We start from the raw sequence: 144,179 nt of genomic DNA on the forward strand, positions 1-144,179 counted from the left end.
TTGCTTCATATGCTGTTGTGTTGTTGTTTTTAAATCATTTTTTATATTTTTAATCAATTATATTTGTAAGCCGCCTTCGGAAGCCTTTGCTCTGAAAGGCAACATATACTTTTCTTAAATAAATAAATATCTGGAAAGAGAAGATGGAGGATTTTGCAGGTAATATAATCCAGATGACCTCATCTCAAGGAAACTGCACACATATTTTTTGAGGGACAGCTAGATAGTTTAACCATATCAAAAGCAACGCAGAACAGTCCTAGAGCTTTTGTATCTGTGGGAGTGTATTATTTTAGACCCGCAATTAATAAGCAATGGAGAAAATGATAGCTGGGGTTTTTTATTCCATGTTGAAAGGCTCATTTGCAAAAAAGGGGGAAAGTAAATGGAAGGAGAAAAAATAATTTATGCAGGGAACTGCTAATCCAGCTGTTTTGCTTCTGGGCTTAATTGGATTTACCTAGAATTGATATTTGCTGTCAGCGTGTGTTATAGCATCAGCAAAAGCCACAGTTGCCAAAGACTATATTGTAGTCACTTTCTATTAACATGCTTTAAATGCTTAATGCTGTCACTTTCCATGTCCTCGATGCTAGGTGAATATACATTGCTTCCTCTTGATTAGTATTATTTTTTTCTCATACTGCAGGAAGGAATTAAACCAGGATTATGCCAATGAAACTGTAGCCATATTTCCATCACTGTATAATCTTCCTCTCCTCTCTGATCCCTACCTGTCCACTCCCAACGTCGCTGTTGCAGGCAACACAGAGGGCTGAGCCAACATGCAATGGGAGAGCAATGGACTAAGGTGTGTACTTGCAATTAGGCTGTGAAAGGCTGGCACCGAGGGATGCGTGAGATTTCCATTTTGTCTGCATTCTTAAGCGAGCCCACCTAACTCAAAACTAATATGTGGATTGGAATGCAGTTATCCTTTGGAGTTTGCTCACCTCCGAATTTTGCGATATAGCTCTTTGAATAAAAAACATATAAAATTCATTGTGAAAAGTGTATTTTAAGATATTTATCATGTGTGTGTGTGTGTGTGTGTGTGTGTGTGTGTGTGTGTATGGAATAATATATATAATACACATACATGTATAGTATACAGTGGACCCTCTGGATACGAATTTAATTCGTTCCAGGGGTCCATGCGCACTCTGAAAAATCCGTATCCAGAGGCACCGCTTCTGCACTCGGCATGCAGAACGCTTCTGCGCATGCGCAAGCAGTGAAATCTGGAAAGATACTTCTGAGTTTGCCACTTTCACAACCCAAAATTTACATTACTCTAGAGTAACGTAACCTGAGGGTTTACTGTATGTTATATGTAGTATCATAAGCATTGTATACAGCAAATATACAGTATAAATCGGAAATGGTTGCATTTTCCCCCACAATAATATGCACCACACTTGTGTTCCCCAGAAACTGGGATTCAGAAGCATAAAACCTCTCAGGAGCAGCCCTTAGACTATAAAACACACTGCCATGGGCGATCAAGCCATCATTGCCAGTAATGGCAGACAGTACTTACCTGATCTGTCATTGGTGATACTGCAGTTTACTGGAGGGGGGGATTAGGTGGTGGTAAGGTCAGTGTGGTGCAAACACACTGGCAAACCATTCCACTGCTCCCATTTAAGCATGCTTTCATGATGCAACCTCTCTGCCACCTTGTTCCCCTTCCTCCTGGTACAGCAGCAGTGCTGGAGATGGTCAAGTAAATGCCACCATCCTGTTGACTGGTTTCAGGGAAGCAATAGGTCAAAATGGCCTTGTCTGAACGTTTGTTTTCTGATGTTGTTTCTGGTTTTCATGGGGTTTTCTGCTTTGGGTTTGTGTGTGTGTGCGCGCTACTGCTGTTGGGTTGTTTTTATCCCAGTTTTCACATCAAGGAACTCAGTTTTCAGTCAGTGGGAGTTGAAGTAGAATGAGTCACGTTCTTTTCCTGCTGGTCACTGAATGTCTAGAAGGAAAAACTACAAGTTGGGGAATCTTAATTCGTAATGCTGGATGTAGTCCGATTTTGTGGCTGGAGACAGACAAAGCAGGACTTGTGAAGGGTGATGCTGCTTTGCGCATTGGTCTTAAGAGGGTCACAAGCAGAAGGAAACTGTATTTCAATCATATTAGGCCCACACTCCAAACAAAAGGGAGTAATTCAGGAAAGGGCATATCCTTAGGGTTGGCAGCAGAGCAATTTTAAACTGCTTACTTGATTATTATTATTTTTTTACAACTTATCACAATATTTTTAGTTATAGTTATAGTGTCATTACATCATTGTCTCTAGAAAGTTAAAAGGAACAGAAAAACAGGGTTAAACACTGATAAATCTACAATTTATGAAAGCCCTGTTAAACATTTCAAGATTAACACAGTGTATTCTTTGAATCATTGTTAAAGAAAAAGGTCAGATATATTCACATTAATATACAACAGAAAGAAAAATATATATCAAAACCATATTGAATTTTCAGGAGGCAACACTTTTTTTTTTTTTACAATACCAAATAAATAGAAAGCATCTAGAAATCTGTTCCATCCATATCCTGTTTCTTTTGATCTTAATATGTTAATATTGACATCAGAGTTAGTTTCCAAAGCTTGTTTATATAACCACTGCTCTCCAGTAAGATTTGAGCTTTCCATTTTTTTCAATAAACAACAATCTTGCTGCTACTACCATATAAGAAATCAATTATCTATATTCTCTGTTTACTGATTGAGATGTATAATTAAACAACAGTAGCAAGGGATCTTATCCTGTTTTCATAACGTAATATTAATTTTGGAATCATTTCCCAGTATTTCTGTGCTGAAGGACATAACCACCACATATGAGAGTAACTTCCCAATTGTTTTATCCATCATATTATTGAATCGTTCTTTTTTAAAGATAGATTTTTAACTTTGACTAGTATATAGGCTTTGTATGAAAGAGTTGGTTACAGTTTCACCTAAAGAGGTAGAGTCCTTTCTGGCTTTTTGTTGGAAAAGATGTTACACCTCTGGGCTTCTTCCTGCTGGTCCATGTGCAATTCCTAATGCAGGTACATGGCAGATGCTTCTGTTGATGCTGTTAGCCAAATGTGGGCAGCTGCACATGGGAGCATAATAGCAAGGCACAACATACACCTGTCCACTGCTAATCTGGAAGATTGGTGGGACCAACTTTTCCCATACTAGCCCATTAAGGTTCTCATCTGATAGTCTTCTCTGTATGCCCCCACCTTCTGAGGTGGCAACAGCAGAGATAGGACGTTTTCATTGTTTGTGTCTGGTCTTTTGACCAGTATCCCTAGGATAGTGTTATGGCTCCAGACCAGAGGGCATTGGAGGCAGAATCCTCAAGCAGTAGTAGCTCTGAAGGCAGCCCTGTTTAGGGAAGTTTTTAATGTTTGATGTATTTATCGTGTTTTTAATATTCTATTGGGAGCCGCCCAGAGTGGCTGAAGAAACCCAGCCAGATGGGCGGGGTATAAATTGGGACAAGATAACCCTTGTGGTCCCTTCCAACTCTAAAAGTCTATGATTCTATGATTTACCATTAACTAAAGCGAGATGAGCGTCGCAACCCCTGAGTCATTCGCGACTGGACTTAACTGTCAGGGGTCTTTACCTTTACCGTTAATAAATTTAAGATGTCATTCCCTTTCCAAGTGCTAAGAGTGAGAATGCAGTTTCAGGATTTTTGTCCAAAATATAATCTGACCTACTTTCCAAATACCTCTACCAGATTCCCCACTGAATGCCAAACATTTGACATCAGACACCTTGGAGGCATGTCAAAGTGCAAGTAGATAAATAGGTACCGCTCCAGCGGGAAGGTAAACGGCGTTTCCGTGCACTGCTCTGGTTCACCAGAAGGGGCTTAGTCATGCTGGCCACATGATCTGGAAGCTGTACGCCGGCTCCCTCGGCCAATAAAGCAAGATGAGCGTCGCAACCCCAGAGTCAGCCACGACTGGACCTAATGATCAGGGGTCCCTTTACCTTTAACTTTTACCTTGGAGGACTGGGAAAGTTCTAAGGAACATTCCCCAAATGATCCCCCACAACTCAAAACTCAGTTGCCCAGAAGAGGCCAGCAACTGTATAAAAAGGCACCAGATGCATCACTCAAAGGGCAAAGCTTTAGTATTGACCCTTTAGATCAGATTAATAAATTGCTCCATGTTGAGGCAGCTTGTTCCTTCTGTCTCAGCTACAGGATTGCTGCCTATGGAATTGAAATGCAGCTACTCAGCTCTGAGCCAGGACTTCTGACCCCTCCCAAGGCCCTGAACTTGCCACAACAGTGCATCAGCCATGGAACCCGAAGCCTACCTTTCTCCACCTCACCTGGGCCATAGCCTCCTCTCTATCACAGAGATCATGATGGATTAGGGCAGGATATTTTCCTGGTGCCTATAGTGATGTAATTTAGGAATCTTTCAAAATTGTCTTGGGTCCTTTTAAACCCTTAAACCCAATGGTAGCACTGTGTGTTTTATTCCACCTTGTTCTTTGAATTTTAAGTGCTGTTTGGCTGAATTAATGTACTGTCATTTCACATGTGCTAAATTGTATTTTGGATACCTAATTTTAATGGGTAATGCCCTGGGAACACTCTTTTGTTTACAATTAATTTTATGTATTGTAAGTATTTTTACACCACCCTTCAATAGTATTCCCAGGTGGGTATATAAAAAGAATAAAACAATTAAAATATAAATACCAAAACAAAACAAAACAAATAATTATAAGCAAAAAGTTACAAAATAATAAAAGCAGTATGAAACTGTGAGCTGGGTGAAATTGCTTCTAAAGCATTGAGAAAATATAAAAGCGAAGAAATCCAAAGAAGTTATTCTACTTGTATACAGTGGTACCTCAGGTTACAGATGCTTCAGGTTACAGACTCTGCTAACCCAGAAATAGTACCTTGGGTTAAGAACTTTGCTTCAGGATGAGAACAGAAATCGTGCGGCTGTGGCACGGCAGCAGCAGAAGGCCCCAAAAGCTAAAGTGGTACCTCAGGTTAAGAACCGTTTCAGGTTAAGAACAGACCTCCAAAACGAATTAAGTTCTTAACCCAAGGTACCACTGTAATGCTTTTTGAGCTACTAATACAAGAGAAGGTCAGATGATTTTCAACCTGCCTGCTGTAATTCTCTGAACCATCTAAATATCTGTTTACAGATTTGTCGGAGCCTCCAGAACAGCATGGGGAAAAGTGGTGGAGGTGAAAATCAAAGAAAATCACATCACTCCCCTTTTTTACATAAGCAGATACCTCCACTAGAGAAGCAGCTATTTTATGAACAGAACGGAATGCTGGATTTCACTCTTTCCCTGGAGCTGAAAGAGCAGTGTCAGATGAACCAGCTGACAAGTGGGGTGCCACCACTAAGAAGACCCTCTCTTTGAAGAGAAGAGCCTCTCCTATAAACTATGGGGTTTGAAGGTGTAGGGTGTTAATTTAGAACATTTGCTTTGAAATTAAAGATAAAATAAGCAAAATGATTGTTTATATAGAAACTGCTTGCTCAGCATTCTGCCGGTGGAGCTGAACACATGATGGACTCCTAGGCAGAATGGTCTTAAGTAGTGGGAGGTTAGAATGACTTTCTCATTAGGGCTGCTGATTAAGAGAAAAAAACGACCCAGAAAGCAGGACCTTACATGAGTTCTTTTACTTTTAAAAGAGTTAATTGTACTATGCTAGTAGCTACAGACCTCAAAGAAATAAGGCCTCTCATCAAATCTGCTTTAAATAACAAGGTTCCCCCACCTCCTTCATTTATTCAGCAGTCTCAACTAGTATGGCCCTGGGTGATCCTCAATTTCAACTTTTTTTTTGGGGGGGGAGAAAGAACCTAGATTTCAGAGGTGCAAATATCCCCCCCCCCCACCACTGAGAATCACTTAAGGGTTGTAGGTCAGAGCAGATGCATTGAAACTAATGGGCAGGATTAATTTAGGTCCATTAATTCTGGTCTACTTTGAGTAGAACTTAGTTGGAGATCATCCAAGCTATGCACCCAAACCCAGCTTTTTCTTTTCCCTGGACTAGTCACATGGGTGATCCCACCCAATTACAAGAATGCAGTGAATAAGTAGGATGGCATCACAGTCCCGACCATATTGGGTTTATGTGATGATGTGTCACTGAACACAAGTAGGAACAGAGCAAATATTTCCACCAGGAGTGCTGAAAAAGTTCTTTTTTCCCTTCCAAGTAGATAAATAAAGGAGAAGGCATTTTTGTGGGCTTGGAAAAATGTTTGTGACACATTTGTCAAACACAAGTTGAGCACAGCTCGAATCTTGATATCAGCTTGTTGTTTATGACATCTCTCTTCCAGCCAAGACTGCGATTCATATTTCTTTTTATTGATCAAGAATAGTCTCATTTATTAAGCTGTGTTGTGAGGTAGCCATCGGATACCTCTGTATCCTATGAGCCTGCTAAATTGCCAAAGCACCTATAGATGGCAGCATTTCACAAAGAACTCTCTCCCTCTCCCTCCCCCCCCCCTCCACCCAACCTCCAAAGAGAAAACAGTTCTGTAATCTGTTGACAGGATTAAGAATTCCTGTTGTTTTACAGGAAGTAAATAAATCCTCATGGTCTTTTGGAAACCTCATAAGTATATGAGAATGGTTAAAAATTGTTTATACTATGGTAAAAGTATCAAATGGATATTTACAGCATTTAAACCATTACCTCAGATTGATGTGGATTGGTCTGAAAGGGCAGACTGTTTGCATTATCCCGTTTAGCAACATCTGTCAAACTCTTGTGTGATGGCTATAATCGTCAGGGGTTTGGGCTTTTCAGTTTGCATGGGGTCTATTTCGCTCATAAGGAGTAAGCCAGAGGAGGTTATTATCTTTGGCCTTAAATGCAGCGTGCAGATTCTGGAGAATAAAAGAGAAGCAATGTATTGTCTTTAAATACATCTAATGGTAGCAACTGTGGTGTTTCTTGAGTGTGCACAGAGTGCCTTCCCTTGCTAAGATAAGTTAACAGCTGTTCCCTCACATCTAGGAATAGGGAGCAAGGCTTTCTCATCAGAGGACTCGATCCAAGCACCTTTCATTTTAAGAATTACCGTATTTTTCCATGTTTATTTTTTCCTAAATTTTTGAAGTTTAAAATAAGAGGTCATCTTATACACAGATAGCACATGGTGCATTTTCTTAATTTTGAGTCCCCAAAAATAGCAGGTGTCTTATACACGGGGGCGTCTTATACACGGAAAAATACGGTAAGCGGTGTACACAAGCTTTTGAGTCACATGGAATTCCTCATCGGGAGGAATGGGAAGGTGGAAATTCTCATCGATGAGAGGCAACAAACATGCCAGCATTTTTAAAAATGCATATTATAATGTAGTAAGACCTGAAAACGAAAGGTTTACTGTAAATTCAATTTAATGCATAAAATTCAGTATCCCATACCTCTCCTTAAAAAAAGAGAGAGATCCCCATTGCGCCCTTAACGCCCACAGTGCTGCAGGGATAGTAGCAGAAATAGGTGAGAGAAAGAATTATACCTTCTCTGCATCTCTTCAAGCTCTCTGGTTCCCAGTTTGCACATTTCTTCCTCTGTCCTCTGTTCTTCCTACCTGCTGTTTCCTCAAGGTGATGTACATCACCAGCAATGGCTGGGACTAATTGGACAGAATGCAGTTACTCCCAACAACAGGTACAGCCAGAGCCAAGGACAGCCAGAGCCAATTAATTCTACTTTTGCTACCATATTCCTCCCTGCTGAGTTCTACAAGGGCCACACTGAGACAAAGGAGGAGTTGGTGGCACAGTGTCCCATTCACTCTCAACAGACAAGCTTCTGCCATATATTGGTCAGCTGCTTGCTCTGCCCCATTGCCTTGGCCACCTTGTCTCTGGGCTCACTGCTTCTTAAAATTCCTCTTAAAATTCCCTATCTTCTGGGGCCCTCTCTGATTGGGATTCACCGAACCAGCCCCGTCAGTGGAAGCCGCATGCAAGGACTTCTGCTTGCACAATGGGGTTTCCTCCTCCTTTCCTTCAACCATGTACCCCAAAATTGATGGGTAGGGGAGTCAGGAGAACCTCCCCAGAACAGGAGAGCAGGAGGTACTGTTTTATCTTGCAAGCTGGAATGCTTGTGCAGACAGAATGATTGGGAGAATGCAACACTGAATCCCACCCTATATGACTGAGGACTCAGCTACATTACAGTGGAACCTTGGTTCTCAAATGCCTTGAAACTCGAACATTTTGGCTCCCAAATGCCAAAAACCCAGAAGTGTGTGTTCCAGTTTTCAAACGTTCTTCGGAAGCTGAACGTCCGATGCAGTTGTCGGCTATTGTTTCCAGGGCACCTGCGCCAATTGGAAGCCACGCCTTGGTTTTGGAAGTTGAATGGAATTCTGGAATGGATTTTGTTCGAGAACCAAGGTCCAGTATTCTTCAAAAATAGAGCTTTGAATGCGTTATAAACATGCAACTCCAGACGGTGCTGGAGAGCAAAAAATAAATAAATTATTTGCCATTTTAGAGAGTGTTTTTCATCTTTTGTTATAATGAATTAATTTCTGACTTATTTATAGCGGGGTTTTCCTCTGTGTAGATCCACCCCAACTGTCCTGCTTCACAGAAGATGGATGGTGAACCCTCTGAGCATCACAGCAGCTCAGCCAATCAGTATCAGAACCCTTAAATATAGATGGAGTGATGTATGGATATAAGGACTTTGCTGCCGGAACCAGTGTCCTTTCATATTAAACTGAAGTGGATGCTGAGCATATTTACTCAGAACTAAGTTGACTTCTGAAGAATCATGGTTGGCCCCTACCCCAGGCAGGCTTCTGTAGCAGCAGGACTCAAGGATCCACCTTTGCATTAGATCCATGCAACAGGACTTCCCATCTTATGTTTTCCCCATGTTATGAAGGATAATCCCTGAAAACAGCGCCAGCCCAGGACATTTTGGTACCTGAGGCGAACCACAAAATATCTGCCTTTCTCCCTCCCTCCCAGGAAGAAGGGAGGAAGTGAAGACTGACATCTGGAATGAAGGGAGAATAAAGATCTACGTCAAGATCTGCTGCCCCTGTGGATCCTGCTGCCTAAGGCTGCAGCCTCACCTTGCTTCATCAGTGAGCCAGTCCTGTCTGAAAAATATATAAAGGGTGCCCACATCAGCAAAACCTTGGGGAGGTGACACATGGGAACAGAATCACCCCTGCAGAGATTTCCAAAGTATTTGGATTATTTGGCAAAGTTTAAAAAAAGACTCCAAGCTCACACAATCTTCCCGTTACATGTTTAATTGAAAAGCCGTGCATTTTGCTTCCAATATTTTGTTCTATGAACAATTAAGCAAGTTCCAAACACTAAAACACTATTAATATGGCTGAAGCTGTATTTATGGCATTTATCTCGTGTGTGTGTGTGTGTGTGTGCTGAGCCTTGCTCAGTGTGATTAGAAAAGTAAGCAAAGGCATCTTGCCTAATTTTTTTTCTCAGTGGGAGAGCAGAAGGCTTCCATTGGAATGCTGTTCCTAGCGGGTGGAATAACTAATATTCTTACATACAAATTTCCCCCTCAGTTATTCCATATTTGAAAGACTATTATGATTAGGTAGCCTGAGAACCTATTTAATTTTCCAGTAGTAGCTCTTTTTAAGTCTGGCACTCATTCCCCTCTCCCCGCACAAAGTAACTTTTACAGTTTTTAAGAGGCATAAACTCCTGGGAATTAATTTAGTTGTGTATCAGAGATCTTGTTCTGCAACCTGTAAAAATTACGCTTCATTTACTCAGAAGAAAGCCCTGTTGTGTTGAATGGAGCTTGTTCCCAGCTTGTGCGTACAGAACCTATAGCCTTATTTATGTACTGCTAGTCACTATGAGGCAATAAGCTCTGCACTGAAAAGTCACACCCTGACCACCAGAAATTCCTTCCTCCACCTCAGTTTTTTTCTATTGATAATGTACGTTCTCAGCCATAAGGACTAGATACTTAGTTATAATTGAATATCTTATGGAGTACCAGTTGTGCGATCCTAGGGCTGCCAAATGTCCAGGAACTGGGCAGGAAAATGGCATCTGTGCAGATTTTCGGCAAATTGGCAAAATGTCCAGGGAAACCCAGCAAGGGGTGTGTGTTGATATTTTTTTAAAACAAACAAACAACAATTTTAAAATTCAAAAAGCCAGCCAGAAACTTAGATTGGCTATGAAGTAGTGTATAAATATAAAAAAATATGGACTACAGTGGTACCTCAGGTTACATACGCTTCAGGTTACAGACTCCGCTAACCCAGAAATAGTGCTTTAGGTTAAGAACTTTGCTTCAGGATGAGAATAGAAATCGTGTGACGGTGACGTATTGGCAGCTGGAGGCCCCATTAGCTAAAGTGGTACTTCAGGTTAAGAACAGTTTCAGGTTAAGAACAGACCTCCAGAATGAATTAAGTACTTAACCCAAAGTACCACTGTATATCATCTAAACAGGGACACTAGTGCAATGGCTCTCCTTTTCCCATGCAACTTCTTTGCACTCCTAAATCTGTTCTGGGGTCTCCTCCAGCACCCCAGAGCAGATTTAGAGGGCACAGTGGCATACCAGTCAACATTCCCCAGACAAAAATCAGGATCCGAGAGCACGACACTAAAATACATGTGTCTTTTGGTTCTGTACTCTCTCGCAAGCCTGCGGACTCGCACGACACCAAAATATGTGCATCTTTGGTTGCCGCGCTCTCGCCCAAGCCAGTGGCACCACTGCAAATATCAGCACCAGCTGCAAGCGCCGGCTCATCCCTGCGATATTGCAGGCTCAAACCAGAAGCTGGGAGAGCTTCTGTAATTCCAGGAATGTCCCATTAAAAGAGGGACTGTTGGAGTGTGTACTGGGGGAGAAGAGGGTAGCGAAGTTACACTGCACAGCTAAATGTTGTTGTGCTGGCATGACTGTTAGAGCTGAATACCATCTCAAAAAATTGAGAAACATTACAGCAGGGTTTCTGAGCTGGCACAGAATGGATGCACAACCACACTATTTTCCTCTGCTGGTGGTGATGTGTGTGGTGTGGACACCACTTTGACTCCTCTCCAAGGCAAGCATAAGCAGACCTGGAAAGTCCAGAGGAACTGTTTGGAAGATGCCATCACTGAAGATGCCTGTGTACAAGCTCGGTGGTAACTATAGGAATGAGGCTAGGTGACGAGATCATAAATCTCAGAGGTTGGGGACCTGAGCACACGTTGACCAAGTCCACAGAATGCATTGCAGGTGATAAACGGCATGAGGATCCATGGGGGAGAGGAACCTCTTGCGAACAGTCTTAGCAAAGAACAAAACAACAGCAACACGGTGCAGGTTTCTATGGATTACACAGTGAAGATTGGTGTAATAGTCATTCTGGCTCCACTGAGAACCCCAAGAAGCCTAACAGAGAATGATCAACACTCTCATGAAACTAGAATTCCCAGAGTTCTTTGAGGGAGGAAGCCATTCCAGTTAAGTTGATGTCGATAGTTTGTCGTGTGACACATCCACTGGAAACTCATGCCCTATAGCATCTTGGGATTTTCCTATTTTAAAAATATCATATTATCCTGCCTATGTTTCAGAGCCTGGTTGTAATATTATGGACAAGAGAAACCCAACCCAGTCTTAGGAACTTAACCATCACTGGGCTACGTATTGCACAAAAATTGTAGAAATGATATTAACAGTTAACAGAATCTGTCAACGAGTAGCAGGCAAGTAGAACTGAAAGGGAATAAAAAGGATATTTTCATGACTGAAGATTAAATGTTAGTGATGTCACCATTTTGGTTTTATCTTGATTTTTCTTTAAAAACAACAACAACAAGAACAGGATTTACTGATTACCAATATTTGCTTTGAAAATTAGAAGCTGAGCAGAAGTATATGTGAAGCAGAAATTCTTGCTGACGTGCTAAGATTTTTATCAGTCAAGGTATTAGGTCCTTATTCTTTTAAATTGGGCCTTACAGGTCTGTAATAGTGGGGAAAACTTTTGACGGTTCAGCTTGCTTTTTAGATAGGACGGTGCTTTGATCACACATTTGACAATGAAGGTGGGGTTGGGGAGGTAAGGCTGAGTTGCTGACATAAGCAAGCTGGTTTTCCTCATGTCTCTAAGTGAAAGCTTATGATCATATTCTTAGATGCTTTTTGTCTGTCTCTATCTTTCCTTTTCATCTAATGGTGCCTTTAAAAAAAAGTTGGCATATGACTGAAATCATAAAAATGAATTTCTTTATTTTATTAGGGAACAAGGCTGCTGTTTCAGATGACTTTTTTCCCCTGGTTATGACAAAATTGTCAAAAGGGATTTAACTTCCTTTCTTTCCAGATCACATGGCCGATGTAAAAACACCAGTGCCCAGCAAAGGAATGCCTCTGACTGTTATTAAAGACAGATCTGATCCTTACGAAAACCCTGTGCTATTTTTGAGATAAGTAAACGGCACGGAAATAAACAATGTGACATTTTATTTCTACACTCTGCCCAAGACGCAAACCACATACTGCTTTGGAAATATGAAACATGACAAATCACTGTTTTGTTTTGTTTTCAAACTTCAAACCAGAGAAATTGTACACTTCCTTGTGAATTATACCACTGCGTTTTCATAGGTAAGTTGCAGTTCTTTCTCTGCTCAGAACTTTGCCAGACTCTGTGCATGAACGTGTCACCGAAAACAAAACAATAATGCACATTCTTCTCTTACTTCTCTTTTTTTAAAAAGTTACTACTTAAAATAAGGCTGGGACACGGGTGGCGCTGTGGTCTAAACCACTGAGCCTCTTGGGCTTGCCGATCAGAAGGTCGGCAGTTCGAATCCCCACGATGGGGTGAGCTTCCATTGTTCGGTCCCAGCTCCTGCCAACCTAGCAGTTCGAAAGCATGTCAAAGTGCAAGTAGATAAATAGGTACTGCTCCAGCGGGAAGGTAAACAGTGTTTCCGTGCGCTGCTCTGGTTCACCAGAAGTGGCTTAGTCATGCTGGCCACATGACCCGGAAGCTGTATACCAGCTCCCTCAGCCAATAAAGCGAGATGAGCGCTGCAACTCCAGAGTCGTCCGTGACTGGACCTAACGGTCAGGTGTCCCTTTACCTTTACCTTTACTTAAAATAAATATTGGCTTTTAGGAAATAAATCTTTAATATTGACTCATCAAATGAGTAAGCTAAAGTATCACTAAGTAACACTTAGGGCAGATCTGCAATGCCTGCAGCATCATATGTTAACTTGCTCACACCAATGAGCCATCATAGAGCCAACATCACATATCTTCCCATGTCACATCAGATGCCATATTTTGCAATGGAGTCCATTCACATATTGAGCCTTGTATAGAGAAGTGTTTTTTTAAAAAAAAATGTTTAATGTTTTATTGTGTTTTTATATATGTTGGAAGCCATCCAGGGTGGGTGGGGCAACCCAGTCAGATGGGCAGGGTATAACTAATAAAATTATTGTTATTATTTTTATTATGGAATAGGATATCCCTGTTTTCACTGGAGAAATGTTGGTGGATATGTGATTGCACTGGTCCCTCCCAACAGCTGTCAGCTAAAGTGCATGAGGAATGATGGTAGGAGCTTTCGGAATTGCAGTTCTTGAGTGAGCATGTCACATAAAGTGGCAGGCACACTCCTCTCTGTCATCAAGCTATGAGTCCAAGTGTTTTCTGTACAACCAACTTCTTTCTTTTGTTTTCATTTTTAGAAGACAGCCTGGCCCAGCAGCTCACAGTCCAGAATGTTACATATTCCATTCCAACACTCCTTCCGATTGACTCTTGGGAATCTCACAAACCATTACAACACCTGGACATCCCATGGAGGTCCAGAGAAAAAAGTTTGCAGAAACATCTTCACGCATGATCCCCAAGCATACATCCTGTCCCTGCCTCTGGTAATGGGTCTTGACTGTGATCCAGTCTCCTCTGGACCTAGGGGAAGTATCCACTTCCCCCAGGCTTCGGCCCCAGGGCCAGCTCAACCGTGCAGCAACCCAGGTGGCTCCCTTAGGAGTGCCATTTTTTCTGAGGACCCATAAAGTAGCATGCAGTCATAGAACTGTGGCTGAGGTGTCCTCAGATTCTTTGCAAAATGCCCACAGAAGAAGAAGAGTTTGGAATGATATCCCACTTTATCACTACCCTAAGTAGTCACAATCTTCTTTCCCTTCCTCCCCCACAACAAACACTCTGTGAGGTGAGTGGGGCTGAGAGACTTCAGAGAAGTGTGACTAGCCCAAGGTCACCCAGCAGCTGCATGTGGAGGACAGGGGAATCGAACCCAGTTCACCAGATTACGAGTCTACCACTCTTAACCACTACACCACACTGGCTCTCACCTCTCTAATCGCGCGTATCTGCCTGTGATTCCTCAGCATCTTCTGTAGTTCTCCAAGTGGTCCTGGGTTTTGCCTCTCAGAGGTGATTACCAACATTAGGGGCAGGAAAATGTCTTGGGCCTGCCCCACACTTACCAGAGGCGCTAGCTTGCAAAGGCCAACGTCGCACACATGACATCATGCATGACATCAATGTCCCGACGTTGGGAGGAGCCTGGGACAGAGCCGAATGCAGCAGCTGTGTAGCTTCAATGGCGGGTGGCTCCTCCTTCGCCTCCTCCTGGGGCCATCACCAGTGAGGCTGCTTCAACTCTCCCTCGAGGGCAGGAGGAAAAGGAAAAGGAGTCAGCCATGGGAGCCATGCCATGCTTGGCTCCATGCTTTGCCTCCATGTTTTTTGGATGGGGGGGCAGCCCCTACCCCAAAAAGTGGGTGGCCAAAAGGGGCTTGGCCCCCAGGAACTGACGCCCCTGAGACCTACTATTGCCAGATGCAAATCCTTCCCATTTCAGCTTCCATTGCTTACCCTCCAGTCTGGTTGCAGCCTATTTTGCATTTCCTCACTTGGATAACCTTCTACAGTGGTACCTCGGGTTACATATGCTTCAGGTTACATACGCTTCAGGTTACAGACTCCACTAACCCAGAAATAGTACCTCGGGTTAAGAACTTTGCTTCAGGATGAGAACAGAAATCATGCTCTGGCGGGGCTGCGGCAGCGGGAGGCCCCAATAGCTAAAGCGGTGCTTCAGGTTAAGAACAGTTTCAGGTTAAGAACAGACCTCCGGAATGAATTAAGTACTTAACTCGAGGTACCACTGTACATGCTTTATTTTCTTGCAGCCAGCAGACTCCATGGATTTCCGGCTCCTTTCCCTGACCTTCCCTTATCTCATTCACCTGAGCAGCTTTCAACAGCATAAACATATTCTTTTGTGTGGGCATGCAAAGAGGAGCCTGAATCGATGCCACCCACCCACACTCGACTCCCTGAGATATGAGAAAGATCTGAAATACAGCCTTGGGTGACATAAATTTTAGATACGGGAGTGGCTCCAATTCCACAGGCCCATCGGCAACAGATGCTGCTATGAGTTGAAGTTCTGCCCAAGTATGAAGCTCCATGTATTTTTGCATTGAAAGGGAGCCCTGTTTCATAGGGCGGAACCTCTGCTCATGATCATAGCTGTCAACATTTCCCTTATTCCCTTATTCCGAATAGGATTCCTCGCAAGAAAAGGGAAAAGTTGACAGCTATGCTCCTGATGGTGGTGGCAGACTCTTCTTTGTCGTTTTGAAAATTGACATTTTTACTAGCAGAGGAAACACATTCAAGATTTTTGTAGTATGTTTTTTTGGAAGGGAAGTAGGATACACACACAGAAAATGATGCCTTTCATTTTCATGATGAAATTCTGGATAGATTGCCACCTGCCAGCATATTATACGTCGCTGTTAAATTATTTTTCATCTCTGCAGCAATGGCTGATTAGCTTTGCAAAAACAAAAACTGTACGTGTAGCACAGTTTCATTCAGCATTTATAATCCCTTTCCAACCCCCTCCTCACGTTTGCCATCTTTCGCTTTAACGGGGAATTCAAAAACAAGACACACTGTAAGCTATTTGTGCAAACGAATAATTATGATTGTCACAGATTTCCAAGTCTAATTAGATATAATAATGTGGGGCTGGGGAGCTTTGTTTACATGTTGCAAAACATGGAAATGTGTGCTCTTTGCCGGGAATTTCTTAACTCATCAATAATAGTTTTGCATGTACCTTTTTTTTAAAAAAAGCTTTTTTAAAAAAATCAGAATTTATTTTTACAGCTTAATTAGCTGTAAATAAATAAAGATGCTATAAATACCAAGCTTGTAGCAAAATTAGAGGCACATTAAAGATAACGCACTTTGGGGACTTGCAGATCAGTTAGCAAGTCGCTGGAAATTGCAGGGGGAACTGGCAGCTGCTTTGAGTCAGCATAGCAACCCAAAATGCTGTAGGTACAGCAATGTGTGCGCTGATCATTTAAAGGCTCACTTTACCTTATTTACATTTTCAGCCCCTTTGGGATTTAAATAGCCCTGCTCTGATTCAGGAAGAAGAAGGAAAACATGCTGTACTAAACCTCTCCTGGCAGTAGAGGAATTTTGCTAGGTTTCATTGAATGTAAAGGAATGACGACTTGTTTACTTATTATGTTTCTTACTTTATGCCCTGGTGATTTTTCTCCTCCGCTTAAGTTTTGGAGACTTAATGTCATTTGTTGTCGTTCAACATGGCAAAGGACAGACAACAAATTTCTGGAGCTCAATTCCCCCTGCTTTCTTATCCTCTGGGAACAATATTTATCACGGTCATCTCGACAGAGAGGAGCACTGGAAAACCACTCTAGTCCTTTCCTTGAAGGACACTGAGTTCAGAGTTTTCCCAGCTCACATGTGCGCTAAGAAATTTGAGGCATATCGTATGAACTTTGGGAAATCACACACTTGTCCAAGGTTTTGCTAGAAATTTTAGGCAAGCTCACCTGCTAGGCTTTGAATTTCAAAGCCCTCGTGGCTAACTCACCTCACAGAGAAGTTCATATCGGGGCTCAGTAATAGAGCACATATGTTGTGGCTCAGCTGCAATCCCTGGCACCTCTCGCTAATTTTTTTATTCCATTCATTTACAAATTTATTATCTACACCACAGTTTCCCAAACTGGGGTCTCCAGCTGTTTTTGGACTATAGCTCTCATCATCCCTCACTAGCAAAACCAGTGGTCAGGGATGATGGGATTTGTAGTTCAAAAACAGCTAGAGACCCACGTTTGGGAAACACTGATCTATACTTTTATATATATAAAATAAGCAAGCAGAGTACAAGATATAAAGATAAAATCAACAAAGAAAACCCCCAAAAGCATCATAAAACATTATGTTAAACCAATCAGGCTGCAGTTGGATGTGGGTGGCTAGTGGTGGGGCAGAAATTAGATTCAGTTCACATTTAAAGAGGGACCTGCCAAATTTGCATTTTTTGAATCAATATGCATACTGAAATACAGGCACCCTTCAAAATTTGCACTTCTCCAAATTTTGTGGTGCTGTTCTCCGAGCAAATTATGTTGAGAAAAAATGCATATCTTTTGGGGAAACAAGCATTAAAAACAAACGTAGTGAAAATAACACACCTACAAAAACGTATGAGGAAATGACTTGCAAAAAAATATGTACCTTACTCAGAAAGGCATGCAAAAATGTGCTTTTAATCACACGCACACCCAAATGGCGGCAGAAGTGCGGAGAACTGAATTTCAAATTGTGAAACCGAGAAAACAAGAGAACTGAGATCTCAGACACAGGGTTGACCCCAAGATTGGCGAGGCCGGCACTTGTCGCACATCTGTGACATCACACGTGTTGTGTGATTTCACACACATCTTCCAGTGCCATGCAGGCCAGACCGGCGTGGTCTAGTGGAAGGCTGCAACAGTCTGCGTGGTGTCTGGAGTTGCTGTGCAGGTTGTGTGCACAGGAGGGCGCAGCCTTCCGTTGATGCTGTGGTGAGCTTGGCTTGGTGTTCGGGCCTCCTCTGCCCTCTCAATATTCAGAGTGCTGAGACTCCTGCTAAGCAAGTGTGGAATTGCCACACTTGACTGAGATGGACAGATCAGAGCATTCCTAATCAGAAGTAGATCATGCTATGGGCAGGCTATCCAAAGAACCATGGAGCAGCAGGTTTCTAAACATTCATATGCCCAGAACTTTGCTCAGCAACTAAATGATGTACAGTGGACGCTCGGGTTGCGAACGTGATCCGTGTGGGATGCACGTTCGCAACCCGCAGCATTCACAACCTGCATCTGCGCATCTGCACACGCGCAGGTAGTGATTCGGCGCTTCTGCACATGCACAAAGCGCGATTTAGCACTTCTGTGCATGCACGACCACCCAAACCTGGAAGTAACCCGTTCTGGTACTTCCGGGTTTTGGCAGTCCGCACCCAAAAAAACGCAGCCTGTAACCTGAGGTATGACTGTAAACTAAATTGTAAGTTGAGTGGCAGATTGTCACCTTGTATTTGATACATTGGAACTTAACTGTGACGGCACCATCAGGGCCACCATGTTGAATGATTGCACACATGTGCACAGCTTCACCCATTTTTCCATGCTGGGGACACCTGCTTTTTGCACTCCTGGTGCTGTGCAGTGTGTCTAGCAACGGGGAAAACCTGGTTTGTTGTTGGGCTAAGAAACAATGCTGCTTAATCAGGTGTGGAGTGCTGGCTTATTACTTTTGCCAGCAGCTTGGCTTTTCCTCGAATTGCATAGTTTTGTAAGAATTCAAATGCCATTGCAATACTGCTGAAGAAGCTTTCTGAGATGTATGCCTGACCATAACACCGTGTCTCCAGGGGACTCAGTGAATGGCAGCAAACGAGAGACACTTTCCTCTCCTTCTCGGGAGAAAAATAATCAAATGACTGCCGAATGTGTCCTCGCTTGGAAATGCAACAGAAACCTACTCCGATAACAGGGGATACTGCATATAATAAAATGTCTCAGTGACAGTACAGTTACAGCTTTTAGTTCACATTAGTCCTCTAAAGTAATCGAGCACAGCAAAATTGTTTGAATGACAGCAGTATTTACATGGGGCTGACTGATTTGGGGCCCTTGCGCAGTGTTTAATTAGGGTTTAAACTCCTAATTAAACATACAATCGGGAGGGAGGTAAGAGGAGACACACACCCCTCTCCTTGCCACCAGACAGCCCCCCCCCCCCAATTTTGATGGCCCCATATTGCTTCAGGTGGGCACAGTCTGACTTGGGCTGATCCAGATCTGCCCCAGTGCACTCTGGTAAAGTGAATTGATCTGATTCCTACAGCATCGCTGCCATTTTTCATTTAAATTAAAAGTCTACCCACACAAAAGAGGCATGGTATTGTGTAAGTGTCTGGGAGTGGTCGCCGAGACCATATAACACTGGTCCTGAGAGATCTGCATTGGCTCCCAGTACGTTTCCGAGCACAATTCAAAGTGTTGGTGCTGTATACCTGAAGGAGCGTCTCCACTCCCATCGTCCAACCTGGCCACTGAGGTCCAGCGCCGAGGGCCTTCTGGAGGTTCCCTCACTGTGAGAAGCGAATTTACAGGGAACCAGGCAGAGGGCCTTCTCTTTTTTTTTTTTTTAAATATCTTTTAAAAGATATTTATTAGAGTTTTACAAAGAACAAAGGTTTACATAATAAAAGAAAAACCAAGAGGGCCTTCTCAGTAGTGGCGCCCGCCCTGTGGAACACCCTCCCAGCAAATGTCAAAGAAATAAACAACTATATGACATTTAGAAGACATCTGAAGGCAGCCCTGTTTAGGGAAGTTTTTAATGACTGATGTTTTAATGTATTTTCAACCTTCTGTTGGAAGCTGCCCAGAGAAATAATAAATTATTATTATAGTAAGTAGTTGTGCACACATTGAGGGTTTTTTTTTTATTACCTGTGCAATTTTGTAGATGCCACACTGGATTTGATATCTTCTTTTTAAATAATTATTCATCACCCAAAGTGTTTTAACTTAAAATACTTCCAGCACATCAGTATGCGCTCATATGAATTATTGCTAAGTTGCAGAAGTACCAGTGGCAAAATACCCACAGCTGACATTTGTGTGCCAGTGTGTGGTTATAGAAGACATTCCCTGGTGAAATTTAATGACGGCGCACACCATTCAGCTATGGAATCAGCAACAGAAATTATCCTCGGGTGGACCAAGCCGGGTAGATGTGCCCTTGCTCAAGTTTTACGGCATTACGGCAATCATAAACTCCAAACAATTTTTTCTTCTTTGCAGTTCCATACAGCAACTGGCTCAAGGCAAAAGAAATCTGGCATGTAGAGCATCTTTAACTACTAATGGAAACTCTGAGCAACATGGAACTCACACAAATTATCCCATTTGGATGCCAGAAACTCAGCAATGCAAGCCGCATTTAAATGGCTGAGACTGCCATTCCAAATGCATTTGCTCACACGTAGCAGTCCCTGGTGCCAGGCGGGCGAAAGCCGATTGCCTGGTGGGGCAGAGCTGCTATGCCAGCTTCCCAGCAGGTGGGGTGCTGTTGTATACCAGGAAGGGGAGGGGTAAGGGGAGGCGGAGCTCAGAGCTCAGATGGAACCAACCTGGTTCTCCTGCCAATACATTTGCAGCCTACCAGCCTTTCCACCACTTTGACTTTCCTTAGCTCCCTAAAGTAGCAATCTTTAATGTGTGAAATAATGAAATAATAATAATAATAATAATAATTTATATCCCGCCCTCCCCAGCCAAAGCCGGGCTCAGGGCAGCTAACAACAATACAGTAGTACAACATTCTAAAATCATTTCATTATAAAATTAATTCAAATCAAATTGATGGCAACCATTGGACTAAAGTTCTGTGAAGATTGCCAAAGGAGGGAGTCAGGCTGTGCCCTGACCAAAGGCCTGGTGGAACAGCTCTGGCTTGCCGGCCCTGTGGAAAGATGTCAAGTCCTGCACGGCCCTAGTCTCTTGTGACTCTTGTGGGTATTACAAACACATTTGCCCTCATGTATGATAACATGGGAGAGCATGAGGCTCATCCCACTGAAAGTAATAGGCTGGCATGAACTATGTTCATTATTTTTGATGGGTCCACTTGGAGTAGGACTAAAATGCCTACAAGCCAATGAGAGTGGAGATCACTTTTTTAAAAAATCTCCAACATGCAAGGTAGTGACCATTGCCTATGATCCGTAAGAGGTGGATATGTACCGGTGGAAACATGGTGAGGTTAAAAGCATGTTGATCTACAGGTGAGATATAACAAAGAGAGACAGACTGCCAGGCACTGTTGAAGGCAGATGATAAGATGTACAGCACAGTTATTAAGAAAGGAGTGGTGGCATGAAAAAAATCTTACAGAACTGAGTGCATAAATATGGAGCAATCTCAAGTTGTCATGCTGTCTGTTGTTTAGCCAGCTGCCAACAAATCCAAACCTAGTCTCTTGCTCTGGCTCACACTGCAGTCAACTGATATTTTCACACACAGTGTTTATCAGTGTATGGCAGTATATTGTTATTTACACCTTGCCCTTGTCCCCTGACTATTTTCTGACTTTTATTTAGCTTTCTTAGTCCCCATGAAAACACATCAGCAAAACAGCAAGGACTATCAACACTCTTGTCAAGTCTTAAGCCACAGGCCAGATATTCCAATACCATTCAGATGCTGATGGACTCCAACTCCCATCATCCCTGACCACTGGCCCTACTGACGTGGCTGATGGGAGTTTTAGTCCAAGAGCATCTGCAGGGCACTACATTGGCTACCCTGTCATTATGGAAGCCTAGACTGATCAGCTGCAGGGGGGAATCTATAGTTTTCACTATTTGCAAAATGGATGATTCAAACCAATGTTTTGTAAGGCAATGGTGTGAATGTGAAGTTCTTTTTACTGCATGTTGAATGTTAGGATGCTGAGCAAAAGAACTGTACAGAGAAACAAGATTCACACAGAGATTATTATTATACAGGGCCTTCTCGATAGTGGCTCCCACCCTGTGGAATGCCCTCCCATCAGATGTCAGGGAGATACGTAACTATACAATCTTAAGAAGACATCTGAAGGCAGCCCTGTACAGAGAAGTTTTTAATGTTTAATGTTTTATTGTGTTTTTTTGTATAGGCTGGAAGCCGCCCAGTGTGGCTGGGGCAAAGCAGTCAGGTGGGTTGGGTACAATTATTATTATTATTATTATTATTATTATTATTATTATTATTATTTGGCAACCCCCAAATTATATGGTAGTTGATAGTAGCATTGTACCAAGTGGCTTCCATGAGCTATGTGGTCCTTTCCCTCTCCTTTTTTGTTTTTTCCATGTTGCAAACAGCTTGAAAAGATTCTGCTGTGGAATTGTTGAGTCACTGGAAACAATTGTTGTGACTGGCAGTCTCATCCGATGGCTTCCTTGAAGTTGGCTTCGGGTCAAGCAAAAGCACGCCGGCCGCAAAACCACATGTCCCTGATGCCATATGAAGGGAATCAACGAGTCTTCCCAGTTCTAACTAGGTGCAATCATTTTATTGCTTCATAAACTCACTACTCGGTGTTTAGCAAAGAGAGCACCAACTCTAATTACTTTGGTTCGTGTCGAGTCTATTCGATGGGATCCTGTTTTTCCGTTTCTGTGGTTGGTTACAAGTTAAGCGTTTTTGCTCTTCATCTTCAGTGCTGCTTTAACCTGCTCTTTGCGAAGTTGTATAGGAGAGTCTAAGACAATTCTTGCATTACAGGATCTGTGCAGAACTTAACTTTAAAAGAGGCTGCCACTCCTGAGCTTTAAAAAGAGACATATATCTGATCCCACACGCAGATGTACATCATGTTCCTCACAGGTATGTGCACATCTTGTACTCGGGTATTACGCAATTCTTTTTATTTGTGTTTCCTTGGCTTTATTTATGGATTCTAACATTCTGCTTCCTTATCTTGCATTTCACTCATGGCGGGGAAAAATGTCGACAAGAAGCACGTGCGTCAGGGAAGGGGTGAAGGAGTTGAGTGACACAGGTGAGATAGCCGTGAGAGAAAGATGGGTGACAGCGTCGGAGAGACGTGAAAATGCACCGTGTGTGAGAGAGGGAAGCTGGCAAGGGAATATGGGAGAGGTGGTGAAGAGACAGACAAGCACACCAAACAGAAAGAGATTAGTTACAGACAGAGGTGACAGACAGACGTGCCCACAGATAGAGACTAGTGACGCCACTGCAATTACCTGGTTTTGATTGCAAAATTGTCCAGCCTTGTGCTATGCTTTGCTCCAAAAATGAGCACCGTATACCCTGAAAATTATTCTCTGTTTTGGATCGTAAACAGGGATGGCGGAACTCGTCACCCTCCCTTCCTGGTGCTGCAGTGCCAGGCTCCCAGACCATGGGAAACAAAGTTTTCCTAGGGCACCTGAGCTCTGGAAATTATATGCCCTGGGGTTTTTTTGCACCTGGAATTCCTACTTGGCAGCAACTGGGGAAGGAAAAATGGCCCTGATTTCTGATCAGGGTCACTTTCCTATGTGTTCATTCCGAATGAATGAACCTCTTTAATGATCTCTTCCTCATCTAGGATTATCTCCTCCTTATTTTCATACTTAGCTTGCTCTGGCAATTTAATTTGCACTTACTAGTGCCATCATTTCCATTTCACAGATGGGGAAAATGGAGGCTCAGCTGCCACCTTATCCAAGACAATTTAAGAAGCCCATAGCTCGGATAGGGTTGAAGTGCAGTATTCTGCCCCCTGGATCTGAGTACCGTCCACTTCAAGGTCTTAAAGGTCTGACACCCAGTATTAGAGGCTCACAACAAAGAGAGAGATCTGCACCTGCATTTTTCTGCATTAATCTGTGGGTTAAAAATCCAAATGAAAATTCATATTTAAATCCATATTTATATAGCCGCAAATATTTCTATGCATTTCTAAAAAAAAAAATTATCCTGGCACATAAACACGTATGCATGCTGGTATGTTTTTGAGCCTAGAATGATTGAATCACCAGATCCAGAGACATTTGCAGTCCAAAGGGAACCAGTGTGGTATTGTGTGCTAGAAAAAGATGGGGGAGAAAGAGAGACTGGGCATATATTGTGTCTGTTGCTGGCAGATGGGAGAGAAGGGATGTATGCATTAGCATTTACCTGCCATAGAATTGGCTACAGGCCTCTAGAGCTTATAATGTTGTGTTTATGGTTGTAATGATAAACTATTAACATAATGCTTGAAAGTGTTACCAAAGAATACCTGCATGCTGTATCAGACCCTCCAAGTGTCCCTATTTTCCAGGGATATCCCTGATTTAGGGAAGCCATTCCGCTTTCTGATTTGATCCCATAATGTCCTACTTTTCATTGGAGAAATGTTGGAGGGTATGGAGTTATCTGACCCCAGAGCCATCTGAACACAATCCTGTATAGGGAATTCATTTTTTATTAATATTTAATGTTTTATTATGTCTTTATACATGTTAGGAGCTGCACAGAGTGGCTGAGGCAACTCAGTAAGATGTGTGGGGTATAAATAGCAAAAATATCATTATGGAATGGGACATCCCTATTTTCATCGGACAAATGTAAGGAGGGTATGCTGTATTACAAGGGTCCGAGGGCCTCATTCTTATGAGGCCAAATCTCTGAGCAGGTCCAAATTATATTCATGAAGTTGGTGCTTTTTTGAACAGCAGCAATGCACACACACACACACACACAGAGAGAGTGGGGGAGGGAATGAATGAAGGTATCTACAAATGCCTGGTTTACATTCAAACTTTTGTTGTCATGCAACTACTTCGATTCATTCTCTGCAGTAAAAAAACCCTGGAATTATGACAGTATATTGGACTGCTATAGAGATGGATCCAATTGCAACCTGAATCTCTCTTGTGAGCATCAGCAATATTTGAGCAAGAAAACCTTTCCTGCTAATTTTGCTCCTCTACTGTTCTGTATCACCGGGATAGGGAGCATATTATGCTTGCCTTCTTCGGTAGTTCTCTTCTTCGGTAATACTCATTTCTTGCAGCGCAAGACAAGATGCTAAATTTATATCATTTGTCTTCAGCTAGTGGGTCATGACATACAAGGAGGTCATGTCACATCCTGGCCTGAGATGTGCTGCATTAGCAGCGCTATAACCGCTTTGAAAGGGAAAAGATGGGGGTTTTTTAAGGAAAGAAAAGGAAAGAGGAGGGGCATCAGGCAGGCACAGTTAGAGACTGAGGACAAAAAGGAACACACACAATCAAAATAAACCAAAATGGATTCCATGGTTGCAGAATGGATTAAAGCAAGGTATCCCAGGGCTCAGCTACACTGATAAAGAAAAAGCGATTTATATGCGTTGTATGTGCGATATAACATTGTGCCCCACCGGATGGCGATGTGGAGTCCCTTTTTTCTCTACCTGTTTTCCCTGTTTAAATTTACAATACTTTAAAATGAAATGTTTCTTTGATGTGTCTAGATCCAGGTCCAGACTTCCTCTGAGGGATTTTCCAGTTGGCATGGCTAGTGCTCCTATCAAGTGCCTGGTTTTGTTACAGAATGGTAAGATGGGAAGGACCACTGATGTGATTGCTTCAAGATGGCTCTCCAGTGCAGAGGAGACTGATGTGGTCCTCTGTGTTCCCAGGAGCGATTGACAATGAAGCCAGCTAGTGTGCAAGTGGTACAAGGTAATAAATACACTACCCCGTGGCAGGGATAGTAATAATAATAATAATATAATAATAATTTATTATTTATACCCCGCCCATCTGACTGGATTTCCCCAGCCAATCTGGGCGGCTTCCAACTGAATATTAAAAACAACACAGCATCAGACATTAAAAACTTCCCTAAACAGGGCCACCTTCAGTTGTCTTTTAAGTAAAGTAAAATAGTTGTTTATTGCCTTGACATCTGCTGGGAGGGTGTTCCCCAGGGTGGGCGCCACTATCGAGAAGGCCCTCTGCCTGGTTCCCTGTAACCTCACTTCTTGCAGTGAGAGAACCGCCAGAAGGCCCTCAGCGCTGGACCTCAGAACGATGGGGGTGGAAACGCTCCTTCAGGTATACATAAATAAGCTTATGTCTTTGCCACCTTTGTAACTGTCGAGAAGAGCTCTTCAGAATGGTCAAGGGTCACAGCCAGGAGTATCAACACCCTCTGAGGCCCACTGTGAAAAATTTGCCTTTGGAGGATAAAGTCACTTGTTTTCACTCTGAGTTTGATGTCACAGTTGGCTCAGTTTCAGCTGAGGCATCCAGAGCTCCATCTGGCCATGTTGTTTGGAGTGAGTCTTAGTTATTGAGGGCTGAGGATGTACAGTAAATGAAGTGCTTGAATGAGTGTGGACTGCTGCTTGCTTTCTCAACCCTTAGCCAGTTTGAATCTTAAAGCTAGTTGAAAAAGAGATGGAAAGAAGATAAAGTCCCTACCAGAGAAGAATGAAAGGTTTAGCTGATGCACTGTGCTGAAATGGCAAAGCTGACTGGAAAACTCGGGAACCAAGAAGACAAAAACTTTGAAAAAATAATGGGGAAATTTATAAGTTATTTAGGAGACCACTGCAAGCAGACGGAAACATTAGCAGGGTTTTAATCTCACTTGTAATGTAACAAATACCATGGATAATGTGGATCGATATAAAATATAGATTATGCAATAATATGCAGTTATAAATGTTGAGAATAAGACCCACGGAGGGGGTGGGGGGAAGTCGTGAGATTCAGAGGAATCTCTATATATGGATATGCATTTGGTTTGTCATAATTTTGTATTTGTAAAATCAAATAAAAATTATTATTATTTTTTTAAAAAATAAAGCTGGTTGAAAAATGTTGATTGGTGAGTCCAGGGCGTTGGTAAATGCCTCCTTGTGGGAAGAGGTTGCTTCTCTTGGCTTGAAAGAGAGAGAGGTGCACGACCTCCTACGGAGTATCCTGTGAGGAGAAAAGCTGCCTGGAGTATAATTTGGAAAAGGGAAAGACTGGCTAGAGAAATAAGTACGCATTCTGCCCTTCCCTGACTGTACTCTTGCTGTAATGCAATGAGTAGTAAAATTCTATACATTATTCCACTCCATGCATGATCCTATCTAGCAAAGTGATATTTTATGGGAAATAGACAAGCCTGGGCCTATCGTTAACCTGAGGTTTCTTAAAACATATTTTGGCAATGAAGTGGTTTAATGAAACACACAGCATGTGGGTGAGGCTTCAAATTGTTCTCATGTCTCCTCTTTGTCTTAGTGAAGACTGAAAATTGGGGGGAACTCCTGCAGTTTATAAATATTCCCATTGCAACACTGCAATTTTTTTTATCATAATAGATTGTTATCACATGGTGATACCATGTCAATCTGTGTTGGTTTATGTGCATGGTAGAATCCTTGTGGAGAACCTGAAAAGGGAGAGATGCAATTCAAAAGCCACCATTCATGGGAAGAAGGGGGCTAAAAAACCACAGGAAAATGTGGGTGCAATGAGGTTACGTTGGAAGTGACTACAATATGTGAGACCATCCACATGTTTGCTGCTTACATGGTGGAGAAATTAAGGCCAGGTGCCTTAACCTGCTTCTCATTTTTTTTTTGAAGTGTGGATCATTTCCAACACTGCTGTTCCACTCATGCAGCAGACTTCCACAGACCATCCTTCTCTTCTCCTCTTGCCTACGACCCCCTCACACACCTTTAAGATCTGCTCCAAAGAGTTGGGGGACCCTCAGGCGCAGATGCATATTTATCCTTTTGTATGAGAATTCACAAATAATTCCTCAAGCATTGCTAGGGTTGGCCAACACTTGTCAAAATCAGCACCTGGAAATGAGCAAAGCACTTCCATGAACTCTCACCCACCAATAAGCTGGCGTCTCCTTTGTGAACCAGCTGAAGTTTCCTACTTTTTATGCTTTGGTGCTATGTTCAAAGGGTGAACTTGAGTATCTTTCCTGCTACCAACCTACCATGTGGGAGATGTGCAAATTTTCTACTTCCCCTTACTTTTTTTTACCACACAGAGCCTTCCTTAGGCTTCCCATCTACTGGTACATCCTTCATCATCATCATCATCATTATTATAGGACCTCCTTGAGTAGGGAATAAGGATGCTTTGAAGCAATCTCATATCACAACCACTGTTTAAACTTCAAAAGTCCTCCACATCTTTATTTCACTTTGGGTTGGAACTGAGACGTGTTGGTTGGGGTGGGGGGTGGGGAAGCAGGCAGCACAGGCCCGGATTTGGCCCAGGGGCTGCCAGTTACTGATCCATACCATGCACTATTGGAAAATGACAGGACTTGCTAATGAACAGGAGTGTGACTCTTCCTGTACTAATGTCCAAGCAGCAGCTGAGCCTCATTTGCATCTCTCTGCTAAATGGTTTAATTAATTTTCCATAGTGCTTACAGACTAGTTTTAATTAGCAGTTAAATCCATTCTGTTAACAGGGGGGGGAATTGTAAGGTGTTTACTAGCATGCAAATCACAACGGCGCCTTCTCAAGGCTCAATTCAAACAAAAGTTCCAAACCATTGATTCTGGATTTCTGGAGGCCTTACTAAGAAAAAAAGTGCATCTTCTTCTTTTCACATCAATAAAACACCGTGTTTTATGATTCATTAACCAGCACACCTTCCCCTCCTTCTCCTTTTTCGTCTGTGTCCCTGCTTCCCCAATTTGGAGGGGATGACACCCCATGAAGTAGTAATAAGGCAGGGCGGACCTTGCTAATATGGCACCCTGTGCAAGGCCAAAATTTGACAGGCCTGCACAGGCCTCATGGTGCCTTCCTAAAGCTGGGTAATGGAGGTGCCAGGCTTTGGTCCTCTAGGATCCTGTCAGAGCCCTCACACCTCCTTCCCAAAGCCCAGTGCTTAAGGAGCTTTGGGAAGGAGGCAGGAAGGCCCCTGTCTTGGCCCCTGCACCTCTGGGGGGAAACTGGCTGTGCTGCCCCGAGGCCACCTCTGAATAGGGAATATAATAGACGTTACTTGGAGGATGGTGTGTTTCACTAAACAGGCTGGTGAATGGTGCCACCAGTGGTTGGGACACTCAACCTCAAACCAAGAGGGCTCAACACTAGTTTGCCTTGCTGCAGGAGAAGGAGAACCTGTGGTCCTCTACATGTTGGACCCCCTTTCAGCCCTAGCTGGTGGTCATGGATTATGGAAATTGTAGTTCACTAATATGGGGAAGGCAGCAGGCTCTCCACACCTGCCCTAGTGAGATCTAAGCCCATGGTTGTGCTCTTGTACAGCCAGGCCCTGTGAGGGTAATTCTGTGGTTTTTAACCTGAGGTTTTGCTCACTGCAAAATAACTTGGGTTATGTTGTTGACGTCCCAGCTACTTCTGGCAGTATTGTGTCTTCCTTCTCCTATCAGTGAGGGTACATCTGTTCCACAAACCCCAACTGGTTTCATAATTGTTCCAGATTATTATTATTATTATTATTATTATTATTATTATTATTATTATTTCTTCTCAGGGATCTCTGAGATCTGTAGCTCAGTGACCAGAGGTAGAAAAATCTAACAGAGAATTCTGAGCAATCTTACCCCAATACAACCAACACTTTAAACTGTACAGTGGTACCTCAGGTTAAGTACTTAATTCGTTACGGAGGTCCGTTCTTAACCTGAAACTGTTCTTAACCTGAAGCACCACTTTAGCTAATGGGGCCTCCTGCTGCCGCCGGTCTGCTGAAGCACGATTTCTGTTCTCGTACTGAAGCAAAGTTATTAATCCGAGGTACTATTTCTGGGTTAGCGGAGTCTGTAACCTGAAGCGTATGTAACCTGAGGTACCACTGTATACATTTTATATGGGTAAACAAACTTCATAGCTATGTCTTAAGTTGATCAATCAGTTGGTTAAGCACAACTGGATAAGTGTCATGAATGGATGGGCTCAAAACCACACTAGAAAAAGTTATTGTACTATGGAGAGCTCCAGAAAGCTATAGTGATTGAATATTATTTTTCCTCTTGCAAAATTTGTATCACCCTCTCACACACGAGAAGATCACAGACACTACAGACAGCAGTGTAATTGGTGTGAATGCTAAGAAAGGAACCCGGGTCTAACCACAATTCCTCTGGAAGAAGCTGGCACCTTCTCTGCCTGCAGGGAGGTATTATTTAGCCATTTACTACAGATCAAAGACAGTAAGTGTAATTATTTTTAGGAATTAAGTAGGTAATCAGTTTGGAAAACAAAAACACAATTAAAAAAGAAATAAACCTCAGCTCTTGGAGCCTGGAGAATTACTTAGCTGGAATTCTTCCCTGTCTGCTGTTTTATTCTAGTGTTAAATTTAATATTATTAATATAATGTCATAAGCTATTCATGAGATGTCTTAAGCACATGTTACAGAGGCTTCTACTTCACTTGGATGGGAACATTCTCTGCGTATAATATGGTAGATGTATTTGGTATGCTTTCCCTCATAGATTGACTTCTGTGTTGTGGCTCTTAGCAGTAATCAGATCTGAAGATGACCCAGACATATAGTTGTGCATTTGGATTTAGAGTTTGGTGGATTGGAAGTGGGGGAAATTAAATTTTCTGATTCACTCTGCTCTTGTCCTCTGTTTCTCTGCCCTAAACCACTCTTTGTTTTCATATGACAGTCTTTTGGGTATATGTATGTTAGGTTAGAGGAGCTCTGGCTTGGTGGCGGCTGTCTAACGGGAGCTTCCCTGACTTCATGACTCCATAAACATTCCAGTCAACCCAACGAGCAGCAAAACCAGAAAGTTGGATCGATCCCTTGGTGTGGTGCCATACATGACTGGTGCACTGGATCACAAAGTGAGCCACCTTGCCCTTGAATGGTACCAAGGAGCGATAAGTACAAGATTACTTGGCCTTAAGGCAGAAGGGCCAGTCCAACTCTGTTTTGCAATTGGAATTAGGGAGTCACATCCAAGACCGAAATGAGAGCTTACAAGAAGTGGTTTTCATGGATCAGAGCCAACCCAAGACATTTCGCTGCCTGAAGCAAAGGATATGATTGTGCTCTCTCTCTCCCATTCTATGACCAGACAGGCGGTTGGATCTTACTTTAACACTGTTGATGAGCCAATGTGGTGGATGTTCCCTGTTGTTGTTCAATGCCACACCATCATTGGTGATAAGGAGAAGATGCTATTGTACATGCCAGGTCAACAGCAGTCAGGTGATAGAAGTGGCCAGTAGGATCCCAATTGGTCCTATAAAGCTATTGACTTGGGTCGCTGCTGCTCAGTTGCCTTGTTTCTCTAGATGCTCAGCTTATCTTCCCTAGTGCTGATGCGCTATCCTTCTCTTCAGAGTTTCAAAGCACAACCCAGTGCACATTTACTCAGAAGTAAATCTCACTGTGGTCTCTGAGGCTTACTCTAAGGTAAACGTGTATAAGATTGTAATTGTATTAAGATAGATAGATAGATATAACACCGGTCCTGAAAGTCCTACACTGGCTCCCAGTACGTTTCAGAGCACAATTCAAAGTGTTGGTGCTGACCTTTAAAGCCCTAAACGGCCTTGGTCCAATATACCTGAAGGAGCGTCTCCACCCCCATCGTTCTGCCCAGACACTGAGGTCCAGTGCCAAGGGCCTTCTGGCGATTCCCTCACTGCGAGAAGTGAGGTTACAGGGAACCAGGCAGATGGCCTTCTCGGTAGTGGCACCCGCCCTGTGGAACGCCTTCCCACCAGCTGTCAAAGAGAACAACAACTATCAGACTTTTAGAAGACATCTGAAGGCAGCCCTGTTTAGGGAAGCTTTTAATGTTTAATAGGTTATTGTATTTTAATATTCTGTTGGAAGCCACCCAGAGTGGCTGGGGAAACCCAGCCAGATGGGCGGGGTATAAATAATAAGTAAATAATAATAATAATAATAATAATAATAATAATAATAATAATTGTTCTCGAAGCCACAAACATGAGTCTGACCAAACTGCGGGAGGCAGTGGAAGTGGAAGACAGGAGTGCCTGGCGTGCTCTGGTACATGGGGGGGGGGGGTCACGAAGAGTCATACACGACTAAACGACTAAACAACAACAACAATAATAATAACAATAACAACAACAATAATTATAGATGATGATAGATGATGATAGATGATAGATAGATAGATAGATATAGATGATAGATAGGCTAGGTTTCACCTAAGTTTTGCTATGGATAGTATCTTTTCCTGGATGTAACAACAATCCAAGTTTGCAATGTGTGTTCCATCACATGAGCGCATGGCACTGCGTCATTTGTGACGCTAATGCAGGAAGTTAGGAAGCGCGACTCCCGCAGCTCTCAAAGCCGGTGGCACTTTCATAGGCCAGCCTTTCATCAAGTAAATTCCTGAATGTTGACCAAACTCTTCCAAAGCCAGGCAGCTAATGGAGCAGGATGCATGTGATACACTTGCCATTACAGAGTCACCGATAAAAATCCTTTCCCAGAGGTCCTGTATGAATGGAGATTTCTTTTTTTTTTTTTTTAAGAAAAATAATTTCTCTTCAGTGGTTTCTTTCATGGCACAAGAAGGGAGGTCATGTGTTTTAGTTTAACTGATACATTCCAATAAAATGATTTTCAAAGGGATAGGACAAATAATGGGTGTTTTACATATGGTGGCTGTGGATGTCAGATGGAGTTAATTTCACTGTAAACAATGTATTTGTTATTCTGAAAGCTGGTTGCAATTCATTTGAGAGGTTTCTTCTCTCTCTCTTTTTTTTTTTTTTGGAAAAAATTAAGTTTATCTAACAAACTAATAAAATGCCCTGTGAAGCCTTTATGGCTGTCACAATACGATGACTGATGAGACTATGTTTCTTTAGCACAATAAAGATAAAGGTTACTGTCACAGAATGTTCTCTCTCAAGTGCAAAATGGAGATATTTAAAGGCATATCAGCTTGTATTTAAAGGCAAAATGCACTATACTAAGAAAAACCGCTTTGCAAAAATGCGTATATTAGGAAAAATTCACATTAAAATGCTGCTGAATTTTAAGGAGGGCTATTGTTTTAGGAAATGCAAATTGATGTGGAAATGTGGAAAAGTGAACTTAAGATTGGAAAAATGAGTCCTGGTGGTGACTTTACACTGTGCTCAAGGCCTTGCAATAATTCTGTTGTAACTTACCTGTAATGTGTTACTGCTCTTGTTTATAAAACTTAATATATTAGAATTTTATAAAATGAAAAAATGCAAAAAATTGAAATCGAGAGATCTTCCCTTCCTTAGCTGTGGCCATTCGCCACATCATATCAGCAGTTGCCTATGATATGTGGCTGATAAATGGTGAAGTGGGCAGTAAGCTTCTTGATGTTTCTCTCCAGCAAAGAATAGCTAAACTTACAGCCCCTTTGAATGGCTGGCTGGTTGCTCAAGATTTTAATTAGTGCTCACTTCCACTTTACAAGTAATCTCCTTAATCTTATGAAACACAGAGGTGCTGTTTCTCAGACTCAGACCTCTCTCTCTCTCTCTCTCTCTCTCTCTCTCTCTCTCTCTCTCTCACACACACACACACACACACACACACACACACACACACACAAACAATTCCCACTGATAAAATGCATTTTCTATTATATATAAATACTATGTTTTTTGCTCCTAATGTACACATTTTTGTGCAGTTAGTTTTTTTGGCTGGAGAACTCCAGCACAAAACTTGAAGGCATGTGAATTTTGAAGGACAAGTGGGTTTTGGTTCACATTTTGTTTAGGATGTGTGAATTAGACGGACCTGATTCTCTCTCTCTCTCTGTCTCTGTCTCTCTCTCTCTCTCTCTTTCTCTCTCTCTCTCTCTGTCTCTCTCTCTCTCTCTCTTTCTCTCTCTCTCTCTCCCTCCACACACACACACACACACATTTGCTACCTATCTCGAATTTTTGCTACCAACCATGATTTTAACCCAATGATACCAATCGTGCAATTTTTATTTGATAGTATCACAAGGCTCAGTGATGTATAATCAGCCTTTCGAGACAAGTTTCAGCCTCTGCTCTCTGTGTGTGGCGACTTTCTTTCTCTCTCTGTTCCTGGACACCACTGACAGGCAGGCATTGTCCCTTCAGCGAGCTCTGCGATATTACTTTGACCCCGTCCCATCAATCTGCCTCAATTGGATAATGATCTGTAATCGCTTGCTTTCAGGGGAGTCTATAAATTTGCCAAGGCCCCTTTTCTCCTCTGAAGGACTCCTTATGTTCATTCCCAATTGTGGAAGCGCTCTCTCTTTCACAGCGCTAAATAGCCACGCACATGGTACATTCTGTTCAGGGGCGCCTGGCTGTTGTTCGCTGTCGATTTTCCATGGGCTCTTGCACTCGAAAGGCGAGGCTAAGCATGACATGCCGGCACTCAGTGGGGAAGCTGGCCCAAGTTGCGCCACTTCAAGAGCAGCCACTTTTCTCATTAAGGATGACCCGTCATTAGGCCGCTTTGTATGGGCCCGCTAATCGATGAGCTGACCATGTAGTGCTTGGAAAATAAAAGAGGCTATTAAGAAGGAGAGCGCTGGGGTGGAGTGGAGGGAAATGAGGACATCAAAACCAAGTTAATGGAGAATTCTGACCTTTATTTGTGGTCTTTCGGCCCAAAGGTAACATTAACAGGGGCGCTTCGAGGAAGCTAGCAACAGTCAAACCCTACTGTGCTTAATTCCTCAACCATTCACAGGCCTGCTCATTCATTTAGTTGCCCCACCAGATCAAATGAGCAAAAAGTGGGGTGGCTGGGGAAAAGCTTATGTCCTTCCTTTGTTCCCTGGACCTTCTCCTTTCTCATTAACAGGGATCAGGAAGCCTTGCGAGGACCACTTGGGGGGAGAAGTCTGGGGATCACAATAACCCATACATATGCACACCACCATAGAGAACCGTGGGCGTTTTAAAACAATCCTTCCAAAACAGATTAGTCAGCTTTAAAAGACAGGGATTTAAACTGTCATTGGGCAGCATTTGGTCTGACCTTCTTTGCATAATAAATAATATAAATAACAAAATTATTATTCACAACATTTAGAAGATGTCTGAAGGCAGCCCTGTATCAGGATTTTTTTTTTAATGTTTGATGTTTTATTATGTTTTTATATGTGCTGGAAGCTGCCCAGAGTGGCTGGGGAAACTGAGCCAGATGGGTGGGGTATAAATATTATTATTATTAGACTGATAAGCTGATCCTATGCCATCAAAATAATTCAGTTGTGCCTTCAATCCACTTAATAATAAATTGCCTTCAACTGCCACAATCCCTTTAAGTACAGTCCCTTTGACTTATGTACAGTTGCCCCCTTTCATTTCCAAGTTGCAGCCTTAGGCATTGGACGTGGGTGGTGCTGTGGTCTAAACCACAGAGCCTAGGGCTTGCTGATCGGAAGGTCGGTGGTTCGAATCCCCACAACGGGGTGAGCTCCCATTGCTTGGTCCCTGCTCCAGCCAACCTAGCCGTTTGAAATCACGTCAGGTACAAGTAGATAAATAGGTACTGCTCCGGCGGGAAGGTAAACGGTGTTTCCGTGCGCTGCTCTGGTTCACCAGAAGCGTCTTAGTCATGCTGGTCACATGACCTGGAAGCTGAGTGCGGACAAACGCTGGCTCCCTCAGCCAGTAAAGTGAGATGAGCGCCGCAACCCCAGAGTTGTCCGCGACTGGACCTAATGGTCAGGGGTCCCTTTACCTTTACCTTTAAGCCTTGTTTATGGGAGGGGAGGTTGTTGCCTCCGACTGCCCCTCCTCGTTAAGAGTATCCCATTAAAGGGATCCGGGGATGTGGTTCCTGTCCGAAGCCTGGGGGTGGGCTAGGGCCATGCCATGACCCCTTGGGGGACCCTGGGGCTGCTCTTAATTAATGTATATCATAGAGCTCCCCCTATCAGTGGTTGACACTTCAGAGACTTCCTGTAGATGGGCAGGAGTCAGGATATAGTCTGGCTTCACCCAAATGCCTAAGTCCAACCGCTCACATCTGTAACCAATAAAGTTGTGGCCTAATTTATCCCATTAACCCAACATATTCATGTCTGTGTGTTTATTTCTGGGGGGAACTGCGGGCCTCACCACGCAAGTACAGGTGCCCCCTTTCATTTCCAATCTCCAGCCTTATTCCGCCCCCCCCATTGAATCAGCATCTCATAAGATTAAGCATGAGGGTTTCCACCAGAAGAGGATGGTTCCTTAGAGGGAATGAGGCACTTCCCCATCAACCTTAGCCTGGTCTCACCTACCTGCCTTTTTACTTGCATCCAGTCCATTGGGTAGAGAGATGGGAACAAGAAGAAGAAGAAGAAGAAGAAGAAGAAGAAGAAGAAGAAGAAGAAGAAGAAGAATATTTGTACCCCGCCCATCTGGCTGGGTTTCCCCAGCCACTCTGGGCGGCTTCCAACAAAGATGAAAAATACACTAAAATGTCACATATTAAAAACTTCCCTGAACAGGGCTGCCTTCAGATGTCTTCTGAATGTCAGGTAGATGTTTATCGCTTTGACATCTGATGGGAGGGCGTTCCACAGGGCGGGTGCCACTACCAAGAAGGCCCTCTGCCTGGTTCCCTGTAACTTGGCCTCTCGCAGTGAGGGAACTGCCAGAAGGCCCTCGGTGCTGGACCTCAGTGTCTGGGTAGAAGGATGGGGGTGGAGACGCTCCTTCAGATATACTGGACCGAGGCCGTTTAGGGCTTTAAAGGTCAGCACCAACACTTTGAATTGTGCTCGGAAACGTACTGGGAGCCAATGTAGGTCTTTCAAGACCGGTGTTATATGGTCTCGGCAGCCGCTCCCAGTCACCAGTCTAGCTGCCGCGTTCTGGATTAGTTGTAGTTTCCGGGTCACCTTCAAAGGTAGCCCCACACAGAGTGCATTGCAGTAGTCCAAGCGTGAGATTACCAGAGCATGCACCACTCTGGCAAGACAGTTCGCGGGCAGATAGGGTCTCAGCCTACGTACCAGATGGAGCTGATAAAACAGCTACCCTGGACACAGAATTGACCTGTGCCTCCATGGACAGCTGTGAGTCCAGAATGACTCCCAGGCTGCGCACTTGGTCCTTCAGGGGCACAGTTACCCCATTCAGAACCAGGGAGTCTTCCACACCTGCCTGCCTCCTGTCCCCCCAAAACAGTACTTCTGTCTTGTCAGGATTCAACCTCAATTTGTTAGCCGCCATCCATCCTCCAACCGCCTCCAGACACTCACACAGGAACTGGCTCTGGTGCCACCTACTGTTTGGCTCCCTACATTCTGCCCTACCAGGACCAATAATCATCAATCACCACTGGTTTCAACATGCATGCAAAGCCAAAACTACTGCCCTTCCACCACAGCTTGGACTCAGAGAGGCTCTCAGTCAGTCAGGGTAGAAGTCAGTGTTGTTTATTTTTTGGCAGCTGTTCTTTGGTGGCCCAGTTGTGCTTCCCAAGGACTGCTGTTACACTGCTCTGCAGGGCCAGATCTTCTCAAGCTTCTGAATGCAGCTTCCTTTGTTGCATTATGGGTATGCAAGAGTCTCAGTGGCTTCCACCAATTGTAAATATATGCTGGCCAATGGTAATCAAGGGTTACTTTGGGCAGTATACCATGAAGTGCAAATGCTGTGCGCGCGCACACACACACACACACAAATCTGTAATGGGTTTCCACCCCCAACACCCCTGAACAGTTTGGGGGAGGGCATGGGGGGCACATGGGGAGAGGAGAGGGAGGGGAATTGTGATTGTACAAGCAGAAGTCCTGGTGATCCAGGGGTGCCATCTGGAATAAAATATTGGGGGAACCAGGTAACACCCCCCCCTGCATAATCAACCACAAGACACAGCACGCACACACCATTTGAATGGCAACTTCCATCAATGGGAGGCTAGCCTCCTCAAATATTTAATAGGAGGGCTGAAGGGACCTCAGCCCCTAGGAGTTGACTTCTATGTTGTGATTGCAGAAGCTCATTGTTGGATACTGCCCATATTTATTTCCTCACTTTTCAACCTTAACCTAAATCCATAACTCCTTCCCCAAAACCACTGGTCTTGGATGGATGGTGGAAAGACCCACCTGGCCTGAAAATCTGTTACCACAGTCTGCCCACGGGAAAGGCAGTATGCTTCCAGTTGCTGAAAACCACAGGAGAGAAGAGTGCTATTGCGTTCTGGTTCTGCTTGGGGGCTTCCCATAGGCAGCATGTGATACCATGGCCAGATGGGCCACTGGTCTGATCCAGCAGGCTCTTCTTACTTTCTAAATGTCAGTGGTGTAGCATGGAGAGGCCAGAGGGCCGTGGCCCCAGGAGCAAATTCATGAGGGGGTGCAACCAGGTGCCCCCACAACAGGCTCCCTCCTTGAGGCTGGAGCCTCAGGGAAGCAAGTCATATCTGGGCCAGACCTTTATGACTGCGGTGGCAGCGGTGCCTCCTCCTCTGGCCAGCGAAGGGATGGCGGTGCATGCCCCATCCCCGGGCTAGCTGAGAAGAAGAGAGGAAGAGAAACGTGGGAAAGCCCTGTTGTAGCCATGTGCAGGAGACCACAAGATGGTGCCCATGGCTTTGTGTTTTTCTGCCTTATCTCTGCTCCCAGGTTGGGGCTAGTTTGAAAGGTGAGGCTCTCTTGATTAGATGCTGGCTCTTGAAGGGACTGAGCACTGCCCAGTCCACCGGGGTGCAACACCTGCACTGCCCCGGGCTCCAGCAACCCATGCTACACCCCTGCTGAATGTGCATACATGTCAGCGCTTCTCTATGCATGGAGTGCTTACATTACACGCTACCTTATTGCATGGTGGAAAGAGAGAGAGAGAGCATGTGCCTGTCCGCTCCTCCACCATGTGAAGCAAGATCCACAGCCAAGAGAGTGCATGAACCAGCCCTTTGTATAAGTCCCTTCTGAGATGAATCAAAGCGCTGAGATACCCACTTCAAAACAACATCTGTCCAATGCGTTGTCCTCAGCCAGCATTCCTTTGCAGGCGCTCTGCTTTCCCATGGGGTTTCCTATTGCTGTCAGAGGCAAGCCAGCCAGGCCTCCTTTGACTCAAACCAGAGCTGCCTTGCGGTCCGTTTCTAGTTGGTGGCCAGAGCTCTGGACAAGATGCGTGCTGTGCCATGACTTTGTTTTCATTACCGCCAGGATTATGAATGATAAGCATCTTGGAGGTAATTTGTTTCCACTGTGTTAAAAATTCCATTGGAAAGTCGCCTCCCATTGTAACTATTAAACGCCTAATTGATATCATGTAACAAAAAGGAGCCTTTTTTATTTTTTAAAGCTTTTCTGAATTCTCAGGGGCCCTAAATGAGCTGTAGTAGAAACTGTTTGAAAGCTCTGTTGTTGCCTTCCAGTCATTCATCATCGCTGTGAACACATGGGAAAAACTCTTCTTTGAAAATAGCCTATAAGGGATCCATATCCTAGAGAGATGGAGAGAGAACCCAGTAACATTTGAAATCAGTAATAACTTATGAACAAATGGGAGGGGCAAGATGCGGATATTATCTATTTATTTATTTTCAAAGTCAATGCCGGCTTTGAATAATTACAATGTAAATTCACCATATTTATCTCCCTCAGAATCACCAAATCTAAGTTGTTTAACATTTGTAGAAGGCACAAACCAGAAAAATTGCACACCTTGTCCTTGGATTGCCTAACAGGTATCAGGTGACCTGTTTCTGCTTCTGGGGGATATTCACCAAAGTGGATATATCTCACTTCATCATTTGGACCCAGTCTGGCAAATTCTTCTGGAGAAACCCATGAGGTATCCAACTAAAGCACAGAAATTGCGAGAAAATAGTTGTTTTGCCATTCTACTCCCAGAATCAGATTGAGGCAAAAGAACAAAACCTGAGGTAAAGAAAGACTTGGAAATGCCTGTTGCTATTGACTGAGAGATCTCTGACTTAACTAAATTGAAATAAGTCAACCCTCACCATTTGTTCTCCTGTTGTAGCAGACGGTGTAGTTTGGTGAAACTGCGGTGTAGCACCCTGCTTGTGGTTAACGCTTAGCTGGAATGAAATATTCAACGCAGCAATAGAGAAATTAAAATAATAATTTATTTGTCAGACAAATAAATGAGAGACACAGTGGTATATGGTTACCAAAGCTCTGCCCACTCCAGCCCTGATGGTCAGCACGTATATTTCCTCAGCCCAGCCCCCTTGCTCCTCCTTTGGCTGCCTCTGTCCAATCAGCCTGGTTGAAATTTCTATTGGCTGTTTACTAGAACCAATCATAAAAGATACACCCATTTCCTATTACCTTTTATGGGAGACAAAGAGCTATATTTCCTTCTATCTATAAATGCAAACAAGTAGCCATATATCTTACATTTGCCTCAACAAGGCACCTTAATTACCAGATCACCTCTTGCCCTCCTTGCCCTATTGCCCTCCAAAACAGATGGCTAATGGTTTTAAATTTTTATCTTAAACAGAGGTCAGAGATCTTGGGTTCACATTCTCACACACCATCAATGAAAGATCTCCTTCTTTGGAGGTCTTTAAGCAGAGGCTTGACAACCATATGTCAGGAGTGCTCTGATGGTGTTTCCTGCTTGGCAGGGGGTTGGACTTGATGGCCCTTGTGGTCTCTTCCAACTCTATGATTCTATGATTCTATGAAATAAGAATCTAACATAAGAATCTAACATTTCTTACTTTCTAAATCCTTTGCATAATTACATTTAAGCCAATATATTTCATACATAACATATATAGATTTTTAGAAGCAAAGGCCTTTTCAAAGTAAAACTTCTTCAGTTTACACCCCCTTTCTTGGCCAGCTGCTTTTCCCATTAGCTCTTGCCCTTTAACCTGTGGCTCAAGTCTCTAATGGGAGACACATGGTATTATATTTTGTTAAACAATGAATCCTACTATTTACCAACTCTTAATTAGTGCTTTTGCAGCTTGATTGTATTCTGTAGGGTCAGTAACCTAGTAACCTTTGCTCTCAGCCTGTAATTCCCTTTTTACAACTTTGAGAATTTTGGCTCCTGCTATAAATCAGGGGGCCCTTGTCCAGGAGGATAAACATCTGCCAAAAGTCTTTTAGACAGCTGGTCTTCTGCCTGGCATTAAAAACACACAAGCATCTGCATATATATATATATATATATATATATATATATATATATATATTAAGCTCATTTTAAAATACAAGTCTTGATCAGATGCCTCAGCGGCTCACTTGACCTTTGATCAGTCACGCTGCTGATGCTTACCAGGAGGCGGAGGCAGGGAGGTTGGTTTGTGCAAACACATCAGCGGGACAAATCCAGTACTAACCACTGGTGCGTTGGCACCCTGCAGACCTTGCCACCACTTTGTCCCTCCCCCTCCTCCTCCTGGTGAGCAACGGCAACATGACCGATTGAAGATCAGGTTAGTGTTAGCACCTCACCATGCCATGAGTTACTGTTCAAAATGGCAGGGAGACTGGTGCAGTGAAAACTCACTGGTAGGAACACCTAATGGACTCTGCTGATGCATATGCACTGCACCAACCTCCCTGCTATCTCCTGCCCTCCTTACTGACAAGCAATAGTGACCTACCTGTTGGGAAATCATTCATTCGTTCATCCATTTTATTTGTATGCTGCTTACACACACACACACACACACACACACACGTTCAAAGTAGCTTACAATGAAGAAATGGATGCATTTCAAATAAACACTACAAAAACAATTTCATAATAACATGACAAAACAACAAAAACCACATTTCGATGCTATAAATATAACAAGATTACTTAAAGAGCATGCAGCACCCATTAGCAAAAAATAGCAGGGAGCATCACAGTTTCACCTTAGTCCTAGGAACTCCCCCCCCCCCAATGTTGCTCTGTCTGTCCATGCAAGCTCCCTATGTACCTGGGTCTTTCTGTGGACAACCTGAAATTGTGTTTTCTACCACCGAGTCCCTGATTAAATATGTGGATTTTTGAGTTCCCACTCCAGTCATGGAAGGACAGGGAAGTTTTGCTTCGCTGGAACTTCTAGGACAGAGTGGAGGGGAAGAATATGCGAGTTTGCTGTTTTTGGTCCTGACCAAACAATTTATTAATCTCTCTTAAATATTAATAAGTTGCCTTTTTGAACTGTGTCCACCCAAGGCGACAAACAACAATGCAACTGTAAAAGGCACTATCCTAATAAAACTCTCACAATTCAAAAACCACAGAACCAGCCATATGTTAGACCAAGCAATATAAAACCATTTCCAAAATCATTGCAATAAACCGCTGAAATAGCTGTATAAAGAATACAAATACAAATAGCATGTCCAAAAGATACATCAGTTAATTGAAATGGGTGGGTTTTTGTTTTCGTTTTTACTTCTACAACTGGAGTGGCTAACCATGCATCTCTTGGGAAGGAATTCCATAAGACAAGGGCCACCACTAGAAAAACCCTGCCAATCAAACCCATCTTAAATGTAGGCTACCAATGAGGGTCTCCGGCGCTGATCTTAAAGCACTGGCAGCATGTGGCACAATGCAATGGCAGGTAATATAAGGCTGGTGTCCATTTCTCCACTGTAAAGCATCTCAACAGAAGACACTTTGCAATGGAGAACTTGAGGAGTGAGTGGACACTCTCAAAGCTACTACTGTCCCCTAGAAATTGCAGCACTCACCTAAGCAGCTAACCCTCACACCCAGAACACTTTCCTAGTGCATGTAAATTTGCACTTGCCTAACATGCTTTGTGGAACATGGGTGGCGCTGTAGGTTAAACCACAGAGCCTAGGGCTTGCCAATCAGAAGGTCGGCAGTTTGAATCCCTGCGGCGGGGTGAGCTCCCGTTGCTCAGTCCCAGCTCCTGCCAACCTAGCAGTTCAAAAGCCCGTCAAGTGCAAGTAGATAAATAGGTACCGCTCCAGCGGGAAGGTAAACAGTGTTTCCGTGCGCTGCTCTGGTTCGCCAGAAGCGGCTTAGTCATGCTGGCCACATGACCCAGAAGCTGTACGCCGGCTCCCTCGGCCAATAAAGCGAGATGAGCGCCGCAACCCCAGAGTCAGTCACGACTGGACCTAATGGTCAGGGGTCCCTCTACCTTTTAACATGCTTTGTAGTTAAGACATGTTGCACATGGCTGCATTGTAACATGTAGTTTGGCTCTACATGATCCATTACTTCAGAATGTTTCCCCCCAATACTGAGGTCTAATTGGAGCTGGCCTTCTAACCAACTCTCATCAAAAGTTCTCCAGGGCTGTTTTACTTTTAAATCTTCTTTGTTATTATGGTCGACATTTTGTTTACTCCAAAGCACGTTGGGAATAATTGGTTAGGATGCACTGCATCACGAAGGCACAGATGGCAGGCCAAAGTCTCTGCTGATCTGAAGACAGTGTTAGCATTTTTTTTAAAAGAGAGAGAAAGAAAGAAAATAAAGTAGAAAGTAGGGGGTGTTGAATAGGGCCAGCAGTGGTAGCACTGTACAAAGGATGTTGTGGGTGGTCCATTGGGAAAGTTGTTAGGAATCTGCGATATGTCCACTACAATCAACAGAAAGACACAATCGTGCCTCCGTAGGGAATTGGGAGGGAAGAACTTGTTTAAATAAAATCGCAAGGTTGTCAGAATGTTAAGCTAATTCTCTAATGTTCTGTGCATTGTCTGGGGAGCTTAGGCATTGCATCATTTGATGTACTGAAGTAGTGACAAAATATTTTAATAGCAGTGCGTTTGGAAAGTGTTAACATCTTTTTGATCGTTCGAAAAGACTTGACTGCGTGTGGTGAAAGTAAAAAAAAGAAAGAAAGAAAATGCTATTAGAGAAAAGCAACTCGTTCCATAGGCTGCTTTGTTTTCTGCTTTAGATAACTGCACAACGTGATTCTACCAGTCTCTGGGACATATTTATGCCAGTGGTTACGTATAAGTCATTACCATTACAATGCAATGATGTCCGAGACTTGTTTTGCTGTTCTGTTAAGTGTCCCTTCAAGGGCTCAACAATGAAAGTGTTTTAACTTACAGGATGTATTGTCAAGTTTTTGCTTTGTTGGAGCTGCGTGACAGGCTGGAATTCGGCAGGAGAAGTTTTTTCTAGCCTGCAGGTAACGCAAAAGAGAAGAATTCTGCTCAATCATATGTATTGCCAGTTCTAATATATATTGGGATTCCTTCTCAAGTATTCTCCCATGTAGGTACCATCTCAGTAAACATGGGTGGAACTGTTAGTTTTGGTTTTTCTCAGTTTCTCTTTTTTCCAGTCTTAAATTTATTTCTCCAAATTTCCATAACAGTTCCCATTTTTTAAAAAAATTGTGAACATTTATCCACATCTTAATGATAATTTCCCCTAATATCACACTTTCCCAAAGCAATGTCCCATAATCTAATGCATTTTTCTATGTTCTTTTCACTAATATTTTCATCTTATGCAAACTTTACTCTAGGATTTGAATTTTTGCACCCATTGCTTGGCTGGAGAGCTGTATTGCAAAATTCATAGAACTCCGAATTTTGATGGATGGCTCTGGTTCAGTTCATGTATTGTTTTTGGAAACAGCGAATTAGTTAGGTTCACCTTTAAAATACCCCAGAGCAAAAATGTCTCAATCTGGCACCAAAAAGATGACTAAGAGCACTTCCACCTGTCTCACCACTTTCCCCTGGGAAAATCTGCTGCTTACAAATAGATCAGAACAAATGTCAATTGGTTTTTCTATGGATTGATGTTGTTCCGATTCAGTAATTCTAACTCACTTGGACTAACTTCTGAACAGGCATTCTGCAAAACACACATAAATCCCATATACTTCATCAGGCATTTGGTTAAGTCAGTGTTTCTCAAATTTGGGTCCCCAGCTGTTGTTGGACTACAACTCCCATCATCCCTAGCTAGCAGGACCCATGGATAGGGATGATGGGAGTTGTAGTCCAAAAACAGCTGGGGACCAAAGTTTGAGAAACAGTGGTTGCCTCCATTGTCAGAGTGGTTCTTGTGAAGGTGAATCATTGATGGACTTCAATGTTTTTTTGATGGATAGATGCCTCCAGATAATATGACACAGTTCCTTTGTAGCTTTTAAAAAGTGTATCCTTCTTTTATTTTTGGCAGTTAAAAAGATGTGACCAGGGCATAACCAGGCACCCAAAAATGTTATAAAAATAAAATGTAGTCTGGAAGGGTGGGATTAAGATGTGCCGAGGTCCAAAACTGTGCCAAATTTAAGAGGCCTCATAGTGTTATCCCCAAAATGTGTAAACACCAAACCTCACCTGCCACTGTTTCACAAATTATGGACATCTGACCTAATGATATATTTTTTTAAGATAAATTACGGTTATTTATGAACAGATTTATAAACACAACCATTAAGCATACTTTGGTCATATCTAAACAATAATGTTTGTTTTAGAGTCCCCATTTCCTTTATTTATTTTTAACCAATTATGCCACATTTGAAATTTAGAGGAGCAGGGATTTTTAAAAATACCTTATGCAATCTGAGACCCTAAACCATAGCTTACTTAGTTTGTGTACAAAGCTGGCACTGAGTTTCGGCCTAAGGCAGGTATGGAGAACCTGTGGACCTCAGGAGGTTGTTGGGCTCCAACTCCCATCCACTTCATCCAGCACAGTCAGTGGTCAAGGATGATGAGAGATGTGGCCTTGCAATATACAAGAGGCTACAGTTTCAAGAGGCTACAACCTGAGGGAAGTAATCCTGATTCTAGTGTAAATTTTCTGCAGCCAGTCTGAGTTCAATTTTGTGTTGGGACATGACATGAAATGAAGATTCCATTCAATTTGAGCCTCTCTTCTGTGCTTCTTAGGAACATTCTGCATTGTCTTCAAAGCACACAATGCAAAGAAACTTGTGTGTGACCCCAAGCTGCTTGAACAAGTACCATCATTATGGACAGCGTTAATTTTTGTTCCAGTTTGTGACCTACCTTAAGCAGAAATTGCCAACAGACCTAAATTGCTTGGTGGCTTGTTGAGGCTGAAGGATACCCTCTGTGGACTAAACTCATTAGAGAGAGAGAGGGGTTTATTAGAGACACTGTCAAACAGGCACATTAATAAGTGAGGAATAACACACAAAGCAATTATGATTTTAATGCAATGATGTTAGCATGCTGCCTTTTAACCCATCCCCCAACCTGACACTCCTTCATTGAAAAAAGGAAATAAATGGGAATGGACAAGCTCCACTGCCTTGCAGATCCATGCCATCGCATTTCAGTGCGAGTTGTGTAGAAATAGCACTCAATGGACTGTGCTCTTGGGCTGCTGCTCAGCAGTGTGTATCAAATGCATGATACAACTGTCTGATAAACTATAGCCTAATGGGCCACAACTCAGAGGGCTGCCCTATCCAGTGTGCTAGAGACTGTGCATGACTGCTCTCTGTCCCCAGGATGCCAGGATTGTTCAAGCAAAAGTGGCTGTGAGGGGCAATCCTGGTCAAATCAGGATCTCAATGGAATGGAGAAGCAGTTATGTACACATGCCAATATTTGCTTACATCTTCTAATGACATGAGTCAAATGTATGGATGCGCCAGGAGGATGTCTCAGGAGGCTGCCCTGCTAGCAGTGGCAGGCCTAAACCACAAAGCCCTGTATCTCCACTCATGCTTTGAAAATGTGCATGGGCTCATCTGAACCTCCTGCCATCAAGTAAGTTTCTCTTCCTCCCGTGTTGCCTGCTCTTTGGATACCCTGACCACAGCTTCCTTTTACATCTCCTGCTGGCCATCCCATGAGCTGCAGAACTCCATATTGACAGGGTGGCCCTCACCTGATAGCATGAACTCTCCCCTGCAACATAGCAGACATCAATGGTGGCATGTTTCTTCTACCTACTAAAAACACATTTTTTTGCTTGGCCATTCCCAGACCATTGATGCCAGTTTTTCACCAACATCTATGCTGCAACCTTGATTTTTTTTTTGCTGTATTGTTATGATTTATTGCTTCATTGTAAAATTGCTTTGGGGTTGTGTTAAACGAAAAGTGGTCTAGAAAAGTATTGGAAATAGATGCATCATCTGGAATGAGTGGGTGTTTTGTAAACTACTTTTTTTATTTCTGTGTTAAGCGCTATTCTCTCCTGTTTAGTTTTAAGCTGTTAAATTATTATCATTATTATTTTGCGATGCATTAGAATGGTTTTTTTTTGCATTGTTTTATACAAACACGTATAGATTTATTTTTTGTATTTCATATGTGTGTGTGTGTGTGTGTGTATAGTTCTACTTAATTGTTCACTCAGTATGTTGTGAGTATATTGTAAATTGTTTCACGATGCATCAAGTGAAGTCATCCATAAATGTAATAAATAATAAAATAATAATATTCAAAATTTGGAAAGCTAATTGTGTGATATTTTGCACTTGCCACTTGCTTTTTGATAGCCTCTATTACCCTGACACATGTTGGTGCCAAACAACAACTACCAGGGCTACATCAATGTTTAAATAAAGTGCTAGTAGGAACTGAACGTATTTGCTGGGTACTTTACAAGTTTGAGAGCTGCTACTGAACTGTGACTGGATAATAGGATAGTACATCATATGACATGATCTGTTACCTGCCTTCCCATTTAGAAAATGTGTGTTTGTATATAGGTAGATACAGATTATTTGCAATGCTTAAAAACCAGTTATCTGACCCAGGCCTAAGAATGGGAGAAGCTATAGATCAGGCACCCCCAAACTCGGCCCTCCAGCTGTTTTAGGACTACAATTCCCACCATCCCTGACCACTGGTCCTGTTAGCTAGGGATGATGGGAGGTGTAGTCCCAAAACAGCTGGAGTGCCAAGTTTGGGGGTGCCTGCTATAGATTTAACACTGCAGACTTTTTAGGTTTTAATCCTGTACACCTTTACATGGGAGGCAGTCTCATTAAACTCAGCGGGATGTACTTCAGAGAAGACATCGGTTGGGTTACGTGAATAAATACAACCTCTCATAGTACAAGAATATAATTTATGTGGAGATTGGCTTTTTTCAAATTATTGCCTAGGACTATAATTCCCAATGGTGTGTGATGATCAGACCATTTGGGAAAGCATATAAACCTCAGTCAGAGTTAGGCATGTTATAGGCTAACAGGGTGGGGGTGGGGTGTTAATCTTGGAGTATATTTCATTCCTTATTTTTCCTCTCTTACGGCCTTGGGTTCTTCACTCCTTGGTGATTACAGTCCTGAGAATCTTCTCTGAGGCTAGTCTCTTCCCCACAACCCTAGTGTGCTAAATAAGTTTTCCACGGAATGATAAAAATGATATCAAAGGTAATTAGACAAAAGGTCAGTGTACATTTATTTTTTCTCCCCCTGTATATATCTGCAGCATTATCATCACCTAAGTGTCTCTTACTTACAGCTATGTTGTGACACTGTAAAAGCTATTTTGGCTGCTCTGTTGTGATGGCCGCTATTTATGGAACATAAAAGGATACAAAAAGGTTTGTAAAGACCAGGGCAGGATCAGATAAAGGAAAACGGGAGAGAAACAGGCATCTTGGGATAGTAACTACCCTGCCATGTACTGACAGGGAGGTTGTATATTTTTAGAATATACTGGAAGGAATGGTGCTTTTACTTAGGTTTTTATGTTTTACCATGAGATGCAATTTTCTGGCCTTATATGCAGTTGTAACAAAAGTCAGAGAGATTTTATGATAGCTGCCAGAGTTCATAAATGATGGCATACACTAAAATATTTATAGAACTGTAAAATCTTGATTTCTCTCTGGTTTAGCAGATGGGGCCCTAAAACCAGTTTCTGGATTGTCACATTTCTTTACCCTTTGATGACAAAGAAGTCTATTATCACTTTCCCCCTGCTTCTCCCCCTCTTCCAATCTTGCAAACAAGTTCACTAGTGTGATGAGGATCACACACTCTCTCCACTTCTTTTTTTAAAATCTCCACGAGGGATCTCTCTACTGAGAGATGTCACCCATAAAAAGCTGTACAGTGATTTCAGATAACCCTTCCCGTCATCGAAGATTCACTGTTTGTGCAATGCAGATGGCCCTTTATTTGTTTGTTTTACACTTTCTGGTGTAATTGCATGCAAAGGGGATTGGCTCCCTTTCTGAATCTCGGCACTATGTCCCCGATAAGAGAGATAAATTCTACTTAAATGCCAAGACTCGTCTGCCTCAGCACCTTATGTATTATTACAGCTATTTGTGTCTGCTCAGAGGGTGGAATGAATTTCTATAAAGCTGCTAAATCTGGTCAATATCAAAGATGGGCAGAGTTTGGGATGGAGATTAAAGAAATAGTTGCAGCATGGAATCATCAGCGTCAGAGAATTTCCCATCTGGATGGAAACCGAGGAGTAGAATTGTGCATCTGGAAATTGTGTATCTGTCTCTGTAATGCTGTAGACTGCAAAGGAATGATTTTACCACTTATGCTTTTTACTTCATCTTAATATTAAATGGAGGATACATCAAATTTGTCCTGCGGTGCAACCCACGCTGAGCCAACAGCATGTGGTTTCACAGACACACCCCTTCCCATTTTTTCCCCTTTCTCACATCCTGTCCTCAACATTCTAACACTGGTGTGGGGGAACTTTGGCTCAGATACTGCTGAACTACAACTCCCAGCTCCTCTGGCCACTGGTCAATCTTGGTGGGGCTGGTGGGAGTTTCAGTTCAGTAACATCTGGAGATGTTTCACACACATAGTCTATCATGTTAGAGCATGACACAGAATTAGAACTCAGAGAGGGAAAATGCAGATTTGGAGGGCAAGCTTATGTAAAGAAAGGACTGGGTTTCATTCTCCATTGCTTCATTTCATGGGAAAATTTAAATGGGACGCCGTTTTTCAGTGTGAACCGCAGAGGTGAGATGGAAGGGGGGCAATATTAATCCCTCTTTCTATGGGAATCCCTGAGTGCACCTCTTTGTTTTCCCCATATCATTTAAAAAATATTATTTTTTAAAAAAATCAGGAAGAATAAGTCAGTGGAGATGGAAGGAGGCATACCCAGAGCTGCAGTGGGATCAAAACTGTCATAGGAAAGCTAGCATGTCAAGAAGGGCCCTGAATCATAGATTCTGTGGGCTAGATTTCACAATTTCATGCTACTTTTGGAGGTAAACGAGAGAATGGCAATCACCAAGCTTCAATCTGAAATGGTACATTCCAGGAATGGGTAAAACCAAGTGGGATTGTCTCAGTTTCTGGGTTGGACTGAAAATCTGGCCTAGGCTGCAAGACTGTTCTTATCTTTTTTGGGGGTGGTGGTGGTGGTAATTTTATGCATGTTTTAGTCCCATGGTGTTCAGTGGGAATATTTCCAAGTAAGCATGTACCGGATGGCAGCCTTGGCAGGTGTAGATTAATCTTCTTAGATGCAATGGTTTTTCTGCAGGTAACATCATTGATTTGAATAGGTTTCGTTCCCCTTGCATTGTGTGAGAAGGCAGCGTGGTGCTCAGCAGAGTGGAGGTGGCCAATTTGTCCCCGAGCAATAGATAAGTCATCTAAGCCACGCGGCAGAGAGGAGGAAAACTGCTCAGCTTCCTGAGGGAACCCTGGTAAAGAGGGGTGCCGAACAGGCATGCCAAACACTCAAGGCATGGCCAGGTCAACTGCATTTTATTTCTCTAAGCTCTCGCTATCCTGGAAGACAGGGAAGGACTTCAGTGCAGCAGGGCGAAAAGCAGGGCTTGCTTTGGAAAGTATAATTTGAATCCAGGAACGTGACTTAACCTTCAGATGTGGGTGAAGAAGGTGGCAATATTGTTTCAAGCCTGAGCCTGTGTGAGTCACCCAAAATGAGACGCCGCTTGCTAGAGCCAGTGGTGCAGATGTTTTATGATATAATTGTGCATGCTACTGGCTGGTCCTTGGTGGGGCTTATATAGGTCCCTGCAGTTGCTGTTATTCCTAGCATTAATGAGGAGCATATAATTAGTACTGTTGAGAGTGTATTAACTTATGGTCTGTGTGTGTGGTTTGGGAGCTGCACGGTCAGGGAAAAAACAATGCTGTCCAGGGTTGTAAAGACTGTGGAGAAAATAACTGGGTGTACTCTTCCCACCTTGGATCAAATCTATGCTTCCAGGTGTCATAAGAAAGTTGCAGAGATAGTGCAGGGTAGTACACACCCCGGAAATGATCTCTTTCAGCTTCTGCCTTCTGGAAGAAGGTACAGGGTTATAAAGACTAGGACTAGCTGCCTGAGAAACAGTTTTTATCCAAATGCGATTTTGGTTTTAAATGCAGTGTAAGGTAGTCTCTATGGGAGTATATTGTATTTAATTATGGGGTATCAGAGTTTTTAGGAGGTTAACCAGGCTGGTATAGCTGGGATAGCAGGCTTGTTGGTGTTTGAATGTCTGATGTAGATTTTTTCAATTTCGTTGTTCTGTATGGGACAATGACAATAAAGATTATCGTATCGTATCGTAGACTACACATGCATGCAGCCCAACCTCTGCAGGAGGACAGAATTGAATTGGAGGGGAATAGTAGCAGCACAAGTGTTGTAAATATTGCAGATATCATGCAGGATAATTCCTACATTGGGAGCAGGATACTGGTTTCTCAGTCACTGTGCACACATTGGTCTACTGCTTGTAGGAGAAATGTTGGTGTGTATTTCAAGAAGTAAAATGATAGCATATAAACAGAGATATGGATTCCCAGATTAAACATAATAGTGTCTTTGCATTACAGCGTGCACAGAATTTAAATTCCTGCCAGTCTGATCACACCCAGGGTCAACTGACATGAGCAGAATATCAGTCTCTGGAGGTGAACTTCCTTCCTGGGGGCAGCAGGATCCAATATAGGCTTGTGCCTGTAGAACAGGGGTCAGCAACCTTTTTCAGCCATGGACCGGTCCACTGTCCCTCAGACCATGTGATGAGCTGGACTATATTTTTTTTTTTGGGGGGGGGGGAATGAACGAATTCCTATGCCCCACAAATAACCCAGAGATGCATTTTAAATAAAAGCACACATTCTACTCATGTAAAAACACACTGATTCCAGGACCGTCCGCGGGCCGGATTGAGAAGGCAATTGGGCCGCATCCAGCCCACGGGCCTTAGGTTGCCTACCCCTGATGTAGAACCACCCAGCTTAGATTCATCACATAGGAGGTGGAAGTAGTTGGCTTTCATACAACTGCCTCAGCTTATAGCAAGACAGCTAGAAGTTGGACAAGTGCATCTGGAAAAAATAAGAGCTGTAAATAAAGGCCATATATCGTAACTACCAGACTCTGAAATAGTTGCATGGATGAGCTCGTCAGCAAACAGTGGCCTTGCAAAAGACCATAGGTAGGAGGGTGTCTGAACACAGTCACATGTAGGTAACGCCAATTCATGTCAGTGGGATGGGAGACTGGTTCTCTGGTGTACCAAGTGGTTCCGATGGCCAAATCAGATGCAACATTTGTCATCTGGTACAGAATGGATGCCATATATTTTTTTCCCTAGAAGGAAATAGCTAATTTGGGCCCAAGACATGGGAAGAGGGTGGGTGGGACTTTAATCTTTTGTCCATGCCAATATGAATCACCCCCATGCTTGTTATGTGCAATGTTATGTTATGCGCAATGAAGGACAGCTTCAACTGATGCCAATATATGGAAATTCTGAGTGGGATGGTGGCAAGGGCAAAGAGTTGAATCTCTCCACATATCATGGACCTGATCTGGCTCCTCACTCCTCTCCCACTAGGAAATTTGTTAAGATAATCTGCCAAGCCATGATGAGGTTATGGATGATTAAGCAGGATACAAATCCTGATAAAAAAATAAGAAAGAAAGAAGGCCAAACCACATCAAAAATGTTATGTCTAGTTGGCTCAAGGTTGTATGTGGCTTTGTGATGAAATCCACAGTTGGTAAATAAATATTTCAAAACTTCAGGATCATAGAGGGTTACAAAAATGTTTGTCTTTGAGCCAAACGTGGATATTCAAGTATAGACATATCCAAGTGCAAGACTGTTATTAATGAAATTACAGATAAATTGCTAGATAAATTACTATTCATTACTTCTGTAGGCATGTTTTAAAAATTTCCCAGATTAAATCCCAAGAACAAGTGATTTCTCCAGTTGCTTAACATAAGATATAAGTGAAGTCAAAGCTGAAAGTATCCCTTTTTTCATTCCTCTACAGGGCCAATGTACGGCATCTCCAGGTCTTCTATGCAAGCCTTTTAGAAGAGGTACACAAGACTGTCACCTTGCTGAAGTTCAGCAGGCCTGGGTCTAATCCAGTTTCTGGAGGGAAGACCATATGGGACCTACATGCACACTGTCTTGTACTCCGTGATGGAAGAAAAGTGGGACATGAATGTAAAAAATAACAAAATGAAACGGCTTTTCCTTAAAATCACAATAAAACCATCAACATGTGCAATGAAATAATCATGTTTCTGCCCAAACTGAATTCTTTGAAGTCTGCTTTATTTAATTTTTAAAAATAATAATAATAATAATAATAATGCCCAGATCTTCCTCCAGATTGGAGCACTGGAGAGCTTACAACACAACATACAATATCAACAGTATTACAAAATGTAATTGATTCCAATAGGAGAGTTAAGCTAATGCATTAAAATAGCTCCCATCAAAGTGAGTGGCCCTTCAAAGGGCTTAGCTTTGGCTGGATCCTGCTCAGGATTTAAAATATAAAACCAACTAATTCTCCCAAGGCTTTATGAGAGAGCAAAGTTATGAACTTGACATATGTTTGCAAACTCACATTTGTTACGTTCATACGTTACATTTTTAAGTGCACAGTTGCCCTGTTCCAACAAGTGCGAAGGCCATGCAGTCATCTGGTAGAGATAGCAAGAGCAGATGCTGAAAGGCAGAGAATGGGCAGTAAATCAAAATGCCAAGAACTGGAATTGGAAAGTAAGAATGGTCAGTGGCAGGTCTTTCAGAACCCTGGACAGGTCTCTCCAAACAGGTCCTATGGGGAAAACAATTTGTTCTAATGCATACTGAATGTAAACTGTAGAATTCCTGACTTGGTCTTCCAAGCCCAAATCTTTTGCTAGAGAATGGAAATATTTAAATGAATAGCCACTTGGTTGTCAGTGCAACTCCATTAATTGGAGCTGGACACTCTGCTGTGGTGAACAGGTTTGACCTGTGAGGTCTTTGCGGGGCAAGGATGCTGGTTCCTCAGTACAGTATGTCCAACATGGGGCATAGCTGTCAACTTTTCCCTTTTTTAAGGGAAATTCCCTTATTCCGAATAGGATTCCTTGCAAGAAAATGGAAAAGTTGACAGCTATGACATGGGGACTGCTGCTCCTGAGCGTCCTGGCTTGGGGTAGGATCTTAGTTTTAGTTTTAGTCTTAGTCTTTAGTCTTAGATTTAAATAGTTTCTGTTTACTGGGTGCAAGCTCAGTGCCAGGGTCCACAATGAGTGCTTCTGTGAGTTGTGCTCCTGATTCACTTGGCCCCTATCCTTCTAAGTCAATTTCCAAGGCACAACTCGTGTCAGCATCTTGGGTGCAGTGTGTGAGGCAGAACTCAGATCATCACTTAATTGGGACCCGATGCTCAGGTCCAAGTCAAAGATAAGCCCCAAAGTATTTCTGCAAAAGTGTTTCCCTGTTGCCGGCTATCAACTTGTCATTTAACACCTCCATTTTTGTAGACGAATAGCACCAGCTTCTGTACACTGATGAGCTTGTTGGGGAGATGGATGTTGAGTCGAGGCTTCTTTTCTTATTTCAAACATACCAGGAGGTGAAGGAAAGGCATTACTCCCTGCAGTAAGGTAGATCTCAGACCAACTACGCAATGCGGCCGCACAGAACACGAATCCTACTGTCAGAAGTGCTACTAATTATTCTAATCACTTTTGCATGGCTTCAGCAAATCCACTTTCCCCACTCCCCTTTCAGAAGCCGTAAGACCCATGCTCCCATTAACCCGTTTCCTGGAACAATGCAGAGCTGGCAAATAAGCCCCATTATTATTCTGTTCCAGAAGAAATATAAATGATTTACATTTATATGCCAGCGTTTCCCTCCTTGTTGCCCCAGTAAGAGCTGTGAAATGATTTATAAGGATGCCGAAGTGCTGGCACAGATGTTATACAGCTTGAGCCTGTTTGCCTTGCACAGTGTGAGAGGCCATTCTGAGTGCGTGCCAAGGCACAGGTAGGCTATGAAATGACACTTGTGCCAGAGGCATCCGCGCAGTTGCAACACGAGACCAGCAGGGATCTTGATGGTTGTGAAAATATTTTGGCACTCTTCCTTTGAGGAGGGTGTTTTGGTGCGGTGCAAATGCAGGGGGGGGGGGGAGAGAATGCTTAGTTCTCATAATTAGATGCCTCATTTAAATTCCTAATGGACTTCGGGTTCACAAAAACCATTCTGCTGTAGAACAGTAGGCAGCGTTGTTGGGCCCTTCTTGAGGTTTTCTTTCATCCAGGAAGGTGAAAAGCTGATTATGCAATGGCTGCCTCCATGTCTCCTGCGGGGAGGAGGCCAATGGTACCAGGAAGATAGCAATTTTTGACATGAGCGAGGGAAGCAAGGGCCTCAGACTGTTGAAGGTGCCATGAATGGTGCAATAACAAGTGTAAATATTATCTTATAGTGCAGGGGCTGGGAATCTTAGGCTAGCGCATAGCTGTCAACTTTTCCCTTTTCTTGCGAGGAATCCTATTCATAATAAGGGAATTTCTCTTAAAAAAGGGGAAAGTTGACAGCTAGGGGCTAGGGTCCAAATACTGGAGGCAGTGAGTGATTTTACTTTCTTGGGCTCCATGATCACTGCAGATGGTGACAGCAGTCACAAAATTAAAAGACGCCTGCTCCTTGGGAGAAAGGCGATGGCAAACCTAGACAGCATCTTAAAAAGCAGAGACATCACCTTGCCAACAAAGGTCCGTATAGTTAAAGCCATGGTTTTCCCGGTAGTGATGTATGGAAGTGAGAGCTGGACCATAAAGAAGGCTGATCGCCGAAGAATTGATGCTTTTGAATTATGGTGCTGGAGGAGACTCTTGAGAGTCCCATGGACTGCAAGAAGATCAAACCTCTCCATTCTTAAGGAAATCAGCCCTGAGTGCTCACTGGAAGGACAGATCCTGAAGCTGAGGCTCCAATACTTTGGCCACCTCATGAGAAGAGAAGACTCCCTGGAAAAGAACCTGATGTTGGGAAAGATGGAGGGCACAAGGAGAAGGGGACGACAGAGGACGAGATGGTTGGACAGTGTCCTCGAAGCTACAAACATGAGTCTGACCAAACTGCAGGAGGCAGTGGAAGACAGGAGTGCCTGGCGTGCTCTGGTTCATGGGGTCACGAAGAGTCGGACACGACTAAACGACTAAACAACAACCTGGTGCTTTGGTCTCTTCCCATCACACCCCCCTTCGCAGTCACATCCACCTTCCCCAGGCCACAGCCAAACCCAGCCCTTACTTCTTACCCTTCCTGAGTGTTTTTGCCTGTCTAGAACATGTCCTTTGACTCTGATCGTGCTTCTCGCATGAACCGTGGATGTGCGAGTGTGTAGAAACGTGCCTACTGTACGAAAGTAAAATGTCTATTTGTTCCTCCAGCCTCAAAATTGGCCGGTTTTTGCACCTGGAGAAAGCAAATATCCCATGGGTTGCAGACGTTGGAGTGCCCTTGTACACGAAGAGTCTGAGCGCAGTGTCTGGATTTAAAGAGCAAATTAGAGACTAGTGACTCTGTATATTGGTGTTCATTTCCCCCATGGGTCTCCCAAATAGACTATCTTTCTCATTCGGCACAGAGAGATCTCAGTGCACCGGTTCGTAAGCAACCCAGGCATTTTAGTGCACTTAGATTTTTCTCCCAGGGGCTGCTCTTGGCTCACACTGCACTCCCTTTATCTCAGCTTTAATCTTAAACAGCATGATTTGGGTCTTGTTTACATGTGGGCATGCGCACTCCTCACATGTGATTCCTAAGCTGACAGCTACCTTTTTGGCAAACTGAAAAAAATGTGTCCAAGCCCAAGTCTCACTATTCCTTGCATCTGCATATTTAATTATTCATTTTGCATTTTATTAGAGTGCTACCTGATTCATTTTTTAAAAATTGTAGTTGCAGTGTACCAAAAATAAAAAATAAAAAAAAGAATGCTTGACCACTTCTGATGACTGGCTACTGGCTTAAAAAATAACCAGCAGCAGAAATGTGGGGCAAGAGAAGTATCTGTCTATCTATCTATCTATCTATCTATCTATCTATCTATCTATCTATCATCTATCTATCTATATAAATCTAGTTCCCTTTTACCAGCTCTAATGGCATTTATAATAATTATTAATATTTATTGGAACTGTCTTTCGTCACCTTATATATTAAATATTCAGAACTCTGCTGTGGTGCTGAACGCCATTTCATCGGATGGCTTTGCCTTAAATCATTCCCTGTTTAATTTTGTAGCTGGATTCTGCCCATCCACAGCCTCTCATTTACCTCCTTTTCCAGAATGACTCACAACGCAAGACAAAACAGCTTGATGCCTGACCATAGTTTTCTTTTTCTAGCTGGTACCACAAGAGCAGGGAAATCCATTAAGAAAAATGTAAGCTCTCTTTCTCCTCCCCAACCCCGGCCACTTCTCCTCCTTCTAAAGCTTCACTTCAGGGAGAATTGGGCTGGCTGGCTGGGAATGGTTTTCTTTCAGAAACCATTAACCTGAGCTTGCGCCAGGGTTGCCACAAGTATGCATTGCTTCCCATCTCCCGTTCAAGACATGTTTCTGGTTTTGATTCTTTGTCTGCAGCGTTCCACGACAGATGGTGTTTTAATAAAGTCCAGTAGGAATATTACTGTGAGTAAACAATCCAGGGCATGCCAATTTTATAATTGCTGGGTACCGACGCAGCCTCTTACCTGCTGAATCCAAATTGGGAAGGAACCAACTGTGCACACACATATACCTACTAGAGGCAGCCAAATTCGCAGCTGTGGTATGCTCCAGCCCTGCGCTTCACCACGGAAGGTAAATTGCAGCTCCAATCAGGCGCCTTGGCACTGGGTGTGAGGAACTACTGCCATCTGGCTTGTCATCAAAGCGCGGTCACTGAGTTTTGGGGAGATGGAATGACTTGCTTTTAAAAAACAAAACCAAAAAGAAACAAAACAAAAACCCAACCTTGACGAGCAGGGAGATTGCTATCTCCACCATTATAGATTCATTTTAAAATAACATTCTTGGCTTTCCTTGCTGATTATGGAACTGGGATTTTCTACTTTAAGTCATTCCCACGCCCTATGGGGGAAATGAGAGTCTAAACCTGTTATATGCTAATTAAGGATTCACACCCACATGACTTGTCAAAAAGATAAATCTTGCTCATTTGTTTTCATCATTAGCAGGATTTTTCTTTCTTTCTTTTTTGAAAAAGAAAAGAGCACAACTCTGTTTTCAGCGAGTATGTCCTTAATATAATATTGATCCAATAAGAAATGTTTCGAAAGATGCTTAGGTTTCATTTTCATCATCGAAAAGCAAAAAAGCAAAAAAAAAAAAAAGCCAACAGTTATTCTTCATTCTTAGAATTTATTTCTGTGGCTTTAAGGGAAAAAAGGGTTCTCATGCAGACTTGGCAGCAAGGGCCCCATCAGAAAATATATAAAGAACCAGAGAGATAGAGATAATTTTAGTTTGAGTTGCAGATAATTAATGTAATTTCTATATCACTTTCATGAACTTGACAGAAGCCAAATGTCTTTGGTTGAACAAGCGACATTTGTTCTCTAATGTCAGTATTCGGGAACAGACCACCTCTAAGGAGAAAAATCTCAAATAAAATAAAATAAAATAGACGGGTGCTAGTGGAAATTATAATATTGGATATGTCAGGTGGAATGATTCTTGGTTTCTTTTCACCCACTTCTATCAGTTTATATATTTTGCCAGGACACTTTCATATTTATCTCTACAAGTGTAAGATATATAACTTGGGTCGGGAAGGAGGATGTGGAATAAGTGAAAGGTGGCATTGTCATGATTCCAATAAATAAAATAAAACCATACATTGTTACAAAACAGTCTATAAATATGCCTCTTCAGTCAGCTAGCCTACAAGATTGTATAATTTTTGACCAAAGCCACTACCCAAAATTCCTCTAAAGTACCATTTGAAATTAATGTGAGAGTTCCTCTTCAGTTGAAGCATGGAAAGAATTTGGAGTTAAACCAAAAGCACTTCTTGAACGTGAGCAAAAGTGCCTTGTTGGCAGGGAGGATGGCTATCTTAGTTTCTTGGTAGGTGGATCACTCTTGTTTATCAAGAAGGGTAAGCATGGTGCAAACATACGGGCAGGACTGACAGATTGGCTCTGTTGATGCATTTGCACCACCCTGCCTCACCCTTCGTCTTCCAGTAAGCAGCCACAACCCACCTGCAGGGCGCAAGTGTGATGTCTCAGCCCCACCATGGCCAGCTGCTTTTGAAGATTAGTGAAGTTCCTGGAAGAGGGAAACTTCTGCACATTCCTTAGATGCTCTATCTAGCTAGTATTGTTGACACTGAAAGGCATCCAGGGTTTTAGAAAGGGAAGTTCCCCAGCTGGGAATTAAACAAGAGATCTTTTGCCTTATAAGTATGTCCTCTCCTACTGAGTTATCCCTCCCACCCAAAAAACCATGCTTGCTGGAGTTTCTGTAGGGCCATGTGGACCCCATCCCTGCAAAACCCCTTCCTTAGGCAAAATGCGAAGAATTTCAAGGGAAACTAAAGAGCCAAAAACACTGGTGGGTACAATGTGTTCTGAATTCTGTGTTGCTTCCTAGATGCAACAGAAGTTATTTCCGTAATCTTGGCTAGCCAAGGCTATGATCCATCCTTTCTTTGCACTGAGGGCAGAGCATGGAAGCCAAGAAGGCACCTTAGCAAAGGATGAGAGATACAGTGGTACCTCGGGTTAAGTACTTAATTTATTCCAGAGGTCCGTTCTTAACCTGAAACTGTTCTTAACCTGAAGCAGCACTTTAGCTAATGGAGTCTCCTGCTGCCGCCACGCCACCGGAGCACGATTTCTGTTCTCATCCTGAAGCAAAGTTCTTAACCCAAGGTACTATTTCTGGGTTAGCGGAGTCTGTAACCTGAAGCATATGTAACCTGAAGCATATGTAACCCGAGGTACCACTGTAGTAGGAAAGGGAGGAAAGAGGAAAGGGAATTTGGGAATTTGGGAAGAACAAAAGCTATGAAGAGATGAAGGGTGGGGGGAAAGCATGAAAGAATGAAAGCTCCAAAGAGACTTTGGACTCTTTTGAACCTTGTGGAAGTTCAAAACAGAATTGTATTATTTATTCACAGCGGAGTGTTACATCACCGGATAGCACATTACCTCATGGGACAGCTCAGCATAACATGATTTATTTGCAGATATGTAGTACACATCTCCCCTTCAAATATTGCAGATGGACACCTGCACACACAATAAATAAAAAAGGAAACACATATGTCATGCAAAGTCTGAATCAGCCCACTGAGTTTTCAAATGCAGAATTAAATTACAAAGGGCTCTGGCTCTCTTCAGTAGAGACTGTCCATCTCAATGAACTGTAGCAGATGCTTAACAACATCTAAAAATTCCCCTGGAAAGAGAGGTTACCATTATTTAACACCAGCAAAGAGAGCTTCCATAACTCACAGAGGATCTGCCAGATCCAATCCTTTTTTGTTGTTGTTGCTAGAATGCCATTTACAAGAAGTGCCTAAATTATTCTCCACAGCAGAATTGATACTTAAATAAGACTTTTTTTATTATTTCTAAAAGAAGTGGATGTTATACTACTTTTCCTTTCAGAATTCTCTCCAACATGACTATCAAATGGAAGTTGCTGGTTTTAATGGTCATTCAAACAACTCTGCTGACTTCTCAGATGTCTTTACTGGGGGGTTATCTTTGTGACATAACAGGATAGGCCTACCCACACATAATCTCATGCATCTCTATCATGTCCCCTGTTACTTGCCATTTTTTCTAAACTAGAAAGCCTCAGAAGGTTGTAGCCTTTCTTCACAGGGCAATTACTCCAATCCCTTGATCGCTTTTGTTGCCATTTTCTAGCTCTGTATAAGGCTTTCCAGACAAGTGTGTACCTTAGCATGTATGCTCCAGACAGGGCTGGAGAGGCCATTAGATGGCAGCACACAGGACAGGCCAAGCAGATTGCCTCAGGAGGGAAGTAAGTAGTTCTGAGGGAACTTGTCCCAGTCCAATTGGCCCCCTCACATCACCTGGCTTCCCAGGCCCAGAGCATTATGGATGGTTGTGTCAATCTCTCAGCTGGAAAGAATTGTAGTTCCCTTCTCCTGATGTTGCAGATATCAAATGATGTGAGCTATTTATAAGTCATAAACAATTGGCCAGTAACAGAATACTGGAATAAATGGACTGTTTCCCTTCTCTTATAGCTGTCTTTGCACATCCCTATTGCTTCAGATATTTCCCTTAGAAGGCTGTGTTATAACCTGATAGATTTTCTTTGCCAGGAAGCTGTTCTTGACAATCTGGCTAACAGGCAGTTTTCTTAATTTCACTTCATTATTCTTAATTATGAAACCTTGCCCCACCTAAAATGCTAAATTGCAAGCCTGCAATTATTACTACAAGTGCAGTTCTGAATTAATGACTCTTATGTATGGAAATGTGGAGTTTTGCACATGGGTGTTTCAGGAAGAGCAGCATTGATTTCGAAATCCCATGTACTGACTCGGAGTAGACTGCATGCTCCTCTTGAAATGAGTTTCACCCCCGAGTGTGCATAGGATTGCAGCAGTGAAGGCATACTTGGATTTACAATTGCGGCTCCCACAAATACGTGGCCTGGGAGAACTGCTAATTTACTCCCACACAACCTAAGGAGATTAACATAAAAACACCAGCAATACTCTGCCCTTTGCATCTACTTCCATCTCATAAATCAAGGAGACTCACTAAGCAAGACTGTTTTCCATGCGTAAATAGCAACAACCACCATGACTGCAGAAGTTGCCGTGGACTAAATGCATGTACGGGCTGGTTCGCAATCTGCTGCCTTCAAACAATCCTGTATGCTTGATCATGCCAAGTTAAAAGAGCAGCTGGTTTGCATTTGGAAACGAGCCCTTTAAAAATGTAATCTTCCTCATAACGGGCCTTCCTCATTCAAGGGTCCCACTGGTTTGGTATTACATCTAGTGATGCATTAATCTCATCCTTCCTGTCCACACACACACACACACACACACACACACAGTCATTCCATGCTGCATGCAAAAGTAGGATTTTGCTGGTTCTCTCCGCCCCCCATGATACACCATTTTTGCACTGTTCATTCATGCATCAATGTGAATTTGGAGAAAGGCATTCCTTAATACGTCACACTCTAGAAAATCCATGCCCACGAGCATTTGGTGTTTTGCATTTGCGTTCTAAGTGAATAATGTGCACTATGATGACACTGTCCTTTATTTGTTCTCCCACCCTTCATTCAAGGAATTCGCAGTATTGGAGTTTCCAGTTGTTTTCCCATTCAGACACTAGCCAAGCTGAGACCTGTTTCAGAAATGTTTCTGCCTCATGTGCCTTCAGATCAGCTCCATGACACCTGTGCCATGATAATTTAATTTCTGACTGTCATATGTGTTGCAGATCCCAAGATATGCAACATTTTTTGATGGCAGTAGTCAATGAAATCAACACAATCATGCAAGAAACAGTACTATGTCTTTCATGTTTTGCTCCACTACCTTTGTTTCAGAATGATGCTAAAAACAACAATAACAATACATTTTCATTTGGTAAGCTGTGAGACTACTAATTAGCACATATTGGAAGGATATTGATAACCTGACAATGGATCAACGTGATGCCAAAATCTGGCAACATGCTCTGTTAGAAGAACTTACACCTCAAGTTAAAGCAAGGAATAGACAAAGAGACAATGAAAGTTTTGTTCAGATCAGGTTCTGTTTTAGACAGGATGTGACGGAATTAGGTTTTGCTTTCATGGACGGCTTGGATGGCCCTTGTTTTATGGAATTTTGTGAATGATATGGTAATGCAAATCTTTCTTGTCTGCTTGTCTGGAGAGTATAGGGTTATATCGTGATGCCCGATCTGCCCTGGGGCTCAGATGGAAGGGCAGTACAACACCATTGTGGACGTGAAAAATGGCAGATCTCTTGTCTGAGGGCAGGAAAATGAAAAAGCTCCAAACTTCACAGAGCCTCTAACCAGAGGGGCAGGGCATGCGGTTGGCAGCAGGCAGATAGACAAATGATATAAAAACGGTAGTGAGCCTGAAGGCAAGCAGATCAAGGTGGATCTCAGCATGATAAGGAAAAGCTGGCAGAGAGTCAAACAAAGAATAAAAGGCTGCTACTTGAGAGTAACAGTCTGGTAAGGAGAACTCAGGAGAAGTGGGTGGTGTTTTAATCAACTTTATTTTGCATCATTGGGGAATTGGCTAGATATCATTTCCTTAATCCTCCCTATTTTCCCCATCTTAGTAAACTTTTGTACTTGTTTAAAAAAGCTGTGTTATCTCAGATCCTCCCAAACATCCTTACACCTGGAAGCCCAATGCTACCTTGAGAAGTTTCAGTTACACCCCAGAGAAGTATTTAGATTCATCGATGAAGGACATCATAGGAGAAGTAATCTCCCCCTTTATCTGCTGATGTCAGAGTGTACCCCTCTCTTGCACCCTCCCTTTCTCCACTGAAGAGAGGGGTACGATATCTGATGTGACCAGATCTCCCTTCCAGACCCAGGGTGGCTGAGACACACAGGGCAACAACAGAAGACCTCCAGGCACTCGTGTCCATATCTGGACAAGCTTGTTTGCTGGACCAATAAAACCAACTGCAACAATGTTTTGTGTAACTATGTGATGGGTTTGCAGCAGACCTGGGACAAAATGAGCTTCTCCAGGCCTCTCTATCTGGGTCTCAAGAATCTCCCAATGCTATGCCCCTTATCCAGGCTATTCTTAAGTGCTTTTTGTAGCTGAATATTGCCCTGAATTCTGATGTCTCTTGCTTCCCTAGATGGAGAGAAACCTCTAGACCAGGCTTCCTCAACCTTGGCCCTCCAGATGTTTTTGGCCTGCAACTCCCATGATCCCTAGCTAGCAGGGCCAGTGGTCAGGGATGATGGGAACTGTAGTCTCAAAACATCTGGAGGGCCAAGGTTGAGGAAGCCTGGTCTAGACTATTACATGGCTGGAATGTCTCCTACAGCACAAGGGTAAGAGTTACATCTGCTGCTCCACCCACTTTTACCTCTGCCCCCAGGGATGACTGACATTTGGCCCCCGGAAAGCTGCTCATGAGGAATGCACCCTTGGGCTGAGAAAGGTTCCCACTCCTGGTCTGTAGACTCACATAACTAGATAAGACGACAAGCTGTTCCTGAAGGGGAGAGTGAATGTTACATTGCTTTGTTAAAGGTTTGTTGTCTATCTGATCTTTCTTCTGAAAAAGCAATAACCGTTGTTGTTGTTGTTTACAAAAGTGACTCTCAGAGCAGAACTAGATGTTCAACATAGGGCCTCTGAAAATGGAAATCCCACAATAAATTATCTCCATAACTTCAGTTGCTTGCATTTGCCCAACTCTGCCAGTGATAGCAATTGATGTGAAGAGAAGAGAGGATATATGCAGTGCTTAAATGTTGTGGGAAAGGGGGAAAACTGGGTTTTCCATGCTTTTTAGCATCCTCACAGTGATCATTCATCACATGTTTGTTTTGCTAAGAGAGAGATGCTTCCTGGCATTGCTAAGCTTTGTGAGTGGAGGGGGTACCCAACTGCATGTTCTCAAATGTTCTCAAACTTGCCAACAATATTCTTTGTGCAAGAATAATATATTTTAACATCTTACACACATGTCATGATTCCGGCTGCACTTTTCCCATGTCAGAAATATACAGTTGTTCTTGTCCCAAGAATCCTGGTTTCTTCCGTGGTACTTTGTAAGGAACACAGCGCACTGACACAACAGTGACACAACACACATTCAGCAGAGCATCAGTCCCTTCACATTAAATCCCATCACATCACATCAACTGACATGACTGGCAGAACCTGACATCTCATGCCACAATGGGAAATATCAGCCTGTGCTGCGAGTTACAAAGGCATATTTTCATTCCAGGATGGAATGAAATTGAGAGAGGTTTACTGTCCACAACAGCTCATAATGGAAATATTTCAGCTCGGCAGATAGTCACAATCGGTGAGAGGGATGCATCCAATTTACTTACATTATATTTGATGTTTAATGATTCAAGGAGCTGTGTACTAAGGTAAAGTAGAGGTGCTGTGGCAGATCTGCGACTAAAAGTGACTCACGTAACAGCCTCCTCTTTCACATGGTAAAAGAGAAAGCATTATATGAGGCCTTCACAACCCAAGTTTCCCCACCTATGTCTTTCTTCATTGGTTTCAGAGAACTTACCATATATCAATACTTAACCATTTTCAAACAGAATGTGATGTGTGCTTGCTTTCTCATTCTGTGGAAGCATCAGCCTTACTACCATCAATTCCTTCCTTTTATTCTGGTTCTTTCAAATATACTGATATGATAAAGATGGGATCCAGCACTGAGGAAATTCTGGCGGCTCCCACACTGTGAGAAGTGATGTTACAGGGAACCAAACAGAGGGCCTTATCGGTGGTGGCGCCAGCCCTGTGGAACGCCCTCCCATCAGATGTTCAGGAGATGATATAGGATATAAGATTGTGATGCGATGTTTTTAATCCATAATGCAGTAATATTTTAAATTTACTTGCCCCACCACCTGTGACAGATCCATACTTCCAACAATTAGAAGAAACAATACTATACTTTTAATATAAAAAATGACAATCTTAACACTTCAAAGACTGATATATTTTTTGAAAAAGTCAATCAATGTGAAAAGTCAATTAGGACTTTGCAACCAAATACCAATTGAAAAAATTTGGGGTCTAAGTATTTGAACTGTGAGCTAGAATAATTCCCTGTGAGCATCACAGGGCTTTTTTTAAGTTAAAAAAAACTTTGGCTATCTTATAAGATTAAGTGAAGTACGTAGCACCTCCCTCCCAAAAAATTAAGAGAAATGTCTTCCACTCACATAATCTTTGGAAGGGTTTTGTTTCACCTCTACCTGCACTATGGATGGTTCAAAAAACCAATTTTAAAATCTTCGGTCCAGCTAACATTTGCAACGTTCTGCTTTAGCAGGTTGCTTTCAGCTGCTCCTTGTGATATCAAGGAAATCCGGTTGATTGTTAAAATGCAAATGCTATGACTGGAAAATGCTACCAGGGAAATAAGAAAAGCACATTCCAGTTGAACTTTATAAACAAGCTGGCTAAACCAACGTTAGACGGCCTTGTATCATGTACCAAAAAGTCGCCAACGGATATGATTGCATTAGTGCATATGAAAATAAGTTTTATTGTGATCATCCAACATTACAAGCATGCCTGGCAGCTTCTCATTCATAGTAGCTTTTGGTAATCCTTTAATTTATTTCTTACTTTATATGCTGGCACTGTCGTCCGTAGGAATGTTTTCCCTCTCTTCTCGATGCACATTTTTGTGACGATTGGTAATTTTAAAAGTTTTTGGCTGGCAGTCCTAGCTGGCCATTTCAGTGGCTCATCCCATGGACCTCAAGCCATCTGTTAAACCCAGTCCAGGATGCTCGGAATAACTATAGGAGAGCAGAGCAGAGCAGCTGGAGCGAGGCAAGTCAGCTGGAACTGCAGGAGCTGCTCTGGGTGTCGGGATAGTTGTATTTCAATCCAGGATGAGAAAATGATGCCTTCTTTCCAGACCCGGCCTTGCAAATTCAGTTAAGTCCCACTCCCTGGCCTCTCAACATGATCTTATCTAATGAATGTACTTAGCTGTACATTTATATAATAAATATAGGCACACAATACATTTATATGATAAATAAAGCCACACTATACAGTATTTGTATTTCTAACTTGCTTTGTCCATGTGTATCTTTGTATGGGTTGGGAATTTGCATCAGATTCTTGAAGCCCTTTTTTTAAAAAAGTTAACCAATCCACACTATTTGTCTTTTGGGTGGAAATCTGGATAACCCTTAATGGGGATCAGTGGAGAAATGCCAAGCATCAGTTTTTCCTTCCAATATTTCCAGACTTTTAGCAAAGAGTTGACAGGGTTTTTAAATATACTTTTTACATACATACATACATTTGTATTTTGCCTTTCCATATGCTCAAACCATGCTCAAAGCAGCTTACAACATGAAAAAATATATTTAATTACAAACTTCCCACACAACCCAAAATTCAGCTATCTTTCAGAACTACAATACAATTCTCCACTCAACTAATGCATATATTAAGGAGGAAATGTGGATAGAATTGAATATCTTAATATACTGATGAAAATAACATACAAAAAGTAACATATTAAGTGAACATTGCATGCAAAAAATGTGTTTATTAATGCTGGTTAATTGTCACGAGAACTTTTTTTATTTTTTAAATGCAAACCGGGAATGTGGAGAACTAAACTGTAGATTGAAAAGATGAGAAACTGAGATAAGTCAAGATTGACTCATTGCCAGGGCAGCACTGGGTTGGAAAGGCTGTCCCTACAGTTGTTGGGAAACAAGCACTCAATTAAGCAAGAAGCAGAGATGAAGGTTAAAATGTAACACTATTTTATTTGCAAAAGAGGGTGAGTGTTACTGAACTTGCAAGCTGTTTCACCATGAAACTGGTGAAATGAGATATGCGGCTCATGCACAGAGGGAAGGGATACATGGCTGCGAATGACATTCATCAATGATGAGGGAGCATGTCAGTTTCAACTGCCGTATCTTCTATTTCCAAGTGCCTCTCTTTGTTTATCCTTCAGATACAATCTATAAAGCAACTGCTCATCTCTTTGGTCCCGGGCAGCACATAGGAATACAGGAGTCAGTCCTGAAATTTAGTTTGTCATTTGCCTTCTCAAAAAGAGATGTGATTTATGTTTATGGTAAAATATTTGAAATGTCGTTTAAGAGGAAACAAATGGCACTCAGGTTGCAGTGAAAGAAAGTGGGGGGGGGGGAGGAGAATAAGAGAGGAAGTGCGGAACTTTTGAAAAACGCATCTTTGTCTTCTCACACTCAAAGTCACATATTTTTAATTCTAATTGTAAAAATTATCTGTCTCTCGGCATGTCTTGCCCAGTCTCTTTTCCTTCAAGGAGATTCATCAACTATGTTAATGATGACACCGGATTTTAATATATACATTAAACATTTAAGTTATAATACGTTAACATGACATAAGATGTGAATAATAACAATGTTTTATATATGAAGCAAAAACATATTTTATGTTGGGAATGGGCTAGAATACTTGGCAAGTGACTTATATCCATAACAATTTCATTTAAATATTGCTTTTGCATCCCATCTATCTTAGATGCAATTTTATAGTCCCTTTTAAAAAATTCATTTCGGCATGACCTCTTTGAGGCTGCAGCTTAGTGCCTCTAGCCTACATATTCAATTGCACTTGTACTTGTTCCTGTTCAATTACATTTCAAAGTGCAGGAGCCAGTAAGTGCCCAGACATGAACTGCATTTACTATTCTGGGACTCTTCACAAATTATAACTTGCATTCGGTTATGCACAGAAATGCAGGCAAAAAGCCGAAAGGGAACCCATCACTTCATTCAAAATATGGCCTGTCCGATTTGACTTAGAGCTTGCACAGTTTTGGAAATATACCTCTGCAAGCTGCAGCGTTCTGGAAATCTGTCTGGGTGAGTGAGTGTGGATTTTGAATAAATGTAGACTAGGATACAGCAAATGAATGCTTTCTCGAATGGCTGAGTCCCTGCATAGCTTAGGTATGCACCTCCGCCTCCTCTGCTCAATCTGTGCCTTGAAGCCAGCTCCGTTCTTTAAGATCTGCTCATAATGGCTTGGATCGAGTTTCTGTGGTCTCCCACTGGAGGAAGTGGAGGCAAGCAGAGGGAGCTGAGTTGGTTTTGAACAATCCCTTCTTCCTGCTGCAGCCCTCTGGAAATTTGTTCTGGGTGGTTGTGGCAGCTTCTGGAGCAGCCTGGGAGTGGTGGTACAAATGGACTGAAGGGGGAATGGACAAAAATGGCCTCCTTCATACCTTCAAGCAGAAGCTTCCACTGTATAAGAATAAGAATAAGAATAAGAATAAGAATAAGAATAAGAATAAGAATAAGAATAAGAATAAGAATAATTTATTATTTGTACCCCGCCCATCTGGCTGGGTTTCCCCAGCCACTCTGAGCGGCTTCCACAAAGACCAAAAAAGATGTCACACATTAAAAACTTCCCTGAACAGGGCTGCCTTAAGATGTCTTCTGAATGTCAGGTAGTTGTTTATCTCTTTGACATCTGATGGGAGGGCGTTCCGCAGGGCAGACGCCACTACTGAGAAGGCCCTCTGCCTGGTTCCCTGTAGCTTTGCTTCTCGCAATGAGGGAACCGCCAGAAGGCCCTCGGTGCTGGACCTCAGCATCTGGGCAGAACAATGGGGGTGGAGACGCTCCTTCAGGTATACTGGGCAGAGGCCGTTTAGGGCTTTAAAGGTCAACACCAACACTTTGAATTGTGCTCGGAAACGTACTGGGAGCCAATGTAGGGAGCCAACTGCAATGTATTGCAGTTCCCTGCACGAATGGGCAGAACTTTCTGTTAGTGGTAGGCCTATGTAGAACCCAACCCATGGTCTTGCTCCGTGTGAACCGTAAGTTAATTCTGAAGTCTAGTAGACACATATCTTTCTACCCATGATTTCCCTGACCCATAAGATTGGATCCTGTCTTTATAATAACTGCTTCACTGGCTTTTATGTTGTATCTCTGTCTTTAATGGCACTGCATGGTTTTAATGTTGTGGTTTTGCATACCACTCAATAGACTTTCCAAATACTAGGTGGCTTAGAAATGCCTTATAAAGAAACAAACCAATAAAACAGCTCATGGTCTTTTATGGTTTAAAATTTAGCTGAAACAGAAGCACTACTGGGAAAGAAGGTACTAGGCATTATATGGTAGACTGGGAAGTTTTCTGTACTCCCACTCAGCCAACATTGGTTTGGGATTGGCTCAATATATAAATGGTTGATTTCCTATTCACCGTGGTAGCATTAGGAACCTTAGGTCAAAAGATTGAATGTAGTCCTTCAGGTCTAATTATCTGGCCCTCAAGACTCTCCCTGGGTCAAACCACGCTCTTTGGTCCCACTCTTTGCCCTCCATAAGTCCTTCTGAGTGGCTGGAATGCATCTGTGAATTATGCATCTTGCTTGCTTAGATGAACGATGAAGAGATGTGTGTGTGTGTGTGTGTGTGTGTGTGTGTGTGTGTGTGTAAGCTGGCCCACCCATTAGGCAGGGAGAAGCAGCTGCCTCAGGTGCCAGAAGTGCAAGAGATGGTGCCCTGCCCACCCCACCACCTCTACCACCACCGGAACACCCTCCACTCTTGCTGAGTTTGATTGAGAGGGGGGCTTTCCCACACACAATGTTGCCACTCGTCTTCCCTGCCCCTAGGGCAGAGAAAACGAGCAGCAAGGCCTTGCAGAATGCCTCCTTCTTGCTGAGTTCACTGAGAGGGGCTGCATTCCAGCAGTGGCAAATGTGGTGGGGGCAGAGGGTGGTACATTTATGTTTCATCTCAGGTGGTGAAATGGGACAGGCCACCTCGGTGTATGACTACATTCTAGTCACTTTTGATCTTTGTGTGACTAGAATGTAGCCTACTATACAATGATAAGTGTCACATCCTTTGTCCTGCCCACGTTGGCCTCTGGACCTACTCACTACTAACAAATATCTCCCAGAAGGTTCCCCGCAAGAGAATTCCATAGGCTGGAAAATTTCTCAGTCTCCAATCTAAGTGGTAGACATGGGTACAGCATGTTAAAACAGCAATCAGGTAAGGCACAAGGCTAAGACCCATTCTGCAAAAAAACTGAGACCAAACTTGCCGACCATTTGTTATTTGAAAGGTATTTTTTTTAGATGTGAAACATATGCTAGGTAGATTAAATTTCATACCTGCCTTAAAAAGTTTTTATTCATTCAGTACAAAACCTTTTTGTTGTTGTTGCTGCTGCTGCTGCTGTGAATAGCTCTTCATACTCTGTTCTAGAGCAGGCTTGGGCAGAAGATGAACAAATAATAGATTACTTGTGTGTGTGACCAGGGGAACCAAAGACCTTTTCATCCTGAGAAGGACGAGAAGGAGGTAGGTTTTGACAGGTTGTTTAGATCTTGCAGTTGGAGCAGGCAGCATAACCAATTCTGAGTCTTGTGGGCCTTCAAAGAAATCTAAAATAGTGGTGCCAATATCAAAGATTGAGTTGTCAGCTTGAATATCATTCATTATCATTTCTGTTTATATCAAACGCCTTTGGCTAAAGACAGATGTTAGTTGAAAGTAGAATGTGAGGTGCATTGTTGTCCATAGTGAATACACCCATCACTCTTGATCTCTTTTATTTATGCTTTGTGAAGTACACAAGATGGGGGGAGGGGGAGAATAGGCATCCTATATATTAAATATGAAGATGTTGCCCATACTCTTGGTCCGTGGTCTCAGGCAGAGATCTCTTCCAGCCTTGTTGCCTTGGTTTCTTTAGCAGAAATGCTGCAGAATCTGGGATGTACTTTCTGCCAAGGTGCCATGGGGCACCTCCAATATACAGCCACATAGTTAGAGGGCTCTTTGCCCTGCATTCTACCAGTGCAATGCTATTAATCATTAAAACACATCTTCCTGATATCATAGCACATGCAATTCCTCATAAAATAAAGAACATTAAAGGGTAATGTTAGTTAATCTGAGCGTGAACAGTGAGATTTTCAGAGATTTTTGCCTATTTTGGCTGGCATTCATTGTTTAAAATGCAATGTTTGGAGGAAGTGTCCCATAATGCAAGGAAAATAGCACACCAGGAAGACAATGGAGATCAGAAGAAGGTTGGCGTCCTCTCAAGACTTCAGGCAAATTCATGGAGCCAAAGGAAGTCTCCAGAACGAAGATGCTGGAGGCAGTTAGCTGAATCCTTCATTAAATGGATGAATGGGGGGGGGGGGGAATCTTCCTAGGATGGTTTCAGGAAAGCAGTTTTCAGGTTGAAGTTCAAAAAAAAAACCCCACACAAACAGAAACCTATTTCTCTGTGAGAACACAGAGTGTAAAGAGCAATTTATTTCACTTTAGACAAGGAGGGTTCAATAACAATAACAACAACAACAACAGCAATTTATTTGTACCCTGTCCATTTGGCTGGGTTTCCCCAGCCACTCTGGGTGGCTTCCAACAAAGATTAAAAATACATTAAAATGTCACACATTAAAAACTTCCCTAAACAGGGCTGCCTTCTGATGTCTTCTAAATGTCATGTAGTTGTTTATCTATTTGACATCTGATGGGAGGGCGTTCCATAGGGCGGGTGCCGCTACTGAGAAGGCCCTCTGCCTGGTTCCCTGTAGCTTTGCTACTCGCAGGGAGGGAACCGCCAGAAGGCCCTCGGCACTGGACCTCGGCAGAACGATGGGAGTGGAGATGCTCCTTCAGGTATACTGGGCTGAGACACTGCTGTCAAACTGCGGTCAGTTAGGTTGGGAAGCACATGGGATTGTGCCTTCTCGGTGGTGGCACTGTGGTTGCAGAATTCCTTTGTTATGGAACCATGAAAGGTTGAGTTCAGCACAGGCCTAGAAGACTCAATTGTTACAGTCCGCCTTTTCTTGATACACTGTGCTACTGATTTCTGACTCTTAGGTATGCGTAAACCATATGTTTAAAGGGCATCACTTCCCTAAAATAATCATGGAAACTGTAGTTTACTCCTCACAGTGCTATGCATCATCCAAAATAGCAAAAGGGTGGGGCACAGATTGACATAAAATTTGCATGTCCTAATCTTGATTTTATATATGCAAATTTAGAAATAATTACTATAATTTAAATAGAAATACCATACACCTCACCATAGCAGGGGAGACAGTGATGCAAGGATCTGTGTGCTTGCTCAGTCTGGAGTCCAGGAGCTGTCAAAGGGCAGCTTCAAGGTCCCTTCTGTTCTCCCTTCTTTATCTTTAGATAGGACTTGGACAGAGGATGGTCATTGGACACCCCTTGAAACTGAGAATCACCTTCTATAATGTAAGCCCTATGGCCAACATGCATGTAGGCTGGAATAGCACAGGGCAGGAAGAATTTCATCCCCCTGTAGGAAAAAGAAGGAAACATGTAGACAAGGGAATGATTCTCCCTTGCCTCCAGCTGTGCATTCTTCTGGTAGTTCTCTCAACCCTTCCCCAAGCCAGAGGAAGGAGACGGGAAGCCTCATTGTGCAAGCAGAAGTCATTGCACATGCTTCAATTGATAAGACTGCTTAGGTGAATACAGAAAATTTCAGTAGCTGAAGATTGACAAAACTTTCTTATTTCGTTTTAATATCTGCAGTAATATTTTTAGCCCAATAGCCATGCAAACAAAAGCAAATTACAAAGAAATCAAACTGTTCCATATGAAGTGCTTTCTTCTTCTTCTTCTTATTATTATTAGTAGTAGTAGTTGCAGTACCATATTGAATGGTATTCAGCTGGGGTTTACTCAGAACAGACCCACTGAAATTAACAAATACGACTAAGGGCTCGCCCACACTTGTCTCTTGCCTAGAAAACATGGGTCCAAGTGTTTTCCCCCTTGTCCTGCTCCTTTCCTAGGGAAAACCCACTCTTTAGCACTAAATCAAAGCACTAAATCAAAGAAAAAAACCTGAACTGCTGTTTGCTCTGATGGAGTGCTAAAGAGCAGTTTTCCCCAGGGGAAAGCAGCGGGCCAAGAGGAAGTGTTCATGAGCCCTAAGTTAGGTTACTTAATTTCAGTGGGCTTGGTTTACTCTGAGTCAAACTTAGTTGAATGCCCCGCTTTGACTCTTGAATGAGACAATGACTTTAGAAACCATGGGGACTGAAATTCCCCCCCCCCCCACGCGCTTCACCTCCTCTCTTTTGGTGAATAATTTATGCGTCGGAATGGCTTCATCGCCGACTGTTCTCCTAGCCATTAAACTGAAATAGAACTTACAGAAAATGGGGCTCCAGAAGAGAAGGTCAGCCTATGGAAATACTGCTATTGCTTTTGCGCCATTATTAACACCTCCTGACACGCGGTTCTCAGAGAGGGGAAAAGCTAATCTGTAGACTAAAATGATATGGTGATCTAAGGATCGTTTCCAATGTGTGCGCAGGAGGTGAATATCATTACAAGAAAGTGGAAGTAAGAAAAGCGCATGGAAATGGGGAGAGAGTGTGACGGAAATAAGATCTTTATTTTATTTTTTATTTTTATAAGATATTTATTAAGATTTTTTGAAGTATTACAATAAAATGAAAAAAAATAAAAAAATTCAAAATAAAAATAATTAAAAACACACAAATTTTCCATTGCTTATTTTCCTTTAGCTTGTTTCCCAGACCTCCTCATACCTCCCTTTTTTGTATTCCACCTCAAATTGTTGGTTCAGCAAATCCTTGCCATTATGTTTTTACCTATTTATAACCCTTTTTTCATATTCTCTTAAAGCATTACAGCTGGAAACCACTTAATTTCTATCCAACATCATTCTAACATTCGTTAATTTTACAATATTTCTGTAGATAATCTTTAAATTTCTTCCAATCTTCTTCCACCGACTCTTCTCCCTGGTCTCGGATTGTGCCAGTCATTTCTGCCAATCCCATATAGTCCATCACCTTCATCTGCCATTCTTCCAAAGTGGGTAAATCTTGTGTCTGGAAATAAGATCTTTAAGTCGACACGGGAACAAACTCTTCGCAGGCTGCTTGGGAGACCCACTGCCTGGAATCTACAGGGTGGCCTCGCAGTTCCAGTGTCCCAGGCAGTGTGCCGATCTATCAGCATTAGAAATCATCTTGGCGTCTGAAGAACAGCCAATCAGATTTGTCTTTCATTTTTTTAAATAAAAGAATGCGCTTGGGTTAAGTGTTAAAGTGAAAAAGTGTTTTCGTCCGAAGATATGTGTGCTGCAACATGTACAGTGTGTTAGCCATTATTGTCTATTTGAAGCACATTTATCTCTCAGAACATTTTATCACTTCACCCCTATGGTTTTCGGGCTGAATTGTTTCCGTGCTCGGCGGAGATGTTTTGAAGCAAGCAAATGAAATTAATCCCACTCTCGTGATTTCTAAGTTCATATGTCAAGATTTTCATTCCCCCAAGGTGAGTCAAGTTACTTTTTTCCCAAAATTGATGGCTAACAACCTGAAAATAAAAGATGGCGGCAAATGGTTGACATGTCCACAAACAGCAGTTTGAATTTGCCAGGCTCATTATTATTTATTGTTACATTTTTATTCTCCAAAGACTGTAGAGCAGTGTGCATGTAGATGTCCCATTTTATCCCCAAAACAATAGTTTCAGGTGGCTGAGAACGACAGTGAAATCTGTGCCTAGAAGCACCTGAGAGATTTGAGACGTCCAAGTATGCAGGTGCAGGATTGCAACCTTACATGTATCTGTTTACTTAGATGCATGTCTCACTGAGTTCAGTGGGGCTTATTCTCAGGTAAATTTGTATAGGACTGTACCTTTCTGTACAATCTTACCCTTTCTACTTAGACATACAGTAAGTTCAGCAAGGTTTAGTCCAAGATAAATTTATATACTTGCAGCCTTAGTGAGTCATCCAAAGTCATTGATCTGAGTAGCAAGTTTCATGGTTCAGCATAGATTTGAACTGAGACACATAACTATCTTATGCTGACTCACCAAAAAAATAACATATCAGTTTTGTTCAATATACACAATTCAAATATACCAATTAGCCCTTAACTCATGATGTCATAATAATGCCTAACATTTGTGTCAGGAATGGGGAACCTATGGACTTCTAGAAGTTGTTGGGCTTCCATCAGCCCCAGCCAACATGGCCAAAGATTAGGGATGATGGGAGGCGTATTATGAGAATACCTGGAGGGCCACAGGTTTCCCATCTCTGCTCTCTGTTATCTATATGCTCATTAAAGAAAACAAAACTTTGGGTTCGAGGAGCTACCATATTTCCTACTTTTTCTTAATAAGGAAATAGGAAATATATGGAAAGGGAGGAGGGATCTCCAGAGCAGTGTTTGCATTAAGGCAGTGCTGCAGATACATTCACACTAGTTGCTAGTTCTCAGAAAATGTGTAGCCGACCTACTCACATATAGATGTATTCAGGATCTGTACAGTGGTACCTCGGGTTACAGACGCTTCAGGTTACAGACACTTCAGGTTACAGACTCCACTAACCTAGAAATAGTACCTCAAGTTAAGAATTTTGCTTCAGGATGAGAACAGAAATCGTGGCAGCGGCAGTGGGAGGCCCCATTAGCTAAAGTGGTACCTCAGGTTAAGAACGGTTTCGGGTTAAGAATGGACCTCCAGAACGAATTAAGTTCTCAACCCGAGGTACCACTGTAGTTTTGTTCATTCGTTTTTGCTTGGTCTTCAGGTACATGAACCATTCATCACAAAGCAGTTTTCTACTTCGCAGCCATAAAGTGGGGGGACGGGGAACGGACTGATTTCAGGAGCTGCTGGGGTTTGAAGAATCTTCATATCTGTCTGTAGGGGCTCCACTTGTTGAAGGGTGAAATTGACACGTTGCTACCAGGTGGTGAGATGAAGAGTGAAACTGACGCATTGTTATGGAAATAACCAGTCACAAATTGTGTGGCTGTCACACACTGGGCTGTACCCAGTGCTAGCCCTACTCAAAGTAGACCCACTGATGTTAATGGCTATGGCTAACTTAGGTTCATTTATGTCAGTGAGTGTCTTCTGAGAAGAAGTAGCACTGAATATATTTCACTGTCTCTGAACGAAGGCTGCAATCCTACACCTACTTACATGGTAGTAAAACCCACTGAACCCAATTCTGGACAGACTTCTATATGGATTGCACTAACTTTCTTTTCTGGCATTGGTTTTAAATGAAACCTGTGCTTCTGAAGATCCTCCTGCATAATAATAATGATTACAATTTTCTGAATGCTGTTCCTTATGTAGCCACAATGACACCACCCACACAGAAGAGGAACATGGGGAGTTGGAGGGGGCAGGGTTTACAAGGGGGGGGGGGGGCTTTAGAAAAAACCCTAAGCTGGATTGCTCAAAAACAACAACAACCAAACAAACAAAAAACAACACGCATACCTAGGAGGGCACAAAATATTGTTGGTCCCACTAGTAAAGAGTATATTTGTTAAAGCAACTACCTTAAGTCATAACAGCAAGGAATAAAAGGATTATGAGATAACCTGACAGCTTTCTAGTTCTGATTTAGACGTCAAATAAAACTTCTGAGCCAAGATAAATGAGATGCACTTAAAGGCAAAAGGTATGAGCCAGTGAAATACCACTTCAATAAAATATTCCTGCATCATTGGCTAACATGTTGGTCTCTGCTGTGTTTTTCGTGTATTGCAGGGCTGAAGAACCTTACTCAGCTTGAGGGCCATATTTCCAAGAGCCACATGCCAGTGGTGGGTGGGGCTATTCTACCACTGTAGATTAGGCTTGATTCTACACACATTCATATGTCCCTCTCTAAGCTCCATCTAGGCAACTAGGGTCTCAGCTATACAGCTGCAAATAAAAAGTTCTAAGTGTGTTGTAAAGGGCAATATACAAATGTGACACTAGATGGCGACAGTGAGCTATGACAAATTCAGTGTATTTTTCAAAACTTTTTTAAAAAAACATTTTCACATCATTTTTTTAATGTGTGTGTAGGACAAATGGTCCGTGTTAAAGGATACACTTCAGCCAGGCAAAAGCACTCAAGGTAGGATCTGTGAGGGGTGTTTTTATGAAAGCCTGGAATGTGCTCTTGAACTCTGATAATTCATCTTGCTTGCTTGGAAATAACTTTTTTGATTTTTTTTTCTTTTTAAGTGAGGTGCCAGCAATCATATATTGATGAAATCGCAGAACAGAAAATGGTGGCCATGGATAGCAAAAAAAAAGCTGCCCCCAGCCCAAAGGACCTGGCTTCACCCTATCTGAATGTTTCCCTCCAAAATTATGATTCCTTCCTTCCTTCTTTCCTTCTTCCTGATAACAATGGTGTCTACTATTATTATTAATAATAGTTGTTATTATTATTATTAATAATAATAGTAGTAGTGGTAGTAGTAGTAACTATTATTAATAACAGTAGTAATAATAATGAGGGAGTGGCTGTTATAGCTTCTCTGAGCCTGTGCTTTCAGCGGGTTCAGCATGGACTGGTTCCCCATCCCAGCATAATCAAGGTTCTCTTATTCTGCATTAAGATACTTGCACGGAAAATAAATGGGTCATACACTTCACCCATATGCACAACTTTGCCTGAATATAAATGGAAGGATCTGATCTGACTGTCCATGCCAATTTGTTCCCTTCCTCCATTCACCTAAATGAGAAACCTGGTGTTCCTGGTGGATACATTAGAGGTCTTGCTTGTAGAGCTGATTTCATGACCTGTGGTGCATGCTTTTTTGATGAATTAATGTTTTACTCATAATTAGGAATTTTCTCTGGGAAACTAATTGTGCACTGGTACTTCTGAATCAATTTATCATTTTTTTTCCCCTCCAAAAAAGGGTAAGATGAATGACTTATAAATGAATGATTTAGTAATGCTCATAAGGGACTAAAAACCTGTAGGTCCCCTTGATTTTGAGGTATCCCAAGGACAGTATTTTTAACCTCTCTGATCACTGTTGACTTTATTGAGCTCCATTTCTAAGATACAGCATAATCAAGGTTCGGTTTTGATAATGAGTTTCATTTAATGGGTCTACAGGAAAGCTAAATGACAGCAAACACACACACACACAAGAGAGAGAGGGGGGGGGATCTTTTGGAGCCTTTATCCAGTTACTGTAAATCATGCCATTCAGGCAAGCTGGGGTGATGTTAACTGCCAAATTTCATTTAAGATGTACCTTTATTTGCTCTGACAAGCCACTCAAAATCCTTCCAGATTTCCATAAATGAACTCCAGAAAAACATTAAATTAGAACCGTTTGTGGCAGGTCCTCATTACATCCTGAAGAGTATACAAATTAAACTATTTTTATTAGGGAATTGGAAAGAAGGAAATGTTAATAAAAGCAATGGTTTAAAGGCACTGAAATATTTACTTTTTATTTGAGAGAACCCATTAGTGATTTTGGGTCCCATGCCACATTTTTAATCCATTCCCTGAACCTATCATCCAATAGAAAAAGAAAGGTTCATATTAAAGCAACATTCATGCCCCACCCTCCATTCAGATAGCACTTGATTCCATTTCTTGATGTTTCCACACCTGACAATTTCTGATAAAAGCCACTTCTGGAAATTTAGCAGAATCTTGTAGAAGTTTAGTGCTTCTTTCTGTGTTAATTGCTTCCAGGGGGAAAAGAAAAAATCTCCTTGCCACTCTGTTGACTCAGAAAATCATGGGACTTTTTGCACAGGAAGGTTTCTGCTGTTTTCATGGATCCTGCCATATATGACAAAAATTGGGGTGGTATTCCAGCACACAGTTCTTCCCTGCCGTTTTCATGGGCGGGGGATCAGAAACACATTTGCGCAGAAAGGGTGGTGGTGTGCCTGATGACAGCCGCTGTTGTGTCACACCACACCCACTGAGGTGACTGAGGGGACCGTGAGATGGCAGCCTGCGGTTCAAGAAGCCACAATAGAAACCAGGACAGAAGTGCTAGCATCGTAAGCAGGAGAACTAACACAATAATCCCCACATCTGAATGCACACTCCCCTTCAGTGTCGGAGGAAGCCTCTTGGGCACCTGGGATGGTGCGCCCAGGGGCAGGGCTGCCCATCCATGGGAATGGCCCATTCCTATGGACACCCCATGCCCCATCCCACCCACTGTCTGCCCGCTGCCTCCCCCCCAGCTATAAGGCAGCTGAGGCCCCGCAGTGTGCCCCGTCCCTATGGGCGCTGCGTGTCCCTTCCCTATGGGTGTCCCTATTAGTGTGGTGGCAATACACACCCCGGGATGAAGAAGAAGATGAAGAAGAAGAGGAGGAGGAGGAGGAGGAGGAGTTTGGATTTGATATCTCGCTTTATCACTACCTGAAGGAGTCTCAAAGCAGCTAACATTCTCCTTTCCCTTCCTCCCCAACAACAAACACTCTGTGAGGTGAGTGGGGCTGAGAGACTTCAGAGAAGTGTGACTAGCCCAAGGTCACCCAGCAGCTGCATGTGGAGGAGCGGAGACGCAAACCCGGTTCCCCAGATTACGAGTCTACTGCTCTTAACCACTACACCACACTGGACCGCCCCAACCGCACCTCACTTTCTCCGCCACTAACACCCCTCTCTCTGTTTGCATCTGCATTGCATGGACCTCCCTGCCACCTCACCCTTCCCTGCCCTCTCTTCTGGTCAACAGCAGCAACCCACCTGCTGAGAAGCCAGCGTAGCATCCACCCCACCTGTTGAAGTCACTTCTGGTGAGGACCAGCTCTTCCTCAAAGAGGTAATGTAGGTCAGTGAAGGTCCACTCACTCCACCGCCGCCCAATAGATACACCCAAAGAGCCTCTGAGCAGAGGGGCAAAACTGTGCCTACAGAACAGGAGATTCCAGTTTCAGAGCTGTTGGCTTTAGGAAACAAGTGTACAGTGGTACCTTGGGTTACATACGCTTCAGGTTACATACGCTTCAGGTTACAGACTCCGCTAACCCAGAAATAGTGCTTCAGGTTAAGAACTTTGCTTCAGGATGAGAACAGAAATCGTGCTCCAGCAGAAGCAGGAGGCCCCATTAGCTAAAGTGGTGCTTCAGGTTAAGAACAGGTTAAGTACGTTTCCGAGCACAATTCAAAGTGTTGGTGCTGACCTTTAAAGCCCTAAACGGCCTCGGTCCAGTATATCTGAAGGAGCGTCTCCTCCCCCATCCTTCTGCCCGGACACTGAGGTCCAGCTCCGAGGGCCTTCTGGCGGTTCCCTCACTGCGAGAGGCCAAGTTACAGGGAACCAGGCAGAGGACCTTCTCGGTAGTGGCGCCCACCCTGTGGAACGCCCTCCCATCAGATGTCAAAGCGATAAACAACTACCTGACATTCAGAAGACATCAGGGAAGTTTTTAATATGTGACATTTTAGTGTATTTTTCATCTTTGTTGGAAGCCGCCCAGAATGGCTGGGGAAACCCAGCCAGATGGGCGGGGTACAAATAATAAATTATTATTATTATTATTATTATTATTATTATTATTATTATTAACAGTTTCAGGTTAAGAACGGACCTCTGGAATGAATTAAGTACTTAACCCGAGGTACCACTGTACTGACTGCATTACAACCACACCCATCTAAACAGGTTTGGACCTTGACATCTGGCATGATAACTGATGCTTACAATCTTGAATTTGGATTACGTGTGCAAAAAAATACAATGGGCAGGATGCACACCAAGAACTCCAACAGTGGAATCCCTGTTCAAGGACTTCCGCTTGAGCAACAGGGCTTTCCCCCCATCCTCTCTATGATTTCCTTACGAAAGTCAATGGACAGAGACCTCCATTGTATCTCCAAATTTCCATGGCAGGGTCAGAAGGCTAACTCTCACCAATGACCCTCAGGGCATTAGAGTGTTTACTGTAGGTGACTATTCCCCTATCCCAGTCTTTCCTGGCTATTTTGCCATGATCTCTTTCCCTATGCAGGTCAATGGTGTGATCTCTTTCAGGGGACAAGATTTGACACCCCCTAACTTTGAGTAAGTACTTGTATAAATATAGGTTTGATGGTGATGGTTTTGCGCCCCTTTGGCTCAATGCCCTGTGCAGAAGAACCACTGCACTGATCTAAACTGGTGCTGTCTCTTTTTCTAAAGGAGTATAGGCAGTATTCCCAGAAACCCATGAGGGGATAATCCCACCTGCCAATGACCCTTAGGGTAACAGAATCATTGCTTGGAGGGTGACATTTCTTCCAGCCCACTCCTTTTCCCCACCCCATGATTTCTATTGTACATCCCCTAAAATGGTAGAGTCTGGCCTCGCAGGAGAACCATTGCAGCTATCAAATTGTGGCAGAAAACGAAAAAGATACAGATTTTTCCTTTGTTTAAAATGGATCAAAATGTAAAGGTGCCCTGCATGGAAACCCCTGAATGTTCCTTCTTCATAGCGAACTCTGGGAAATGTAATTATGGGAGAATACAGTCCTCCTTAACAACTCAACCAAAAGACGTTCCCAGAATATTTGGGGGGAGGAGCCAATACTGTTTAAAGTGGTACATAGCACTTTAATTGTATGGTGTGACCTCAGAATAAGGCGTATTCTGATTTGGGATGAGACTCAATCTGACTCAGAATATGTTCATTTGATTTTTGCATTGATTGTTCTGGGCCAGGGGTCGCCAAACTGGTGCCCTCCAGATGTTTTGGACTATCATGCACATCCGCCCAAGCTAGTAGAGCTGTGCTGATTGGGGATGACGGACTTTGTGGTCCAAAACATCTGGCAAGGGGCAACAGGTTGGCAAAGGATGTTCTGAACTGTGTCCATCTCGACACTACCAACTGCAGTGAGTTCCCTGAATGAATCTCAGTTTGCTCATGTTTCACAGTTTTCACGTTTCACAGCTTTCTTACACGTGTAGCATGTGAACAACAATAGGTTCTCCAGATTAAAAAAATACACCAATCCCTTTGCACTGGAGCTCCCAGTTAGTCTTACCCAAGATTCACTGAGTTCATAAACCTGGGAACCATGTTCGTGTTGAGGCATGTAATGAAGAGATATAAGACAAAATGATACTTCAAACAGAGCAAGATGAATCCAATGGCAACTCTGAGTGTTCCGTGTGGCTTTAAATATGGAAATCTCTAGTCAGACCTTACTGTATTGGCATTCTCAGAATGTGGTTGATGCATATTCGTGTTGGCGTGTTGATATCCATTTGGACCAGGCCTTTGCAGAAGTCAGTTGTGCTACCCACACAGACAGGGCTTTAGGATTTCTCAGGCTGAGCACTTCTGTGCAAAATTGGGAATGCCCATATGGAGGTCACGTTGCATAAATATGGCTCTTTTATGTCAGGCGAAGGCCCAGGGCAATTACAGATTGCTCAAAAAATTGCATTTATGGCATACAACATTACTCAATTCTCATGTGACTTGGTTTGAAGAGGGAAAATGAAAAGTGGTATTTATCAGCTTGATAATAAATTTCTCCTTCTCTCTCTTCCTCCCTTTATTCCTTTGTAAGCCCGGTGGATATTCTGGGGTGAGCAGAATGCACAAAAAAGATGGTATTTTCTTTAAATGGCTTGGTTAATGGTTTCCTACCCTCTTAGACGGCCATGTGCTCTGATTGCTCTCAGTTTGGGCTGCGTTCCTCTTCTCCTTGTTCTGCAAACCAGACTGGTTACATTAAATGCTTATGTTAATGTTCCATCAATTAGCTTTTTCTTTCTTTACATTTTGTTTTTCATTGTTTTGCTTTGGCTTTGTTTTTACTCCCTGTATAATTAAAATGTTTAACGTTGTTCCTTCCTGTGGTCAGGACACATTCACTTAAAGCTATTTTATTCTAAATCAAGACAGAGGGCAAATGGAAGCAATTAGAATTAAGGGCTAGTTTATCCTCCCGCCCCCCCTCCTTCCACCCCATAATGCGGTGATGTCTCTTCTGTAAATTACACTATCATTGCTGCTTCATCCTCCAGATCCCCTTATATGAGATTATATATATATATATATATATATATATATATATATATATTCACAAGAACGCTAGCCAATGCAACATCATCTGCAATGGGGGTGAGGGGCCCGTAGACAGAAATCTCTGCTTCTCGACACAACAATTCATTTGCAATGTCCATTCCAGTTTAACCAGATTGAGTTGGTGATATAACTAATTCCAGAAGAGCTTGTCATTGCGGGGGACGAGGGCAATGTAGCAATGCTTCAGTAGGTGGCGCTTCAACACAGCTCACCTGGTACACTGGCTCAGCTTGTACACAAAAATATTGCAAGAATACTCTCGCATGGTTTCTAAGCCTCCTTCAAGTGAGAATATACTGCCAGATCGTGAGCTCTGGTCTCTAAACCGACAAAATGTTGGGACATTGCTCCTTGCAACTCAAGGAACTTCTCCATATCTTGGTTTCACTTTGTTATCATTGTATAACTCTTATTTTTGGAGGAGGAGGAGAATAAGAAGAATCAGACTCTGCATTGCTGATGTGCGTTTGTTTATTTATTTATAAAAAAACATTATTTTTCCAATGGGACATTTGAGACTGGAACTAGATGTGACAGGAGATGGAAAAGAGGAGACTGAGATGAGATATGATAGCCATCTTCAAATATCTCAAGGGCTGTCACATGGAAGATGGAGCAAGCTTGGTTTCTCCTGCTCTGCAGGGTAGGACTCGAACCAATGGTTTCAAGTTACAAGAAAGGAGATTCCAACAAAACCTCATAAAGAACTTTCTGACAGTAAGAGCTGTTTAACAGTGGAATGGTCTCCCTCAGGAGGTTTTTAAGCAGAGGTTGGATTGCCATCTGTCATGGATGCTTTAGCTGAGATCCCTGCATTGCAGGGGGTGGACTGGATGACCCTTGGGGTCCCTTCCAATTCTAAAATTCTATGGTTCTACAGTGGTATCTCAGGTTACAGATGCTTCAGGTTACAGACGCTTCAGGTTACAGACTCCGCTAACCCAGAAATAGTACCTCGGGTTAAGAACTTTGCTTCAGGATGAGAACAGAAATCGTGCTCCGGCGGCAGCGGGAGGCCCCATTAGCTAAAGTGGTGCTTCAGGTTAAGAACAGTTTCAGGTTAAGAACGGACCTCCAGAACGAATTAAGTTCTTAACCCGAGGTACCACTGTATATATGGATGCTGCCTAAAATAGACACCCTGTACCTCTGCCTCCTGTCTTTTCTGGTAACATACTACAATATGTGTGTTGTGAGTTTTAAAAAAATGTTTTATATTTAACCCCCCCGCCCCTTTCTTCCATCATGGAACCCATGGCAAGGTACGTTTGATTCCCAGGAGTCTCCCACGAAGGCACTGACCAGACCTGCTTCACTTGTTTAGTTTTGGCAAAGCATCAATCGCCTTCAGGAGATACCTTGGGACCAGCACTGTGTCACGGTGTCCCGTCAACCCATGCAAACTGCAGGCCCTGAAATGAAGCGGGGAGAGCAAACTCTGAGTGTGGAGACGTCATGTCAAATGCCTGATGGTACTAGGCAATAGTATTGAAAGAAGGAAAAGAAAGGGGAGAGGGAGATCTCAGTGGTAGACTGCCTACTTGGCATGCAGAAGATCTCCAGTATCTCCAGCTGAAAAGATCCCAGACTCTCCACATGGGACCAAAGAGAGCCTGGTGGGGCCCATTGTAGCTGCAGGAAGGCCCGGCGGGGCATACTGCAGGCTGCAGAATATTGAGGGGGCCTGGCTTGAAAATTGGGGGCGGCTTGGACCACCCCCGATGGCGTTGTGATGTTAACATATGAAAGTGCTGGAGGTGAAATAGTTAAACAGGTTACCCAATCAGGACCCAGGGGGTGGAGTCAGAGGGACTATAAAACCAGCTCTGGGAGGAGCAAAGGGAGGAATTCGTTGGGAGTTGGGTGGTTGGTTGGAGTGGGAGTGAACTGGGATAGAGTTTGTGGGTAGGTTGAGTTAGTGTAGTGAAATAAGCTGAGTCAGGAATAGTTAGGGGCTAGAAAGACAAGTAAATATCTGAGAGGTGGTTTAGTGAGTGAGAGCAGTTAGCGGAAGTTATAGGTCTGGATAGGCACCCCATGATTGTAATTGACCGATACCATTTATGAAACCACACACTTGTTAAACTGCAATAAATAAACAAAAGTTTGTGTTCCAATTTAACCCTGACTGGACTCAGCATTGTACCAGGTAGGGCCTGGGTGGTGGCATTGAGAAATTAAGTGGTGGCACAGGGATCAATAGACGGTGAAACGTCCGGGGACCCTGTGTGATCGCCACAGGCATTCCCGGCTGCAATCCTATACCCACTTTCCTGGAAGGGATCCCTATTGAACACAATAGGACTTTGCACAGGCAAGTGTAGGATTGCTAATGCACAATCCTGGCCTTAATTACTGTGATGTGCAAAAATGATGATCAGCAGAGAACTTTGAGGCTGAAGTTCCAGGAGTGGAAGTTAAGGGCACTGAAAGGGAAGTGAAACTGCTCCTCTCTCTTCCTCTTTCCTTTTGCTTCATAATACTGGCAAGGAGAAACATTCCCAATGGCTGCCATTTCCCCCGGAGACAGGGCTATATGGTGAAAATGGCAGTCACCATTTTCATTTGCCAAAAATTCTCTGGGACCAATGCTATGTCAGCAGTGTATTCCCAGTTGCTTCTGGGAAGGAAATGATTACAGAGAGAATTCACCTTCACCTTCATTTTACCCTCATTTTATTTGCCACCTGACTCACTGATGGCAGGGGGCCATTTTGGCTCAGCCTAAACTTTAATTAGGAAAAAGGGTTGTTGGGGGAAATGAACATACATTCCTTACATTATCAGGTGAGGATATAGGGTTGTATATAACATTAGTCATACTCAGAGTCAACTCACTGAAATTAATGGACCCAAGTGAGTCATGTCTAGGGTTGCCATATTTCAATTCTACCTTTGAGATCCCGGTAATATCCGGGGAAATCCGGGAGTAAGGCAGGCCTAGTCGTGTCCATTAATTTCAATGGTTCTGTTCTGCGTAGGACCAGAATGAGATACAACCCACAGTTATAGTGGGAGACGTGCTGGATCCTGGTATGTTTAGGGCATGGGTAGGCAAACTAAGGCCTAGGGGCCGGATCCGGCCCAATTGCCTTCTAAATCTGGCCTGTGGACGGTCTGGGAATCAGCATGTTTTTACATGAGTAGAATGTGCCCTTTTATTTAAAATGCATCTCTGGGTTATTTGTGGGGCATAGGAATTCATTCATTTCCCCCCAAAAAATATAGTACAGCCCACCACATGGTCTGAGGGACGGTGGACCGGCCCACGGCTGAAAAAGGTTGCTGACCCCTGGCTTAAGGAGAGGCCTGCCTCCCTTAGAATCTGATTCCCCATATCACTGAAGGCCCTGGGTGCTTGAATGCATTCTTGCCATTGCCATAATACCAACAACACAAAAGCAACAAACAATCCCTAAAGGCAGGCGGGGCCTTTTCTGGCTGCAAACTGGAACAGTAGCTTGAACTACGTATACCTGGAAGGTTGGGGGGAAAGCCAGTGCAGACAGATTCCGGAGCAGTCATAATACGCTGCTTTGTATGCCCAGTAGCTCACCTCTGCTTTAGTTTGCAATAAGTGCAGCTTCTCAACAGTCTTCAAAATCAACGCTGCACATTAGAATAGTTAAGCCTGGAGGTTAGGAAGGCAGGATTGACAGCTGCTAGGTATGAATCAGAGAGAGCAGTGGGGTGGGGGTGGGGAGCCACAGTCTTTTCACAGCAGATGCTTTGTAATGAAGTATACAGTGGGAAGAATTTGAACAGTACTCATGAATACTCTCTTTGCAAAAGCAAAGGTTTTTGTTTTCTCTTTTTAAAAAAACAACAACCGCAACACCTTGCCATCTTGATTATTTGCTCTTATTTTTCATTCTGTCTTCTTGACGGAGCCATTACAGATTTTAAGCAAACATCAATCCAAAATCCAATTTTTAAAGATGTGCATTTCTCTATATAACTCACTTAAATGTTCTAATTAATTTTTTTCTTGGGGAAAAATTGTGTGTCTTCTTTGTGATGGCTTGTTCTCTTTACACTTTTTTTTTTAAAGTGTCCTTTCCCCCATTTATGGGGTTGGGAGTAGGGGGAGGCTGAACTCTCAGGTTTGAGCTTAGAATATATTGATATCTCTTGCTTCATTGATTTTTTATTAAAGTCCTGAGGTTTGAATTAATGATTGTCAACAGCAGCTTTTGGGGTTGTTCGTTATTTGTTGTAGCTTTAAATGATAGCTTTTACAGATGCCTTGTGTTTTTCTTTGCCCAGTGGTTTGCAGAAGCCAAAGTATTTAAAAACACACACACACAAAAACCCCCATCTTCTCATAAAGGCTTAGCAGTTAGCGCTACTATATGCCAACATAAAAAAGGCAGTGTAAAGTCAAGCTGCCGTTGCTACTGTTAACTGTGCCTGCATCTTGGCATCTGTCAATGAAAAGAACGTCCGACCCAGGCATCCCTGCTGAGGTGAGATATGGCTGCGTCCCCAACAGTGAGGCTTGCGATAGCAGTGCCAAAATCACAGCAACAGTCTGGTTCAGGTCTGTCTTAATGAAGGTCCAGCGTGGGGCTAAATGAGTTTCTTCTGCTGCTGGGTTAGGGGCTAATGACACAAGGTCTCCCTAGGCTCACCACTGCTGCTGGCGTTTCTGTCGTTCTTTTTTCTTTGGTCCGGGCATATGGCGGTAAGCTAACTGTGGTGCTTATGGGATTTCTGTTGTGTTTTGTTTTGGGTCTCCCCCCCCCCCACATTCTGGAACTTGTCTACATTCTCAGCTTACAACATCAGGCCATATCCACCGGTTGTCATTTTGCTTTCATTCTTAAAATGTTTGTCTCTGTGTGTATTGGATGAATATGTTAACTTCAAGTTCTCCCAGTTTCTAATTTATGCCCAGTTCAGTTCTCTGCATTGCCACGGCGCTTTGTGATCTTTTACAAAAAGTCCTCGTTGCATTTGATCACGCTTCTTATAAAAATCAATTTCGTTTGGATACCTATCTGGATATTTTGTTGGCTTATGTCGATTCAAATGTTTAAATGTGGGTGGATGTATTGGTGGTGAATTGCATACACAGTGTGAGCTGATAGGTTTCTTTTCTTCTGCTTCTCTTTCTTTGTAATAAAAATAAAATAAAATAATAATAATTGCGAAAATTCACCAGTATTTTAGTACAAATTTCTTCTCATGTACACAAGCTTGTATGCAATGTTACTTCGTATACACATGTTTGCGAAGCAATTTCCCCTAATAGAATTCATTTTTCCATGTTATTTTCACTTATGCACACACACAAATATCTGTATGCACAGTTCACTGTAGTATATGCATTTTGTTCACATTACTTGGCTGGAGATGTGCATTGCAAAATTCGGAGAAAAGTGAATTTTGAAGGATGACTGTGCTTCAGTTTGCATATTGTTTAGGAAAGAGTAAATGAGGTCAATTCCTTTAAATGTGAACTAAATTTAAATTAACCCCCTCATCCCTAGTGTGTGTGCATTTGTGAACTGTAACTAAGCTTCTTGTGACTGTGTTGTTAACACAGCTCTTCCAGTTGAGGCATGGAGGCCAGGTTAATCAGTAAACGCAAACTTTTCAAAAAACAAAAAACCCTAGCATCAAGTCAAACTGCCTTTGCTACTGTTACATTGCCTTCTTGGCATCTGTCAATGAAGAGCTTGCTAAGCTATCCCTAGGGAATCACGAGACATGTCTACTTCTATCTCTCTACATGCTAACATGGCAAGTTTAAGCCATTGATGCACAAAAGTGAGCGGGGGTTTTTTGAGGGGAGGGCAATGCTAACCTGCTTGTCTATAACATGCACATAATCAATCACAGCACACTGTCCTTTCGAAAGTGCAAAAGTATCTTGCACACACTGAGAAATATAATGCAAGGCATTTCACAAGAATCCAGATCGTTGGTTAACTATTGAATATGTGATTCAACCACAATGGAAGTCCTCCCAGGAAAATGCCTTCTAGCTAGTCCAACTAGGCTAGGATTCCAGGCTAGGATCCATATTCCAAAGTGATGTATATGTCCTTCTGCTTACAAACTGTGTTGCTTCAGGCTTCTCATTCCAACTACTGCGTCACATATACCGTATTTTTCCGTGTATAACATGCCCCCGTGTTCAAAATTAACATAATGGGGGGGAATGCCCCCATGTATAAGACTACCCCCCTTTAACATTCTTTTTTAGTAAAAAACAAAATCTAGTCTTATACACGGAAAAGTATGGTATGTGTCCAATCAAACACTCTTTTGAGGATAAGAGAACCCTCTAGAGTGGCACAGAATATTGGGCTAGGCAGTGTAGCTAGAAGGGAAGGATTGAGAGTACCACCTAAGTATACAAAAGTGCACTAGGGTGCCATTCTCTACACATTTACTGAGATTAAGGGTGGATCTAAACACAGGGGAGGAATGCTATAAATAAGTAAAAAAATAGAATGTTTTAACAAAAGAAAAAATCTCTATGGAAAACCACGTTTTGAAATTTCCTGCTCTCTGATGCCATCTGGTGTTGCATGTCTATAGTGCATTCAAGTCACTGTTGCTTTACTAATGTAGTAAGACTCTTTCAACTGAGTTTACACGGGTAAGACCACACAGCTGGGCATGTCAAGGTGAGTCCTGAACCCTGGCCACAGTCTTCTAGAAAGGCATTCTTGTTCACATATAAAACAACCCTGTGTTATTGGAGTTGCCTCTCTGTTTTGTCACATATCAGCAGATGTGATAATTCTACCATATGATTAGAATTTCAGAAGTTATCTTATATTGAGTCAAACCTTTGATCTATCCATAATGATTGGCACCCCATCCCCACCTGGAGTTGCCAGGGATAAAACCCAGGAGCAGATTTGGAGCAGATGTTCTACTACTGAGCTATGGCCTTCCCACACTTGAAGCCATTTTCATTCTTCCCATCCCCAAATAATTGTCTAGAACATGGGGCCTAGAGATGCATTGTACCAATGTAATTTTAGTAAAATGAAAATGAAAACCCTTGGTTTTTAGGATAAGTTATTTGCTTTGGCAGGGATGTAGGTGGCGCTGTGGGTTAAACCACAGAGCCTAGGACTTCCCAATCAGAAGGTCAGTGGTTCGAATCCCCGCGACGGGGTGAGCTCCTGTTGTTCGGTCCCTGCTCCTGCCAACCTAGCAGTTCGAAAGCACGTCAAAGTGCAAGTAGATAAATAGGTACTGCTCTGGCGGGAAGGTAAATGGCGTTTTCGTGCACTGCTCTAGTTCGCCAGAAGCAGCTTAGTCATGCTGGCCACATGACCCGGAAGGCGTACGCTGGCTCCCTCGGCCAATAAAGCAAGATGAGCACCGCAACCCCAGAGTCGGCCACGACTGGACCTAATGGTCAGGGGTCCCTTCACCTATTTGCTTTGGCAAGCTGATATAAAATACTCTCAGTTTCTATTTTGATTTCAGAATAAATATTCTGAATTCCTTTAACGTGTGATCAAATAATAGACTTCAAAAATTCAAAATAATAATAGTTTGAAAGAGATTCAAAACTTCCTGGGCTCAGCAGAATGATGCTGTCCATGTAGGACATGGCAACTGCTTCTGCATAAAGGGCTCCTCCAATAGAAACAATCTAATTTAGATCGTATCACCAAGACATTTATAAACAGAATCTCATGAAGCACTCGCTAATGCATGTGTTGGTTTAATTCAAAATGTGGTTTAATTTTAAAAGGCTAAATTGAACCGGCTTTCTTAAAAAACAAAAACAAATAAAAAACCTCGGGAACAGAGCCTGACTCTGTACTCTTGCTTTCTGCAGAGAGTGCAACATTAAAGGTGATAGCATCTTTTCAATCAAAGGCCATGAATGAGATGCAAGATCAGATAGGTTCAGAAGCAGCTGGCAAAATAACGGTTTCATTCCAGGGAATCAGGAGCATGGCTGTGGTCAAACATGAGTGAGTGACCTTCTTCTAGTGAGCATGTTGTCCTAGTTACATAAAGGCTAATTATCTGCTGCAATGTATTGATATGGGCAATTGAAATACTTTATTGTCACTTGTACAACTTGTATACAGTGAGATTACATATTGGTAACTATTGTATGTTTGATTGGTTTATTGCTGTTTTATCATGAACAGGGTACATATATCAGGGTACACCCTGAAGGGAGGGAACCAATTGCTCCTTTAGACCATCTTAGATATGTATTCAATAATATCCAGCTTTCTAATGGAGAGGAGGAAGGGAGCTGTTGCACAGTGACATATACAGGCAACTCCCCATTTACACGGGGGTTACGTTCCAAGGCACCACCCCTTTATGTGAAATTGTTTATATTGGGAATGGCCCTTGAAAAAGCCTCTAAGCCTCTGGAAACCCTTTTAAAAAACCAGCAGTCCTTACCAGACAGACACAAATGGTGACAACTGTGGATCTCAGCACAACTGGCTAAGGAGCAAAGTGGCTGTGATTGCCTATCTAGGAGAACCAGGCCACTATGAAAAACCACCAGTTGAAAAGCAACACTGCATATAAAAGGAAGTTCTATGTTGTTGATCAACGATCCACTTAAGAAGTACAAAATAATATGTGATCATCTCTGTGGAAGCTCATCATTCTGCTCTTTAGTTTACTTTTAACTTGGTCCCACAAGTGTGGGTGCCCAGGGCTGTGGGTGCCATGCAGCGTACTTGGCCCTGGCACTGAAATTTGTGGGTGCCTGGCATCTTCATGGGAAATTTTATGGGTGCTCGGGAACCCAGGGCCCCAGGGAGTTGGCACCTATGGCAGTGTTAGTAATAGGAGTACTGGATGTAATTTAATCACACTCCAGTGTCATCGTCTGTTTAATAGGTCTCATAAATAGGAATGGATAAATCTGCCAATTTCGGTTGCTCATTCCCCCCCCCCCTATAAGTTCAGATCTCCACATTTCCACATCAGTTTGCAATTCTTTCTTTCTTTTTTTTAAGTCCTCATGGAAATTCACCAGCATTTCAGTGCAAATTTCTTCTAATATACAAATTTTGCTTTGAAAACTGTACACATTTTTGCAAAGCCATATTCCCTAATATGATTCAGTTTGGTATGTTATTTTCCCTAATATATATGCATTTCAATGCACATTTAATCATAGCATACACTATTGCTTGGCTAGAGAACTGTGTTGCAAAATTCAGAGACATGTAAATTAGGTAGGTTCACCTGTAAATGGAAAACTTCATTGAATTCCTACTCCCCTCCATCCTTACTGGTATAGTATCCATTCCCCCTTAATGTGTGTATACAGATTCTTGAGGTGTTTCTCCCCCTCTGGAAATGTGCTTCAGGTCGAAGATCACATTCCATTTGTGCCGTCTGAACTTTCACAGTACTTAATCTTATTTGCCCCCTACAAAGTGTGTCTACTGAATTTAGCATTTTAGTGCAGGGCTGTGGCATCTTTCTCAGAGCAAGGTCCATATCTCGGGGTGGGGGACCAGAAGCCGCACTCGGTGGAGCAATGGATATTAATTTCATGTTACCTTTGTGCAGTAGGCAGGTTTCTACAGATGCTCACACACCCTTTGCTAGCCTTCATCCAAACTAGGAAGAGGCATTGTCATGATTCAAAAGCACTTAGGGTATGAAGTCAGGTGGTGTGTGGCCTGAGCAGAGTTCTGAGAGCCAGGTGGAAAGGCTTGTGGGGCCGCACTTGGTGCATGAGCCTAGTCCTGATTTAGGCAGTGAGGTTGTACAGGACACTAAAAATGGTATGAAATTACCTACTGCCACCAAGTCCCTTATTTTGCAAACCTAAAGCATCAGAGTGCAGCTCTTCAGTAGAGTAGGGCTAGAGATTACCGAGCTGTCATCAGCTTTTTTCTTTTCTTTCCTCTTTTCTTTGCTACCATTCCATCCTTCTTTGACCTTCAACAAGCCATTTAACCTTTTCACATGTTTCCTCCATCCAGAAAACGTTAATATTTAAGTCAATTAGATATGAATGGTTAATTATCTGCATGCAAGGCCTTCTGAGATTTAACCAGCAGACGTTTATAAAATGAAGCCAGGAAGCAATGTTGCATCGCTAAATGTCCTCGCTTGAAAAAGAAAAAGAAAATTACAGGAACATTTTTATATTCACGGAGTGACGTTGCTTAGATCTTGCTATATTGCTCAGCAAGAGCCAACAAGTTTATGTGGCATAAAACTTTCAGCTGCCGCACTCTAAAGAAGCGATGATTGATAATAATAACTGCCTTTAACACACACCCTGCTTCTAAATTCAGAATTCTATCAGACAAAATTGCATCGTTCCTGTTTTGATACACTGATATTTAATTAAGATTCCAGCTGGTTGAGGATTCCTTTTCTCTTTCTTCCTATTTATTAATTTTTTTAAAGAACGAAAAGATCAGGAGGCTGATTTCATCCAAACAAGTTGGAACATTCTCTTTGAGGAATGTCCAACCCTGTTCTTCCCAGTTTGGTGGGGCAAGGTCACCACTTACTGAAAAAGCTCAAATTAGCATGAACCCGACCTCCCTGAAGAGTTCACTCAGTTGCTTCAAGTCACTTCACATCCCAGCATCCTATTCAGAACTTTAGCAGCACATGCAAAGATGTAAATATGGGTTGGTGGCTAGCAAACTAGACAGGTTAGCAAGTCTCACGTACACTGTGGACTTCTTGACTGAGTGGCCTTCAGTTTCAACTTCCCACTTTCAACAACTGTGACCTAATCTTGACACACAACTATGATAAAGGTTATGACAGACTTTGCAAGTGGAAAAGAGCAAGCAGTGGTAAGCAGAAGCAGCAAATTGAAACTAAGAGTTTGGTGTGGATATAGGGGTCTCTATTTTGGAGAAACATCCATCTGTCATGGATGCTTTAGCTGAGATTCCCAAATTGCAGGGGGTTGGACGAGATGACCTTTGGGCCCTTTCCAACTCTAAGATTCTATGAATCTCAAGGGCTATAACCCTCCTCTGTTTTCACAAAGCTAGCCCCTCACTGCTGCCTACTTCCTCTGGCCCCTTCCTTCTCTGCCTCACCAGCTCATTATAATGTGGGCAGCATTATCTTGGAAGATGTTCAGTAGAGCCAGTTCTGGGATGACTTCTAATACCTGCTTAGTTATTTTGCATATTTCTTATATGACTGATGTCCAGAAGAGTTGGCTTTGGAGACATTCCCACCACATGTGGAGATATGTGCCTGTGGAGGTGCAGCCTCTCCAGCATTTTGGTGAGGCTCCTAGGCATATCAGCGCTAGTTTCCATGGTGTTAGGTACCATCTGTAAGTGAGTTTCAGGGTGAGTTCTTTTCTTTTAGCTGAGATGGATTTAAAGAGATGTTTAGACCACATTCTAGTCCATTGGGTGAGGTTAATTTCATAGCCTTTGAAATTGTTTTTTGATTACATTGAGGGGGTTTGTGGGATTTTGGAGCATTATTTTGTATATTGTGGATACCATCCCTTTGTTGTTTGGGGGAGGTTTTCAAAGGTTGTCAGGGGCCTAGTTGCTGCTGCTTTTACTACTGGATTGTTTGAGAAGGCATGTGATTGGTGGTGTGTTAGCCAGGGCATTTAGGTGTCCCCTAGTTTGCCTTGTAATTCTTGTGTCAATGTGGATTTGTTACTTTGGTAGAAGGCTGCTAGGCGGTTTAAGCCTTTGCCTTGCCAGGTTTTTATCTGGAAGTTTTGTGCTGTGTGATGGAAGAATGAGTGGTGAGCCAGAGGGATTAGTGGTATAGGGATGGGGACAGTTTCCCTGCTTCTTCCTTCCATGCTTTAAGCATGGTCTGTGTGAACCTGTATAGCGTTGTGGGGATTTCCCTTGGTTTGTTTGGGAGGAATGGGTATGCTGTGGTGGATATATTTTCGATTATGCCTCTCTCCAGGTGTACCCATTGTTTTGTATCGTCTTCTAGAATGTATGGGATTATGTGGCACACTTGGTTGGCGATGTAGTATAGTTCTATGTTGGGGATTCCCTACCCTCCTTCTGATGAGGGGAGGTGTATGTATTTGGGATTTATTCTTTTGTGTGTATGTGTGAGAGAAGATAAACGAGTGTAATTTTGTCTGCCATTTGCGGAGTTGGTATGATGCCCCTTATGAAACAGCAGCACATGTTGCAGTGAGGCTGTCCCACTCACTTGACCACCATCTGGTTGAGTCTCTGCAGCAAACTGGGATGGAGAGGGGAAGGGACATGCTGGCATGGTGCATACGTGCACTGACCTTGCCACTGCTGCACCGCTTCCTCTCTTTATCCTCATCTGCTGCAGCGACTTAGCTGGAAGGAGGTCACTATACTGTCCATTGCTGCCCTTAAGATTGCCTTTATCTATTTTAACACTGCATGGAACACCTAGGCACAGATAACAGATTTTATTGATTTGGCAGTCCTGGAAAGCTTTAGGGAGCTACTTGACCTGGCACTTAAGACAAGGATGGAGTATGCTATTTCTGCTATTGAAGCCCTTACCCTAAAATTGTGTGGAGATAGGATGTTCTTGTCCATACTAATTTAAAGTTGGTCAACACACTGGAGAGGGACAGGATTGTGTAAGGTAAAAATTATGCTATGTGCTTGACTGGTTTGCTCTCATGAGCAAGACCTGCCCTGTTGTGACACTTCCCATTCCCCCAGTTTTGCGTAATGGTGGAATAAAAAACTACAGACTGGATGTGACTTGACGGTGATTGAATGTAATTTATGTGGTAATCTAAAGCCATTACTTTAAAACTGCAAATGCACCCCAGGATAACCAACAGAACTACATTGTTCCTTTGACGACATTGGTCTCCATCGACTAGATATGTTAATATTTGGATTCTGGAGTTTTAGCTAAGATATGTAATAACCACATGAGAAGACCAAATTTTATTTTATTTGTTCATTTTGGCTATTGATATCTGTTAGCTGTTTTCATTTTCGCTCCAGATAAAACATTGGAATATTTCTTTCTTTACTAGATCGTAAGTGTTGATTTACTTTCTTTCTTCTTTGTGACTGTTTGCAGCTGGGACCCATTTAGGGAAAGCACATTTTTATTGCATTATTTAGATTAGAGCAAACAAACCCTTCTCACTACAGTAGGCAGTAATTACATTAATTTTATTTATTGGTGTGCTTTTAAAAAAAAAATATTGAAAATGAAAATTGCCCCTTATTTTTATCCTTGTTTTAAGTTCTTCGTATTAGGCAAGACACTTCCAAAACACAAATGGTGCAACGAGATAACTTTTGGAAGAGTTCCCCCAGAGCATGATGTTTGAACACATCCATAGATGGAGAAAAATAAGTGAATTTAATCTTGGCTCTCAGGACCAAGAATGGGAAAGGCCCATTGGCCAGGTGTTGTCCTTGGAGGATTCCCATCTTATTGAATTCCAGATAGGAAAGTGACTTGAGGAGAGTTTGGACCAGGCCTGGTGAGGGTTGTAGCCAGGGGAGGGATTTGGGTAGCCTGGAGAGAGTTCTGAGATTGGCCTGGAGGACTATATTTAGGCACAGGTCTAAGGCTCCCGCTAGGTGATGTTTCGTATAGCTCATACTGCAGTTTTGTTCTACATGCAGCAAGTCAGCAACGTAGACCGATCTCCCAACAGCTCTCCCATGGATCGCAGAGATGTTCATGAAAGCTGGGGATTAGGTTCAGTGCACTGACAGTGCCATTGTGGGGAAGCCACACCTGACCTGACAAATATGTATAGAACATTCTTACAGCAGTGCAACACTTTCCAGAAGGGAAACACTAAGAACAGGCTGGATACTAGCTTCTTCAGTCTGAAGCTGCCATTAAAGTTGAATAGCACACATTTCCTGCTTCGACTAGATCCTGATAACTGTGGCATTTAATTTATGCGCAAGCATGTCCCACTCTGGATTAAGGGGTTAGTGTTTATGAATGCATTAGTGTTCCTTTCTAATTTTATGGCATGTGCTTTTGAAATAGCGAGACATCCCACTGTATTACTTAACGTTTGCTTTTAATCACTTTACATATAATCTTGATTTTATTTTAGGCTTTAAATTGGATTGCAGTGGGGAAAGGCTTTGTGCCAAAGTTTTGTCACTTGTCTGTTATGCCTCGTCGTTTTATAATCTTTTGGTTATGTGATCATTTGCTGCAAATCCAGAAAATTACATTGTAGGAAAACATTAGGCAAAATGCTTTGGCGTCCAAATTCACTTTGGGTAAGTTGAGTCAATTAATTTTAACACTACATACTATTATATGCATTGATTTCTACCGTTGTCCAATTGATTTTTATACATATCATTTATGTTCAAATTAAAACAGAGGAGTAGAAAAGTAATATTAATCATATAGTCAAGTTAATAAATATTTTACATAGAATCCAAGGAAAGTATATAACATTAAGTCTGCCATTCTTTTAGGGATGGCAGAAAGAAATTAATTTGGTTTGCATTTAGAGGGAAACCTATCTGATTTGCACTTCCTGAAACAATACACAAACTGAAACAGAGCCATACTTCCAAATTTGCACTTCTCCAAATTTTGCAGTGTGGTTTTTCAGCCAAGCAATGTGTACAAAATGCATATACTAAGGTAAAGTGTGCATAAAAATGCACATATTAGTGAAAATAACATGCAGAATTGCATTATGTAAGGTGAAATTTATTTGTGAAATTGTGTATATTTGTCAAAACTGCATACAAAAATGTGCATATTAAAATAAATTAGTGCTAAAATTCCGATGAGGATTCTTTTTTTTTTTTCTTTAACAGTTTGTTAACTGATGTGGAGAACTGAACTTAAGAATAGCAAAAATGAGAAATGGAGGGAAATCAAAACCGACAGATTGACACATCCCTAAATCCTATGCATGTTTACCAGAGTGAAAGTCCAATTGAACTCACCGCATGAGATTGCCCTGTTGACCTATAAAATAAAAATATTGCTTTTGCTTAAAATAAACAAGCTCCCACACCACAAATAATATTCTTTTAAATATCCCCACACACAAACACATTGTTGCTTCTAGCATGGATATTTGGGGATAGAATAGAGATCTCTCCATTGACTTGCATAGATTCACAGGTTTTAAAGCCCTTTCTGTGACTGGAGTGCCCTTAGAAAACAATTCACTGTGATTGACTTCAACAGATGAAAATGATGAATGCATCTGGGGAATTAAGATATTCTATGTGTGTAGACTCACACATATTCCCAAAAGCTTCTGGTATAAGCCTTACACCACTTGCTTTGGAGCTGTCTCAAGGAAGTTGTTTGGACTTTTTCCAGGCTGCCACAAATGGGTTAGAAGATTCCATCTCATGTCAGCTACAGGCCAGATGTCTAGCCCTTTAATCAGACCAGAAGACTGACTTCACATTGAATGTTTCCAGTAGCTTCAATACAATTTAAAGTCTTTCATACTTGGGGTTTATAAAGTCTCCATTCTGTATTATGAAAAATGGCACATTTTTTATGATCTCTGAGTAATACAGATCTCACAGTAATACAGCATATATAGGCACGCTTAGCTGTACACAAGATCAAATCTTGTGGAGGGAGGAGAAAAATGAAAATTACTTTAGGGTTTTCAGTAATGAATCTTTCCCAGGGAATCGTTATGCTGTCCTTCTCTAAAAAAGACACAATTTATATCAATACCACACTGTATGTATTATGCCAGGTTTCGGGACAGAACAGTGACAAGTTAACCAACCACTTTTTTTAATAACATTTGCTGCCCTTTATGATGTTAACAAATCTATTTTTCAAATTTCAGTCATTTAAAATATGAAGGAAAAACCATTTGTTCATATGATAAAATGCAGCTGCTGTGTCTGGAATCAGACTACTTTTTTTGTTAATTTGATTATTCTGAGATGATTGATAAGATTAATTAACTCTAGCTTGATTCAGTGATCTTCACAGAACCAACATGCGCCCTCTTCTCTGTTATCACTTGTATAAGATCATACCAGAGTCTGTGGGAAATACAGCATTCTTCATTCCACTCCCCACCCCTCACTCCCACCTTCCCACACTATCTCTGAGATACAGTGATAATCAATATTGTACTCCTTTTAAAATATCCATTAAAAGCAAGTAACGTTTTGTTATTTGGAAGGCCTCATGTATAAAGAAGGCCCGTGAAAGCTTATCCCACAAGACTCTTGGGTTTTTAGTGCAAAACGCTGGGCAGTGTAAAAATGCAGATTATAGTAAAATTATGTTGTTATACGTACACTAGTGATCAGTACAGCGGTACCTTGGCTCTCAAACTTAATCCATTCTGGAAGTCCGTTCCAAAACCAAAGCGTTCCAAAACCAAGGTGCACTTTCCCATAGAAAGTAATGCAAAATGGACTAATCTGTTCCAGACTTTTAAAAACAACCCCTAAAATGGCAATATAACATGAATTTTACTATCTAATGAGACCACTGATCTATAAAAATGAAATCAATATATAATGTACTGCAGCCACACAATCAATCAATCAGTAGCTGAACTGGGTTCCACACAGTCACAAAAACAAAACAAAAAAGCGCTGCAAAAACAAAAATGCAAAATAAATAGCAAAAACAGACAGACCTCAGTGTAACACTCAAAATGGAAGTGTGGCACTGAAAACAGAAGTGTGGCACTTAAACAGGAAGCGTAACATTCAAAACGGAAGCATAACATTCAAAACAGAGCACGTTCAGCTTCCGAAAAAGGTTTGCAAACCAAAACACTTACTTTCAGGTTTGCAGTGTTTGGGTTCCCAGTTGTTTGAGTACCAAGGTGTCTGAGAACCAAGGTACCACTGGGTCAGCTAGCAGGCTAATACAGGGTGAAAAATGGGAGAAGAAATATACCACTTCCTTCTGTTTCCATTGTCACAGAAGACTCAGAGGACACACCAGTCAGGGTAGAAGACAAGGACTTTATTATTTCCTTCCCACAAGAACAGGAAACTTTGGAATCCACCCAGATACAACCAAGTCTAATGCCAACTAGTGAATAACATATACATAGTGTCACCATCCACACAACCATTGTATGTGGTGCAGACAAAATGTAGGGGCTGAGAGATGAAGTTTCTGCTGAAAGACAAGCCACATGCCACAAAAACTAAAAATCTTTTTCATGCCGAACAATACTCTCTATGATTATTTCCCCACTTCCTCCAGACACATAACTGTACTCAGAACTTTATCAAGAGGTGGAGTTGGTTTGTGTTGGTCTTTAAACTGGCACATGGCACTCACTTGAAGGCTTAAAAACATATTCAACTGTACCCCCAAAGATAGCTGAAACAGTGGGTATATATATTTTATGACAGGTTTAGAAGTTTCACAAAGCAGAATCCTCATTTCACGCCCCTCTTAATGTAATTCAGAATTCATAGAGAAGCAAGTTGCAATGCCCAATATGAAGTCAATTAGGTCATTCTGCTGAAGATTGCAAAATCTTAAGCAGACATGCTATGTTAAAGGATTTATCATACTGGATTTATTTTTATTTTTTTAAAAAAATGTTTCCAAAGGAACCACATTTCCATCCCTCTGGTGCAGGGCAAGGAATGCTACATCTGCATAGATTACTTTTTTTTGTAAACTCCTGCACAATGCAGCCAGCATTTGCATGTGAAAAGTCATCAAAATGGGAGGAAAATCTGCCTACCTCAGTCATTTTTAAATAACTCAGGCCATTAATTGTTAACCTTTGTTTCTCCTACTTCCACAGTCATAAATTAGTTTTATAGATTAGGCAAATGTGAACTTTTAAAATTGCTTCTGTGGTGCTTTTTTTTTTTTAACCCATCAACAGGCAAAGCTTGGGTGTTCTATTTTTCTTGTACCTTGCTCCTAAATTGTTGCCATACAAATTAGCCTAGTTAGTAATTGTTAAAACCAACTCAAAGGTTCACAGCACATGAGATTAAAATGATCTTAGAGCAATTGATGTCCACAATGCGAGGTACTAAACCGTTTGTCTTGGGAAGAAAGAGCATGCCTTAAAAACAAACAATGGTTTTATACCAAGCTATCACTTTGAAAGACAAAACTGTAAATAGGACTTCAGGGGTGAGACAGAAACAACAGCCAACAGCAGCACCTTATAACATCCTTCAAGTGGTACCTGTAATCTCATTGTCACTTTGATCTCACTTTGATCTCCTTGCTTATAGAGATTGGTGGAAGCCCACTGTGATCCTTTTAAGTCATGAAATAATCATAGGTTGTCTTTTCTCTTTTCTGATAGGTAAAATGTTATGCCTTTTCTTTTTCTTTCTTTTTTTTTAAAAAGATTCACAGTTGAAGGAGGTATGACAAGTTTATTGGGGCGGGACAGATTCCGTCTCCATGGCCAACATTTTGTGAGTAGCAACAGCAAAACAACTTGATTGAGTTCTCCTGATTAATGGCTTCCATTGCAAATGATTCATCTTCTGTTTTTTTCTGTATGAGGATCACTGTGGCTTCTAATATCTTCTTCTTTTAAGCATGGTCCAAATAATGTCCTCAAATTATAATGGTGATGTACAGTGGCGTAGCGTGGGTTGTCAGCACCCAGGGCAAGGCAAGTAATTTGCGCCCCCTAACCCGTGGATTTTCGCCCTCAACCCGTGGATTTGTGCCCCCTAACCCCCAGATGTTGCGCCCGGTGCGGCCGGCCCCCCCTGCACCCCCCACGCTACGCCACTGGTGATGTAATATAATGGTATGATTGCAAACCATAGCTGAAACATTGATAGGTAGATATATACAGTGGTACCTCGGGTTACATACGCTTCAAGTTACAGACTCCGCTAACCCAGAAATAGTGCTTCAGATTAAGAACTTTGTTTCAGGATGAGAACATAAATCGTGCTCCGGTGGCGCGGCAGCAGTAGGAGGCCCCATAGGCTAAAGTGGTGCTTCAGGTTAAAAACAGTTTCAGGTTAAGTACAGACCTCCGAAGAGGTCTCCGAAGATCAAACGTATCCATTGTTAAGGAAAGCAGCCCTGAGTGCTCACTGGAAGGACAGATCATGAAGCTGAGGCTCCAATATTTTGGCCACCTCATGAGAAGAGAAGACTCCCTGGAAAAGACCCTGATGTTGGGAAAGATTGAGGGCACAAGGAGAAGGGGACGACAGAGGACGAGATGGTTGGACAGTGTTCTCGAAGCTACAAACATGAGTCTGAACAAACTGTGGGAGGCAGTGGAAGACAGGAGTGCCTGGCGTGCTCTGGTCCATGGGGTCACGAAGTGTCAGACACGACTAAACAACAACAACAAAATATTCTGCCCTTCTTCTAAGGATCTGCAGGTGAACGTCATGCTTACCCAATTCAATTTTATCCTGACAACAATCCTGTGATGTCTGTTGGGCACAGCAACCCTGTGAGGTAGGTTAGGCTGAATGAAAGAATCAGCAACAACAGAAGTAGAGTGTCCCGATCAAGGGAACTAATAGAACCACTTTATTTTGCCTTGGCCAGACCACACCTAGAATACTGTGTCCAGTTCTGGGCACCACAATTTAAGAAGGATGTTGACAAGCTGGAACGTGTGCAGAGGAGGGCAACCAAGATGATCAAGGGTTTGGAAACCAAGCCTTATGAAAAGCAGTTGCAGAGCTGGATATATTTAGCCTGAAGAAGAGGAGACTGAGAGGAGATATGATAGCCATCTTCAACCATCTCAAGGACTGTCATATGGAAGAGGGAACAAGCTTGCTTTCTCCTGCTCTGGAACCGATGGCTTTAAGTTACAAGAAGTAGGATTCCAACTAAACATCAGGAAAAGCTTTCTGACAGTAAGAGCTATTCAGCAGTGAAACAGACTGCCTCGGAAGGCAGGTGAACCTTTCTTGGAGGTTTGTAAGCAGAGATTGGATGGCCATCTGTCATGGATGCTTTAGCTGAGATTCCTGCATCGCAGAGGGTTGGCTTAGAAAACCCCTGGGGCCCCTTCCAACTCTACAATTTTATTAAAGTGAATGGTTCAAAGTGACCCAGTTGGCTTCATGGTTTAGTGGGGATTTTGCATGAGGTCTCTCCAGCCCTGGTATGGGCAACAATGCCAAGGTGTCTGTCTCAGAGTGAGAGCCTCCTGGTGGAGGGGAGCATGTACACCCTAGGGGAGAAGTGTCAGGGGATGACTCCTGGCATTGGAAAGTCAGGTTAGCAATGCCACCCCACTGGCTGCTACTGCAGGAGACCCTGCTTAATAGGGGTGGGCTGAGGCATGAATAACTGAGGGGGGAGAGGGATCTCCTGCGCCAGAATCCTCCCTAGTTAGCAGAATCCACCCAGCTCCCAGGAGAGTGGTTTTTGTGGGGCTGAAGTGGGGAGGCTGTGTGGAGAGAAGGGGTCAGGGATGTCAGCTTCGGCCATCCCTTTCTGTGGGCTTACATCTGGAGCCGCCACCACCACTCCAATCTCTGTAATGTGTAGTTCATTCCTCTCAATTCTTTAATGTTAGAAAATATGTGAGAACCAGCGTGGTGTAGTGGTTGGAATGTTGGACCTAGGACCTGGGAGCCCAGGGTTCGAATCCCCGCTCGGCTTTGAAGCTTTCACTGGGTGACTCTGGGACAGCCATTGCCCCTCCACCTAACCTACCTCCCAGGGTTGTTGTGGAATTAAATGAGGATGGAATAAACAGTGTACGTACACCTTTGACCAGGGAGCAGTTTGACCTAGTTTCCTTTGTATAAGAACAAGCATGAAGGAGGCCTCCCACCTTGTTCACAGGTCCCTATATGATCAGTGAAAACAGTGGGTCCTGGCAAGTAGTAACCGCTCTCAATATTAACCTGATAACTGCCATTTGTCCAGATTTTAATTTGTCTGAATTAATCTTAAGATGTATTTTAATTAATTGAGGCCTGTTTTTATGTGTACTGTGTTATTTGTATGATGTTAGCCAGTCTGAGCCTTCGGCTTTGGCTGGGGAGGGCAGAGTACAAATAAAAATTATTATTATTATTATTATTATTATTATTATTATTGCTCCTTGAAGGAACTGGTGGGCCATAAATGCAATAAATAAATAAACAAAATATTGAGGTCTCCCCCCCCCCAAAGGAGGGCACACGCCTGAGAATTTGATAGTGCTTTAGCCTCTCTGATTACCACAGAATAGATGCCACTTTCCTTGCCATGGGGATTTTGCCAGGCTACATGCATGGCTACTGTTTTCAGGATTTCACCTTGTGGCTGCCATCACAAATATAATGACTGTCCTACCAGTTTCTAATCTGTTAGAAGCAAATTCGAGTTAGAAATTATCAGGTGTATTTAAAAATAAATAAATCTATTTATGGGTATGCTCATTCCACTCTTTTCTTTCATAAAATTGCTTCATTTCAAATATTGGTGACTTTGCTTTCCGTGCCCGTGACAAATGCAATCTAATTAATTTCTCATTATAATATTTAATTCTTTTCCATTTGACTGCAATTTTTCAGTAATTTCATAGACCAATCCCAGTTAATTCAGTGTGAAACCTTTGCCTTCATTTTTCCCCCCTTGCCACAAAGTGTTTGGGTGTATTTATTTAGCACTTAGCTTCTTTTCCTTGGTAGTTCAATGGCAATCAAAACATTCTTGCTTTTTACCATTGTACAGAGCATTGTATGTTCAATTAAAATCTATGCAATCCCATCCCTGCCCAGAGCAACCCCATCTTTTCCCCACTTCCACAAACACACAGAAATCTCTCTAAAAGCCTTTGCACGCTGTACTAATTCATCTGCTTTCCACTTTCCTATCTTTGTTCAGAGCTTGCCGCAGCCGAGTTGATCAGCTCCCGTTTCAAATACACATTGATTTGGCTTTACAGTACGTCAGTCTAGGAAATTTGACAAAAACACTGTTTATCTGGCTCATGCTGAGGACTCTCAGCCTCCAACGGCGTTGAATACAGCATGTATCACCACCAAAAAGGGGGATGCATGGGAGCCACGCTGAGCGGAAGATGGCAAGAGGGAGGAGGAGAGCAGAGGAAAGACTTCATATGTAGCCTGGGAGAAGAAAGGAAACAGACAATATTGCTGCCAAGAACCTCTTTTGTAGTGCACCGTTCCTGACAGGACTATAGAAATGGATTTGTTTTCCAGGATAGCCAGGGTCACCTGTTGTAGGATTCATTGCTAGTGAGTCAACTCTGTCTATTATTTATCACTTTCTTACAATAATAATATTGTAAATTCAAATATTGTAAATTCAAATATATTGAATTTAAATATATTACAATACCCTACAGAAGTTTCTGATGTTTCCAGCACCCAGCAACTAGAATTCTGTGTTTACTAGGGGTGTGGCTCCACTTTGGACCCTCTCCAGCTACTGGACCAAAGGGCCCACTTTGGAGGTGTTAGGACTACCTCCAAATGGAAGCCGGTCTTCTGCAGGGCAGTCTGAATGGAAGTGTGGGACAGATGCATTGGAGTGTCAAGGTGTGAGCTGGGGCTCTGGCATTAGCCCCCCTGTCCTATGAAGTTGTGAAGCTTTGGGATCAGGCCACCTCAGTTAGAGCCTCAATGTGCACCTTAACACCCTCTGTGCATGCCAAGGGGAGAGAATGCTGTCTTCAATAATACTTGCTTGTGTGTGTGCTGTACCCCAGAAATGGTGGAGGAGGACCCGAACTCCTGCCAAGGATCCCTCAAGAGGTCAGCACTGACTTTCTCCTGCAATATCGAACAGTGAAGTCTATGAAGCGCAGACTATCAGCAGCAATTTAAAGTTGAATTGGGAGTTCCTCCTCAATTATTATTATTATTTATTGAATTGAATTGGGATTTCCTCCTCAATTATTATTATTATTATTTATTGAATTTATATACCGCCCTATACCCGGAGGTCTCAGGGCAGTTCACAGAAAAGATCGCAATATATTAAATCAAAATAAAAACAATAACCCAATAACACCTTCCCCCAAAGAGCCATATTTTAAAAGGGTATAGGATGTCAATCTGGTGAACCAAAGGCCTGGTTAAAAAAGGAACGTTTTTGCCTGGCGCCGAAAGCTGTATAATTTTGAATTATGGTGTTGGAGGAGACTCTTGAGAGTCCCATGGACTGCAAGAAGATCAAACCTCTCCATTCTTAAGGAAATCAGCCCTGAGTGCTCACTGGAAGTACAGATCCTGAAGCTGAGGCTCCAATACTTTGGCCACCTCATGAGAAGAGAAGACTCCCTGGAAAAGACCCTGATGTTGGGAAAGATGGAGGCCACAAGGAGAAGGGGACGACAGACGACGAGATGGTTGGACAGTGTTCTGGAAGCTACCAGCATGAGTTTGACCAAACTGCAGGAGGCAGTGGAAGACAGGAGTGCCTGGCCTGCTCTGGTCCATGGAGTCACGAGTCGGACACGACTAAACACCAACAAAGCTGTATAATGAAGGTGCCAGGCGAACTTCCCTGGGGAGAGCATTCCACAGACAGGGAGCCACTGCAGAGAAGCCCTGTTCTCTTTTTTCCACCCTCTTGAACTCATGTGGAGGAGGCCTCAAAGAAGGGCCTCAGAAGATTATCTCAGGATCCGGGTAGGTTCATATGGAAAGAGACGGTCCTTGAGATATTGCAGTCCTGAGCCTGAAGCAGAACACCAAAGGATGCCAAAAGAGCTATACGAGGGGAAAAACAGTAGAATTTCTGAGGGTTCCCCCCACCCCACAGACATCACAACAGACACCCACTTATCAACAGGCTAGGCATGCCGGGTTCTGCCCCACACTGCAGCGACCTGGTGTGTGTGTGTGTGTGTGTGTGTGTGATGTTCCATAGTTCCTATGTGGCCCTGCATAGATGGCATGCCTGCAACTGGCAGTGGTTCACTGAATAACCATAACCTGATGCTGAAAAGGTAGTGTTTTGGTTCAGTGATGAGGAATCTTTGGCCCAGAAGTTGGACTGCAACAAAACCCACCACCCCTGGGAGTTTGAATCCAACGACATCTGGAGGACCACATAGGTTGCCCACCCCTGTGTTACATGACACCTCTCCAACAAAAAGAAACCTGGGCATTTTACAAGATTAACTTGGCGATAAGTACCTATCTGAATTATTTAAACCTACATCGATAGCTTATGGAACGGTTATCTTCTTCCAGGTTCATTTTCTATGGCTGTCCCAGATGCCTTCTTGAGTATCTGCTTCTGTGGGGAAGATTCCATCCGGGTGGCGAGTACAGCCAGGTAGGTGTTCTCAAAGGAACTCCACCCAAATGCCTCAAGAGGCAGATAAATCTATTCATCACTCACCTTTCTGACTCAGCATGCAGTTCAAAGGGACAGCCAAGGTTGCGGCCCTATAGGAAAGTCTCTTTAGCTCCTCTTTTAATGAGATAAGGGTTTTTGCTATGCTCTGGAGTCTGCGATTCAAATGCTCTCTTTCCTGGCTCAATTAATGGGATCATACTCACTCCATCTGTAATGTAGAAGCTCTCTCAGGGGTAATTTGCCTAAAGGAGGCAGATTGAGAAGCTTACACCTTTAAATATAATGCAGTAAGGGAGAATTATAATTATTGCATGCATTAACTCTGTGCACAAGTCCCAAATTATACAGAACATGAATCAAATGGGGGTGGGAAATGGAATGAGGAGAAGCTCATCATTGAATGAAATATGCCTTTAAACTTCTTGGTGTTATATTTTTATATCCTACCCTTCACCCAAGGAGTTCAAGGCAGCACATGCAGTTCTCTTTCCCACTTTTTATTGCACAACACACCTGAGAGGTAGGTTTAGCTGATATAAGGTGAATGATGTAAGACCATCCAATGATCTTGGGGATTTGAATATGAGTCCACCAAGCCTGACACTTTACTCTCTATTCCATACTGGCTCTCTAGAATTCTGGTGCTGATTTGTTCTTTACAAACCAAGTCTTTCCTCCTCCAGTTGACAGGTTTGTGAAAATCTCCACATCTTTGTGAAGTTTCCTGGAGGAGCATGCATCGCGGCTACATGCCTGCTGGAGAATGAATGTAGGAAGTCAAGTCCAGCGATATGGAAGTAATTGTAGGATAATAAGTCTTATGAAAACTTTGGAACAACTGATCTTTTCTCAACTTACCACTGGGTGACCTCCCTTGTGTTTAAAAAGGCACGATGAAAGATTTGCACACTTTCTACTTCTAATGATTTCCTCAGTAATCGGGGAGAGGAAGTCATTAAGCATAGCAAGATCAGGGAAGAAATTTGCTTCAGACTTCGGTTCTCATGGGCTGAATGTAAACATTAACATCAAGAGCCCCCTTCCTACCAGAGTTTTGGCAGCAATCTGGCCAATTGCAGTGGCTAAAGTTTTAGCAGTTGTTCCATAAACTGTAGACACATGAAACAAATTATAATCGAGACTTCCTGGGTCATAATCCCACCAGTTTTTCATTTTTCGTTTTTGTACTGTTCAAGATCTACAGCGGTTAACAGGACCAGTGGTCAGGGATGATAGGAATTGTAGTCCCAAAACATCTGGAGGGCCAAGTTTGCCTATGCCTGATCTACAGGGTTGGAGCACCATTAGATGCGACTAAGAGCTACATAACAAATAGAAATGAGACAGGTGCAGTTTTCCTCACCACACAAATGTTCCAGACCCCATCTGCACTATGCAGTATCATACCACTTCAAATAGTCATGGCTTCCTGCAAAGAATCCTGGAAACTGTAGTTTGTTAAGGGCACTGAGAGTTATTAAAGGTTATGGGGCCCCTGACCATTAGGTCCAGTCGTGACGGACTCTATTTATCTACTTGCACTTTGACGTGCTTTCAAACTGCTAGGTTGGCAGGAGCAGGGACCAAGCAATGCGAGCTCACCCCGTTGCGGGGATTCGAACCGCCGACCTTCTGATCGGCAAGTCCTAGGCTCTGTGGTTTAACCCACAGCGCCACCCGCGTCCCTACTGAGAGTTATTAGGAGACCCCTATTCCTCTTACAGAGCTACACTTCTCAGAGTGGTTAAACAATCAAGTCCAATTCCCAGTGAACAGGGGTCACCTAAAAATGGTATTAAGGTTGCTAAAATGGTACAAGGGCACTTTAAATGTTTGGTGCAGATGTGGCCTCAGCTGTGAAGCCAGAAGAGGACAGTGGGTATTGACACACAAACAAAACCCCTGCAAGCCCGTCTCCATAGGCCTTGCTACTTGTGGGTGACACTAAAAAAGAAACAGCAATCCACTTCTAATGAGAACAGTGTTCATTTAAGCTTCCACCTGATGAAGATCAATTAATCAGCTTTGGAGATGTCACCGAAACCTTCAAGCTCTCGTGACAATGACAACAAATTGACTAGAAATTGACATACCGCAGTGCAGCTACGTGCCAAAGTAGATAACAATAGCATGGGAAATATGGCAATCTGAGTCAATGAATGCATATGGCTTTGAATTTCAAATAGGCTCCCAGCTGCAGCAAGCCAGAGTTTACACAAGCAAATGTATACCAAGCACAGCTACTTTTTTGAAAGTTCAAAAAAACATTGAAGTTCTTTAGACAAACTAAATTAACGTAAGCAGAAATGGTACATGTGATTAAAAAGAAAACTTAGGGTGCATATATATCCACACCTGTATATGCATGCAAGCTGTTTTAGTCAGGAATATCCTTCCTGCAGGAACAAGCTCAGGACCAAGTCGTACCTTGGAAGTCGAAGAGAATCTGTTCCAGAAGTCCGTTCAACTTTGAAAATGTTCAGAAACCAAAGCACGGCTTCTGATTGGCTGCAGGAAGCTCCTGCAGCCAATCAGAAGCCGCGGAAGCTCCATCGGATGTTTGGGTTCCAAAGAATGTTCGCAGACTGGAACAATCACTTTGCGGTGTTCAGGAGCCAAAACGTCCAAGTACCAAGGCGTTTGGGATCCAAGGTACGACTGTACTTCTATTTTTCCAGAGATAAAGGAGTGTGCTTTGCAGAGAAAAAAACCACCCATGAAGAAAATGGAAGGTGACACTTGAGTGGCATTATTAAGAATTAAAGATAGGCCAGTACTGCCACATGAAAAGGCTTTGTGTCTGCATGCACATGCATGTTTGTGTCATAGATATATGATTGTGTGCCAGTCTGGCCTCACCCACTTTATGGTCTGCCACTTCCCGCTACTGGAATTTCCCAACAGCTTTTCATCAGCATCAAACTGCCCCCTCAATCCCCAAAGGTTTCCCACCCCTGGTGTACAAAATCAACAAAGTAGCACGAAACTCAGAAACATAGTGGTAGATTACGCAAGTTAAATATCACACCGCTCCAGGAAAGTGTAGTGCATAATTTTAATCCTCAAGGTATCGTTTTGTTTTCATTTGCTATGGACAATAGAATATGCTAAACGTGGAAGGAGCGTATGCCACACACTTGGCGGAACAGACTATGAGATCTAGTAAAAAATATTTATCTGTACATTTGCATCGCAATAAGGCCCTGCCCAAAAGCTAATAAAAAGAAAGGGAGATGTTCCACTGGCTTTTTGATCAAGCTCATTTCTGCTATTTGGGCAATCTGACTCAGTTCAGCCTTGCATTAGTAACTCAGGGCAGATGAGTGATCTAGGTGCAGCTGTTGTGAGTTCTAAACAACTTGTGTCAGACTCACGACATCTTTCACAAGATGAGCAGAGATTGCTTTTTCTCTTTTCCATAATTATATTTTGATTCATTTCCATTCGCAGAACAATTTACAATAACAATGTAATGTAAAATCAAAAATGAACAGAGGCTACATTTAAATAAACCCATTACTGTATTTTAGATTGTTCTGAAATATGCTTCAGCGTCTAATTTTCCAATGCTGTGTCTCTATATTACTAACTCAGCTTCAGTCCTGATGTGTCAAGCATCTCTACTGTAGATTAAAAAGCTGGGCATTCTTTTACCGCGCAGAACTACATTTTGAGAATTACGAGCAAATACTTTATTTGTTTGCATGGTATAAGTCAGGAAAGGATTCTGTGTTAGAAGGAAATCTTCAGGATTTGTTCCTCTGATATGATGGGAGAGTTCCCACATACTGAGGAGAACGCACACTTTCCGCAACTATGGATTCACTGATGAAATAACACCAGACCTCATGTTTGTTTGAAGGCTCTCTTTTTACTGCATTGGGAATGAAAGCCATCCCATTTGAGCCTGAAGGACAATTTTGCTCAATCCACATTTTCAAAGAACCAAGCTAATTTGCACCTTTTTTGTAGGGACCGTGAGCATCATCTAGCCCAACCCCCTGCAGCTGTTCCACAGGGGATCGAAGGCGCAACCTTGGCGTTATCAGCACCACGTTCTAACCATTATACAGTTACGGAGTCAAAAAGTACACTTGGTACAAAACTTGGTACACTGACATGGTCAGTGATCAGAGATGTGTGGGAGCTGAAGTCCAACCACATCTGGAGGGCCACAGGTTCTCCTCCAGAGATGTAGCACTAAGGAGATTGTTCTGTCAGCGCAAGCTTTACTGCTTTCCTGAAGGAAAAATCTCCCCTCTCCTCCCCTTGTGTGCTGTTCTGGGGGTTCTCCTGACCCCGCAAAGCAGATTTGGAGAGGGGGCAGGAGGTTTGCAGGAGGTTTGCAGTGGGGAGAGAAGAATAGACCCGTGGTGCTCAAGAGCATTGTTGCAGTGTCTTCTAGAGCAACAATGTAGTTGAATACTGCTCCGAATTTTTTCATTATTTTGTCTGGGCAACAATAGCTTCTGTACTAGGAAGACTAAAAACAGCTTCAAAATGGACCAGGCAATCCCTCTTCATTGTCTGAATTTGGGGGGAAATGAAGAGTGACACAGGCACCAAGAAGACAACCAACTTCAGGATGAACCAGAAAGTTTCACCTCCAATTTATGAGTCATTTTTGTGTCTTCATTTGGTCTTATGCAACTCTAAATTTCTCATTGATCACAGCTCTGCCCATTCATTGGCTAAAATCTCTGAAAGTTGGAAGCAGGCTCATATATCTCAGAAAGCAATTGATTTGCCTCCACATTTTGTTTCATAGCTTTCATTCCAAAAGTGTTGTAGACTTACTTTTTTAAAAATGGAAGCTCAGAGTCTGAGCCCCCTGTTGGCTCTGGGCCTGATCCAGCAGTGACCCCCTCTTGGTGGCTCTGCCTGTTGTGGTCTCCTTAATTTCATTCTCCGACCTGGAAGAGAGGACAGCTTTCCTACTTAGACTTTCCTGTAGCTTGTCATTCTCACCATAAGGGGCCCATAATGCACTGCTCTGCCTTAATAAGGGCTAAATCAGCAATCATTAAAATACATGTAAAGAAAAACTTTAATAAAGTATAAATAAGAAAAAAAAAGGCCTGCGAATTGGACATTCTGCTTTATTACCCTCTGCATAGTTAAGCAAGATGAGGAATTATTTTTAATTTATACTTTAATTATTGAAGATGAATATTTTTGAATGTTAATAGGAAAGATATTGCAAATATCTGTCATAAGGGAACATACAACATGAAGTGTACAGATGGAAGCAAGGCTTTAATTAGTTTATGGGACAAGTTTAGCCAGGCAGATTCAGAAAGCTTCATGGTTTTCATTTTAATAGCAAAACTTTATGTATTAGAGTGGCTTGGTGAACACTGGAATAATCTGATATGCATATGAATAGGAGGGGTGTTTATTTTGGATTGCCTTAATATGAAACTACATTATCTGGATAATTGGATTTATCTTACTTGTTCTTATATTTCTGCCTCAGTTTAAAGCACAAGTAAGCATGATGGAAGCCAGAAAGCACCGCACGGGTACAAAAACTGTTAATTACTGACAAAATCGTGGGTCAAGATGTATCCAATACTATGACTTCTTTGAGAACTTAGTGTCCTCTGATTCCATGAATCATTTCACTATAGAAATAGAAAAACAATAGAACCAAAGGTTCTGACACACCTGACACTGTATTCAACTGCTATAGCTAATGACAGGCATGTCAGAGAGTTCTAGTGAAGATGGAAACAGGAGAAGAAATGTGAATATTCGCTTATTCATCCCGATCCACTGAATGTGATCAGTATGCACGGTTTTCCTTGCTTTCATTCCACAAACGATACTCCCCCATTTGCATTGTGTTTCCTTCACACTGAAATGAATGAGGAAGAAAAACACAATGACGTTGTTGGTTGGCATCCATCTGCCTCGAGAGACATTGGAATGTGCCTACGGTGGATGAAGTCAAACCGCTGGAGAATCACAGCACCTGTTGTGGCTGCAGAGACTGGTAACTTGTAACTGCTGCCATCTGTGTTGTTTTTGCTGCATTAGCAGCACCAAAGTGACCTCTCTAGGCATGGAGATAATGGGCTGCCCAGATGACAAGACCCCACTCTCAGCCTTGCTGATGTGGACCAAAGGAAAGCAGAGCAATGCATTGGGCGCCAGCTTGGCTGCAGGAGTTGCTGGAAGGAGGCCTACAAGACGTCTTAGGGACTCTACTCCAGATTTGTGTAGGGTTTACTCCTAAGCCTCCTAAGATGTCCCACAAGGCAGAGAGTAAATGACAGTGTAATGTGTAATTAGTGTAATTAGTGACATAAATTACATAAGCTATGTATTTTCTCCACAGTGGAGAGCTAGACAAATCATGTCATTTTTAAAGGAAGACAAACTGCAGCAGAATGGAAACAGTGCTGCATGAGACAAACATGGGACAGGCCAAGAATGTTACGAAAAAGGAGCAATGCTGCCACGTGCTCCAGATGGCTGGAAAGCCAAACAGGATGTTGATGTTTTGGGACTGTACCGTGGGAACAAAGGAACAGTCTATTCACACCACTGAGCACCGGATGTTAGCTCAGAGTGTCATCTGACCTGTACTGGAAGTACATGGGAGGAGTTATTCTCTCTCTGCTGTTGATGTTAAGAGAGTGCAGACACGTTTTCTCTGTACTGCTGGAAAGACAGGAATAAAGGCATGTAAATACATTTCTGTCTGTCTCTCTCCCCTCCCTGGGGATGGTAGGGGAGGAGTGGTGTGTTCTTCTCACGTTGAGGAGGATCGCCGATTGCGATCTCGCCTTGTCTTGCCGGGAGTCGCTGACGGGGAGGTCAACAAGGAACTCAAGCCAGGCACCTGGAGAGTGGCCAATTCCTCTGACTAAGGCTTGATTCCGACAACTGGTAGCAGAAGCCGTTGGTTATCTGATCCATGGGAATCAGCATGAGAGGTGAGCGGTCGATGGATCGTGTGCCATCCTCTGCACCAAGGGAAAGAAGATAACATCTGCGTGCAGCCAGAAGCTGAACAGACGGCTGGACACCAAGAGGGGGTGTTTTCCGAGCAACGGATCCCCAGAAGGTATGCTGAATTTCGGGCTAAAAGTGTGAACGCAGTCGGTTACATCCCTAGCTAACGATGGATGCATTTGGTGACCACGTTAGTGTAGGAGTAACTCCTCAGTTCTATCCATGAACTGAAAGATCAACTCATGGAGGTGTGGAGATTTAGGAATAGAAGAAACTGCCTTATACCAGCCCAGGCTGTTTATCCATCTATTTTGTTTGACAGCAGCGCTCCGGAGCAGAAGCTTTCCCCCACTACTGAATCCTTTTAACTGGGATTGCCAAAGGTTGAACCTCAAACCACTTGCAAACAAATCATGTACTCTACAGCTAAGTTATAGGCTCTTGCTGTTAATTTATTTTGACTGACATTTCGCCTTATTCTGAGGACTTTGGGTAATTAATAACAGCTTCACTGTTATCACTGCCTCCTTGAAGAATGATAATCTATTGAAGTATCAAACTCCAAATAAAGAAGAAAATAGTGGTAGATTATCTACTTTGCTTGAAGAAGGTCCCATGTTCACTTCCCAGCATCTCCCAGCTAGGAGTTTGCTCTCTGAACCCCTGGAGAGCTGCTACCAGTCAGTGTAGACAATACTATACTGAGCAAAATGGGCCAATGGCAGCTTCCAATGCTCCTGACATCCTTCCTGAGGACCAGAATTGGCCTGTGTTTCTAACTGCAGCAGGACTAAATGAGGCAGCTACCAAAGCATCCATGTGGAAAGAAATGCGAGAAGGGAGCACTGGCCTCTGTTTCCACTGCTTCTGACACCAGTGCCCTTGTAATAAGTGTAAAAAGTTTAGTCCGCCACCTGTGCAGGGAAAAGCTAATCCATTAGGGCCAAGCCATCCTGAGAAGGTGCTGCGGTGCCTGGGGCAGTCTCCTGAGTTGGGCTTCTAGCAGCTGCGGCAAAACTGGGGAGTCTGGGATGGTCCTTGTTACAGAAATTAGATAGATCAGGAAGTAAACAAAGCTCACCTTTCAATCTCTTCTGGCTTTGAGATGGAAAGGTGGAGGAAAGGGCAAATTCTTCCTCTAATTACTTTATGGGTCAGTTCTCCTTATGTCAGTGTTGGACACTTGCATTCTTTTTTTTAAAAGAGAGGGAGAGAGAGAATGAAAACCACAAGCTTAGCCTACACTATCAAGATTTCAAGATTCTTCAAACATATTTCATGCACAGGGAAAGTTGCTTCCAATGAGACTTTCCCTTCCCTCTCCTTTAAAGTAGCATGCAGTATAGCTTCAGCAAAGTTGCAGACAGCTTTCCCCACATGATTTCTCCCCCTCCATGTTTAATATTTAAGGCCTCGCCTTCTGTTTCAAATAGTTTATTCTCTGAAGTGTGTGCACGACGAGTGGAAGGGACCATAAAGGTTACAGATTGACAGCCCAGCATGGCCAAATCCTGTTTCTGTACGGAACAGGTAGGTGCACAGCAGGACCCAAAACATCCGTGTGGGGTTTTGCTTTTTGCTACAGGCCTCATCTCCATGCAGATCTGAAAGGACCGTCTTCCGCGGTAAGACACAAAACAATCCATTATAATTATATTCATAATTAAAGAAAACTCATAACTGTTATGCCCAAGATAGAGCACAAGTTGGACCTTTTCTTCAGTTTTTAGCTGTCTTCTAGTCGAATTTTGTGATAATATGTAGATTATATGTAGATGAAAACCCACAGGGTGTGGCTTGGCTCACTTATCTGAGTAATCTGGGAGTATATGTCAGTAGACACTCTGCTGTGGTGTACTTTCTCATTCTGGGTAGCATGGATGTGATCTCAGTTTCCTGTATATGTGTTGGCCCTTCATCCAACATAAAAAAACCCATTCAGAGTTTACGGTCGCTAATAATTAGCCAGGGAAACTCATCTAGAGATGGAGTTCATTCTGTAGCTTTCCAATATTTTAAGTTAGGTTAGGTTAGGCTAGAGCATCTGCTCCTTGGGGCAAGAACCTGAAGCCATAACCCTGATGAAGGAATAGCCAAGACCAATGCTACAGCTTAGGTCTGGACCAGCTAATAACTGTCTATGTCAAAGCTATCTTTTATTGGCTTGTATAAACTTATTCTGGTTTTACATATGACTAATATAAGGACATGCTTTCTCTGGTTCCAATTATAGTGGTGGTATTACAGATGCATGTAAAATAAGAATGAGGACGTGTTTTCAAGCCCTGCCCACCCATGAGGCGATCACTTTGGGTGGTAGGATCTCCAGGGTAGCTGATCTGACCTCCAAGGAACTCATCGCCCATTGCCACGGTGGCAGCAATGGTTGCAGAGTGATCCTTGGGGGACAGATCTACTGCCTCCTTGGCAGTCCCCCAAAATGCCTCTACAGGTGCTGCTGTTCTCTTCCCACCCTTAGGGGGGAAATGGTGGGGCCCTGGGAGTCTGCATTTGCCTGGTGTGATTCAGAGCACCCCCCCATGACAGCCTATCATTCCCACGTCAACTGACCTGTCGAAAGGGCTCTATGAATTGAAAACAGAGATGTTGCATGTGTCCTTGTTAACTAGGAAAATCCTTTAATAAAAACTGTGAGGTTGATTTGATGCTCCCCTCAGGCGCACATCCTTGTTCCCAATGTAGAGCTTCACTTCTTCCTGGGTGGGGTGTGTGAGTGCCATTTTGTGGCTTGCCTCAGGTGCCAAAATGTTTTGGGTTGGTCTTGCCTGTGGTCGCTGAACTAGGCCTCTCATCATCCCTGACCATTAGCCCTGTTAGCTGGGGCTTATAGGAGTTGGAGTCCAACAACATCTGGTGGACCCAAAGTCTCTCATCCCTCGTGTCAAATGACAAAAAAAACCCCAACAAATTTCAGAGGTGCTACTGAGAGGCCCTGATGCATAGAATAGCTGACAGAGCCAAATTAGACATGATGCTAAGTGCATCTTTACATTTAATAAGTAAGGTGTTTTTTTTGGGGGGGGAGTACATTGCATTCAGAGGGAGGGTGGCTGCAGTTATTGGAATTAATCCATTTCCTACTCTCCTTGCATCCTGCTGAAAACCACTCATTTGAAGGTGCTACCTACATCGACACCAAAACAAATGAGGGGTTTTCCGAAAGGCTGCAGCAGAGGAGGAAGTGGTTAAATTTGTCTCCTCCACATTGCTGCAATCCCTGTCATTAAACATCCTCCTAGCTAAAGCTATTTAAAAAGAAAAGAAAGCCAGAGCGACCCTACATATTAGATGCAATGATGCAATTAATGTAACATCTAGTTTGACCCTCATTTGCTGTCAAGACTTTACATGAAGATGCATTATGGAAAGTGTCTTCAGGACAGGACATTCACAACGTTTGTAAATCCCAGGCGATTATGTGGATGCTTCCTTAGGTTTTCTCCGCCAGGGGTTGTTACCCATTACTTGGCAAAGAGAGCAGAAGATCTTTGCCTCCTTAAACATTTCTGCTGATATTCCTTATTGTCACTTTGAACATCTGCACTCCTGTGTACACTTAAGCTCTTTTCACGCATTTCTCTAAACATGCCAACAGAGATGGGATTGCATGCCCCCCCCACATGTGTGATCAAAAAGTGCAATGTGTACAAACTAAACATGCAAAGGCTCTGTTTGTACTCTTAGCCTGAGGAATGGGTTCTGTTCATAGCGCTGGAGAATACATGCCTGCAGTTTGCATGCACACGGGCTATTTCACACCTTCCACCAAATGTGGGCAAGGGGGTGCAGGACAGCAGCACTGCGCAGGCAAATCCCACCCCTTCCCTCTCTCTTCATCCCACATTCTGAGGAAGATATAAACAAGTGATATCCTTAATAGGAGAGTAAGTCATAGATTAGTGGGACTTTTCTTCTGGGTAGTGCTGATCTAATTTTTTTTCCGTTGAAATATGCATTTTCAAGACAGTGGTTGTTGTTTTTTTAGTCAAGTGTATGCTAATTAGGGATGGGGAGGAATTTGGTTTTGTTTGCTTTGTTTTCATGAGAAACTACCAAAATCACACTTCTCAGACAGATACGTCATCAGAAATACAATTGTCCTCGAAATGTGCAGTTTTTGTGACATTTTCAGTTTTTGCAATGCAGTTGTCCAACCAAACAGTGTACAAAAATGCATGTGTTGGGGAGGAGGGGAGGGCATAAAATGGCACGTATTGGTGAAAATGACACATGAAATGCATTATATTAGGGGAAATTGCTTGCAAAATGTGCATATTAGTTAAGAGTGCATACAAAAATGTGTATATTAGAAGAAATTCACGTTGAAATGCTAATAAATTTTCATGAGGGTTTATTATTATTTATTTAAAGAAACAACCCGCAAACTTCTCTGGCAATGTGGAGAACTGAATTTAGGATTGGAAAAGTGAGAAACTGATTCAAATGAGAAACTAATACAAATTACACAAAGTCTGAAACTCTTTGGCAGTTTTTCCATCTGAAACCTAGTCTATAATATGTCCCCAAATTCAAAAGATATGAAATGATCTCATAACCTAAAATATTCCTTTCCTACATAGAAATATACATCCTTCTTTCAACCAGAACAATTAAAACTCTACCCTTTATTGTCCTCAGCCTTCTGAGCACGCATGGCAGAGAGCTTAAGTTTTTCATTACATCTTTCAGAATGTGCACAAAGCATTCGATTTGTGGGACTTCACATAGACATTACATTATGGAACCATCTAGCTGAGCTGAATGGTTTGACAAGCAAATAACCACCGTTGCCCTCACATCTAAGTGAGATTATTATTACCCTCACTGTGTATATTAATGAGTTTCCCATGAATGGCATTTAATAAAATATCCCGTATCTGTTCACCGTTCCTCCACTTTTCTTTCTCATTCTTGAAAATTAATTATGCAAGCCCATATTTAACCATGCTGAAAATGAGAATTGTGTGGAACCTTTCCAAATATTCATTACATATTTAATTGTTAAAATAATCAAGCCATTTATCAAGTATTCCAAAGCCCAATCATCCATCACCTCGGAACCACTCAAATCGGGGAGAGGGAGGGAGAGATGAAAAAAAGGACATTATGTGCATCCCACAGACATTCTCCATTTAATGGCTAAAAATGCTTATCAGTCACCCAATCTACAACAAAAAGAGATCTAAATACCAGCAGTCAAGTCCAGAGATCCACAAGTATAGTGGCACTTGTGGATCTCACCCACCACAGAAGGTCGCAGGGAGGGGGAAACGAAGCGCCTGCTCTTCCTTCTCTCTCAGAATCTTCCAGATCCAGCACATCATAGAATCATGGAAAGCACTGGGGATACCAGAGAATTCCAGTGAAAACGGAAACGGGAATTGCCAACGTTCACTTATTCATCCCATGTCTGGAACACAATTCAACTCAGAAAATATGATTGGCATTTGCTGTTGTTGCTTTCAGTCTGCAAGCAATATGTAATTGATTACAAACACACACCCATTTGCATCGTGTTTCCTTTGCGCTGAAATGAATGGGGTGGAATAATACAGTGAGAACAGAATTCATTATGTAAATTACATAATTATGTAGTTTACATAATTTCACAACACTGGGCAGTGAGACAAATAATGTAGTTTTTTGGCAGAAGATGAAATGTAGTGGAAGAGAAGCAATGCCACATGCAACTAATACTGGGTGGAACAGAATATGCTTCCTCCTTACATCCGTATTTAGGATCCAATGGATCCTTGCCCAGCCTAGCTCCAGCACCTCCATATCCACTCCATATCTCCATAATGCCTCAGTTTAGGGCTTTGCACTGGCTTCTGTGCAGTAAGAACCTCTGAGGTGGAGGCCCCTCATTGGTCGAGCCCAGCAGAGTCAGGAGGAAGGTCAGAACCACTGCTTCAGTACAGCCAATCAGGAGTTAGAATTACTCTGCTTGTGCTGTTTATCCATTTTAGTAACCCAGTTTCCCTGACTTCAGAGCTCAGATGTTTTAATGTTAGCATCTGAGAAGATGTTTCTCTACTTTTTGTTGAAAATCAAAATTCTTTCCCCAGATCCGTATTCAGTGGGATTGAACCACATCCTGCCCTATGAAAAATGGGATGGTGGTGGAAATCTGTAGAAATCCACGAAAAGCCCACATTTCAGAAAACTGTGTACAGTATCCAGCACAGGATTGCTAATAAAAGTCGCAAAACATTGTTAAATAAAAGGAAGGATATCTTATTGAAATATCTTGTTGGTCATATGTAGCTGTGGAACCAAATAAGTATAACAAAGAAACATGCCTTTAGCTCTCTGACTGAAATTTGGATGCCACCAATTAGTAAATTTGGGCTCTCATCCTGGGCATACATTCTAGAATGTAAGCCCCACTAAACATAGGGAGACTTACGTCTGCATAAAGATGCACAGGGTTGTGCTGCAAACCAACCTAGTGAACTTCTGAAAGCTTGCAGCCCTGATATATATTAAGCTGAAAACAATTTATCTTAAAAGGGGGGTATGTGGCACTTGTGTATGTTAACAGGAATGTGCATGGAGTATCATACAAGACTCTCAGACACCAGCTGCTGCTGAAAAAAATGCCAAAGACAGAATCACTGATGTGAATGATCTATCTTATAAATTAGACTTCAACCTTTGTAAAGGAAGTTGAAGTGAAGGCCCGGTTGTTGTCATAGCTTGTTGGGAATGATTTCAAACCCAACAGGAAATTGAGACTTGCCGGCCAATCTCCCAGATTTCAGTGGTCATTCTGACTGATGAGCACAGTCGCAAGATAGAAATCCTGTTGGCAACAGGACATACCCTCCAACATTTCTCCGATGAAAATAGGGATGTCCTAAGGTGGCGCTGTGGGTTAAACCACAGAGCCTAGGGCTTGCCAATCAGAAGGTCGGCGGTTCGAATCCCTGCGATGGGGTGAGCTCCCATTGCTCAGTCCCTGCTCCTGCCAACCTAGCAGTTCGAAAGCACGTCAAAGTGCAAGTAGATAAATAGGTACTGCTCTGGTGGGAAGGTAAATAGTGTTTCCGTGCGCTGCTCTGGTTCGCCAGAAGCGGCTTAGTCATGCTGGCCACATGACCTGGAAGCTGTACGCCGGCTCCCTTTGCCAATAATACGAGATGAGCGCCGCAACCCCAGAGTCGGCCACGACTGGACCTAATGGTCAGGGGTCCCTTTACCTTTACTAAGGAAAAGTGGGACATTCTAGGATCAGACTGGAAACCAGGACGGCTTCTGTAAATCCGGGACTGTCCCTGGAAAATGGGGGTACTTGGAGGGTCTGGTCAGTATTCTGCTCCAAAATAGGCACTCCTTCCAAATAACAGAGAAGCACGGAATGGAACTGACTTCCCCCTCCTCTTTTCACCCTTTCATCTTGCTTCCCTTCCTTCAGAGGATGGTATCGAAAACCAAAACCCACTGGCAGATCTAGTAACAACAACATCAAAAGAAATTACATTATCATCAAACCAGCTTATAATATCATTAGTGACCTAAATTAAAGCGAGATAATTGCCCTAGCAGCCAGCAAACAACCATGGAAGCATACTAATCTAACTCACGGAGCACGTTCCAGAGTCGTGCCAAGCTGGAAGGTGCTTTGCAATCGCACCACAATTATCTTGAGAATCAACTGACAAAGCTGTTTCTTTAGTTTAAGGGTGGGGGGAGAAGGGGAAATAAATTGAGATTTTGTATCTTCTCATAAATGTAAAAACTCTGCGTTTCCAAGTGAGCTTATTCCCATGGACTCGTGGAAGACGGTAAAACCAGAATGACTAGACATGCTGTTCTCCCTAAGAGAAGATCTGTTAATAGCAAAATGAAGGGCTGGTTCATACATGCATGTAGAAGATCTGATTGCTCCACACTCTTGATTGTTATTAGCAATTCCTGCAAAGTTTGTTGTATCTGACATTAGATCCAACCTTTGGAGGCTCATAATGCTCATTTCAAAAGAGGTGAGCATTAAAGTCCCTCATCTCTGTATCAGATTAAAATTTGAGTCATTTTTGCATGGCATAGTTAACCCCTGATATTACTAGGGATGCTTGAGAAATTAGAACTTTGCAGATTCTGATGCAAACGGACCTGGTCTATGCCTCTCAGATGAATATGTATAACTAGAACTTAGTTACCGTATTTTTCGCTCGATAACACGCACCTGACCATAACACGCACATAGTTTTTAGAGGAGGAAAACAAGAAAAAAAAATTCTGAATGAAACAGTGGATGTATCATTTTTGTGCTTCATGCTGCGGCCACAGACATGTGATTTGATGGTGAGTTTGGGGTAGCCCAATGCAAAGATCCTGAGGATCCATGTGGATCCATGCTTTGTAACCACGTTTTTGCACCATTGCAGCCCCACGCAACAGTGGGTGCGTGATTTTTTTGGTGCAGGCTGTAGCCATGGACATGCTATGTGATCTGTTGGTGAATTTGGGGTGACCCAATGCAAAGATCCTGAGGATCCATGTGGATCCATGCTTTGTAACCACGTTTTTGTACCATTGCAGCCCCAGGCAACAGTGGGTGCGTGATTTTTTTGGTGCAGGCTGTAGCCATGGACATGCTATGTGATCTGATGGTGAATTTGGGGTGACTCAATGCAAAGATCCTGAGGATCCATGTGGATCCGTGATTGGAACCACGTTTTAAGTAGGGAGGGAAGGAAAAACATAGAAGCGACAAGGAGAGGGGTGTGCAGAGAAGCAGCTGGCTAAGAATGCAGGAGAGGGGTTTTACCGGAGGGAGGAAAGGAAGGCAAAAGTCCCCCCCCCCACAAGCCAACCAGCTCTCTCTCTCCCCCCCCCCCAACCTGCATGTTGCCTTCGAGTCCCAGACGCTTAGAAGGAAGGACGCTCTGCTTGCCTGGAGGGGAGGGGTTTTCTCTGCTCTTTGTTCCATTTGAGCAAACACAGTAAGGAAACAGAAGCGGGTGGGCAGTAAGACCCTGAGGCAGAATGCAGGAAAGCAGCAGCTTCCTCCTTTCCTCCCTTCTCCGGACGATTTGATATTTGCCTGATTTTTGCCTTCACTCGCGCTTGTCAGCTCCAGGGACCACACATTCGCTCAATAACACGCACAGACATTTCCCCTTACTTTTTAGGAGAAAAAATCTGCGTGTAATAGAGGGAAAAATACGGTACCCATCAGATGATGCATTTGCTGAATATTCTGACATAGATTTTTTTTAAATATCAAAAGAAATGTAGAAATTGATATTTTGGGAGAAAATACATTCATAAATTATTATTCACAAGTGTGTATTTAAACATGCATTTGCATGCAGATTTAAGAGATTAACATGGGAACAGAACACAGCAGAACTCATGAGTGTCACAGACCAGAAAGAGATTGATTTGTCTATATTAGGGTTGCCATATTTCAAAAAGTAAAATTCCTGATACCCGCAAAGTTGTTGAGCTCCACCAAAATTGTTGAGCAAAAAATCTACATCTCTCTATTCCAAAGTTCATGACGTGAAGCTAGGTCCACAGTAAATGTTGCCTTTCCCCCTTCTCTTAATGATGAGCTTTCTTTCTTTTTTAAGCCTGTGAAACAGATGAAAACAAGGCAAAGTTAGAATGGGTAACAACAGTTTTTATTCCGACTGGAAAAAGCTGGTCCAAAACAGCAGGCCTGTCTTTGATTACATCTAGTAATCAAGCTGTGTGCTGCAGAACAACTTGGTTTAATTTCAGGAAATGTTAATTGTCTCATTGGAAACCTTCAGCCTACAGAACCTTCCCCAAAATGGTGCCCTTCATATGTTTTAGAACTACAATTTCCATCAGTCGGGGAATGCTAGCCTAAAGATTATATGACCCAACGATTTGAATGTACACTTCTAAGTTTATCACTTTTCTTTTTCTATAACCCTGTATCTGACCTACAGATGATAAAATAAGTAGTTGATCATGATCACTGAGGTTTTGGTTAATAACTTTTCATAGCCTGAGGGGTAGTATTTAGTTGATGAGAAAGTACATGCAAATTAGTACACAAACAGTTTGTACTTTATGTATGAGTGTACATCAGGGATAGCCAGTTTGGTCTTCTCAACTGGTCTTCTCAACTAATCAGTCTGGGACAATCTGACCTATTTCACAGACTCTCTCTACTTCTCTACTGCAAGAGCTTTCCATTTTTGTCAGAATTCTCTGACATCCCTACTCATTCAATGGTGATGGGCAGCTTGTGGCCCTCCAGATGTTGCTGCATTCCAACTGCCCTCAGCCCCATGGCCAGTGGTTGGGGATGATAGGAGTTACAATCCAGGAGTGCTACAGTCTCCCCATCCTTGTTGTAAGAAAAGCGAGAACCAAGGTAGGAGGAAGAACTGAGACTGAAGCATGATGGGAGTTTCAGGTGTTGTAGTAGCTTCTGTGGTGGTACAAAGATGAGACCCCCAAATGCAAGAAACCCATCCTATCCCATAAGCTCATTAACACTTGCTCTGCCATTCTTGAAGTGAAGCATGTGGCCATTCCTAAACCAATGAAGAAGCAGTTCTACATTTTTGCCTAAACGAGCCTTACTAAGCCACAGGGGTTTTTTTTGCTGTGAAATTGCTTTGAGGTATGTTATGGGAAGGGACACAGGTGGTGCTGTGGTCTAAACCACAGAGCCTAGGGCTTGCTGATCAGAAGGCTGGCGGTTTGAATCCCTGTGACGGGGTGAGCTCCCGTTGCTCGGTCCCTGTTCTTGCCAACCTAGCAGTTTGAAAGCACGTCAAACTGCAAGTAGATAAATAGGTACCGCTCCGGCAGGAAGGTAAAACGGCGTTTCCATGCGCTGCTCTGGTTTGCCAGAAGTGGCTTAGTCATGCTGGCCACATGACCCGGAAGCTGTACGCCGGCTCCCTCGGCCAATAAAGTGAGATGAGCGCTGCAACCCCAGAGTCGTCTGCGACTGGACCTAATGGTCAGGGGTCCCTTTACCTTTTTATGTTATGGGAAGCGATTTGTACATGGGACCAAATAAATAAAGGCAAATCCTGTAACAAGAAGGAAAGGAGAGGCCTGCCTGTGTGTCTCCTCTCATGCAGGAGACTTGGAGAAAATAGAAAGAGGGGTGGGAAAGAGGTGGGACTCCGACAGCAAGCTTCAGAGAGCAAGAGTTGCCCTGTTGGCTCCCATCCCCATCAATCAGTACAAAAGTACCTGGAAATGTCTCCTTTTCAGGCAGTCCCCATTTCCAGGTCCCAAGAAGGCACATTCTCCCACCCGCCTCACCATTGAAGAATCACAGAGCAAAGTCAAGCTAACTGCCTTATCACCCTCAGATCTCCAAATGCGATTCTGTTTTGGGACTGCTGAGGATGTGGGGAGAGTTTCAGCTCATTTCCCATGTCACTGAAGCAAAAAATGCAGCCCCTTAACATTCCACCTTGAAGTTTTACTCCGCAGCACTCAGTGTTCTGCGACAAAGATTGGACCTAGCTACGTCCTAGGGCCTAAAATGTGATTTTGCTGTAATTAAGGGCAGCTGGCTTGTGTGTCTCCCCCTCCCCAGCCTGAACAACCACATTTCCGCCCCTGACTCCCGGCTTCTAATTACTCCTAACAAGGAGAAGCCCTTATCTTCCCTTTCCTTCACAGGAAAGCAGACCATAGCACCGAAATAACACTCGCCTCCCTCTCCAACTTTGCCAGCCTCAGCACAACGAGGCACAATGTATTAAATATACAGTGTGTGTTCTAATAAGCAGAGCCAACAGGAGCCGAAGCGCTTGCAGCTGGTGGTACCACCTGTGTCCATCTGTTTCCAGCCAGAGCCATCTCTGACAGCCCCTGGGAGATCCACCAGGCAGGAAGGGAGAGTCCTCTACTGAAAGAGCCAAAGGCAGAGATAAGATCTATTCTGCAAATGGGTTGAAGGTTACACCCCATGTACAACAATGCTACGAGATGCCAAATAAAGGAAGCTGTCAGTATGCCAGAGCATGGCTGGCATTCAATGTCCCTTCTGCATTTTTCTTCTCTGTGCTGTCTCACTCTCTGGTACTGAATAATTTGTTTCATAGCTACCCCGTTTCTACCCTGACAGACAGGCACTTTGGGCAGCCTTCCCCAGCCCAGATTGTTTTGGGCTGCAAGTCCCATTAGCCCCAGCCGGCATGGCCAGTGGACAAGGATGATGGGAGTTGTACTCTCGCAACATCTGGTGGGAGGGGAAAGGAGTTGGCGTAAGCCGTCTCAGGGGCCTACAGTGCAAGAAACATGTCCCACTGAGACATCCTCTCCCTGCTAAGATTGCAGAGGATTGCAGCCTTGGTTCAGACAATATAATCTTAGAAGTCCATGAACATCACTTGTGAAAGTTAACTCTTGCACAAAGGGCTTTCAAATGCAAGTACAGTGGTACCTCTGGTACCTCGGGTTACAGACGATTCAGGTTACAGGCGCTTCAGGTTTCAGACTCCGCTAACCCAGAAATAGTACTTCGGGTTAAGAACTTTGCTTCAGGATGAGAACAGAAATCACACGGTGGTGGCGCAGCGGCAGCAGGAGGCCCCATTAGCTAAAGTGGTACCTCAGGTTAAGAACAGTTTCAGGTTGTAAAATTTATATTTTTTGTCCATAATCTTTCCCATTCATTATATTCAATTGGGTGGCCCCAAAAATATAAATTTTACAGCATGTTACTTAATAAGAGAGAACTATATGAAAATGTATCACAGGTGGTACCTGGCACCAGAAAGGCTTGGAAAAATGAATAAAACATATAATAATAAGTGCTGGAGATGCAAGATACAAAAAGGAACCTTCTACCATATGTGGTGGACATGCCCCGAAATTGGGAAATTTTGGAGCATGATCCACGAAGAAATAAAGCAAATATTAAGAATATCATATAGTAAAAGGCCAGAGGCATTCCTTTTAGGAATTTTAAATGTCGATATCCCAAAAGATAAAACATTTTTTTCTTATTCGCAACATCTGCCGCAAGAATCCTGGTGGCTAAGTACTGGAAAGGGAATCAGTTACCCACTAGGGGAGAGTGGCTATGTAAGCTCTCAGAATACTTAGAATAAGCCAAATTGACAGATATAATAAGACAAAAGCCAAAAAGTGAAGTAAAAAAAGAATGGGAGTACCTAAATGAATACCTCAAAAGTCAAGTTTCAAGGGCAGAAATCTGGCTGAGTCTGGAATAACCTTGTGAAGTGAAAGGATATGAAAGAAGGATTTATATCTAGATGTTAGGATAGAGTGGATAAAGAAAAAAGGAAAACAGGAAGACACAATGAGAGATAAAGGAGGTGCTGTGGGATTGGTGGAAGTCAATGTCTTGTTGTTTTAGTGTTTATAATATTAACTTGTAAGATATGGATTTGTTTTTTTTTTATAGTTTTCGAATGTTGATTTTTGTGTGTTGTGTATTGTTATTTTTTGATAGCTTTCGTGTTGTGTTGTGTGGAAAATACTAATAAAATTCATTTTAAAAGATTAAAAAAAAGAACAGTTTCAGGTTAAGAATGGACCTCCGGAACGCATTAACTTCTTAACCCAAGGTACCACTGTACAAATCAGCCTCAAGGTCAGTCTGGAAAGTGGGTCGTGGTGCTCATGAGTCATAAGGCAGCATTTCTGACAAGCGTATATATGCCGCATGTGTTTAGAGAGCATATTAGTAAAATTCAGAGAGGTGATATTTTTAAGTTTGCTTTATTGACCCAGGATTCTTTGGGGGGAGCCATGCCCATTAAAGAGGGATAGATGTATGGTGTGGATGTGACCTTAGACTCCTTAACCTATTTTGGTCAGCTTCATAATTTTTAGGATGTTATTTTTCCTTTTTTGACCTGAAGCTCACTAGCCCTTATGGCAGGCCTCTTTGACAGGTCAGAGGAGCCTCCCACTTGCCAACCACCTGATGTCACAATGGTGAGTCAAAACAAAACAGAATTCCTTGGTGGGTGTAGCTTAAGCTGCACCTCCAAAGGACGATCCATTGCATCACCGGCGATGCAAAGAGATGCTGGCACTTCCAGCAAGCCCCGCCCTGATGGAGAAGTCTATATAGCATAGCTGATTGCTGGAGGCTTGCTGTCACAGCTGATAAGTTGATTGGCACTGTTAGCAAGCCTCCCTTGCAAAGAACAATCGGGAGCTTTTTAAGCCATAAGGCTTATGGCTACAGTTGTGCAAGCCACTTTTGGCCCTGCCACAGAAATATACATCTGGTGAACTGAGAGCCTAACGTCACAGCACATATTGCAGAATATTTCCAAACTTTCAGAATGAACTCAGCCATGTCAATCATTGGAGGACAGTAATAAATGCATGGTTATTGCTATGGAAGCATAGGATCTATCTATCTATCTATAGTGTGTGTGTATATATATATATATATATATATATATATATATATATATATGTGTGTGTGTGTGTGTGTGTGTACACACACACACACACACACACACACACACACACACATATGAATGAAACTAGACAGGCATGCTTATTAATACTTTAGAATCCAAATGGTGGACTGGGGTGATGATGTTTGTTGTTTATATTAGTTCTGCTTCCTGGGCACGGAGGAGCGGCAATGTGGAAGACTTTCAACGTTTTGAATTTCCCGTTGGCTAATTTTCTGCCCAGGGATGGTTGGCACCAGCTTGTGGATTGGAAGAAGTTTGGCTCTTTATTCAGCCATAGACATGTTTGCTTTCTTTCTTCCCTTTGTGTATATCTCTGTTTTTTGTTTAGTTGATGGCTTTGAGTCTGTGCTTTCTTTCCCTGCCAGATTGCTCCATTAAAATGTTGGACAATGCTGCATTTCAAATGGATGTGGGAGCTGGCAGGAAGATGCAGGCTGGAAACTGTGGCCTGTGGAAGTTGATGGGGATGTTAAGTCAGCATGACTAAAAGAGCCCCATATATTGCAACACAGTTTTTCTCAACACAGAGGAAACACAGAGCTGGCTTTCCATAGATGCATTGTGGGAATGGTTTGTGGCCTGTGACCTGCCTAACATTTCATGCAGTGAGGTGCCCTCTTACATGTAGAAACTCTTGATCATTTTGCCACCCTGACCCCTTTCGGAAGAAGGGCGGGAAATAAACGTTTTAATAAATAAATCACTTTGGATCCTTTTGCACAATCCATTCATCCAGCGTCCAGTGCCTTCTGGTGGTTCCCTCTCTGCAAGAAATGAGGTTGCAGGGAACCAGGCAGAGGGCCTTCTTGGTAGTGGCGCCCGCCCTGTGGAACGTCCTCCCATCAGATGTCAAGGCAATAAACAACTATCTGACTTTTAGAAGACATCTGAAGGCAGCCCTGTTTAGGGAAGTTTTAATGACTGGTGTTTTAATGTATTTTTAATCTTTTGTTGGAAGCCTCCCAGAGTGGCTGGGGAAACCCAACCAGATGGGTGGGGTATAAATAATAAATTATTATCATCATCATCATCATCATCTTATATATGAAAATGTATCTGTCATAGTTAACAAGACTACACCAGCTGTGTTCAAATGGTTCATGTTGAGGGGCCTGATTTCAGAAATGAATGATGTCATGGCTATGCTTTTTTAGCCAATCTCCTGGGGATTGTTTGCAACAGCACAAGAATCCTAGAGACCTGAGTTCAAGTATGGAAAAAGAAATTTCAGCAGAGCACAACATTTATCTGTCCACATTATGCTGCAGTAATTGCAAACACTTTGAACATGCACACTTCTGTTTTTCTGGCTTGAATTTAAGACCAATTCGTTATTTGTTACCTCTAACTATTGCATTAGTATTCCATAACAAAAGCATATTTGCAAAGGTATATTGGATTCCCTGAACAAAAAACAGTACAGTTCAAGCCCATTCCTTTTTTAAAAAAAAATGGGGTGGAACATTCATAAATAAATATTTGAAACCACGGTCCGTCACCTAACCTGAACCAATTTCAAAGCCAATGTCAAATTAGGATATGAATTGTTTGCCATTCAGTAGTTTGGGGCTTGAGTTGGACTCAGAGTTTTGCCTTTCTTATTACACTGAGATTCTCTTTGTTCCTCTCGCATTATAGCCTATTTACAGTGCTGGGTATAATTTATTTTATAGTTTATGTTTTTGTTCTGTTCTGTGAGGCACTTTGGGATGATGTGTGAAGGAAAAAAGGCTTGTGTATATTGGATTGATTGATTTGATTATGACTGGCTTTGGAACAGAGGTACCACAGTGGGGTACTATAAGGAACACTTAGGGGGCCATATTTTTGGTACTCTTGCTAGTAAACATATCAAGCAGAAACTAGCCCAGGAAGGAAACGTTCCATACTTCCTGCAATATTTGTTCTGTTGCTCTAACGGGACAATGGGGAAGTGATTCTCTTACTCGCTAGGTTTGTTCCTTTGCCGTTTCAACCTTACAGTTACTGTTCTCATTTTCACTCATTCCTCAAATCAATAAAACATAGAGCTGGCATGAGGCCAGCTCTTAAGATGGCTCCAGGAATGGGCCGAATTCTGCATGGTGACAAATACTCTTGATTCCCTTTGGAGGAGAGTGGGGACTGAAGGTGCTGATGTCAGGAAAGGATTAATTCAGGGACAGCCAATGATCAGATCCCTAAGGAGCAATCATTAGGGAAGGAATTGAAAACTGCTAATATCATAATGCCACTATGCAAATCTATGGTGCAACTACATTTGGAATGCTGTGTCCAGTTCTGGTTGGCTCACCTCAAAAAGGATATTGTAGAGGTGGGAAAGTTTGAGAGAAGGGCAATCAAAATTAGAGCTTTCAGAATGGCTGATGACAGCCTACAAGTCAGATCTGATAACTGGAACATGTTTTGTTAGCCATTCATGACCCTATCAAATTTAGATATCTATTTTATTCATAAAGAGGGAGAATTTGAGCTTGTAAGAGGGAAAGAGTCCAGCTTTCAATATTACATCTCTCTTTGGATTAGGGATATAATTCCTGTGATTCATACCTCTGAAGCTTTCACCTCTAGGTTTTGCCAATTTTTATTAGGCAGCTTTACCATCTGTAAGAGGTGGTCCGTTTGTGTTGCTAAATAGACTTCTGGACCAGGCATTAGGATTTGGTGAAAAGAATTACCTCTTAAAGTACATTGCCTGGCCATGATTTCCATAAAAAGGGAAAGTCAGGAAAACAAGTTGTGTCACCCTCTGTAATTTATATAACATTTTGACTGTCAGGTATAGACTGGTCACCATTATTATTTTTTGCACAGATCAACGTGTCACAAAATACACCCATTGGATGTATTTCCAAACACCTCTACCTTTTAGCTATGTTTTTAAAAATGCAGTGTGTGAAAAATATAGGAGGATTTAAAAAACAAAATGCCCTTGTGATTTGTAACTCTTGTTTCTAAGGCTTCAATTCTCCTGCACCAGCCCTTCACCCACTGCTGTTCTCATCTCATTGCTAAAGATTATTATTTGTCACTCACTGTCACCTTCTGGCTACTGCTTAGCACAGGGGTAGGCAACCTAAGGCCCGTGGCCGGAATGCGGCCCAATCGCCTTCTAAATCTGGCCCACAGACAGTCCAGGAATCAGCGTGTTTTTACATGAGTAGAATGTGTCCTTTTATTTAAAATGCATCTCTGAGTTACAGTCATACCTCGGGTTGAATGCGCTTCTGGTTGAGTGCGTTCAAGTTGCACTCCGCAGCAACCTGGAAGTAACGGAGTGTGTTACTTCCGGGTTTCGCCGCTTGCGCGGACGCTCAAAATGACGTCATGCGCATGTGCAGAAGCAGAGAAAAGCGACGCGCGTGTGCGCAGACGTGCCATCGCTAGTTACGTTTGCTTCTAGATGCGAACGGGGCTCCAGAACGGATCTCGTTCGTATCTAAAGGTACCACTGTATTTGTGGGGCATAGGAATTTGTTCATTTCCCCCCCCAAAAAATATAGTCCAGCCCACCACATGGTCTGAGGGACAGTGAACCGGCCCATGGCTGAAAAAGGTTGCTGACCCCTGGCTTAGCATAAAGTGTTGCCCAATGGCAGAGAATTCCTCAGATGCATCACTGGAACTAAGGTACACTGGCAGGAAACCTGACCCAAATGAAACTGGAATGAAACTTATGGGTAGTAGAACCTGGAACAAAGAGTGGTGGTTTTGTGGGGTGGTTTTTTTGTGGTTTTCATCTTTGTTTGTCTTTGTTTTTCGCACCCCTTCAATTCATATCAGCCATCCTAAAGAAACACCGCAAGCAGTCAAGAATATGAGACATGTCAGTCCTCCAAAAGAAACAACACAAACAGTAAAGAACACAACATTTTCCGAGTGCAATGCAAAGTGCTGGTTTGACCTGTAAAGCAAAACAGCCTCTTGAGGTCTAAGGAATATCTCACCTGCTACATCTCACATGGGTTTCTAAAAGCAACCCAATAAGCTGTGTTGTTTCAGTATATTTTCCCCAGTTTCACTGGTGGTAAGAATTTCCAGGACAGTCTCAAAGGGTCAGTTTCTCTCATAAGGGACATGTAGTGGACAAAAGTTGGGGTGCAGTGCAAGGTGGCAGTTTTAATTTCCAAAAGCTTCAGTAGCAGGTATTTAAGCCAGATCTAAAGCCTAAAACTATTTCTTTCACCTTCCACATTTGATTCACATGAATTGTTCCTTTTGGCCACTACCTTGGCATCTGTTGTGGCTTCAGTTCCATCCAAATTTTCAAATATTGCTTATTGTGATGGAGTATTAGTGGGCACGAAACCTCAATTGTTCACCAACAATTAGCAGAATCTTTTGATGCTACTCCTTCACTCAGGTAACTGAGTGATGCCACGATCAGAATCACAGAGAAACAAGGAGATATCAGCAGCTCCCTTGGCTTTTCTTCCTCCCTTTGTAGCTCAGCAAGCCACCACTCTTGAGCTCAGCAGCATTGCCAGCCATCCCTTTAAAAAGGAAAACTTGAATGCTTGTAGGAATGATGCTCACGGAACTTTTTGTATAAATAATTTGTGCTGCTGCAGGAGGTAACTGGTGACTTGCAGGCGACGATATACACCAGCAACTTTAGAAAGGTCATGCAGGAGAAAAGCTGTAGAGCTTTGGCCTGAACAGCTTTGTGAGAAGCCTCGATTCTGTGTACACCAGTAGTGGCTGGTGCCCATTGAAAGGAAGGTAGAGAGATCAGCAGTAGGTGGAGCCAGAGCCACCCCCTGACTGACCTAAGGCGACAGGGAGGCGGGGACTGGCTGAGGACAGGCTGAGGTTGGTGGGGCAATGTCTCAATCATCCTAGCAGACCGGCCCCCACTGCCTTGCACACATTGCAGAGTGAATTAAAAGGCAGTGAGCCTTATTTCCTGCTATTTATCCTTCCATCCCAAGCATTTGCAAAATAAGCCACAGCTCAGTGGTAGAACATCTGCTTGGTATGCAGGAGGGTTCAATCCCCGACATCTCCATTTAGGAAGGGAAATGTCTCCTGTCTGAAACCTCTGCCAGTCAGTGTGTGGAGATCACTGTGCCAGGTGGAGCAATGGTGGTCTGACTTGGTATAAGACGGCTTCCAATGTTAACAGAGCTTGGTCTCCCTGCAGGTTTCTTTTCTCATATTCTGCTGCTTTGGCTCAACTACTCCTATGTATGGAAGCAATTATCATGTTAACACATACAATTCACAGCATATATGTTGGCAAGTGATCTCCATGTTGACACAACTATTTATTCCATACGGGGTTTAAGATTCCAAATGGCTTCAGCAATTGGCATGGATAATACCAAAAACACATGGTTATTTTAAGCCTAGATAATTCCAACCCACTCTTTTTCAGACATGAGAATAATGAGTTGCAAGTTTTTTAATAAAAAAGAAAGAAACATGAAGCCATGTGAAATGGTGGCTCCAGCCTCATGGAGGCTCCCTGCCCTAACACAATGATGGCAACTCTTTCTTGCAAGTAAGGGAGATGTCTTCAATCAGGCTGGTAGTGGTACAGTCTCAGCGAGCAAGCACAGGGTCCAGAAATCAAGATCCCAAGGTAGAGGAGCAAGCCAAGAGGCTCATAACTGAAGAGAAGCTACAGAGATGTATCGGCAGTTGACACGTCTCCCCACCAAGCTTTTATAATCTATTTTTTAATTGGAAGTTTTCAACACAGAACACAATAAAAGCCAAACCAATCTAAATAAAAACAAAAGAGAGAGAGAGAAGATATAAAAGAAGAGAAGAAACAAAAGAAGAGAGAAGGAGAAGGAGAAGGAAAAGAAGATATAAAGTTCTCTGTTAAGGTGGTATCTTAACCCTTATTCCATGCAAAGGAGTGTGAGCCCTCCCAGCTCTCACCTGGGAGATTTTCCCTCTTCCCCCAGCCTCACACCTGGGGAGATTCACCCTACCCTGCCCCTTCACGCAGGCCCTTCATCTTATACTCATCATCTTCCTGTGTCATTAACTCCAAAACAAAACATATAGATAGAGTTAGCAGGGATAAAAAACCTGAAAATTAGAAGTCATAGAAAATAAAAATAAAATGAGAGATAAGGAAAAGGAATGAGAAGAGCTTCCAGTTCTCTGTCTGACAATTGTGTATATAAAGATTATTCAAAGTATTCAAAATACACACTTTTTAAGGTGTGGTGGAGCAGGCTCACTCAGGACTCACTCACCCTAGATGTCTGCTGCATGCACACATCTGCCTGATCTGGATTTATGCATCTGGTTCCATCTACAAAGATGGTGCTTGGATGTCAGCTACAAGAATAGGTCTGCCATCCTCTTACTCAGCCCTTCTCTCTGGCCACTCAAAGTCCTCTCCCCTCCCTAGTGAGGATCGGTGCTGTACTAGAAAGGTGGAGGAGAGAGCCAGCAGCTCTGCTTCTCCGTCTCCAGCACCCAGGGTCACAAAGAGAGGACCTCTCTCCTCCATCTCTGGGTGCCAGACTTCCTGCGCCCCATTTTCTCTTTCTTCTTCCTCTTCCTCCTTCTCCTGGTCCATCACAGGCTGCCAAGCCATGCCAGACTATTATGGAGTTGAACCCATTGAACTCAGAATAGATGTGCATAAGATTGTGCTGCAAGTCTGATGAAATGTTGGTGGGGGAGTGAGGTCTGCCTTCGTATTTTCCACAGTTCTCCCCTCTCCTCCCAAATATTACATTTTGAACATGTGTTCCCATTGGAGTGATACAGAGCTCTCAGCCTCAGCTGTAATCATAAAAATAAAAAAAAATGAACATGAAAACAAAACTTTTTAACTGTCCCCCTTTGCACATGAAAAGTGCATTCCCTTTTATTTACTAGGGGGAGGTCTTTCAGATATTTGGGACTAGCTGTCTAAAGCACTGGATGACTTAGGTCCCAGACATCTGAAATACTATTTCCTTCCCTGCAAACCCCTCTCCCGCATTAAGATAGAATGTTCCACTGCTTTCAAAAGCTTGGAGGATGACCGTTGTGGCATTCGTATGGAGTCCCCGGTCGTCTCACGAACTATTGACCCGTACACCACTAATCTGCTGCCACCAACCAGGTCCTCCCTGGTAAATTACTTAGCCTAAGTCAGGTTCTTAAGTTAACAATGAAGATTGTAGTTTATTGCAAACACAAATAAACTTTAAATGCATTCAAAACGCTGTTACCCCTTTCCCTCTTAGTCTTATTTTATTCTGTCTCTAACTCTTCTACTTCCCCTCACACACTGTGGAAAACTTTAAATGGTGGTCAGCTGCAAACTACACCACACACTGTGGCACAATAAGTCCCCGCTGCTGATGTTGGGAGACTATCAGACAGCCTTCCTTGCACCTGGCTTTGGGCTGGTAACAGCCATTTCTTATTCTTCTCCTAGTTAAGAATGATTAGGATAGGGGCAAATATTCAGCTGGGTGGTTCAGAGGGGAGGAAACCCATTTGCGCTACATATAGAAGGGGAAGAAATGGAGGCAGTGAGAGATTTTACTTTCTTGGGCTCCATGATCACTGCAGATGGTAACAGCAGTCACGAAATTAAAAGATGCCTGCTCCTTAGGAGAAAGGCGATGGCAAACCTAGACAGCATCTTAAAAAGCAGAGACATCACCTTGCCAACAAAGGTCCGTATAGATAAAGCTATGGTTTTCCCAGTAGTGATGTATGGAAGTGAGAGCTGGACCATAAAGAAGGCTGATTGCTGAAGAATTGATGCTTTTGAATTATGGTGCTGGAGGAGACTCTTGAGAGTCCCATGGACTGCAAGAAGATCAAACATATCCATTCTTAAGGAAATAAGCCCTGAGTGTTCACTGGAAGGACAGATCGTGAAGCTGAGGCGCCAATACTTTGGCCACCTCATGAGAAGAGAAGACTCCCTGGAAAAGACCCTGATGTTGGGAAAGATGGAGGGCACAAGGAGAAGGGGACGACAGAGGATGAGATGGTCGGACAGTGTTCTCAAAGCTACCAGCATGAGTTTGACCAAACTGCGGGAGGCAGTGGAAGACAGGAGTGCCTGGCGTGCTCTGGTCCATGGGGTCACGACGAGTCGGACATGACTAAATGACTAAACAACAACAACATATAATCATGGAAGATGCACAATTGCTTCGAGATGGAAAGTGATGTAAGAAGTCAAACAAGAACTTGTTTTGTCTCGAGCGCTGACTGCCCACTTACACCTTGCCATTGGGAATGTTTAGTGGTAAAGGATTTTCTCTCCCTTTTTCATTTTGCCGAACAACAACAACAACGAAAGCATTGCCATTCTGCAAAATGTAATGTACAGGTTTAATAGGGTTGTACTCTTTGCCTGATATCCCAGGAACAAACAAATGCAATGGAGAATTGCTGACACACTAGAAACCTGCTAGTTCAACATAAACGACTCCCTGTAAATAAATCTGATGTAATTTCCCTATACATCTTGAGTACAGATTTCAGCACTGCACACGCGGCATTAGAAAGAGCATTAAGAAGAAACAAATCACACTGCTACTTCCTTGGTATGTTAAAACACAGGTTTGCTCAGTCTCAAATGTGCAGCATCAGGGCAAACATGATTGCTAAAGACTATTGAAGTTGGGAAATATTTCCATAAGAGACGCGATAATCAGCCACAAATAGCCACTGCAGTCCAAATGCAGAATTGCTCGGGGTTACAGAAATCCAGTTACAGTGCACAGGCAACAGTTTTTTCAGTCCTTTTGATCAGAAGATAGCATGAAGTGAACAAGAACTGGGCTCCTTAGAAGAATGCAATGTTACTGTTTCTCTGAATTTTCTCCAACTGATGGCTCTAGTGGGAGGAGAAGAACCCGGAGTTTGCTTGGACCAATCAGCATGGGGGCAACTGTGTGATATAAAAGGCTATGTTGCCTCCCAAGACCTCCTCTTCCTCTTTTGCAGCATCATGCCCTTGGGACACTGTGCCTTTGGGGGCTGAGTAGGATTTTTCTTTTTTTAGGTGCACCTCAAGTGGCCTCTGGCACCCTCAACCATCTTTTTGCCTACTTCAACATGCCCTTAATTTGAATAGCTTACGACAGGCATGTCCAACAGGTAGATTGTGATCTACCAGTAGATCGCTGGACGTCTGTGGTAGATCACTGGCTCCCCCCAAAGAAGCCCAAGAAGTTCGGCTCCCCTAAAAAAAGCTAAACATTTTAGCCCTGCAGCCCATCAAAAGAAGCTCAACAACTTTGACCTTAACCCCTTAAAAACAGGGCTTTCCTTCCTAAAAAAAAACCTCAAGCAAGGGGTAGATCACTGCCAGTTTTTAACTCTGCGAGTAGATCACAGTCTCTTGGGAGTTGGCCACTGTGGCGATCACACAGGCCCCCCGGATGTTTGACAGTCTATTGACCCTGTGCCACCACTGTGATTGCTTTTTCCGCTGCCACCACCCCGTATCTCACGGGACACACGGAGTCCAGTCAGTTGTTAACATTAACAAATAATCAAGTTTATTTTTAAATGCAGGAACAAGCTTATGGTTACAGTTAATTTTTCTTGGCAGTTTCTTAATCTTAGTTCCTAACAACTTCAAACTGATTATTCCCAACTATCTGTCTGACTCCACCTAACAATTCCTCTCACTCTCTCACAATACAACTCTAACAACCCACACCTAATCCTCCCTCTTCCTTCTTCAACTCCCAAACCTCAACTGACTTTCAAAACCTCCCACTCTAACTTTTACTCCTGCCTTGCATTCCCACTGGCCAATCACATCACACTCATTTTTAACCCTTTCCTTATGACCCACCTAGGAGGCAAACGCCACAGCCACCCCTCGCTTATGACATGTCTGAGTTTTGATATGGCTGTTTTGAGTTAATTGCAATAGACATTTACTGCAGGCAGGTAAGAGGCCTTTTGGAATTTTGTACGAACCAGAGTGATGTGACTTGCCAGACGCTCAGCTGAAAAGCCAAGTGGCTGCATTTTGTGCTTCCTGCTATTTCCACGATCGTTATTTTTATCTTAGTGCCACAAGGCACTAATTTCCACTAATAACAAACTCCCCCAATAATAAAATATAATCATACAAAATACAGTGCAATTAAACATTAAGCCAGCATGAAGAGTGGAATACTCTGTCTTCAAGGGCTGCCCTACATACATTGCATTGCGGCAATAAAATGCCAAGCTTTACTGCATCCAAATAACTGCAGCTGGGCTATATTTTTCCAGAAAAGCTGAAGCTGGGAAAAGGGGCTGCCAGTCGCAAGCACCTTGTCTGCATCCTCACACCTCAGCATGTGAAACTGACCCCATGTATAGAACCCGAATCTAGACAGTGAGCATCAACTGCACTATCTGAGCCACCCTGAGCAATTTTATTCCCGAACTGCTTTGCAGATATTTTACAGCAGGCTGGCAAACTTTATGGCATACCTCCACCCAAGCTAGATTTCAATAGACCTATCACAACACTGAAAAGCGCTGATGGGCGCTTCTGTGAAGGTGCGGTGGAGGAAAAAATATATATGCCTCTCCTCCTTCCTTCACTGCCAAAGAGAGCCAGTGCGGTGTAGTGGTTAAGAGCGGTAGTCTCGTAATCTGGGGGACCGGGTTCGCGTCTCCGCTCCTCCACATGCAGCTGCTGGGTGACCTTGGGCTCTGAAGTCTCTCAGCCCCACTCACCTCACAGAGTGTTTGTTGTGGGGGAGGAAGGGAAAGGAGAATGTTAGCCACTTTGAGACTCCTTCGGGTAGTGATAAAGCGGGATATCAAATCCAAACTCCTTCTCTTCTTCTTCTTCTTCTTCTTCTTCTTCTTCTTCTTCTTCTTCTTCTTCTTCTTCTTCACCACTCTGGGACAGTGGAGATATGCCAGCATTATATGACGCTGAGCCAAGGATGAGGGAATTAAGTTGCCACGGTCTGGCTGCATCAGGAATCTTCTGGCTCAGCCAGAGATATATACATAGCTATATACATTTGTGTAGGCGGCTGAAGACAGTCCTGTTTCGGGAAGCTTTTAACGTTTTATTGCACCCCTCTTTGTTTTATTTGTTTCTTGTTGCAAGCTGCTCAAGATGGGCAGGGTATAAGGATGATGATGATGATGATGATGATTATTATTATTATTTCAGCACAATTATGTGCTCCCTCTTGTGTTTGATCACGTTCACTTTGCAACTATTCATTTCTAATTTGCATGCTGCTTTTCTGCACTGTTATACACAAACCAGGTGACAAGCTGCAGAAATGACGAAACACGCTTCTAAGATCACACATCCTATTATAATAATCCGGCTTGTGCCACTTATGCACTAGCCATCATTCAACCTGATTCATCGCCAAAAGCTCCCTAGGGAACCGGGGGGGGGGGCTTCCTGAGCTCTGCAGAGCTCCAGAGGGCATTTAGGAGTGATAGGGTCTATGGGCCATTCCATCGCATCATCCCATAATGAGATCAGGGCCTCATCAGGACCACCAGCCCTGTCAATCTGGAAACCCTCCAGAGCATTCTGGAATCCTTCAGATCTCATTCGTCTCCAAGGCATAATTGTTCCTGCAGGAGGTAACTGTCACCACCATTTCAAATCTCACCAGGAAATGGTCTGACTGTGACAATGGGCTTATCACACCCTTCCCCCCCCCAAAAAAAAATCCATACCATCTCCTGCCCACTCAGTTGCAAAAGTCAGATCATCGAGTGCCACCCTACCCACTGTGGGTCAGTGATGTGTTGAATCAGAGATAAGACAACTGTGATGGTTGTCATAAACAGGTGTTCCTTGCATAGAAAGCTAACAGCTCAGGAAGAAAGGTACTGGTGATGGTAAAAATATTTATAAGCTTGGCAGAAAAAGTGTTTTAAATATAGTTATGATCAGGTGCATGCCTTAACTAAAGTGTAGCAGATATTTTACTCAAGCTTTGCTTGAGACCTCACGGTTACACAACTGACCTGGTAACTGCTATTGTGTGTGTGTGTGTGTGTGTGTGTTACATTACACCTAGTACCCATTGTCAGCACTTTGGCATCCAGCCCTTTAAGCCCATTTGGGAACTGCCATATCTTTGGCTTTCCCTCTGACCTTTGGACAACCCTTTTGTGTGCTCAAATCTCTTGACATGTTGCCATTGCGTGGACAGGCGGAGTCCCCAGATCCCGCGCGGTCCCCCCGTCATGTGGAATAACGACTCAAGACAACGTGCTATGGGATTAAATTGGCCACAACTTTATTAAATTTCAAATGTGGGTAGACCTTGGCTCAGGCATTGGGCGTTCTCCCTCCCCAGTCCCCAGCCGGGGACCTAGGGAGCATCAGGGTTATCCAGTATGTGTGTGGGGGATGGGCCGGCTCTGGAGAACATATGTTCAAGCAGAGATAGCCGCCCCCGTTACGCCGCCGCCACAGGGGAGAGCAATGACGACCTTTCGGCGTACGGTCAAAGCCTCCCTTCAGAAAACCCCTTTAACGGGGAACCCTGGTATCGCCGCCGCAAAGAGGAAGATGGACTAAAGGATTCCGCCCAAGGCCTGATACCACCAAAGTTGTGACGTTTTGCTACGGGAAAGGCGAAACCTGCCAATGCAGGGAAATTCCTTTCTGGCCCTTTAACAGCGACCTTAATGTAGCAGCGCCCGCATACCTGTGAAGAAAAGTTAACCTGCAAAACCTGTAAAGAAAAGTTAACCTGCAAAATAAGACATTAACTGAGGGTGGGTAGGGTGGGAGAAGCTCTGGAGTCAAGTGAGGATTCCCAGGTAAGATCCTCCCTCTATTGTGTGGACAGGTAATCCCTCCCCTACCTGGCCTGGTCTCCTTGGCAACGCTTCCCCCAGGTGGGATTGGACAACTGACTGAGGTAGGCGGAGACCTCCAGGTATCCCACCTGAGGGAAGGCAAAGCCAAGCCTATGCTGTTGGAGCCGCTCCAGATCTAGGGGCTGCACGCGTCCACGCAAAGGGCGCCCCCCGTTTTAAGTGGGGAGCGGTCATTACAGTGGTACCTCGGGTTAAGTACTTAATTCGTTCCAGAGGTCCGTTCTTAACCTGAAACTGTTCTTAACCTGAAGCACCACTTTAGCTAATGGGGCCTCCCGCTGCTGCCGCGCCGCCTCCTCACGATTTCTGTTCTCACCCTGAAGCAAATTTCTTAACCTGAAGCACTATTTCTGGGTTAGCGGAGTCTGTAACCTGAAGCGTATGTAACCTGAAGCATATGTAACCTGAGGTACCACTGTATAGGAATGGAACTCCTTTGCAAAAAACACGCAGACCAGCCATAACTTTGGGCACATTGTCCCCAGGAGCAAATGGCATGCTGGGGTGGTAGCGCTTCCCTGACCTCCCGGCTACTGCGTTGCTGCTGCTCACCAGGAGGGGGAGCAGTGAGAATGTGGGGAGGTTGGCATGGTGCAAATCCACCTGCAGAACTCCTGCTGGGGCATTTCCTCCATGCTGACCTCCTTGCCGCCTCACCTCTCCCTCCCAGTAAACAACTCCGATGCTGGAGGCCAGGGACGTAAGTCCTGCCACTCCACCACGTCATCCGCTGCTAATTGTCCCCCTCCCCATCTCTTTTCCCCTTCGTTCAGCAGTGACAAAAGGAGTGCCAGCCAGCCTCCATGCTACCCGGCACCTACACGCTTGTTAGGCCTTGCTGGCCTTATAACTTCTCCCACTATATTGGGTGGGCTTAAATGGCCAGAGCCAAGCAGTGTTTTGCCCCTGTGAGGCTCAGGACACGTGTAGTGTCTGCCTACACTCCCTATTGTCCTCTGCTTAAACGGGCTAGATTTATTTATGATCCTCCTCCTGGTGTATTCATCGCCAGGCTTGCAAACACCTAGTTAATCCATTTAGGCCCCCTCAGCTCTGTTCATCCGCTCATAAACCTATTACCTCTGAGGTGCCGTGCTCAGAGACACAGGTGCCAGCCTGGTGCACAAAGCCCAATTGAGTTATGCAAGCAAGCTGTGTGGGGACCCCTCGCGTTCATGATTCAGGCCCACACTGGGGAATTGCTTGTGTTACGTGGCAGAGCCACTTTATTAAATATTGATTTAAATCACAGCCTTTAATAAAATCTGATCGGAGACCCCTTTTCACCTCCCCCCTTTCCTCACCCCCCCTTCGATCCTCCATCCCCACGCTCTGCCAACGGGGCCTGCCTGATGACAGTGGCGGCTCCGAAATAAATAGTTAGCAAGCAGCTCGATGGCAAACCCTTATCAACAGTAATGAGGCATTTGTGATAATCGAGTGATGAAATGTAAATGGGCAGTAATGAGCACAATTACATCCACTGGGGAACCATCAAAGAGGCTTCTTTCCTCAGATAGATGAGCTGTTCCATTTGTCGCTGTCCATTGCTGGCTATGCTCGGAGAGCAGAGAGGCGGGAGGAGCTTGCTAGGAGGGGAAGAAAGAAGGGGAGTGTGTTAGCAGAACAGGCTTGCTGACAGTCAGGTAAAGAGAAACACACACCAGAGCGATTGCCTTTAATGCTACCTTAGATGGTTATCCTTTTCCTCCCCGCTTCCCCCACCCCTCCCCTGCTCCTCTAACTTGTGGTCCTTAGGGATGATTCGATTTGCCGAAACATTTGAAAACTGCCTCATTGGTGCTAACTAGATTAAAGCCGAGCCTATGTCTGTCTGATATACACTGGAAATATGCAGGGTGACTGCAATTGGCTTTCAGCTGGAACCGAGCTCCAGAACCCCGGGATGGTTGCCAGGGCTACTGCTTATGTCATCTTTGCGAAGCAAGGAGCTGGCGAGGAGAAAAACTGACAGGCACAGGAAACCGGGTAACTCAGCACTTCGGTAATCTTGACTGCTCAGTGTTAACAAAAATTGGTGCCTGCACGGTAGGAAAGGAA

At 42.9% G+C, this 144,179-nt stretch overlaps 3 long non-coding RNA genes across 6 annotated transcripts; 2 read left to right on the forward strand and 1 right to left on the reverse strand.

Moving 5' to 3' along the window:
• The first annotated feature begins 22,337 nt into the window (after positions 1 to 22,337).
• Positions 22,338 to 53,316, forward strand: LOC310767187. 4 transcript variants are annotated; one of them, XR_014550681.1, is made up of 4 exons: positions 22,338 to 22,806; positions 25,427 to 25,637; positions 48,107 to 48,211; positions 53,066 to 53,316. It is a non-coding gene; the product is annotated as an uncharacterized lncRNA (long non-coding RNA). The 4 variants fall into 4 exon arrangements; XR_014550682.1 differs by having other exon boundaries at positions 22,339 to 22,806; positions 48,107 to 48,196; XR_014550683.1 differs by lacking the exon at positions 48,107 to 48,211 and having other exon boundaries at positions 22,344 to 22,806.
• On the reverse strand, positions 53,085 to 58,033 carry LOC310767257. Its single transcript, XR_014550805.1, has 3 exons — positions 57,796 to 58,033; positions 53,654 to 53,754; positions 53,085 to 53,203 (listed from the first exon to the last, which is right to left on the reverse strand). It is a non-coding gene; the product is annotated as an uncharacterized lncRNA (long non-coding RNA).
• A 10,346-nt stretch (positions 58,034 to 68,379) lies between these two features.
• LOC310767279 lies at positions 68,380 to 107,825 on the forward strand. Its single transcript, XR_014550834.1, has 4 exons — positions 68,380 to 68,700; positions 71,054 to 71,183; positions 102,013 to 102,074; positions 107,808 to 107,825. It is a non-coding gene; the product is annotated as an uncharacterized lncRNA (long non-coding RNA).
• The last annotated feature ends 36,354 nt before the right edge of the window (positions 107,826 to 144,179 follow it).

The sequence above is a fragment of the Podarcis filfolensis genome (assembly GCF_964270895.1).
Source record: "Podarcis filfolensis genome assembly, chromosome: 7".
Lineage (NCBI taxonomy): Eukaryota > Metazoa > Chordata > Lepidosauria > Squamata > Lacertidae > Podarcis > Podarcis filfolensis.